Source organism: Schistocerca piceifrons, chromosome 3 (genome assembly GCF_021461385.2).
Source record: "Schistocerca piceifrons isolate TAMUIC-IGC-003096 chromosome 3, iqSchPice1.1, whole genome shotgun sequence".
Classification (NCBI taxonomy): domain Eukaryota; kingdom Metazoa; phylum Arthropoda; class Insecta; order Orthoptera; family Acrididae; genus Schistocerca; species Schistocerca piceifrons.
In genome coordinates, this window is record NC_060140.1 from 596592710 (window position 1) to 596736888 (window position 144179).

The following is a 144179-nucleotide window of genomic DNA, read 5'->3' on the forward strand; positions in this document are numbered from 1 at the left end:
GGACGAATGGAGACGTGTCGTCTTCAGCGATGAGAGTCGCTTCTGCCTTGGTGCCAATGATGGTCGTATGCGTGTTTGGCGCCGTGCAGGTGGGCGCCACAATCAGGACTGCATACGACCGAGGCACACAGGGTCAACACCCGGCATCATGGTGTGGGGAGCGATCTCCTACACTGGCCGTACACCACTGGTGATCGTCGAGGGGACACTGAATAGTGCACGGTACATCCAAACCGTCATCGAACCCATCGTTCTACCATTCCTAGACCGGCAAGGGAACTTGCTGTTCCAACAGGACAATGCACGTCCGCATGTATCCCGTGCCACCCAACGTGCTCTAGAAGGTGTAAGTCAACTACCCTGGCCAGCAAGATCTCCGGATCTGTCCCCCATTGAGCATGTTTGGGACTGGATGAAGCGTCGTCTCACCCGGTCTGCACGTCCAGCACGAACGCTGGTCCAACTGAGGCACCAGGTGGAAATGGCATGGCAAGCCGTTCCACAGGACTACATCCAGCATCTCTACGATCGTCTCCATGGGAGAATAGCAGCCTGCATTGCTGCGAAAGGTGGATATACACTGTACTAGTGCCGACATTGTGCATGCTCTGTTGCCTGTGTCTATGTGCCTGTGGTTCTGTCAGTGTGATCATGTGATGTATCTGACCCCAGAAATGTGTCAATAAGGTTTCCCCTTCCTGGGACAATGAATTCACGGTGTTCTTATTTCAATTTCCAGGAGTGTATGTAGAATGACATTGGTATCATTTCACATTCATTTACCTTTCTTCTCATGAGCAGTTCCAGTTGCTTTTTTATCCCAAGGTCACTTATTTCGATACCCGTCATTTTGTGGTTCGTGTGACGATTTATATACTTAAGAGTCAAAGAAACTGATACACCTAACTAATACAGTGTAGGGCCCCCGCGAGCACGCAGAAGTGCGGCAAAACCACGTGGCGTGGACTCCACTAACGTCTGAAGGAGTGCTGGAGGGAACCATGAATCCTGCAGGGCTGTCCAAAAATCCGTAATAGTACGAGGAGATGGAGACCTCTTCACAGCGGCATGTTGTAAGGCATCCCAGATATGCTCATTAATGTTCATGTCTGGGGAGTTTGGTGGCCAGCGGAAGTGTGTTGCTGCAGCTACTGTGTAGCAATTCTGGACGTGTTGGGTGTGGCATTGTCCTGCTGGAATTAACCAAGTCCGTCGGAATGGACAATGGATATAAATGGATGCAGGTCATCAGACAGGATGTTTACGTACGTGTCACCTGTCAGACGCATCAGGGGTCTCATATCATTCCAACTCCAGACGCCCCACACCATTAAAGAGCCTCCACCAGCTTGAACAGTCTCCTACTGACATTCAGGGTCCATGGATTCATGAGGTTATCTCCATACCCGTACTAGTCCATCAGCTCCATATAACGAGAATCATCTAACGAGGCAACATGTTTCCAGTAATCAATAGTCCAACGTTCCTGTTGACGGGCCCAGGCGACGCATAAAGCTTTGTGTCGTGCAGTCGTCAAGGGTACATTAGTGGGCTCTCTTTTCTGAAAGCCCATATCGATGTTGTTCCGTCGAATGGTACGCACGCTGACACTTGTTGACGACCTAGCATTGAAATCTGCACCAAGTTGCGGAAGGATTGCATTCTGTCACATTGAACGATTTGTAACGTTGCATGGGGGCTTAATTAAATAAATTAATTGAAAATACTTTTAATTTTAGTAACTGTCTGTCCGATTACGTAAGTCTCGTAAACGGTTGGCCCTGACTAGTATTATTACGCTATCTGACTGCAACAAACAATGTAAGAAAATTTTCGTAAACACAGTTAATTAATTAAGTCCCCAGCAACTAAAAAACCTACAAAATCCAAGCACAAATGTAACTGTTCTGTATGTGGGAGTGTGACTCAACGTATGCATCTGGCACGGTTCTTTTCCACCAAGACAAGAATTTTTAAATACCAACTATACAGACGTGACAAAGGAAAATTAGAAAACTATAATTACGCAAGAAAACCAGAATTCCACTCTAATCCAAGAACACAAGCCAGATGCTTTGTTGACTGAACCTGTAGTGACACATTATTTCAGATAGACAATTAATAAAAAAAAACATTATAAATTTTACCTTCATATATATTGACGAAATGCACTCATTACAATAACATCTGCTATCTCTCCCATCAAATAACTGCATAAAACAAGGAGCAACACTCTTTACTACCACATCTCACTCCGACTTCACGACAATCACGAGCTCTTAACACACACTGTGCTCTCTACTAGCACTGACTGCCACGAACTCTTAACACGCACTGACACTATGAACTCTAACACGCACTGTGGAGGCGGCTTAATAGTACTCTTTGGCGCACTCTCTGGCGCAGTGGCACAGTGTAGCCACCTTTCATATGCCCCTCCTCCACAGGCCAGAATTTGATGGTATTTTTGCCAGCATTGGTGGTGAAAATACCACCAAATTCGTCCAGAAAAATACAGACAAAAATAAAAGATAATATTAATACCTAAACATCACATAATTAGTTAAAAATTTTGGCTTTGCACTGACCTTTTACTAACCTAACATATGAAATACAGTAGGCAATACAAATTCTTTTCATACATGTGGCTTTACATAATAGTTTACACAATATACAAAAAAATCAGTTTATACAAATGTTCACATAAAATGCTTTCAATGATTAGTTTATACAAAAAAAGACACTAACAGGTGACATCTTTTTAGTAGAAGCAGTCCATCAATTGCACCCAGTAAAGTTTAGCAGGTACACCCAGCAACAAGTCACATTAGTTCAGTAGAAGCAGTCCATCAGTTGCACCCAGCAATGTTGAGTAAGTGCAAGCAGCAACAAGTGACTTCATTTCAGTAAAAACAGTTCATCAGTTGCACCCAGCAATGTTGAGCAGCTGCAGACACCAACAAGTGACTTCGTTTCAGTAGAAGCAGTTCATCAGTTGCACCCAGCAATGTTGAGTAGGTGCAGACACCAACAAGTGACATCATTTCAGTAAAAACAGTTCATCAGTTGCACCCAGCAATGTTGAGAGCAGGTGCAGACACCAACAAGTGACTTCGTTTCAGTAGAAGCAGTCAATCAGTTGCACCCAGCAATGTTGAGCAGGTGCAGACAGCAACAAGGGACATCTTTTCAGTAAAACAGTTCATCAGTTGCACCCAGCAATGTTGAGAGCAGGTGCAGACACCAACAAGTGACATCATTTCAGTAAAAGCAGTCCATTAGTTGCACCCAGCAATGTTGAGTAGGTGCAGACAGCAACAAGTGACTTCATTTCAGTAAAAACAGTTCCATCTGTGGCACCCAGTAAAGTTCAAGAGGTACACACAGCAACAAGTCACATTAGTTCAGTAGAAGCAGTCTATCAGAGGCACCCAGCAATGTTGAGTAGGTGCAGACAGCAACAAGTGACTTCATTTCAGTAAAAACAGTTCATCAGTTGCGCCCAGCAACGTTGAGTAGGTGCAGACAGCAAAAAGTAACATCATTTCAGTAGAAACAGTTCTAACAGTGGCACTCAGTAATGTTGATCAGGTGCACACAGCAACAGGGGACATCTTTTCAGTAGAAGCAGTCCATCAGTGGTACCCAGCAATGTTGAGCAGGTGCAGACACCAACAAGTGATATCATTTCAGTAGAAGCAGTCCATCAGTTGCACCCAGCAATGTTGAGTAGGTGCAGACACCGGCAAGTGACATCATTTCAGTAGAAGCAGTCCATCAGTTGCACCCAGTAAAGTTTAGCAGGTGCAGACACCAACAAGTGACACCATTTCAGTAAAAACAGTTCATCAGTTGCACCCAGCAATGTTGAGCAGGTGCAAACAGCAACAAGTGACTTCATTTCAGTAGAAACAGTTCATCAGTTGCACCCAGCAATGTTGAGTGCAGGTGCAGACACCAACAAGTGACACCATTTCAGTAGGAGTAGTCCATCAGTTGCACCCAGCAATGTTGAGCAGGTGCAGACAGCAACAAGTGACATTATTTCAGTAGAAACAGTTCATCAGTTGCACCCAGCAATGTTGAGCAGGTGCAGACACCAACAAGTGACATTATTTCAGTAGAAGCAGTCCATCAATGGCACCCAGCAATGTTGAGTTGGTGCCAACAGCAACCAGTGACTTCATTTCAGTAAAAACAGCTCATCAGTTGCACCCAGCAATGTTGAGCAGGTGCAGACAGCAAGAAGTAACATCATTTCAGTAGAAACAGTTCCAAAAAATTCACTAGCACTGATCACACTGTTTATCAGAGTTTATGAGCAGAAATTAAACATGTCCTAGTGTCACACATCATGTTGAAAAGTGCAGGTAACAGTTCAGAATATTTATCTTCACTAATCAGACAGTTCAGGCTTGAACAATAGTTTGAATGCACATACAAATGCTTTTACAGTAAGATACAAATCATAACAAACACACAAATGATATCAGATAATTGTCCTATTAACTATTACAATACTCAAATACCAGTAAACCTATAATATTTATGGGTGTCAGTGCAAGCCACTATAAACAAATAAATAATATTTACGAGATAGGTGCGTAGGATTAGTAAAGGAAAACACACAGAACACACTCACTCATCTTTCATTCACATTAAGTACTACTGTGTAATTGAATAGTGTTAATTGTGTAAATGTAATTCTGCCAAAATCTGATGTTCATCATGTGCTTCAAGTAGTACTGGCAGCAATGTATAACAGTCAATAATAGTTAAGTCAACGTCATAGTCATCATGTCAAGACCAATGTTTGCCAAGCCAGATCAAAATGTACTGTTGCTGAACAACTGTCAGTGAGCCAAGATATGCAATTACTTCCTCTCTTCAAAAAAAAGTATATACTGCTTAGTGATTTAACAAAGTGTGTGCATAGACTATCTTCCTTCTATTTTAGTGTTCTAGTCTGCTCTCTTCATCCTCCTTGTTCCATAAGACCAACAAAAAAAAAATATGCTCCTCACTTACTTTACCTCTTATACACCAAAACTCCAATAATCATACCTCAATAATACCTCTTCAATACGTCTTATCATTAATATCATTTACCTTACCTCTTGTCCACAAAAACTCCAATAATCATACCTCAATAATACGTCGATAAATATAAACCTCAGCACCAATATCATTTCACTTCCATAACAACTCAACTTCATATAATCTCTATACCTCAATAATACGTCGATAAATATAAACCTCAGCACCAATATCATCTCACTTCCATCACAACTCTTTCCTCTAGTCAGTCTCCTCGAACAAGTACAGATAAAATCCTAATGCAACTTCAAGTCAGCATCCCATACAATCCGAAGACACATTGTCAACACACAACCTCTGTGTAATCCATCTGACCCAAATTTTCTACTCATTATAAATTATAAGATACATTTTGGTTCCTTGTCCATCATTAAATAAAAGAAATGCATACCTGACCTCTAACAGACTTAGTTCGAATAACTCTCCGTAATTAAGTACGATAACGGAGTGTGAATAATCATAATGTTTCACAGTGTGTACACCACTTCAAGAATCATAGCAGACAGAAGCAAACATGTGGAGTATTTCTTGTGTCAAGTGTCACTTCCTATTTCAATTGCTCACGAAAAATGCAGTGTAATAACTGTTAATGGTCTAAACCTAGTATTGGTATGTCATGTCGTTAGCTTCCTTCCTATTAGCATAAATTTATACAGCTTCCATAAAACCTCAGCTCATGTGACTTCTATGACTTTCTTGTACTAATGTCGTTCGTCGAATTATAGCAGTTAATTTTCTTATCTTAAAATATAAGGCACTGAGCGTAAGCAAAACAAGCAATAGCGAGTAAATACACCAGTAGAGAACAGAATGTCAACAAGTGGATGCAGCACAATTCTTACAACGAGGCTTTGCCAAGCGAACAATCTATAATTAATACCACAGTGTAACCTAAACTCTATGTTTATACACAGTACATCAGCATTGCTATACACCAAATTAAAGAGCAGTTATGGCAACAAAACAGAAATGTGTAAATATGTAATCCATACAAAAAGCAGCAAACATATATCTTACGTAATAAACAGGTCATTAGCATCATATCAGCATAAGCAATTAAATGTTCATGTGTCATCCTAATAAGTAAACATGAAGGCGCAAGCAGATAAATCACAAAGTATAACTTCCATACATAATCACAGTCAGCACAATTAATCAGGTTACAATTATAATTTAAATAAATAAGCTCAGCAGGCACATAATTAAAAATATGACATCAGTGAAAAAGCATAGCAGCCAAGCGATGCATAATATACACAAGTTACAACCCAGTTCATTAATCAATAATTGTCAAAATCAGTAAATGTATGCAAGCATGTCGCTTCACAAGTAAAATCATAGAACATGAAATTAGCACAAAGTATGAATCACGTAATCGCGAGCAGCAAATTACGTCTAAAGTACGTACCTAAGTGGAAATTTGTTACCTAAAAAATGAACTCAATTAATAGTTACCTTTTTTAGTTTATTAGTTTCTTCTTCGAAATTACATTCTTCCTGAAATTTTCTCGATAGCAGGTCGTCTTAACGTCGGACACGCACAGAATTTACCTGAAGGTCTTAAATATTTTATAGAACCGTATCCTGAAAAATACTGAATGTTAATAACAGAATTCAACAAGTCCTTATAGCTTTATACAGAATTTAGTCCGAGAAATTAGACTGTGTGTTTGTTTACGGCTGTCAGTGCATTCGCACTGAGCGCTCGATCAGCTGTAGGCGCGTGACGTAGGAAGCAATTGTTTGCGGTCAACGACTGCCTTGTGCGGCGCGCAGACTTCACTGTTGCTTTGAGTATGTGCCGCCGCCAAAACACAGCGCGGTATCCTTGTACTCTCTGCGTGTTTACATGTAGCTGTTGGTTCCTCAAAAGTATGTCATTCCACAAAAATTTTTACGTTAGATATGTGATGTATTCCCTTAGAGCGTCGAGATTTAAGAGTTTCTACTTCGATAGTGTTATCATGAATAATTTTGCGAACCCTATATGGACCGTTATAAAGCAGAAAAAATTTGCGACACAAGCCTTTTCCTTTATGAGACAAACGGTGGGACTTAATTAATACCTTTTGACCAACTGAAAAAGTTTTTAAACGACCAGGACGTTTCGCTGATTTCTCTCTTCTCGCAGCTGCAGATGCAATATTTTGTAGAGCCAGGTTAACAACTTCAGAATGCCGCAGTTTCCGTGAAGGCGGAAAAGGAACGATTTCAGAAATGCGATTTGTCGGTGCTTTATTTTTTAATACCAATAGAGGTGGTAAGGAAGTTGAGTCATTAGGAAGTTCATTCAGAATGTTTTGAAAAATATGAAGATACTGATCCCAAGTTCTGTGATTCTGATGACAATAAAGACGGCACAATTTATTGATTTCCTTCATCCATCTCTCTGAAGCGTTAGATTGAGGGTGAAAAAGTGAGATGAAGATTGGTTTAATTTTACGACGGTGTAGAGTACGAAGCCAAATTTTAGAACGAAACTGTGATCCATTATCTGATATAACCTTGTCAACATGACCAACTTCTTTAAGAAAATGTTTGATGAAAGCGTTAGATACTGAACGAGCTGTTGCTTTGCGTAACGGTGTAAAACACACATATTTTGACGTCAACTCCACTGCTACGAAAATGTACGCAAAACCATTAGTAGATCGAACCACTGGACCAAACAAATCGACTGCAGCCATCTCCTTTAATTTCGCTGGAATGACGGGAAACAACGGTGCTCTGTGAGAAATCGTTGGAGGCTTAGCCATTTGACATAATTTGCATTTGGCAAGAACAGATCGAATACGTTTTTCCATATTACTGAAGTAACAATTTTCTCGTAATTTATGAAAGCATTTTCGGGGACCAAAGTGTGCATAACTGAGATGCGTATACCAAATCAATTTATTGACCCACTCATCAGGAATACAAACTAACCAAACGGAGTTGTCGACCGATTTTCGTTTAAAAAGAAGTTTCCAGATAGATCGCAAAAACGAGGTGTGGCCAAATCGTCCAATCTAACAAAGCGTCTAAGAAAAGTACAGACAGCAAGAAAACTACGAACATCACGTTTTGTAGTAGGAACAGCATAATTACGAATAGCGTCTAATTTTTCTGGATCAGGAAGAATACCTTCTGTAGAAATAATGTGACCGAGAAATTTCACCTGAGAACGACCAAATTCAGATTTTTCCAAGTTCACTGTCATGCCAACTCGTGCAAAAATACGTAATAATGAATCCAAAATTTTGTTATGCTCATTCCAAGAACGTTTAACAATAAGAATGTCGTCAACATACGAAGTAATGTTGTCACGAAGACAAACAGGTAAAATTTCATTTAAGCTACGAATAAATGCTGCAATAGGTACAGTAAGTCCAATCGGTAATTTCCAAAGTCACTTTTGGGTAAAACAGTCATATCCGGTTATTGTTCTTACTCACTAGATAGCTTGATAGTCGAAGAGTTGTTTTGACAGATGCAAAGAATAGTAAAAGAGTAGGCAGCGGTACAGAAAACTAAAAGAGAAATAGCACCACTACAGCTCGGGGCCCTACGCTCGCTACGGCACATATTCACTTAGAGTAGTGAATCCCCTGAGGACCTTAATAGCTGCACATAATTTCTAGTTTGTGACTTAGTGGCCAATTTGGTGGAAGTGCGTACATAAATTGATCTAACCATGCACATGGATGTATGTCATTCTTAGAATTGCGGAAGATCTTAAATTTCCGGACAGTCAAAAAGTGTTTATAGTCAAAGTTTTCGCCTCGTGGCGACAAAGACCTACCGCGTCTGTCCCAGTCCGAATGTCGATTATTGTTAAATTCACGCGCCTGGCGCTCTCTTGTTGCTTCTCGTAAATGAAATAAATTACTTTCTTCATACCCTTCTGCTAAACTAACACTTGTCAATTTATCTGAGATCATCTCAACTCTTTCCGATGAGTCACTTAATTGTTCTTTCTGTTTATTTACGTCTTCTGTAAATGTCGCGACTCGGGTTTCGGTGTTGTCACATTTAGTAGTTAACTGTTCACACTGTTGCGTTAAGTTATTTATTCTATCATTTGGCACGAATTCCTCGATTCTTTCAATTATTTCTTCCTTATCGTTTGCACATTGTAAATTTAACTCTGAAAATTTCTGTACTATCACGCGATCTTTTTCTTCCTGTTCTCTGTCCTGTTCCTCTTGTCTGATTTCTGTTGAAATTAAGCTATTATTGTGAGCCTTCAAAATCGGTTGTACTTCTTCTCTAATTTCTTTATTTGATTCGTCTTTCATGTATTTGAAACATGTCCCTGTTCGTGAGCCTAACTGAGTTTCCATTGTTCCCCTATCAGTTTCTAATTCAGATCGTAACTGTGATCCCACTGCTTTCATCTCGGTTTTAGTTGTTCCTATTTCTGTTCCAATTGTTCTTATTTTTGAGCATAACCGTGTTGTCATTGCTTCCATCTCACTTCCAAATGTTTCTATTTGTGATCCCAAATTTAATATTGCACTCATCAACTGCTCCATAGTAACCGGTTCGCAATTCTTTTCGCGCCTAACATTTCCCGCAAAACCAGTTTCCTTCGTCATAGCTGTAAGGCTATCTGTGTTCGATACTACTTCAGAATCTTCTATCGTTGATCTCGTATTCTGTGAATTTTCTGATTGAGAAAAATTTTGAAATGGTTCCGGACTATTTTCCCGACTTATTACATTGTTTTCCACTTCATTATCCATCATACTGTTTTCCTCTGTTGGCGAGTTCGCCATGTTAACAATTTCGTTATTCTCACTATTCATCATTTTTGCCTTTTTCATTGATCGCGTAATCATTTACAAAATGTACGAAAGATTCGTCACTGTACGAAAATCACACACAATGACAACTTATCTCCAACAATACTATTCACACGCAATGTCTCCCTCAAACACGATCAATCGAACAATTGAAATAATTGCACAAAATTGTCAAATGTGTATGCAAGGCAATAAAAATTAAATTTTGAAAAATACCATTAGAAGAATGCCAATTACCAAATCTACACATGCAATATAACCTACAATTACTAAACTACAATTGCTACAACAATACTACAGTCTACAATTTTCACAATCAGAAGAATCCAAGGGACGATCCGAAGCAGCGGTCGCCACGTGCATGGGGGCTTAATTAAATAAATTAATTGAAAATACTTTTAATTTTAGTAACTGTCTGTCCGATTACGTAAGTCTCGTAAACGGTTGGCCCTGACTAGTATTATTACGCTATCTGACTGCAACAAACAATGTAAGAAAATTTTCGTAAACACAGTTAATTAATTAAGTCCCCAGCAACTAAAAAACCTACAAAATCCAAGCACAAATGTAACTGTTCTGTATGTGGGAGTGTGACTCAACGTATGCATCTGGCACGGTTCTTTTCCAACAAGACAAGAATTTTTAAATACCAACTATACAGACGTGACAAAGGAAAATTAGAAAACTATAATTACGCAAGAAAACCAGAATTCCACTCTAATCCAAGAACACAAGCCAGATGCTTTGTTGACTGAACCTGTAGTGACACATTATTTCAGATAGACAATTAATAAAAAAAAAACATTATAAATTTTACCTTCATATATATTGACGAAATGCACTCATTACAATAACATCTGCTATCTCTCCCATCAAATAACTGCATAAAACAAGGAGCAACACTCTTTACTACCACATCTCACTCCGACTTCACGACAATCACGAGCTCTTAACACACACTGTGCTCTCTACTAGCACTGACTGCCACGAACTCTTAACACGCACTGACACTATGAACTCTAACACGCACTGTGGAGGCGGCTTAATAGTACTCTTTGGCGCACTCTCTGGCGCAGTGGCACAGTGTAGCCACCTTTCAACGTGCGCGTGGGGCACACAATACTCATTAAAGCCTGTACTTTGGTAAGTGAGTGGGGTTTTCCTTACGAGACAGGATTTTCGTATAGATATTGACCGCGCGTACCTGAATGGAGGCAAATCAGACTTACACCCACTCTGTAATAACAATGGTTCGTCAGGCAAGTCCGAAATGCCACTACACGTCAGGACGGACAAAAAGCAACACAGCAGATGCTACCAATTTGTTAATAATACGGTCGCCAGCCTAATTAGGCATTAACTGAGTTTCTTCTCTGTACAAGGTGATGTACATTCATGCAAAACAACACGTAGTAACACTGCATAATATAATAAATTTTAGAACTAGAAAATCTATTGAACTGATAGTTTCACTTTCTGTACTGATAGGGAAAAACCATGAATACACAACACCACACTATAATGTATACTACCAAACTTCGTACTGTCTATTGATCTGATTAAAATCGGGCATAGGTTACCCTAGAAATAGTAATTTCGAGCCAAAAATAAAATGTCAATTTTAATAAAGATAATACACTGATAAATTTTGGCTTTTATATTGACTTTAACTTTTGCTGGTCAAATCAATTTAAAACACTTCAGAATTCAAATGAATAAAAAAAAAGGGGGACGACCTTGAAACTGTTATGATCACTGTATTAAAAAAATTAATTACTGACACTATTATGCGCTCAAGATTTCCAATATATGAGTTACTACTCTCTTTATCTTATTTCCTACTCATTTAAATACCTTTATATCTGTTTCGAAATAATTAAACTCCATTACTAAATCAATATTAAAGTTATCTTGCAACTTTGTCAGACCTTCGTTATTCATTTACTGGTTCATTAACAAAACAGTTCTTTAAACACCATTCTAATATAGTTAGGTCTGCAGGTAATTATTATTAACACAAACTTTAATTTTTCATCTCGGGACACTCGGATTGCACAACATTTGGAAAGGACCCTGTCTAGGTTAGTTGTGAGGATAATTAAATGATAGGAGAGTTCTGGTAAAATTTAAGTTGTTATTGAACAGTATGGAACAAAAGTAACACTGGTCCATATGAATACAGTACTAAAAGTTTCAACCTGTTTGTATCGATGCGGCGGTTGGCAGGCGGCGAGATGGCGAGGCACAAAGCACACATACAACCACAGCTATGGCTCTTGATGCGTCGGCACTTTCATTCTTCTTGGCGTCGCAATACTTTTCCATTTAGTGCCTATGGAATTTTGCCATGGTGTATGGGCGTTGGAACGGCATACCCGAGGCTCAATGAAACTACGTCTTCCAGGAGAGCCTCCTCGCTCCAGAAGGTGTTGCTCAGACCAGTGCCAAACTCCAACTACAACTGCTGAGCCCGTTGTGCCGTGCAGCGCCCGTGCGCATTTTCCCGCGCTCGCCTGCCTACCACCTTTTACCGCTCCCTTACAAGCAGGGTATACACCCGGGGTTTTGCATTCTACATATCCTAACACATTGCCTACGTATGGACCAGACACACAGTTACAATTTTAAACATCTTACAATAGTTTCAACGTTTCTTACATTTCAATTCTATCACAATATTACTTGACATTAGACATAAACATTAATCTTCACATTGAAATTTGTTTACATTTTTCTTAACACAATGACATGAAACAAAAAAGAAGTGAAATCAGTACATCGATTACACTAATTTATCGAAAAATCAGAAGAAAAAAATTACTTATATGTACAATAGTACAGCGTCGTTGCTGTTACAGATTCTCTTCAGTTGTCATTGGTCCCGTTCTTACAGGATATCTTTCTGGCCGCAGAGATGTCGGAGATTTGATGTTTTACCGGATTCCTGATATTCACGGCACACTCATGAAATGGTAGTACGGGAAAATCCCCACTTCATCACTACGTCGAAGTTGCTGTGTCCCTTCGCTCGTGCACCGTCTATAACTCCACGTTCAAACGTGCTTAGATCGTGATAAACTGCCATTGTAGGAGCAGTAACCGATCTAACTGCGCCAGACATTTGTTGCCTTATATAGGCGATTCCGAACGTAGCGTCGTATTTTGACTGTTTACATATCTCTGTGTCTGAGTACCATGCATATACTAGTTTCTTTGGCGCTTCAGTCTAGGAGGAAATTCAGTACGGTCTCCGCTTATTTCGCTCGTCGGTATCAGTATAGCGCAAGTGATAAATGAAAGTATTACTTCTGCTACAGAAATTTTAATAGTGGACAGCTTTGTCATAATGGTCTTAAGATAGGTAGACTAGAAGTAAAAGTTTTATCAAATTTAATACTAGTGCTGCAGTGCTATCTCCATCGTACTGATGTGTCTTTTTTAAATGCTTTAAAATAAGAAAATAAAATATTCACGGAGGAAGGTTGCACCACATTGACGATAACAAGGGAATAACGAAAATAAATACAATCATAAACTTTAGAATTAATAAACAGAAAGCCTCAAAAATGCTTCTGCTGTGTGTATCACTTTCAGTTAATTAAATACCTGTTCTCTTTGGAAGCTTAATTACCAGGCTCAGAAGTCATTGCTGGAAAGTGAGAAGCTTGGTAACACAGAATAGTATTCATAGATATCAATGCAAATAAATAATTTACACGATAATGGTAATAACTATTGGACTTTGTTGAAAACGCGGATTACGTGCTTCATTTGTAAATATTGATAAGTGAATACGATTGTGTGCTGATGGCGGGAGCTCTCCGTCACCAAACCGATCACTTACAACCAGTTTAGCAGGCTGCATACCAAAAATATGTCATCGTATAGAGGATCACAGGGACAGTTATAGCACATCCAAATGAAACGTAATCAAGCCATAATTACTTTTTATTCTGTTCGTCTCTGACTTAATCATGTCGAAAACCTGGATGCATGAGACATAAAGATGAATGCGCAAGACTTGTCACATGCTCTTCGATATTCGGAAATGTGTCGATGATATTTTTCCTAACGTCTGACGGTATGTCCCCAGTGTTACAGATTCTACACAACAAATTGTATAATCGTTTCGTTGCCGCAATATTAAAAATTCCAAAGGAATAAGATATATCCCTTCTGCCTCATCTCATCGCAAGTTCTCAAAACCACTGTTAAGCTGTTGTACTGGATTCACTAGGTCATCCATACCGATTTCGGTATTATCTTCGTCATCACACAAATCGTCCCACGTGTAGAGGCCTTGATTGCCTTCTTTCCAACTAACCGCCCTACCCTTCGCCTTTAACAGCGCAAATCCCATTGCACTCGTAACGTCGAAGCCCTTGCCTCTAATAACACTGAAAATCAGCTTGTAATTAACCACCCAGCTTTCTACTATTAGTTTAACATAAAAATGTTAATAATACAAAACTCGGAAGTAATTATATGTTAATCTGTATTTGTTAGGATAATTCAAATAATAAACATGACCTTAGTAAATCATATGAATGGGAAACTGTTCAATGATAAGGGTGTTCTCATCAGATTCGACACTAAACCTACGCCGACAACGACGGTGCAGATATACATGGTGAGTCACCTAACGTTACCGCTGGATATATTTCGCAAACCACATCAAATACTGACGAACCGATTCTGCAGACCGAACGTGATGAGAGGGGCTAGTGTAATTGTTTAATACAACCCATACAAAAAAGGAACGGAAGTATGTTTTTCAACACAAACCTACGTTTTTTTAAATGGAGCCCCATTAGTTTTGTTAGCACATCTGAACATATAAACAAATACGTAATCAGTGCCGTTCGCTGCATTGTAAAATGTTAATTACATCCGGAGATATTGAACCTAAAGTTGACGCTTGAGTACCACTCCTCCGCTGTTCGATCGTGTGTATCGGAGAGCACCGAATTACGTAGAGATCCAAAGGGAACGGTGATGGACCTTAGGTACAGAAGAGACTGGGACAGCACATTACGTCCACATGCTAACACCTTTTTATTGGTCTTTTTCACTGACGCACATGTACATTAGCATGAGGGGTGAGTTACACGTACACACGTGGTTTCCGTTTTCAATTACGGAGTGGAATAGAATGTGTCCCGACATGTCAGGCCAATAGATGTTCAATGTGGTGGCCATCATTTGCTGCACACAATTGCAGTCTCTGGCGTAATGAATGTCGTACACGCCGCAGTACATCTGGTGTAATGTCGCCGCAGGCTGCCACAATACGTTATTTCATTTCCTCTGGGGTTGTAGGCACATCACGGTACACATTCTCCTTTAATGTACCCCACAGAAAGAAGTCCAGAGGTGTAAGATCAGGAGAACGAACAGGCCAATTTATGCGTCCTCGACGTCCTATGAAACGCCCGTCGAACATCCTGTCAAGGGTCAGCCTAGTGTTAATTGCGGTATGTGCAGGTGCACCATCATGCTGATACCACATACGTCGACGCGTTTCCAGTGGGACATTTTCGAGCAACGTTGGCAGATCATTCTGTAGAAACGCAATGTATGTTGCAGTGCTTTCCGATACACATGATCGAAGAGCGGAGGAGTGGTACTCAAGCGTCAACTTTAGGTTACAATATCTCTGGATGTAATTAACATTTTACAATGCAACAAACGGCACTGATTACGTATTTGTTTATATGTTCAGATGTGCTAACAAAACTAACGGGGTTCCATTTATAAAAAACGTAGGTTTGTGTTAAAAACATACTTCCGTGCATTTTTGTATGGTTTGTATTAAACAATTACACTAGCCCCTCTCCTCACGTTCGGTCTGTGGAATCGGTTCGTCAGTATTTGATGTGATTTACGAAATATATCTAGCGGTAACGTTGTTGACATCGAACCAGACGTTGGGCCGATAGAGAAAGTATATTATTATACTGAGCGATAAATTAAGTATGTAAAGGAGGGTGAAATTCTGATAATCATGGCGTACTGGAATGCGGTTGAAAGGGAAAAAATAGCAGAAAGGCTTATTGCAGATTATGGGATTTGCAGTAGAAATGAAAGAGGGAAAAGTTTAATTGCATGAGAGAGGGGAAAGACTAACTGAATTCTGCAATTAATATCAGATGGTATTAACAAATACACTGTTAAAGAATAACAAAAGAAGGAGGTACGCTTTCGAATGGCCCAGAAACACAGGAAGATTCGACTTAGATTACATAATGGTCAGAGATTTCGAAATCAGTTATTGCAATGAAAAAAGAAATAGGAGACGTTATGGAGGAGAAACGGCTCCAGTATTGGAATCAGAATTTACAAGAGCTCTGAAATACTTCAGATCAAACGTGACGGATTGGATACATAACATTCCATCGAAATTTCTAAAACCATGGGAGGGAGTTATATGGCAACAGCTATTATAGATGGTGTCTAGAATCTATATGACTATATACGAACGATCAGACCATCGGAAAAATATCATCAACGAAATTCCGATGACAGCAAGGGCAGATAAGTGCGCACAATGAGCTTAACATCACATGCATCCAACATTATGACAAGAATAATGTGCAGCATAATGGGAAAAAATGAGGATTTGACAAATGAGCGAGTTGGTTGTAGAGAGGTAAAGGCAGCAGAGAGGCAGTTCAGATAATGCGCTTGATAATGACAGCATGTCTGAAGAAAAATCAGGATACATTCATAGGATCTATCAACCTAGAAAAAGCATTCGACAAAGGAAAACGTTGCAAAAAAATTAGGAGTAAACTACAGAAATAAGCAAACAATTTGCGAGAACCAAGAAAGAAAACTGAGATTTGAACACCAAGAACGAGGTGCTCGGATTAAAAAGGGCATAAGACAGATATGCTGTTTGTCGTCGCTAGTGTTCGATCTGAACTTGGCAGCAGCAATGAGGGGAATGAAGGAAAGGTTGAAAAATGGGATTAAAATTTAGGGTGAAAGAATATCAATGATAAGATTCGCTCATGACACTGCTATCCTCAATGAAAGTGAAGAACAATTACACAATCTGCTAACTGGAACGAGCACCCTAATTAGTACAGTATATGGATTAATAGCAACCGGGGAAAGACAAAAGTAATGAGAAGTAGAAATGAGAATAGTGCGAAACCTAACACCAAAAAAACATAGTAGACGTAGTTAAGGATTCTGCTTCCTTGGAATCAAAGTAACGCATGACGGACGAAGCAAAGACAACATAAAAAGCAAACTATCACAGGCGAAGAGAGCATTACTGGCCAAGATAAGTCTACTGGTATCAAACATAGGCCTTAGAATGAAGAAGAAGTTTCTGACAACGTAAGTTTGGAGCGTTGCGTTGTATGGTAATGAGACATGGATAATAGGAAAACCGGAACAGAAGAGAATCTAACCATTTAAGATATGATGCTACAGAACAGTGATGAAAATTAATTAATCTGATATGATAAGCAACCAGGTCAGCCACAGAGTCGACGTAGAAAGAAATATACGACAAACACTGGCAAGAAGACGGGACAGCATGATAGCACATGTCTTCAGACGTCAGGGAAATATCCACTATATTAGAGGGGACTGTAAAGCGTAAAAACTCCGGAGGAAGATAGAGACTGAAGTGTTATTGTTGGGGTGGTCTTCAGTCCAAAAACTGGTTTGGTGCAGCTCTCCATGCTACTCTGCCCTGTGCAAGCCTCTTCACCTACGAGTAACTACTGGAGCCTAAATCCTTCTGAATCTGCTTACTTAATTCCTATCTTGGTCTCCCTCAACGTTTTTTATCGGCCCAATTCTATTCGTTACCTCCTTTCTTGTTATGTGATCTACACATCTAATCTTCGGCATTCTTCTGTAGCACCACATTTCGAAAGCTTCTATTCTCTTCCTGTCTAAACTCATTATCGTCCATGTTTCACTTCTATACATCGCTACACTCCATACAAATACTTCCAGAAAATATTTCTTACACTTAAATCTACATTCGATGTTAACAAATTTCTCTTCTTCAGAAACATTTTCCTTGCCATCGCCATCTATATTTTATATCCTCTCTACTTCGACCGTCATCAGTTATTTTGCTGCCCAAATATCAAAACTCATCTACTACTTTACGTGTCTCATTTCCTAACCTAATTATCTCAGGATTGCCTGACTTAATTCGGCTACATTCCACTACTCTCGATTTGTTTTTGTTGGTGTTCACCTTATATACTCTTTTCAATACACTGTCCATTCCATTCAATTTGCTGCCTCTGACAGAATTACTGTGTCATCGGCAAACCTCAGAGATTTTATTCCTTCTCCTTGGACATTAATTCCTACTCCTAATTTTTCGTTGTTTCCATTACTGATTGCACAATATACAAACAACTTTAATAGCGTCGGGGATAGTCTCACTCCCTTCTCCATCACTGCTTCCCTTCCGTGCCACTCGACTCTATACCAATTGTAAATAACCTTTCACTCGCTGTATTTCACCCCTGTCAATGTTATCAGAAGCTTCCTCAAAATCTACAAATCCTAGAAACTTAGGTTTGTATTTTCTTAATCTATCGTCTATGAGTAGTCGTATGGTCAGTATTGCTTCGCTTGTTCCTACATTTCTCAAGAATCCAAACTGCTCTTCCCCGAGGTCGGCTTCTGCGGGTTTTTCCATTCTTCTGTAAAGAATTCGTGTTAGTATTTTGTAACCGTGACTTATTAAACTGACAGTTCGGTGTTTTCACTCCCGTCAGCCACTAATTTCTTTGGAATTCGAATTATTATATTCTTTTTGACGTATTCGGATATTTCGGCTGTCTCGTGCATCTTGTTCACCAAATGGAAGGGTTTTGTCATGGCTGGCCCTCCCAAGTCTATCAGTAGTTCTAAGGGAACGTTGCCTACACCTGGGGCCTTGTTTCGACTTATGTCTTTCAGCGCTCTTTCAAATTCTTCAAGTGATATCATATCTCCCATCTCATCTTCATCCACGTCTTCTTTCATTTCCATAATATTTCCCTCAAGTATATCTCCCTTGTATAGTCCCTCTAAATACTGTTTCCACCTACCTGATTTCCCTTCTTTGCTGAGGATGGTTTCCCATCTGAACTCTTGATATTCATGTAGGTAGTCCTCCTTTCTCCAAAAGTCTTTTTAATTTTCCTGTAGGCGGCATCTACCTTACCCGTACTGATATACGTTTCTACATCGTTATAGTTGTCGTCTAGCCATTACTACTTGGACGTTTTGATCTCATATTTTAGTCGTTTGTATTACGCTTCACCTGTTCCGTTTATTGCAGTTTTATATTTTTTTCCATTCATCAATGAAATCCAGTATCTCTTGTATTACACAAGGATTTCTACCAGCGCTCGTGTTTTTACCTGCTTGATGCTCTGCTGCTCCTCGGAGGTTCTAATCCCCCATCGAGCATGGGTGTGTGTGTTGTTCTTAGCGTAAGTTAGTTTAAGGTAGTGTGTAAGCCTATGGACAGATGACCTCAGCAGTTTTTTCCCATAGTCCTTACCACAAATTTCTAATTTTCTCTGCTTCTTTCTCTATTTCACCTCTCAAAGCTACCCATTCTTCTTCTACTGTATTCCTTTCTCCTGTTCTTCTCAAACATTCATTAATGCTCCCTCTAAAATTCTCTGTAACCCATCGTTTTTTCAGTTTATCCGGGTCCCATGTCCTTAAATTGCCACCTTTTTACAGTTTCTTCCATTTCGATCTACTGTTAATGGTCGATAAATTGTGGTCAGACTCCAAATCTGACCTTGGAAATTTCTTAAAATTTAAGACCTGGTTCCGAAATCTCTGTCTTACCATCAATCTGAAACCTTCCGGTGTCTCCAGGTCTCTTCCACGTATACAGCCTTCTTTCAAGGTTCTTAAATCAGGTGTTAGCGATACTTAAATTATGCTTTGTGCAAAAATTCTACCAGGCGGCTTCCTCTTTCATCCCTTTCCCCTAAGTCAATATACACCTACTACTTTTCCCTTGCTTCCTTTTCCTGCTATGGAATTCCAGTCCCCAATGACTATTAAGTTTTCGTCTCTCTTAACTATCTGATTAATTTCCTTTATCTCATCATACAGTGCTTCAATTTCTTCATCATCTGTGAAGCTAGTGATTTGTACTGGAATACATGAAAGAAATATGGATGTAGGGAGCAGGTGATACTCTGATATAAAGAAGTTAACACCGGAGGAGAATTCGTAACGAGCCGCATCAAACGAGTCAGTGGTAACAAAAAGAAAAAAAAGAAAGAAGTACGCTAGCATGGAAAAACCATTCTCAGAGTCAAAGGCGTAATGAACAGTTTGATGTTTGCTACACAACCATAACTACTCATTATTAAGGCAAGTCTGACAGCGTACAGCACCAAACAAGAGTAACTAAAAGCACAGTAACTTGACACGTGTCATGAAACAGCTTTCTGAACAATAAACTACTGTCTTGTCTACTCCACATATTCTGTCACGGAACATTAACAATAAACCTTAACAGGCAATGTAACACTGCGCAAAACGAGGCTACGTAATGTCTCATCTATAGGCAGCTCTATCATTAATAATCGACAGTTAACAAAATTCTTTTAAAAGCAAAGTGATAGACATATGGAGTTAGTTGCACTACTGTAACACTGCTGAGAATGTTAAAATCCTCCATATTTAATTGCTATTTCAGTGAGCGTGAAATGATCAAACTTCAGAAAGAGTAACCATACCTGTTCTTTTCAGCTTATTTTTTTTTCAGTCATAATTTTTTGTCCTTCCTTTTATATTTCAGCTACTCGCAGTATTTGGTTTCAAACGTACGCTGAAAAAACTTTATCTTACTATCAAAAACAACAGATAGTTCAATTTCCTTGGTGCATTAAAAAAAGAAAAAATTTCTTCTCTACTAATATTTATTACGACTCCTCAAAGTATGTTCTTGATAAAAGATTTTCGTTTCCTTTCATTGTTAACCCACTGTTGCACATTAGATGCGTCTAACCACTAATCCTTCAACGAAATCATGCACATACAATTCAGAGTTCAGATCTCTCACAGCAAACTGGATCTCCAATCTCTAAAAACATCTTAAAATATCTTGAAACTTCTTCGAGCAAATGCAGTGTTTTCTCCTCGAAAAACCTCAGAGTCCCTAGTTCTTTATACTCTGTTGGACCCGCAACCTTGTTCTACAGGCGACCTTCCTATGAAATTATGGAGAACAAATTGTCTTTGAAGTTCTACCGCTCGTAATACATATTCCTCCAGAAGGAATAAAATTTACAAATGTGCAGACATACATACATAATACATGATTTACAGATTAACCGTACGAAATTAACATCTTTAAAAAGTCGATCCTGAGATATAACATCACTAGATTGAAAACATTTGCAACTACTAGCACCCCATGACTATCACCAATGAATCAAGCATATCTGTTGTGCTACACAAAGAAGAGATGGCGTCCGGCGTCCATGTATACCTCTTGTCAGTAGCCCGCATCCTAGTCGTACATACTTTCACACACATATGCAGACGAGATACATTGATACGTTATGAGTCCTTCCAACGATAACTTATTTTTCGAAATTTTTACAGTTTTCCTGCACCCATTTCGCCTTGGTTTCTCTGTACGTCCCATTTATTTCATTCCTGAGTGATACTTCTTTCTTTCGTCGATCAATTGAAGAAATTCTTCTGTCAACCAAGACTTCTTCCTTGTACTTGTATCTTATTGGACAACTTCTATGATAGCCCTTTTTAGTGGTTCATTCCTCATCAAATAAACTGCCAAGCCGAAGAGAACTTAACACCTTTCTCGCCGTTAGTTAGTACTTCAATATTCCACTTCCTTCCACAATGGTTCTTCCGAACTGTTCTCTTAAACTTCAGTCTACTCTTCATCATTACTAAATTGTTATCTGAATCGATATCTGATCCATGGTACATCTTACGGTTTAATACCTGTTTTGGGAAATCATTGTCTGACCATGATTTAATATAGAAGACACTGGAATCTTTTCCATCTATATCTCCTCCTCTGCTGATTTTAGAACATCGTATTTGCTGTTATTAACTGAAACGTACTGTAAATCTCGATTAGTTTTTCTCCTCTTTATTTCTACTACCAAGCTAAAATTATCCCATAACTCGGTCACTGCCGCTTCTGCGACAACTGCATTCCAATCACCCGTGATTTTTAGACTTTCATGATCGTTTACATACTCAATTACCCATTCAGTACATATGCTCTCTACCTCTTCCTCTTCTGCTTGTGATGTGACCTGTATAACGATGTAAATACTGTCTCTATCTTTTCCTTTCCTGCTTGTGATGTCGATGTGTATACCGTAACTATTGTTGTTAGTTTTCTGTCTATTCCGATGAGAACAACCTTTTCACTATTCACATCGGCTCACCCTCCACCCTACCGTCCTATCCGTAACGCATTTTGCTTCCTGTATACCAATTTCTGCTGCTACTGCTATTAATTTCATCAGAAATCCTTACCTTCTTTCCATTACGCTTCACTGATTCTCACTATAACTCGAGTGAATCTATCCAATCTTTACCTTCTTTCCATTACACTTCACGGATTCTCACTATAACTCGTGTGAACCCTTGCATTACTTATTTCAGATTTTCTAGCTTACCAGCCTTGTACAAATTAATAACATTCCACGCTACGACTTGTAGAGTGTGAAACCTTCCCGTCGCCTCTATACCTCTTTTGTTACGCAACCTTCCCTTCTAAAATAACCTATTAACCTATGAAACCTTCCCTTAGGATTTCTATCTCTTGCTTAACAACAAATGAAATTTTCCCTTTGAAATTCTCTTTCTCAATCTTCGCATACAAATTTAAATGCTGCTTATTAAACGTCATTTTCTGATTATTTCGACGAAACATACAATGTGTCGTCGTCGTGGCACTCAGTCGTTACCTGCAATAACCCAAAACTGTTCCTCACCTTTTTTACTGTTACTTTATCGCCATCTGACTGCTACATCGAACTGCGACATGAATATACTTGCTCTGTTTTACTATACTCTATTAGCTGCTGGTGGACTGTCATAATAAGTGGCTGTATTTATTACCAAAGCTGACGTTATTCTTTAATAGCAAAGCTGACGTTATTCTTTTATTAATTTGACTGAAGTTGGGTAATTCATAGTTAAACTTCTTCTTGGCTACAATAAAATTTTGCAAAATTTCACGTTGATGGTTTTGGGGATGGATTATGATCAGTAATGCAATATTGCTGGCAAAAATTAATTATATTCTGAATGAAACGACTTTACAAACGTTCACATGGAATTCACTTTTTTACAATAATCTTACAACTAGCATTGCGCCAACCTTCAGTAGTCTTGAGTTTCACAAAAAAAAAAAATCAATAAAATTAGTTCCTCTTATGATAATAGTTAGCTGATGTCTCTGTACATCCGTTTATAATCTCGTGTAAATCATAGCTGGTGGCTGGCAAGCACACCGCTCCTCTCAACCACTCGCTTCAGACCTGCTACCGACTCGCCTCACATCTCGCTTACTACTGACTTCCTACGAAGGCTAAAGTGCGGTCTCTCCCGCCAACAATGTTTTCTGGTGCTGACAATCCCTGCTACCATTACAAAATGTATCAATGCGAGGTCTTTCCCGCTCTTTTCTTAAAATGTATCCATACGCGGTCACTCCCACCCTTTTAAAAATTATATCAATGTGTGGTCTCTCCTGCCAACAATACTGCCACAATTATTTCCAACATGACAAATATTAATTATTCCTACTTAATCCTATTAATAAAATATAAACATCTTTCATAAATTGTGGTGTGACAATAGAAATATACACATCTTACAAGTGTTACCTTTTCTTCACACTCACCTCCGCGTTGGCAGTCTCGTCCCGGAGCTCCGAAAGAGTAATTAATCCGAAATCTTTTGTAAATGTAGAGGCGATACTGAGACTTGTTTCAATTACATACCAACGTGTAGATACACATTGTGTGTCTTTAATACAGTGGCTTCCATTGCCTCTGTGACTTGTGGGGTTAACAGCTGCTGATTCTTCTGCCTTTTAGAGACAATCAACAATCCATAGGGCGAAGGTTGCCCAGAAACTTCGTCCGCTCATCCGCCTTCTTTGGCTAGGTTGTTGGCAGCATAAGCGCTACTCCTTGTAGCGTAATCCTTCGGCCCCATTGCTGTCGGTCTTACTTAAAAATTTAAGTAGTGGCAGTGTTCGATCCCGCGAACACGAATGTTTTGATTACTAGTCAGAGGCGCTATCATCAGTGTAAAATGTCTCCACATAAACGTCAATTTATCCTATTTTCCAATCGTAGTCGTTTCATTTAATGTGCGCTTCAATTTTAACCATGAAACCTCTGTCACTGGACGCCGTAACATTCTTTCTAGCCGACAACGTGATAAAACTCTACGCTGGTCTTAGAATTTTTTTGTCACCTCTCTCGATCCAGTCTCTAAAGTTCATCAACTTTAATATTTAAGAATCGGCCAGAAAAGAGTTTTGTAGGCCGCTCTTCCGTTGATTTCCTTAAGATTCTTGTAATGAATCTCAGTCAGGGACCTACTTTCTTACAACTAGCCTTATGTGCTCGTTCCATTTTTGGTCTATCTTGACGGATACTCGAACATAATTTTTGCACCATCAGTTGTGTGGAAGCGGATATCGTTTTCTAGACATTAAGGAAAGAACTTAAAATTTGTGTAAGAACATGATTTACGTAATATGACTTTGTATTTTCACGTTACAGATGAGCTGCATCCTCGTCACCCATCGCCTTCATCGCGATACCGAATTGGAACCGTGGATGAGGTCGAAAAAGGTAAGCACGCATCACTCTTAAGTTCAGTTTTCAAACAATATTAAGATGGTATAGACTTAGTTGCTGAGAGTTCGTAACTAACGGGTCTCCAGCAAATGCCGAAGTGGAGAGGTCAATTAATTGCATGCCTTATTTTACGTATTAATGGGAATGAAAGCAAGAGATGAGGAGGACCTCAGTGTGCCGTCCTCGTGTGAATACTCGAGACGCATCCAAGACGTTGATAGTCTAAGGCAACAGTAAATGATGACCGAGACTGCAACAGTTTGACTGTATAACAACGATCTTGGATCTGACAGGTTTAGATTACGCCATTGGCATTATGGCTGGAGATCGCTCTAAATATCACAAGGGTCTTATAGACAGGTATTATTCAGTTTCTTTCGCCAAACCCGTCACAGATTTGCATAGCTGCAGAGGACACTATACTATCCATTTCACAGTTGTGACAGATCATAATATGGCTGTGGAAAATTAGCTAAAACTAGAAATCGGTGGAAGTGTAACGTGTGAGAGAAAAGCTATCGAAAGAATAATACATCTAGAACAGAAAAAGCCTTGGCTGATGTATATGCTGAGGTGACAAAAGGCCTAGGATAGCGATATGGACAGTTACAGATGGCGTCAGTATCGCGTACACAAGCTATGAAAGCACAACGGATTGGCGGTGCTGTCAATTGCCCTCAGGTGATTCATGTGAAAAGGTTTCCGACGCGATTGTGGCTGCTCGACGGGAAATAACAGGCTTTGAACGCTGAATGGTAGTTGCAGCTAGCACATTGGGCATTCCATTTCGTAAATACTTAGGGAATTCAGTATTACGTGATCCACAGTGTCAAGACTGAGTCGAGAACAGCACGTTTCAGGCATTACCGCTCACCACCGACAACGCAGTGGCCGACAGCCTTCACTGAATGACCGAGGGCAGCGGCTTTTGCGTAGGGTTGTCAGTGCTAAGAGGCAAGCAACACTGTGAGAAATAACTGCAGAAATCAAATTGGGACGTACGACGAACGTAACCGTTAGAATTATGTGGCGAAATTAGGCGTTACTGGGCTATGGTGGCATACAACCTAAGCAAATGCCTTTGCACACAGCGCAACGTCCCCTACAGCGCCTCTCCTGGGACCGTGACCACATCGGTTGGCCCATAGACGACTGGAAAACCGTGGCCTGGTAAGATGAGTCCCAATTTCAGTTGGTAAGGGATGATGGTAGGGTTCGAGTGTGGCGCAGACTCCACGATGCCACGAACACAGGTTGTCAACAAGCCGCTGTGCAAGCAGGTGGTGGCTACGTTTACATGAAATGGACGGGGTCATCTGGCTCTACTGAACTAATCACTGACTGGAAATGGTTATGCAGCTATATGGAGACAATTTCCTACATTCATGGACTTCGTGTCCCAAACGATGATGAAACTTTTATGGATGACAATGCACCATCTCACCGGGTCACTGGTGTGGTCTGAAGACCATTCTGGACAGTTCGAGCGAATGATTTTGCCATCCATCGAACATTTATGGGACGTAACCAGGAGATCAGTTCGTGCACAAAGTCTTGCAATTTATGCAGTTATGGGTGTAGAGGTTGCAAGGCTCAGTGTTTCTGTATGCGACTTCCAAAGACTCTTTGGGTCCATGCCACGTCGAGTTTCTGCACTAAACCGGACAAAAGAAGATCAGACACGATATTATGAGGTATCCCATGGCCTTTGTTATTTGTTGATGTGCTGAGGAGGCGTCTTCGTGATCATTATATAGGTGCTGCAACATGGTGAGACGAGTCCCAGCGTGTTCGGTCGGACTCCACCACTCATGCCATGTGGATGCCTCTCGGCTGGAAGCAATTGCAGTTTAGTGTGGCCAAAAATGGTTCAAATGGCTCTGAGCACTATGGGACTTAACTGCTGAGATCATCAGTCCCCTATAACTTAGAACAACTGAAACCTAACTACCCTAAGGACAGCACACACATCCAAGCCCGAGGCAGGATTCGAACCTCCGACCGTAGCGGTCGTGCGGTTCCAGACTGTAGCTAGTGTGGCCAGTAACGGGTCACAAGTATGACTTAGATGGTAGACACTATCAAAGTTAATGAGGCAAGCTGTGCTCAGCTTCTAAAAATACATCTTTCTGTCCCAGATAAACGTAAATGGCCTGCTCCAAGAAGTGTTGCTGAACGCAGTGTTGTCTGCCTCACTTACAGTAGTTCATACTCACACTGCAAGCTGAAGACACCACACGTCTGCAGTTCCACTAAATCCTTATTTCAGGCAACTATATCCCTAATCTTCTGCGTGGTAGGAGGCTTGCTCTAACATCATATTTCTTAAGGATCATTGCAATGTTAACAATTGGTTGTCCTAATTATGTCAGAAACGGATAACCAAGACACTGTCTCGACACTTCGCTGGAAGATGAAAAGAATGATACTTAATCCAATGTCACACCACTTACACGAAGTAAATGTGCATGAAATCCATATGTTAGTTCAACTTGACAACAAAGACAACGAGGTCTTACTTGGAATGTTTTGTGTTATTAGTGTTTCATGAGTGCTGGGAAAGCTTCTGGAGGTACAAAAGATAAATCCACTGAGGTATTTATTACTTCTGCATTCATCTCAAAGTTGTGTTCGACATCTGGTGCTGAGAAGAGTCCAATGCACATAAATGATTGAAAGCATATATCTTACTTATTTTTCCCATATCAATGTACCGGAGAAAATTCTAGACATCCTTGGCAAATGGCAAATCGTAATTTGTCCTCTAAACTGGAAAAGACCCATTTACGACAGTAGAAAGCATTAATTCCAATATGTATGGAAGTGAAACACGGACGATAAATAGTTTGGACAAGAAGAGAATAGAAGCTTTCTAAATGTGGTGCTACAGAAGAATGCTGAAGATTAGATGGGTAGATCACACAACTAATGAGGAGGTGTTGAATAGAATTGGGGAGAAGAGTAGTTTGTGGGAAACTTGACAAGAAGAAGGGACCGATTGGTAGGACATGTTCTGAGGCATCAAGGGATCACAAATTTAGCATTGGAGGGCAACGTGGAGGGTAAAAATCGTAGAGGAAGACCAAGAGATGAATACACTAAGCAGATTCAGAAGGATGTAGATTGCAGTATGTACTGGGAGATGAAGAAGCGTGCACAGGATAGAGTAGTATGGAGAGCTGCATCAAAGCAGTCTCAGGACTAAAGACCACAACAACAACAACAACAACAAGAGTTGTAAGAGCTAGGAAACGGATGTTAAATTGCGCTGGAGGGTTTTTAACGGTAATGAAGTAATCCAGCTGGTACAGTCTGACGGACATATTAATCATGTTACGGAGGGTTAAGGAAACACGTGGAGTTAAGAAAACATGCTGACATGTCTAGAAGTTTAGTAAATTATATTAGGAAGCGAAGGTGTCATTTTTCTCACTAGTTATAAGCATCTAGTTCATTCCAGGGTGATGCAGCGATAAGGAAAAGAAATTAACAGACAAAAAGGGAGACTTTAGCCTACTGGAATAATTAGTACCTCATAGAAGTCATTTCGGTTGAACCACTCAAATAGCGGCTAACGATAGCGAGCAAGTTTAGGGATTCAAGGTGGTGCGCCGATCGCGGATGGAATCGGCAACGCGGATTAACGACGATGCATGCGAGATTTAGACGGTTTTCCGCACCCGAAGCAGTTAATACTAGGTTTGTACCCCAAGATTCCGTCCTCAAAAATGTGTGCTGGGAGTTAGACTCCAAATTTACTTTCATTTCTTTCCCAAGTCCCGACCCAGTTAAACGATGCATAAACACTTCGAAAAGGCTCACAGAATGTCGCAAGCACAACTGTAGACCCAGACAGATGGGGTACACAATTTCCGTCCCAGAAGGGAATGGGTAGCAACGAAAAGGGTTTTGGGTCGCCCAATACCTCCAACAATGCCAAATCCAGAACAATATGACTACTCCTCGTTATTCTACGGGGTGACAGTTATTGAATTACATGAAAAAACGTAAATCAGTTACAAACATATAAACGTCAAAAATGTTTCAAATGGCTCTGAGCACTATGGGATTTAATATCTGAGGTCATCAGTCCCCTAGAACTTAGAACTACTTAAACCTAACTAACCTAAGGACATCACACACATCCACGACCGGGGCAGTACTCGAACCTGCGACCGTAGCGGTAGCGCGGTTCCGGACTGAAGCGCCTAGAACCGATCGGCCACACCAGCTGGCATGTAAATGTCAATACTGATATTCGTTATTAGGTTATGACATAGTCGATTTGCGTGCCATCATTGGTAATGGTGTGGCACAGACGAATAGCGAAATTCTGCATGAACCGCTGAAGTGTCACAACATCGATGCTGTCGATGACCTCCTGAATGGCTGTTTTCAACTCAGCACTTGGTTTTGGGGTTATTGCTGTACTCATTGTCTTTAATACAGGCCCACAAAAAGAGTCCCATGTGTTCAGGTCAAGAGAATACAGCGGCCAATCGATGCCTGTGCCAGTGGCATCTGGGCCCTCCAGAGCCAGTATACGGTCCCTAAAATGCTCCTCCAGGACATCAAACACTCTCCTGCTTCGAACGGGTCTAGCTACGTATTGCTTAAACCACATCTTGTCGAAATCAGGGTCACTTTGGATTATGGGGATGAAGTAATCTTCCGAAACCTTCAAGTAGCATTCGGTAGTCACCGTGCCATCAACGAATATGGTACCGATTATTCCGAGACAGGACATTGCACTACACACAGTCACCCGTTGAGGTTAAAGAGACATCTCGATCGCGACATCCAGATTCTCAATCACCCAAATGCGCCAGTCTTGCTTATTGACGAACCCATCCGAATGAAAGTGAGCCATGTCGCTAAACCAAACCATGCATAAGCATACTAATTCTCATCATGCCTCGCGGTCAACCGTGTAGTCTGAACAAGCTAACTCAAACCTTTCAGAAGTTAAGACGATTTTGTTTCATATACTTCAATAATTGTCATCCTGTAGGATAAATCTCAAAGACAAAGAAGTTATTTGTGTTGGTAATTTCGATGTTGACTCGGGAACGCACTGAAGCGATATACCTTTGATTACGTATATCATGTGGATTAGTGGTAATATTGGAAGGAAAAAGGAAGGAACATTGGGCTTTAACGTCCTGTCGACATCGCGATCATTACAGATGCAAGCGATGATGGTGCCAAGGATGGGGAAAGAAATCGAAAGTGCCCTTTCAAAGGAAACATCCCGGCATTTCCCTAAAGCTATGTAGGGAAATCACGCTAAATTTAAGTCTGGATAGCCGCATGCGGGTTAACAGCCGTTGTCTCGAATGCGAGTCCAGTGTGCTAACCACTGCGCCACCCTCGCTCGCTTGCAAAACTGGCGTTCTCGTAGTCTTTCCGCTAGTAAAGACATTTTCTACAAGAATTTTTTAATCGATAATAGTTGTACTGATATTCAGTTACGTCTCGCCAAATATGCACCCACTGCAAGTATCTCAACCCGGCACTTTTAATACAGAATTGAAAAGCTCAGCACTTGATGAAATGTAAAAAAGCAGCAACCCTCCCTCGCAATAGGAGATAGATAAATTATTCTGTTCTAGAGCCAAACTTCTCTAAACCGTCCCTATTTCCGAGAAGAAATATATCTGCATTTTCGTGTCTTTAATATTTTTAGCACCTATTTAATTTTTTAAATTTTTGTAAGTTTCAAAATCTAAATTTTATAAATCAATTTATTCCTAAACACAAAGACATGTATTTCAGATTGTTATATACCTGATGTCACCTGTTATGAAATAAGCCTTGGTAGCTGCGCAGTTTCCTTGGACCACCACCTGAAAGTTCTGTTGTAGAATTTGTTCTTAAAATGAATTTTAAGTGTATAAATCTTTAATTACGTCCTCAAGAACCTAACTATTAGTGTTTGAACACAGTTTGTTAGTACGCACATTTGTGTAAGTTCGTAGTTAGCTCTGCAGAAGTAAAAGTACATACAGAATAGAGGAAGTGACCATAATTAGTTTGAACCGCAATTAAGAAGAAAACAAAGTCACAGGACTGTTACTGCACAGGTAGTCACAACTATTATTCCACTATGAGATTTTCGCTCTGCAGCGGAGTGTGAGCTGATATGAAACTTACTGGCAGATTAAAACTGTGTGCCCGACCCAGACTCGAACTCGGGAACTTTGCCTTTCGCGGGCAAGTGCACTACCATCTGAGCTACCGAAGCACGACTCACGCCCGGTACTCACCGCTTTACTTCTGCCAGTATCTCGTCTCCTACCTTCCAAGCTTTATAGAAGCTCTCCTGCGAACCATGCAGAATTAGCACTCCTGAAAGAAAGGATACTGCGGACACATGGCTTAGCCATAGCCTCGGGGATGTTTCCAGAATGAGATTTTCACTCTGCAGCGGAGTGTGCGCTGATATGAAACTTCCTGGCAGATTAAAACTGTGTGCCCGACTGAGACTCGAACTCGGGAACTTTGCCTTTCGCGGGCAAGTGCTCTACCATCTGTGCTACCGAAGCACGACTCACGCCCGGTACTCACCGCTTTACTTCTGCCAGTATCTCGTCTCCTACATTCCAAACTTTACAGAAGCTCTCCAGCGAACCATGCAGAATTAGCACTGCTGAAAGAAAGGATACTGCGGACCCATGGCTTAGCCACAGCCTCGGGGATGTTTCCAGAATGAGATTTTCACTCTGCAGCGGAGTGTGCGCTGATATGAAACTGACTAACAAACTCTTATGGAGGGAATTTCTTCCTAACATTTCGAACAGTTGCATACTATGTGCTTGATGCAGGAAATTTAAAATCAGAATTTTGAAAAGAAAGTTAGCATAAATTTCATATATACCGTAATACATGAAGCAGGGGTGCATACAAAGTAAGACAGTGGGAACCAATCGGTTCTGTCACATGGTCCTGCAGATCCCTCCTTAGATGCACCGATTTCAGTTAGTGCCAATATGATCACAACGTCTTCCCTCCTATTTACGCATAGCTTCGTAAATAACAAAATCATGCATTTATAAAATAACTGATATTCCTACTTCCATATCACTCCTGTATTTTTATCCCTGGTCCTAGTTACGTCTTTAGTAGCCAACTAGCTGAGTTATTTTTTTTTTTTTGCTCTAAGCTTCATTTACATTCAGTTAGAAGCGCTATAAAATACCGGAAAATTAGTGACTACACCTCTGAAATTAGTTCATCACAAAATATTGCACTTCCGTTACAAAGAATGTACATATTAATGTAGCATTCACCCACTGTTGGAAAATTGTAATCTGCGGAGTTGTTAGTACAAAAATCAAATATAAACAAGAATGCTAATCTGAGATGTGTAATTTGACCAGTTTAAATGAGCATTTTCCGCGAATTTCAAGTCCCATACTGCTCAGAGCCATTTGAACCATTTGAAGACATGCAAATGAAATTCCTCTAATTCTCTACACTTATGACCGAATCATATTGTTATATAATATTCCATTTGAGACACAAGAAGTTTTGTCAAAAAATAAAACGCCTACAGCCATCCCTATGATTTTACATATTATGTTGCAACCAGTTACGGCACTTCGGTGTGACTTCTTCAGGCTTTAGTTGATGCTGGATGGGTTGATACGATCCCTGTATACATCGCATCAGTGGTCGGCATAACTGGATACGCAAATAATCTAAAAATTTTGGTGTCAGCACACTAACCACCTACTGCAGTGGGCAGTTGATGGTTGCAACAAAATAAATGAAATCATAAAGATGGCTGTAGGCGTTTTATTTTCTGACAAAAGCAAACGGCCGTCGTCCCTAGGAACTCCTGCCAAAAGTATGGACATACAGAAAGAAGAAGTTTCATTTGGTTTAATGTTCAGGCCGTTGAAAAAATTGTTTAGTGTTCAATCACAATGATCCCTGTTCGGCGCCAAAAAACCGCAGTATTCGTATTACAGAAGCCAAAATATAGAAATTTATAGACCATACTACATGAATAGAAAAGATTGTGTCCTGATTTGAGCCATATGGGCAAGCGTCTGTCACATAAAGAAGTAGTGAAATCCACTAGCTGAAACAATATGTCGAGCGCCACTGAGTCAAAGCAGTTTTGTTACATTATTCACTATTGCAACAGCAGCCGAGTTGCATTGTAATGTATGGGTTCACCCTGTTTCCACCGTAAATTAAACCATTCATTTACATCTTTCATCTACATCATACTCCGCAAGCCATTTAATGGTGTGTGGTGGAAGGTACTTTCCGTACCACTATCTGATCCCTCCAACCCCGTTCCACTCGCGAATAGTGCGTGGGAAGAATGATTGTCGGTAATCCTCTGTATTGGCTCTAATTTATCGAATTTTCTCCTCGTGGTCAACACACGAGATATATGTGGGAGGAAGTAATATGTTGTCCGACTCCTCCTGAAAAGTGCTTTCCCAAAATTTCAGTAGTAAATCTCTACGAGATGCGCAACGTCTCTCTTGTAACATCTGCCAGTGGAGGTTATTTAGCATCTCCGTAAGATTCTCTCGCTAGCTAAACTATCCGGTGACAAAAAGCGCCGCTCTTCGTTGGATCTACTCTACTTCCTCTATCAGTTCTACCTGATATTCATCCCAGATAGATGAACAATACTCAGGAATCGGGCGAACAAGCGCCTTCTAAGCCACTTCTATCGTGGATGAGTTACATTTCCTTAAGATTCTTCCGTTGAATCTGAGTCTTCTGTCTCCTTTTCCCACTATCTGTTTTATATGGTCATTCACTCTGGATAGTTATACATAGTTATTTTACGGCAGACGGTGTCTCCAGACTTTTGCCATCAATAGTGTAGCTGTACAGTAGTGTATTTCTATTCCTATGCATGCGCAATATGTCACACTTATTTACGTTCAGGGTCAACTGACAGAGTCTGCACCATTCATCAAATCTCTGCAGGTCGTTCTGCAAATTCTTACTATCTTCTGGCGTTGATACTTTGGTATAAACAACTGCATCATCTTCGAATAGCCTTAAAAAGCATCCGACGCTTTCCACTATATCATTTATATATATTGTGAATTTCAACGGTCCTATCACACTTCCCTGGGACTCCGGATATTACCTTTACATCTGTCGATTTAGTTCCGTTAAGAGCGACATGTTGAGTTCTGCCTGCAAAAAAGTCTTGAATCCAATCGCAGGTCTGCTCCGATACTCTGTAAGCTGGTATTCTCTTCATTAAACGGCAATGTGGAACGGTGTGAAATGCCTTACTGAAATCAAGGAACACGGCATCAGCCTGAGCCGCGTTGTCCACTGCGCTGTGGATCTCATGGAGGAACAGAGCGAGCTGAGTTTCGCAGGATCTCTGTTTGCGGAATCCATGTTGATTTTTATAGAGGAGCTGTTCATCTTCCAAAAACGTCATAATTCTAGAGCATAAAACATGCTCCATAATTGTACAACAGATTGACGTCAACGATAAAGGTCTATAATTTTGTGGATCTTTCTAACGGCCTTTCCTGAAAACGGGAACGACTTGTGCTTTTTTCTAGCCGTTAAGTACATTTCGTTGCTCAAGCGATGTACGACAAATTACTGTTAGAAGGGGAGCAAGTTCTTTCGTATAACCTTTACAGAATCTTATAGGTATCTCATCTGGTCCTTAAGTCTTTCAATTACTAAGCGATTGTAGCTGCTTCTCATTTCCGCGATCGGTTATCACAATATCTGCCATTTCGACATTCGCACGACGATTGAAAGGAGAGACAATGTTACGATCTTCCGCGGTGAAACAACTTCGGAAGACAGAATTCAGTATTTCGGCTATCTCTCTGTTGTCTTCCGTTTCGGTGCCGGTGTGGTCGCTGGGAGAATGAATACATGATTTTTGACCCACTAACTGATTTTACATCCGACCAAAATCGGTTAGGGTTTTTACTCAGGTCGGTTGGCAATGTTTTACTTTCGAAATCATTGAATGCTTCTCTCATTGCTCTCCTTGCGCTCTTTTTCGCTTCCTTCAACTTTTGCTTGACAGCTAGGTTTTTACTTCTCTTGAATCTGAGATGAAGTGTTGTTTACGTAGCGCTTTTCTAACACTGCTATTAAACGATGGTGGATCTTTCCAATCCCTTAAAACATTACTCGGAAACATATTTGTCTAGGGCACATTGAAAGATGCCTTCGAATTTTTTCATTTCTTCTCCACATCTTTGTCATCACCGAATATTTGATGCTGACTGCTGAGATATTCTGAACTTTGTATCTTGTCACCACTGCTGAGCAAATATATCATCCTACCTTTCTTAATATTCCTCGTAGGTCGAGCCGGCTGGTGTGGTCGAGCGGTTTTAGGCGCTACAGTCTGGAGCCGCGAGACCGCTACGGTTCAGGTTCGAATCCTGCCTCCGGCATGGATGCGTGTGATGTCCTTAGGTTAGTTAGGTTTACATGGTTCTAAGTTCTAGGGGACTGATGACCTCAGAAGTTAAGTCCTATAGGGCTCAGAGCCATTTCAATCATTTTTTTGTAGCGGGTAGAACCGCTCGGGCTCCCCGGCCGGCTTCACTAACCTACTCTTACGATAAACATTCCAGTCTGAACTTAGGATTTCTGTTCTCAATACTATCTGTGCATTATAATCTTCAATAAGCGATACTAATTCTGGGACCTGTCCTTGGATACTCCTGCAGTTTACTAAAATCATATAAATCTTTTATATCTCTGATCTGCCACGACAAAGATACTCTGAGGTAGCTGTGGCTGATTTAACAGGCAAATTGTGTTTGCTCCCAAACGAGGGGTCCTGTAACCTAACAAACTCCATGTGCACGCCACACGTCCTCCTCAACCCTAGTAGTCGCTTCCTGTGTGCAGTGCACGCCTGAGCTATTAAGGGGAAACCTACAATTCTGCACCCTATAGCGGATGTAAAGAAATTCGCACCCGATACCGTCGCAGTGCCGTCTGAGTCTCTGGTTTAGACCTTCGACTCTGCTCCAAACCAGAGGACCGCCAGAAACCCTGGGTACGATGCTGCAATTAGACAGCCGGCCGGTGTGGCCGAGCGGTTCTAGGCGCTTCTGTATGGAACCGCGGGACCGCTACGAACGCAGGTTCGTATCCTGCCTCGGGCATTGATGTGTGTGATGTCCTTAGGTTAGTTAGGTTTAAGTAGTTCTAGGTTCTAGGGGACTGATGACCTCAGATGTAAGTCCCATAGTGCTCAGAGCCATTTTTTTACAAATAGACAGCTTAGCCTGCACACCGTGTACCTGAGAACCCAAGCGGCAGGCGCCATTCGAGCCGACATGTGCGAGTACATGCAGCCGATTGCACACAGTGTGCTCGATAGCCGCCAGCATGGCCTTTTCGACATCACGGATGACACCTCCCGGCAAACATACCGAATGCACGCTGCAATTCTTTCACGCCTTGCCTGCTGTCTCGCTGAGGAGCTCCATCACCGACCTAACATCGGAGCTCCAAACGATTAGCATACACACCCTCTGCACTTGTCCGTTCTGAGCAGGAAACTCGACTGCTGGCCCAACAGGAGAGGCATCCCGTGCTGGCTCAGAGTTATCATGAACGCTGGGAAGCACCTCGCACCTCTTCCTAAGGCGTAGGGAGCCAGCCGCACGGCCTGCTCCGTCTTTCGCCTTCCGCCCAGTGACACACGAACCCACCAACTGTCTGCCACCCACTCTGGAGTGAGGACGGACCGGTCAGATGTTGCGTATCGGAAGCCGCAGTGACGTCCAGGCCACAAGGGGGTTCCAGCGACACCAAAGGCGTCGCAGGTCTCGTCACTGGCGCCCAGACGTTATCGCAACTATGAGCATTAGCTAGAAGCTTGTCGACGGCAGCCAATACAGCTTCCATGTGTTTACGGACAGCAGCCAACGCTCCTTGTGTCTGCTCACAACAAGCACAGCCCCTTCTCATATCGTACTTTGTATAAAGTAGATATAAGGTCTGAAATAGCGATACGGAGTTCGAAAATATATCAAAGGAGGATAAAGTAAGTTGGTGTGCAGATTTGTCACTGAACTCTGAGACCGCAAGCTGTTAAACAGAAATAATGTTCTCTACAAGGAAAACTTACGACAGGAAGCCGCGCTACACAAGGATGTCCATAAGACTCACGCCAAAACAAAAACTATGAATAATTTTCTAACCACTAGTCTGCACAGTAAAATACACACGTACAGTTCACTTCTTTGCAGAAGCACGTGAACGAAAACGAAAACTAAGTTGATTTACGGTTTATCACACAAGTGCTGCTACTGCTCTGCTGCGCGTCCTCTCGGCTCGGCGGCTGCCTCTACACTTAAGTAATGAGACTTCTGTACATTTCGGTATTACTGTCTTCCAGATGCGGCCCATTGGCACAACCAAGCGCAGGCGACGCTTTTAGACACACTGCGCCAGCAGCGGCTTATGGGGCACGCCAAGAACGTCATCATGTTCCTGGGCGACGGCATGTCCATCCCCACTATGACTGCGGCGAGGATCCTGCTGGGACAGCGCTCCAACACCACAGGGGAGCAGGCACAGCTCAGCTTCGAGAAGTTCCCCTACACCGGACTATCAAAGGTGAGCAGCGCCAAGTAACGGAGCGCTGTCAGTTACCACTCGATTCATCTCGGTAGTAGATTGCGTGATGAAGATCACTTGCTGTTGTGCCAAATCACATGTGAATTTTCTGATAACGGACTCTGGCAACGGTTAAGAAACAGATGGTTTTTTTTACACGGTTTTTAATAAATTGCCCTCTTTTGTTTAATCGCGTCCACAGTCTATAGAAAATGACTGCAATTCCTGATAGAATTATACAAATATTACCTTCAGCGTTCATGGGCGCATAGTGTTTCCACCTCACGTCATATGAAGATCGTCCAGTATTGTCGAACACGATCGTTGTGCTCGTCGAGGAGTTATGGTGTGGTCAAATATTATGCTGGATGGGCACAGCGGAGGCATTGCTCCACGTTATAGTGACACCATATTCCTTTGCCTTGTGCCGCTTTCCAGGAGTGAATTCGGTCCTGATTTCATTTTCATGGAAGACAGTGCGCGACCGCATCAAACAGCGCAGGTGGAGTACGTCTTGGAACGAGAGGATACAGAGCAAACTGACTGGTCTGCAATCTCCGGACCGAAATCCCATCGAGCACCTGTGGAATGCATTGGGGAAGGTACCGCGGTACGTCTACTTGCATCAGTGACCATACATCAGCTGTGAACCGGGTTAGTGAAGAAATGGTCAGCCCTGCCACAACAACGGCTTACCAACCTTGCGGCCAGCATGGGAGCACGTTCCAGAGAACTGCTGCGTAGACTGGGACGAATGTTGTTGTTGTTGTGGTCTTCAGTCCTGAGACTGGTTTGATGCAGCTCTCCATGCTACCCTACCCTGTGCAAGCTTCTTCATCTCCCAGTATTTACTGCAACCCACATCCTTCTGAATTTGCTTGGTGTATTCATCTCTTGGTCACCCTCTACGATTTTAACCCTCTATCCTGCGCTCCAATGCTAAATTTGTGATCCCTTGATGCCTCAGAATATGTCCTACTAACCGGTCCCTTCTTTTTGTCAAATTGTGCCACATACTCCTCTTCTCCCCAATTCTATTCAATACTTTATCATTAGTTATGTGATCTACCAATCTAATCTTCAGCATTCTTCTGTAGCACCACATTTCGAAAGCTTCTATTCTCTTCTTGTCCAAACTACTTATCGTCCATGTTTCACATCCATACAAGGCTACACTCCATACAAATACTTTCAGAAACGACTTCCTGACACTTAAATCTATACTCGATGTTAACAAATTTCTCTTCTTCAGAAACGCTTTCCTTGCCATTGCCAGTCTACATTTTATATCCTCTCTACTTCGACCATCATCAGTTATTTTGCTCCCCAAATAGCAAAACTCCTTTACTACTTTAAGTGTCTCATCTTATATCCTCCTTTCAAGACACTGTCCATTCCAATCAACTGCTCTTCCAAGTCCTTTGCTGTCTCTGATTGAATTACAATGTCATCGGCGAACCTCAAAGTTTTTATTTCTTCTCCATGGATTTTAACACCTACTTCGAATTTTTCTTTTGTTCCTTTACTGCTTGCTCAGTATACAGATTGAATAACATCGGGGAGAGGCTACAACCCTGTCTCACTCCCTTCCCTACCACAGCTTCCCTTTCATGCCCCTCAACTCATAACTGCCATCTGGTTTCTGTACAAATTGCAAATAGCCTTTCGCTCCCTGTATTTTACCCCTGCCACCTTTAGAATTTGAAAGAGAGTGTTCCAGTCAACATTGTCAAAATCTTTCTCTAAGTCTGCAAATGCTAGAAACGTAGGTTTACCTTTCCTTAATCTTTCTTCTAAGATAAGTCGTAGGGTCAGTATTGCCTCACGTGTTCCAATATTTCTACGGAATCCTACCTGATCTTCCCCGAGGTCGGCTTCTACCAGTTTTTCCATTCGTTTGTACAGAATTCGTGTTAGTATTTTGCAGCTGTGACTTACTAAACCTATTGTTCGGTAATTTTCACATTTGTCAACACCTGCTTTCTTTGGGATTGGAATTATTATATTCTTCTTGAAGCCTGAGGGTATTTCCCATGTCTCATACATCTTGCTCACCAGATGGTAGAGTTTTGTCAGGACTGGCTCTCCCAAGGCCATCAGTAGTTCTAATGGAATGTTGTCTACTCCCGGGGCCTTGTTTCGACTCAGGTCTTTCAGTGCTCTGTCAAACTCTTCACGCAGTATCATATCTCCCATTTCATCTTCATCTACATCCTCTTCCATTTCCATAATATTGTCCTCAAGTACATTGCCCCTGTATAGACCTTCTATATACTCCATCTTTTTGCGTTCCCTTCTTCGCTTGGAACTAGGTTTCCATCCGAGCTCTTGATATTCATAGAAGTGGTTCTCTTTTCCCCAAAGGTCTCTTTAATTTTCCAGTAGGCAGTATCTGTCTTACCCCTAGTGAGATAAGCCTCTACATCCTTACATTTGTCCTCTAGACATCCCTGCTTAGCCATTTTGCACTTTCTGTCGATCTCATTTTTTAGACGTCTGTATTCCCTTTCGCCTGCTTCATATACTGCATTTTTATATTTTCTCCTTTCGTCAATTAAGTTCAATATTTTTTCTGTTACCCAAGGAGTTGTACTAGCCTTCGTCTTTTTACCTACTTGATCCTCTGCTGCCTTCACTACTTCATCCCTCAGAGCTACCCATTCTTCTTCTACTGTACTTCTTTCCACCATTCCTGTCAATTGTTCCCTTATGCTCTCCGTAAAACTCTGTACAACCTCTGGTTTAGTCAGTTTATCCAGGTCCCATTTTCTTACATTCCCACCTTTTTGCAGTTTCTTCAGTTTTAATATAATCTGGGACTAAATTAAATGTAAATAATCCAAGGATTAAATCAAATCACTGAGGATTGTGATAACGAAGGGGACAGCCATAGTTCTAGTGAGACTCTCACAAGATGCGACTCTAAATGATTGCTGAGAAAAATAAATATACGTGTGCAAGGGATTAACCAGGATTAACAGTGCTACAAATTGCTCACAAGTGTTCTGTATACCTTGCCAAAACGAAATGCGACTGAAGCTAACCCAAAAATGACGAGACAGGTTTGTTAAGAGACTGAGAAAATGATGACCATCGGATAAACGATACGGTATAGAAGAAGATAGACAGTAACTTTGGATAAATAAGAGTGTATACATTATCATATGGGGCACATAAATGGCAAGACGATTTGAAAAATCTGTACAGTGAGAAACAGCAGTTCAGAATTTTGATATAGCACAGGAGGACACTGTAGCGAAATAAATAGGTGCTGCACTATTTCACAATAGAAAAATGAAACTAATAATAATCGTTAAGTCTCGCGTTGGACGTAATACAGAGGTTGGACATAAATATAGAAACACGGCGACAAGATAACAGAACGCAGCATGTCATTCTCAATGGAGAGAAGTCTTCCGAAGTAAGGGTGATTTCAGGTGTGCCGCTGGGGAGTGTCGCAGGACCGTTGCTCTATATATATATATATATATATATATATATATATATATATATATATATATATATATATATATATATATATATGACCTTGTGGATAACATCGGATGTTCACTGAGGTTATTTGCGGATGATGCTGTAGTATATCGAGAGGTTGTAACAATGGAAAATTGTACTGAAATGCACGAGGATCTGCAACGAATTGACGCATGGTGCAGGGAGTGGCAATTGAATCTCAGTGTAAACAAGTGTAATGTGCTGCGAATACATAGAAAGACAGATATTTTATCATTTAGCTACAATATAGCAGGTCAGCAACTGGAAGCAGTTAATTCCATAAATTATCTGGCAGTAGGCATTAGGAATGATTTAAAATGGAATGACCATATAAAATTAATCGTCAGTAAAGCAGATGCCAGACTGAGATTCATTGGAAGAATCCTAAGGAAATGCAGTCCGGAAACAAAGGAAGTAGGTTACAGTACACTTGTTCGCACAGTGCTTGAATACTGCTCAGCAGTGTGGGATCCGTACTAGATAGGGTTGATCGAAGAGATGGACAAGATCCAACGTAGAGCAGCGCGCTTCGTTAAAGGATCATTTACTAATCGCGAAAGCGTTACGGAGATGATAGATAAACTCCAGTGGAAGACTCTGCAAGAGAGACGCTCAGTAGCTCGGTACGGGCTTTTGTTGAAGTTTCGAGAACATACCTTCACCTAGGACTCAAGCAGGATATTGCTCCCTCCTACGTATACCTCGCAAAGAGACCATGAGGATAAAATCAGAGAGATTAGAGCCGACACAGAGGCATACCGACAATCTTTCTTTCCACGATCAATACGAGACTGGAATAAAAGGGAAAACCTATAGAGGTACTCAAGGTACCCTCCGCCACACACCGTCAGGTGGCTTGCGGAGTGTGGATGTAGATGTAGATGTAGACAAGAGCATGCATGAACATAAATTCAGATGCTAGCCAGTGCTGCCATTCGCACTGTTGCATTTCACCATGAACGGCACCTGTACATCATCCTCAACATGTTGCAAGTGTTACTCGTGGTCATAACTGTGTTCTGTGTAGTTGTGAGTGCATTATGTCGAAGCGAAGTGAATTCGAACGTGAGAAAATTGCTGGTGCTCGTGTGATGGGTACTTCCTTAACCAAAGTATCCGAGGTTCTAAGTGGTTCAAGAGGCATAGACAAGAAAAACGGGGAATCATCACGCTCTAAGTCACAATGCCGATGGAAGTGTGTGTTATGTGACTGTGAGGCACTGTCACTAAAGAGGATTGAGACTAGAAATGAGAGTTCGACACGTGAAAACATTAGTGCTGAACTTACCTCTGTCAGCACCGAGCGAGGTGACGCAGTGGTTAGCACACTGGACTCGCATTCGGGAGGACGACGGTTCAATCCCGTCTCCAGCCATCCTGATTTAGGTTTTCCGTGATTTCCCTAAATCGTTTCAGGCAAATGCCGGGATGGTTCCTTTGAAAGGGCACGGCCGATTTCCTTCCCAATCCTTCCCTAACCCGAGCTTGCGCTCCGTCTCTAATGACCTCGTTGTCGACGGGACGTTAAACACTAACCACCACCACCTCTGTCAGCACAAAGTACAATACGAATCGAGCTGCATAAAGAAGATATTGCAGAGCGAGTTTGAATTCCGGAATCACTCATCAGTGATGCACGTAACATGAGAACTTGGTGCCGGAGCCCTAAAATCTGGACTGTGGAGCAATGGAAGAAAGTGATTTGATCAGATGTGTCTTGTTTCACATTGTTTAAAACTTCTGATGGAGTTTGCGACCCAAGAGTGAAATATGGCGAGACTTCGGTGACGATCTGGGCAGCGATATCGTGATAATCCTTAGGCGCCAAAGTTACTCTGCAAGGTCGTATTACTGCCAAAGATTATTTGGTCATATAGGCTAATCCGGTCCATTCAGTGGTGGAATGTTTGTCCCCGAATGGTGATGCTGTGTTTGAAGACGACAGAACACCTGTTCGCACAGCTTTAGCCGTCCGCAGTTGGTTTTGTAAGCATGAGGATGAATAGGTCGCATCTTCCCTGACCACCATGGTCACCTGATCGCAACATTATTCAGCCTTTGTTGTCTTCTTTGGACAGCAGGCTGCGTGATGGCTGATCACCTCTTCATCGTTACGGGTACTTGTGACTATTTTACAGATATCCTAGAAAACCATGGAGGACCTGCATTTATCCATTCAGCGACGACTGGAAGCTATTTTGAATCCCAACAGTTTTCCTACACCATATTAGGCGAAGTAATGTGTTGTGCTTTTGGTATTTCCATATTTTTACCACCATCTTACTTCGACCTGGAACTAACCAAGTCTTCGAACTAGGGAGCACATTTGTCAAAGCGTTTTAATCGTTAACGTAGATGCGATGAGATAAGGAAGAATGGCGAAGCGGTATTTGCATTCAAAGACTTCTCCTTTATATGAAGTAAATGCAGAGAATGGTACGGGAAAAAATGGAGAAAATATTTGCTGATGGTATGTTAATACCATGTTTGGCTGAAAAATGGAAAATAAAATGCATGTCTCTCACGAATAAGGTGGTAAGTCATCATTAACTAGTAAACACAGCTTGGGAAGAGTTTCTCATTTGTTAACATGTATAGTCAATTCTCTTCCTCCTGAATTTAGGTTACCACTTCTAATCTGAAAACGGACATTGAAGATATCTGAAAATCCTGCCTGAAAAGAGTAACGTTATCAGTAATTGTTATTTCGAAGTTTCATGGGTGATTAAAATTTTGTGCCGACCTGGTACTCGAATCAGGATCCTTTACCTGAGGCGGCAACGTGCTCTACCGACTGAGCCATTACCGCGCGATTCACGATTCGCCCACACACCTTTGCTTGCACCAGTACCTTACCTACGACCTTCCAAACCTCGGATAAGTTTTCCTGCATAGCTTGTAAGATGAGCACTCTTGGAAGAAAGATGAGGTTATACTGTAGCATGGCGAACAGTTTATCTACATTTACATGGATACTCTCCGTATCAAACGTAAGTGACTGGCAGAGGCTTCATCGAACCACCATCATAATAAATCTCTATTATTCGACTCTCGAAGAGCGCACGGAAAAACGAATACCTCTATGTCTATGTCCGAGGTCTGCTTTCCCTGATTTTATTACGATGTATGTTTGCGGCGCCAACAAAACATTTTCGCATTCGGAAGAGAGAGTTGCTGACTGAAGTTTTGATTGAAATTTCCTGAGGACATACCGCCGCGCCGCAACAGGAAACACCTTTGTTTTAATATTGTCCATCCCAAATGCTGTCTCATGTCCGTAATATTCTTTATCCTGTTTCTCGATAGTACAAAACGTGCTGCACTTCTCTCAATTTTCTCGATCTGCTCCGTTATCCCTATCTGGAAAGGATCCCAGACTGCGCAGCCGTGCATAGTGTAGGAAGTCTCTTTAGTAGATCTGCTGCATCTTCTAAGTGTTCTGCCCCAGTAAAACGCAGACTTCGGTTCGCCTTCCCGACAACATTTTAAGTCGTTCGTAATTGTAAATCTCATATATTTAGTTGACTAAGGCCTTTAGATTAGATTTATTTGTCGCATAACTGAAGTTTAATGGATTCGTTTTAGCACTCTTGTGGATGACCTCACACTTTTCGTTATTTAGGGCCAACTGACAGTTTTCATACCATACCGATATATATTCTAAATCCTTTTGGAATTTGTTTTGATCTTCTAATAACTTTTCAAGGCGATAAACGACAACACCGCCTGCAAAAAACCTAAGACTACAGCTCAGATTTTCTCCTAAACCGTTTATATAGACACTAAGCAGCAGAGGATCTATAGCACTACCTTGGGAAACTATAGAAATAACTTACGTTTCAGTCGATGACTTTCCATCAATTGCTACGAACTGTGACCTATCTGACGGGAAATCTCGAATCCAGTCACATAACTGAGACGATATTCATTAAGCAACAATCCGAGTACAAGCCACTTGTAAGGTACGGTGTCAAAAGAACTCTAGAAATGGAGACATACGGAATCAGTTCGAAATCCATTGTCGACAGCACCCAACACTTAGTGCGAGTAATGGCCGAGCGGTTCTAGGCGCTTCAGTCCGGAACCGCGCTGCTGGTACGGGCGCAGGTTCGAATCCTGCCTCGGGCATGGATGTGTGTGATGTCCTTAGGTTAATTAGGTTTACGTAGTTCTAAGTCTAGGGGACTGATAACCTCAGTGCTCAGAGCCATTTGAATCATTTTTAGTGTGAGTAAAGGGCTAGTTTTGTTTCACAAGCATGATGTTTTCTAAATCCGTTTCGACTGTGGGTCAATAGACCGTTCTCTACGAGGTAATTGACAATGTTCAAACACAATGTATTTTCCATAATCCTGCTGCATCTCGACGTTAACGATATGTGTAATTTAGTGGATTACTCCTATTGGCTTTCTTGAATATTGGTGTGGCATGTGCAACTTTCCAGTCTTTGGGTCAGCGACTTACGTAGAGCGAGCGGTTGTGTATGATTGTTAAGTATGGAGCTGCTGCATCCGCATACTCTGAATGGAACGCAACTGGTATACAGTCTGTACCGGAAGACTTGCTTTTATTAAGTGATATAAGTTGCTTCACTTCTCCGAAAACATTTATTTCTACGTTACTCAGGTCGACAGCTGTTATTCATATGAATTGTAGAATATTTCATTCGTCTTCTTTTGTGAAGGAATTTGGGAAGGCTTTGTTTTGTAACTCTGCTCTAGCACCATTTCCACAAAAAGTATTTTCATTTATATCGTGTAGAGAAGGTATTTATTGTGTCTTGCAGCTGGCACACTTTTCTGCCAGGTTTCGAGACAAAGTTTCGTTGTGGAAATTATTATAAGCATCTCGCATTGAAGTCCGCGCTAAATTTCCAGTTTCTGTAAAAGATCACCAATCTAGGAAATTTTGTGTGCGTTTAAATTTGGCACGTTTTTTTCGTTGTTTGTGCAACAGTGTTCCGACCCCTTTTGTGTACCGAAGAGGAGCAGCTCCGCCGTTTGTTAATTGTTTCGTATAAATCTCTCAGTTGATGCCGAAACAATTTCTTTGAATTCAAGCCACATCTGGTCTACACTTACATTGTTCATTGGGAGGGAGTGGAGAGTGTCTCCCAGGACGGCAACAAGCGAATTTTCATCTGTTTTTTTTTTTAATAGATATGTTTTTCGTTTATTTTTAGAGGGTTTGGGAGCTACAATATTTAGTCTCGCAACAACAGGCCTGTGTTTACTAACCCCTGTGTCCGTTTTGATGCTAGTTATTAGCTCAGGATTATTTGTTGCAAAGAGGACACGTGTGTTTTCACAACGGTTTACTATGAATGCGTTTAGCAAAATCTCGTAAGAAGTTTTATGCGTACCTCCAGATTTGAATATGTATTTTCGGCAACATATCGAGGGTAAAATTAAATCAACCCAATTATAATTGTATGAATCAGGTACTTGTTTGTAATTAGACCAACTGTTTTAAATTAGACTAATTGTATCATCTGAGTTTGGGAGGTCAATAGAAGGACCCTAATATTATTTTATTCCGGTTGCCAAAAATGACCTCACCCATACTAACTCACAGGAACAATCTTCTTCAATTTTGCTACAAGGTAAACTACTTCTAACAGCAACAAACAGGCCACCGCCAACTGTATGTAGCCTATCCTCTCTGTACACCGTTAGGTTCGTCGAAACATTTCAGCTCAACCTATCTGCGGCTTTAGCCAGCTTTCAGTGCATATAACGATTTGAGAAGCAGTGCTTTTTGTTGGTGCTTGGAGCTCTGGTGCTTTCCCAACACAGTTACGACACTTTACAGTTGTTGTACTGGGGGTTCCTAGATATATGTTCTTCCTGAGTTCGACCTGCACTCTGTGAGAATGAAGCCCTATCTGTGTTTCCCAAACGCACTTTAACCTACAAAACGGTTCGGTCCACGCAACTCAGCCCCCGCTGACCGTGGGTTGCCTCAGTACAAGAGGTTCGCAATCGGTTCCGTCGATTATGCTTCAAACGGCGAGCTGTGCTTTCATCTCACAAAGAAGACTGGCAGCTGTTATAACTTCTGATAGCAGCTCGAAAGCAGAGAGAATCTCTTCCGACCCCAAGCGACACACATCATTCGTACCGACGTGAGCCACCCCCTGCATCCTGTGTTCTTCGTCGCACCCGGAAGGAACCATTATGGTGTGACTCCACCCGGTGTGCACACGGAGTGCGTTCCTCCTTTCCATGGCAGTCGTGTCCTTAAGGGGAAACGTAACACATGAACTACCAATAATTCTACCCCTTGTGACTGTCCGGATCTTTCCCTGTTCTGCTTGCAAACCCTGCAAGAGGTAAATGATAGTCTGTATGCATCTGTACAAACTCTAATTTTCCTTACTTGTCCATTACCGTCCTTAAATGAGACAAACGTTGGAGAACTGGAATCGTTCTTCAGTCTGTCGTTAATGCAAGGTCACTAAATGTCCCCGTTAGTGTTTCTGTGAAAGATTGTCTTCTTTCCTCCATGAACTGGAGTTTAAACATACGGTGCACCTCAGTAATAATACTGTGATGATCGAAAGGATGGGTAAAAAAAACCGAGCAGCATTCCTGTGAATTTCTATTATGTGTTGCTTCATTCTGACTTTACGTGGGGCTACAGGTGTTCTAAAGCGTCCCACAGTTTTCCCTGTGGCTGATCGCACCCACTCCGTCCATTTCACGTCGTTTTGCAGGATCTGAAAGTACGTTCCTGGATGTCTAATTCCTAAAACATGTAATCTCGAAACCGTGACGACCGTGACAGCAACAAAGTTGTTGGTTATCGTAAAGATCTTGCAACTGCGAAGTCGTAGGCTATTTTAATTAAATTCTTTATTCATTATGAAATGCAAATGTTAATGAAGCTGTATTGAATAATTTCCTTTAGAAAAATGGATCTATGTATTTTAATTAATAATCGCATACAGTTAAGTTAAAATAGCGTGTAGATATGCGAGATGACTTACTGATAAACAGAAAAATTTTGTACATTGATAATACTGTTCAATGTCTAGAACAGTGTTTCTAGACCATTACCCTGAGTGCAAACAGACATTAGCTAGTACCCTCCTCCCCCCACTCCCCACTCGCCAATCGTTGCTCTCCTCCACCACCTTATCACCAAGTTCAGCACCTAACTAAGATGCAGAATGAAAGACTTTTCTTGAAGCACTTTTCTTTTTAAAATGATGAAAGATGAATGATATTTAGTTTATTTGCGTGTGTGTGTGTGTGTGTGTGTGTGTGTGTGTGTGTGTGTGTGTGAATCGGTTAGAATGAATGATGAAGGAATTTGTGGTGCATCACAAGTGCTACCCACACCTCGTCAGAAAAGAAAGCTAACTAACCACAGTGAGGGTACACAGTTGTTTCAAAACATGCTTCCCCTGCATAACTCCTCTCCATTGTGGCACTTACTTGACCTGCACTCTGCAGCCCCATTTACAATCAAACAAGTTCAGATGTGTGCACTGCACTTACTGTTCATAAATCACTGCAATTCTGTACTCCTTACTTCTGAACTGGCAGAAATAGCATAACTTCAGGCTTTTAATGCTTTGTGGCTCACAGCTCTAACAGTAATAATAACAATAACAAAACTGTGTACAACGCTGTAATAGCCCTTATGTACTTACTGCTGTGTTTTGCTGTCAATTAATTCATTTATCTGTTTCGAAGCGAGTAATAAAGATATTTCCGGATTGCTTCAAGGTATCATCTACAGCTTGGACAAGTAATTTTCTTGATATATTTAACATTTGTTACGTACATGTCTCACTTTTATCATCAGCGATGTACGGGACAAAGGACAACAGACTTGCGTAGCGGGTGGACTACGTAAGGAACTCCTACGTCCATCGCATTGATCCTACTAACTGAGAAAAAGTAATTATAGATAACGTATATAACCAATATTAGAGTCTTACAAAACTATGATGACTAATTATCTTTTGTAGATTATTTAGTTTCTGGACTGATACAATCGAATCGTTTAGTTTTTACTCCCCAGAAGAAGTCATTTTACCTCTGAGGGCGAAATTACCTCCTGGTTTGAAACCACTGCTCTGCAAATGTAAAAGTTTTCATATTCTATTACATTTTTAGAATTTCTTACAAAGTATTGTTGTATTCTGAATACTCATATTTTCATGCAATTAGTAATTAGATAAAAGGAAGTTATTGTTTTGACAAAATTAGGATTCAGTATTTCTTAAATACCATTTCCATTTGAAAATAAATAAATAATTTGAATAAAAAGTTACAACCACCGATAATCGGACCAGTGACCTTACGGTTACTTATACTTGCATGCTACACACTTCATTAAATGTAGCTTTAGGTAACAAGCTATATGTATTTTTCAAGACTTAAATCTCGATTTTAAAATTATTCACCTTCGTTCCATTGATCGTTTAAATGATAGTGTAAGAAAAACACTTTTAGCACTTGTGAACAGTGTCACAGTGAGGATTACAAATTTAGGAACTTACAGATTTCAGTAACTACACAACATATTGAATGAATATCGGCGGCATATACAAAAGCTAAACATATAAAACACGGCCACATTGCATTAAAACAGGTATATTCAGTCTGATAGTGGTAGCAAAGTTGTTATTATCTTTCTGATTACTAATCAAAATCCATCACACTAATGTGATAGAAGCTGATAAGGCTCAGTTGCCTATTTTTACTTAGCACCAACTAAATCCTTCATCCAATCAACAAAGATTTCTTTATTCTTCTTGAGAACTAAAAAGTTACTCACCACAGTAAATGCCTTAATGAAATCCGAGTTTCTCAAATATGCCACATAAGACTCCACCGATTCCTGCTAGGCCAACAACCACCTTGTTGCCCGTACGTTCATGAACGAGATTTATATACTTCTGTGAAGTACTCGAAATGATAACCTGTCTTTTTGACGCACTTCACAAAACACACATCTATTAGGAATATTGTTGTCGAAGATACTCGGATATCAGCTACCAGAGAAATTGCCAATACACACTAAATGCTTGTACTTAACAGAGCAGGAAAATTTTGAAATTTTTTTCGTTTTGGTATTGCGTCGTATTGTTAGGACAATAATGTCGGGGCACCGCCCTTGTAACCCAATAGGTATGGAGAAAATCTTAGGGGGCAGAGCAGTCTTTAATTAATATCCGTGACTCAGATCCCAATACTGTATACGAATGTTTCTTCTGCTTGTCCGCATTAACTTACATTTTTTATCCACAATTACAGCAAGATGTTGTCCATCATACCGAACTGACAGTCTGCCGCAAGAATGACACGAAATTCAATTGACATATAGATCCTTATCACGTATCTGTATGTCTTTTATTCTCCAAGAGAATCTTTCCGTTTCCCAACGGATGCTTCTTTATCACTTTAGACCATTGTTCCCAAAATTTTTTCCTCTGCCCCCCCCCCCCTTTTCACGAAAAAAATAGTGTCAGCCCTCCAGCCCATATTATTAATGAAATAACCTGATTTTATATTTTAATTGCCTGATGCTCTGGTTTACGAACGTGAATTTAGATGGACTTCTACTCAATAGAAATCAAGATTAAATCAGTTATTATAGGGATAATACGGAAAGTTCATTATCTTTATCTTATATTCATTTATTCATAAGGTCTGAGACGAACGACACGTACAGTTCGGAAAACGAGGATTACAAGGGCATTAAAATTTTATATTACGAAGTTCACTGTGATGAATGAGCCTGCTTTTGAGAAGAAAGTTTCTATGGACGTGGTGTAACAGTAGAAATAGCCACTAGAAATTCTTTCCTTACATTTAGGTTTGAACGATAATTTGGCTTTGCAACTTTCACATCTATGAAATCTGTCTCTGAAAGCTATGTTGTTGCAAAAGGATTCAGGATCTTGACTGCATTTTGGCTCAGTGATAGAAATTGTTGATAGTAAGTCGCCAAAAATAAAAAATAAATAAAAAATTTCGTTACATTTATTCTTCAGTGAAGTGTCACAAGTAAGATTAACTAACTTTTATTGCTGTTTTATATTTCGACATAACAGTCTAGCCGCAAAGTTGAATTAATTTTTAATCAAATTCAGTTCATAAAATCCGAAGCTTAAATATATTTCGAAGTGAACTTTCCGTCTTAAAGGATTAAGAAGAAGGCAGGCTTATATGTCCATTGGAAGTATCGGAATAGCTTTTACCTCTGACTTTGACACTAGAATAGGGAATAAATGTAGCATGTCACTTTCCATTCCGTTTCGCAACAGCTCTGATTGCTATAAGGACGCCTTCACTTTTTTATTTTAAGATAGTTCAGTTGCCTGGTTATCTTGAAGTGTTAAGACTACTTCATTTGTCAAAACTGACGATGAGATGAGCCATTTTCAATAGAAAATTTCCGTTGCTGAAACAGTCTGCCAGAGAGTGATTTTTCTCCTTTAAGAAACAGAATACCTTATTCCTCAGATCGAACTATCGTTTCAGTACTTCAGCCTTTTAAAGCCATCGAAAATTACTAAGAAAAGAGCAGTTGAGTGTGATAAGAACCCATCTCCTCACATAGCACTTGAAAAAGCCTTGAATTTACGAATTTTTAGCTTAATAATATTAACTGTTTCTTTAACTTTTGCAATACTTCATGAGGAAATGGGCTAAGTTATTTTAGCGGCCAGAGCCTCTCGGTGTACCATACAGTAAGCCCATACTGTATCAGTTTTTCATCTTTAACAAGAGACTCTAAAACCCTAAGCGCCGAAAGTACAGACAAAAAGTTTTCAGAAAAACAGTTGAAACTTCCTGGCAGATTAAAACCGTGTGCCGGACTGAGACTCGAACTCGGAACCTTTGCCTTTAGCGGGCAAATTGTCTAGAGCAAAGGTCCCGAGTTCGAGTCTCTGTCGGGCAAACAAATTTAATGTGCCAGGAAGTTTCATATCAGCGCAAACTCCCCTGCAGAGTGAAAATTTCGTTCTAGAAAAACAGTCTCATAGGTCTGACTTGTTTCTTTTTAGCCAAGTCTGAGCATCCTCTTTATTTCTTATAAAAATTATGAAATTTTAATTAACATTTTGGATTATTTTTATAACGCTAATCCAAAAATTCTCATATATAGTCTAGTTGCAACAGGGTATTTTTGACTGTTGTGTAGGTTATAAATAATGCGAAACAATAATCAGAACTTAAAGAACACGTACTAAATGCAACATACCCATAATTATGACCTATTCCAACACTTCATGTTCCACATTATCATCGTCTATATTAAGCACATTATCAGGCTTGAGATTCAGATAAAACTGTTTGTTCACTTCGGGCATGATATTTAAGAGTTTTGTTAAGTCTGCGTGTTTCAAGCTTGTTTTTCTAAACCAAAGCTCAAGTTTTTCTAAGCCTCCATGTTTCAAGGTTGATTTTTGCCAGCTCTTATGAAGAAACCGGTTGCAGTGCAACCAGTGAGCGTTCCTTTAGCAATGAAAATTTATACTTTGGGCCCATTTGTAAGTTGATGCAGAGAAATGGGTTTTTCGCAAATTTTCGTATATACTGTACATTGTAAGGGCACAGCACTGATAAAGCTGATTCACCGTAAGATCGACAGATGTCAGGAGCATGCATACACGCTACAATCCCAGAATCGACGACGATGCGCCTTTGGCCCTTATGGTTCTTATTGCCTCATATGTTTTCGCTTCTATTTGGTGTGAATCTGTTCACAGCGTTAAATGTCGATTGAATGAGTACACTCCTTAGCACATTTTTTATAGACTGATGACGTAATTTATGTTTCGATATGAGTTAATTTTATGTCTTTAACATATACTGCAGGGCACTAAATGTGTTGTCAAGCTCGAAGCTGGCCATTTTCCTTAATTCACGGCCAACTCTGAGCTTGACAACATGTTAAGTGTCATGATATATATGTGTTAAAGATATAAAATCAAATATTTCAAAATGACATATAAAGCCAAAACCGGGGTTGCATTTAAGTTAACAATGAAACAGTCATATGGCGGGGTGTTCCTTTAAAAAGGTTTTATATTTCGGCTGTGAATATTTTTATGAACCTGATGATGGTTCGACGTCTGGAAGTGGTTGTGTGAACAGACTATTCTACCAGTCGGTGATATCACATTCTTTAGCATTAATTCTTGCTTGTAATGCATCGTGAATTCCAGACGCTGACCGAGCTCCATCTGTGCATACTACACTGCACTTTTCCATGATATCCCATTATGATTAAAAAATATATTAATCATGTCAAAAACGGTTTGAGCTTTAGGTCTTTTCCGTGTCGGCTCACAGAAAAGCGATTTCTCAGGAATATTATAGACATTAGCGAAACGAACGAATGCAGTCAAATCTTTACGAATACCAGTCACTACGTCCACTTGAAGCGTAAAACAGTTGCTACGCAATTTATAGATCACCGGCTCGAATAAATTGTCAGATATGCCTAAAGTTGTTCTACCCCATGTATCACCAGAGATAAGAATGCTTTTAAATTGTGGAGCAAATGAGTCACCAGACATTGTTGATTCTGTATCGATCACTGATGCTAAAACCTGAGTTTCTGCAAGCGTGTGTAGTTTCTTTCATTTAGCAATCCTATGCGAACTCTGGTAAGAGGCTAAAACGGCCATCGAAGTCACATTGGTCGATTCACAAAACTCTTCTAGGTACAGTACACAATAAATTATTTAGTTTCCCGATAGAAAAATTCCTTCTGTTTTCTCATTACTTCAAATCATTTGGTTTGTAGTTGTATCGTTAACATTTTAGGCTTCATTCAGCAACTATAACAGTTAAATAGGTTACACACTGCAGACATTCTTCACCATTGATTTAGTTTTCAAGAAGCTTAGCTATAAGTAGTTCTCGTAGTATCTTCTCGTTTTCGCCTTTGACATATCTTCGTGCCCTCCGCCAGTCGATGTACCTCAGGTGTCTTAATGTCTGTCACCTACCAGGAACCGTTCCGTACTGCAGTCAAGTCTTAATAGCGAAGTCTGACAGACTGTACGGATGCGTCGAGATACAGGAGGCAAAGCTTGCTCTGAGCGCGATACTGTTAGAGATACGGTCACAGCGCAGTTGATAACGGGGGATTCCATCGACGACCGACATCACTCACATCGTTTCAAACAATGCTAAAAATATGACCGTGGTTTCTTTCATTGTTTTTAACATACCTAGCCCACCTTGCACGCTACTCACCTTCCAACCCCCCCTCCCTCTCCCTCCTGTGGTCGCACCCACAACTGAAGAACCACTGTTTTACAGCAGAAACTGATATGCTTAATGTATGATGTTAGGAAGAACTCAGCTCAAAGCTGGTAAAACTGTTCTTCGTTAAGACACGACCGGTTTCAAAGCTTTAAGATACATCATCAAGGGAACAATGTCAAAAGATCATAGGTATATCCATCGCTCCTAGTCAAAAGTTACTATTCAGAGAATATCGTCAATATTATGGCAAGCGAAAGGTAAAGAAAAAGTGCCCCATTCTTTAAAATTTTCCTGCATTATGACAACAGGGAAGCTCAGTGCATGGCAAGGCAAAAGCGGGCCGCACGAACAACAGATAGAGAACAATTTTACGAGCTGTGAACAGAGTTCTTCCTCATTATGCCTGTCAACAGAAACCGTTGCCCGGAGTATAAAATAGTTTGTGATATGCTAGCGTTCCAGTCCGAACAGGTGCAAACACTGCACACATAACTCGAAGGGCTTATAGGTCTAGTTTCATGCGAAGAGTTTCGGCGTTTCACTACGCCATCTCCAGGGCCCCAGCCAATGTATAGGAGGAATCGAACCTCATGTATAGTCGAAATATCTGCCAGAATTAAGTAACAGGTATCCGTATACTCCTAGATTCGAGAAAACGCAATCCCTTCGTTCATCAAATGAAGACTGCTTGCATAAACTGTCGCTTAAATAAATAACACTCAAATTACACTCCTGGAAATGGAAAAAAGAACACATTGACACCGGTGTGTCAGACCCACCATACTTGCTCCGGACACTGCGAGAGGGCTGTACAAGCAATGATCACACGCACGGCACAGCGGACACACCAGGAACCGCGGTGTTGGCCGTCGAATGGCGCTAGCTGCGCAGCATTTGTGCACCGCCGCCGTCAGTGTCAGCCAGTTTGCCGTGGCATACGGAGCTCCATCGCAGTCTTTAACACTGGTAGCATGCCGCGACAGCGTGGACGTGAACCGTATGTGCAATTGACGGACTTTGAGCGAGGGCGTATAGTGGGCATGCGGGAGGCCGGGTGGACGTACCGCCGAATTGCTCAACACGTGGGGCGTGAGGTCTCCACAGTACATCGATGCTGTCGCCAGTGGTCGGCGGAAGGTGCACGTGCCCGTCGACCTGGGACCGGACCGCAGCGACGCACGGATGCGCGCCAAGACCGTAGGATCCTACGCAGTGCCGTAGGGGACCGCACCGCCACTTCCCAGCAAATTAGGGACACTGTTGCTCCTGGGGTATCGGCGAGGACCATTCGCAACCGTCTCCATGAAGCTGGGCTACGGTCCCGCACACCGTTAGGCCGTCTTCCGCTCACGCCCCAACATCGTGCAGCCCGCCTCCAGTGGTGTCGCGACAGGCGTGAATGGAGGGACGAATGGAGACGTGTCGTCTTCAGCGATGAGAGTCGCTTCTGCCTTGGTGCCAATGATGGTCGTATGCGTGTTTGGCACCGTGCAGGTGAGCGCCACAATCAGGACTGCATACGACCGAGGCACACAGGGCCAACACCCGGCATCATGGTGTGGGGAGCGATCTCCTACACTGGCCGTACACCACTGGTGATCGTCGAGGGGACACTGAATAGTGCACGGTACATCCAAACCGTCATCGAACCCATCGTTCTACCATTCCTAAACCGGCAAGGGAACGTGCTGTTCCAACAGGACAATGCACGTCCGCATGTATCCCGTGCCACCCAACGTGCTCTAGAAGGTGTAAGTCAACTACCCTGGCCAGCAAGATCTCCGGATCTGTCCCCCATTGAGCATGTTTGGGGCTGGATGAAGCGTCGTCTCACGCGGTCTGCACGTCCAGCACGAACGCTGGTCCAACTGAGGCGCCAGGTGGAAATGGCATGGCAAGCCGTTCCACAGGACTACATCCAGCATCTCTACGATCGTCTCCATGGGAGAATAGCAGCCTGCATTGCTGCGAAAGGTGGATATACACTGTACTAGTGCCGACATTGTGCATGCTCTGTTGCCTGTGTCTATGTGCCCGTGGTTCTGTCAGTGTGATCATGTGATGTATCTGACCCCAGGAATGTGTCAATAAAGTTTCCCCTTCCTGGGACAATGAATTCACGGTGTTCTTATTTCAATTTCCAGGAGTGTACATGCGGCTGAGGTGTTCCTAATTTTACAGTTTATACAGGTCTAGATCCACACTTACCCCCGCATCTGAGATCGATTCCGTCACCATTCGATTAAGAGCTACACGATTTGGCGAATGTGGCTACCAGTGCCACCTATATATATATATATATATATATATATATATATATATATATATATATATATATATATAACATAATCATTCCGGCTAGTTGATATAGTAAGGCAACCAATGACGTATGGTAAGTGAACTCAGAATCCCAGTGTAACGACAGTTTTGTTGTCTGTGCGCAGACGTACTGCGTCGATGCTCAGACGGCTGACTCGGCGTGCACAGCGACCGCCTACCTGGGCGGAGTGAAGACCAACATGGGTGCCATCGGCGTGTCGGCGGCCGTCCCAGTCGGAGACTGCTTAGCGCAGAACAACACCGAGTACCACACCACCTCCATCGCCCGCTGGGCCCAGGTGAGCTTAGTGACGAGCACACCGTGTAACACCGTCTTTTCTTCTTCTTATTATTTTTAATAGCATTTAGTATTAAATGACACAATGCGCATTATCAGTGGCACAATAAAATCTACGCTCAATGTATGGCTGCCAGCCCTGAGCCACATACCACCCTTGGAAATGCGGTGAAAAATCGCTCTCCTCAGTGAGTTCAACAAGATAACTACGCTCATGCTAAAAAATTAAAGACAACTGCAGAATGTGGTGCCACGCATCATGGCACTACACAAAACTGGCGCAACTAGCATAGGCACATAGGGAACAGACACGATGCAGATCATTAAGTCCACGGTATTGGTGATAAGTTGAGAAAATCGTCGAGAAACACATGTGCTACAAAACGCCACTGTTTCCTGCGCATGTACCCCGACATCAATACGGGATATGATCACCATGCACACGCACGCAGGCCGCACATCGTGGCACTACACAGAACTGGTGCAACTAGCATAGGCACACAGGGAACACACACGATGCAGATCATTAAGTCCACGGTATTGGTGATAAGTTGAGAAAATCGTCGAGAAACACATGTGCTACAAAACGCCACTGTTTCCTGCGCATGTACCCCAACATCAATACGGGATATGATCACCATGCACACGCACGCAGGCCACACATCGTGGCACTACACAGAACTGGTGCAACTAGCATAGGCACACAGGGAACACACACGATGCAGATCATTAAGTCCACGGTATTGGTGATAAGTTGAGAAAATCGTCGAGAAACACATGTGCTACAAAACGTCACTGTTTCCTGCGCATGTACCCCGACATCAATACGGGATATGATCACCATGCACACGCACGCAGGCCGCACATCGTGGCACTACACAGAACTGGTGCAACTAGCATAGGCACACAGGGAACACACACGATGCAGATCATTAAGTCCACGGTATTGGTGATAAGTTGAGAAAATCGTCGAGAAACACATGTGCTACAAAACGCCACTGTTTCCTGCGCATGTACCCCGACATCAATACGGGATATGATCACCATGCACACGCACGCAGGCCGCACATCGTGGCACTACACAGAACTGGTGCAACTAGCATAGGCACACAGGGAACACACACGATGCAGATCATTAAGTCCACGGTATTGGTGATAAGTTGAGAAAATCGTCGAGAAACACATGTGCTACAAAACGCCACTGTTTCCTGCGCATGTACCCCGACATCAATACGGGATATGATCACCATGCACACGCACGCAGGCCGCACATCGTGGCACTACACAGAACTGGTGCAACTAGCATAGGCACACAGGGAACACACACGATGCAGATCATTAAGTCCACGGTATTGGTGATAAGTTGAGAAAATCGTCGAGAAACACATGTGCTACAAAACGCCACTGTTTCCTGCGCATGTACCCCGACATCAATACGGGATATGATCACCATGCACACGCACGCAGGCCGCACATCATGGCACTACACAGAACTGGTGCAACTAGCATAGGCACACAGGGAACACACACGATGCAGATCATTAAGTCCACGGTATTGGTGATAAGTTGAGAAAATCGTCGAGAAACACATGTGCTACAAAACGCCACTGTTTCCTGCGCATGTACCCCGACATCAATACGGGATATGATCACCATGCACACGCACGCAGGCCGCACATCGTGGCACTACACAGAACTGGTGCAACTAGCATAGGCACACAGGGAACACACACGATGCAGATCATTAAGTCCACGGTATTGGTGATAAGTTGAGAAAATCGTCGAGAAACACATGTGCTACAAAACGCCACTGTTTCCTGCGCATGTACCCCGACATCAATACGGGATATGATCACCATGCACACGCACGCAGGCCGCACATCATGGCACTACACAGAACTGGTGCAACTAGCATAGGCACTCAGGGAACACACACGATGCAGATCATTAAGTCCACGGTATTGGTGATAAGTTGAGAAAATCGTCGAGAAACACATGTGCTACAAAACGCCACTGTTTACTGCGCATGTACCCCGACATCTATATGGGATATGATCACCATGCACATGCACGCAGGCCGCACAACGAGTTGGCATACTCTGGATCAGGTGGTCGAGCATCTGCTGGGGTATAGCCTCCCATTTTTGCACCAGTGTCTGTCGGAACTCCTGAAGTGTAGTAGGGGTTTGAAGAAGGGCACTGATATGTCGACCGAGAGCATCCCAGACGTGCCTTTGGTGTTTAGGTCTGGAGAACAGGCAGGCCACTCCATTCGCCTGATATCTTCTGTTTCAATGTACTCCTCCACGATGGCAGCTCGGTGGAGTCGTGTGTTAACATCCATCAGGAGGAAGGTGGGACACACTGCACCCCTGAAAAGGCGGACATACTGGTGCAAAATGACGTCCCGATACACCAGACCTGTTACAGTTCCTCGGTCAAAGACATGCAGGGATGTACGTGCATCAATCATAATCCCACCCCACACCATCAAACCACGACCTCCATACAGGTTCCTTTCAATGACATTAAGGGGTCGGTATCTTGTTCCTGGTTCACGGCAGATGAAAACCCGGCGAGAATCACAGTTCAGACTATACCTGGACTCGTCCGAGTACATAACCTGGGACGACTGTTCCAACGACCATATACTGTGTCCTTGACACCAGGCTTTACGGGCTCTCCTGTAACTAGGGGTCAGTGCAATGCACCTGGCAGGTCTCCGGGTGAATAAACCATATCAGTTCAGTCGTCTGTAGACTGTGTGTCTGGGGACAACTGTTCCAGTGGCTGCATTAAGATTCCGAGCAAGACTACCTCCAGTACTCCGTGGCCATCTGAGGGCGCTGATGTTTAGATATCGGTCTTCTTGTGGTGTTGTATACTGTCGACGTGCCGTTCTGTAGCGTCTGGACACGTTTCCTGTCTGCTGGAATTGTTGTCATACTCTTGAGATCACACTTTGTGGCACACAGAGGGCCCGTGCTATGACCTGCTGTGTTTGACCTGCCTCCAGTCCCTCTCATATTCTACCCCTCATAACGTCATCAGTATGTGTTCTTTGAGCCATTTTCAACACACAGTCACCATTAGCACGTCTGAAAACGTCTGCACACCTACTCGCTACACCGTACTCTTACATGCACTAACGCACTTCTGCGGATGTGGACTGCTGCCAGCGCCACCATGCCACGACCGCAGGTCAAATGCACCGCATGGTCATACCCCGAGGTAATTTAAACCCACAAACCGCCCTCCAGAGCTTTGTTTCACCTTGTATCAGCATTATCCTTAATTTATGAGCGTAAGTGTAATAACCCACAGCTGCCCATACTTGGAGCGCAGGAGACTTAAATCGAGAATACCAGCATTACTCTCTGCTAAAGAGATGACGATCTCCAACTTTGATGTCGACTATCTGTGGAAACAACAAAAAAATGGTTCAAATGGCTCTGAGCACTAGGGGACTTAACTACTGAGGTCGTCAGTCCCCTAGAACTTAGAACTACTTAAACCTAACTAACCTAAGGACATCACACACATCCATGCCCGAGGCAGGATTCGAACCTGCAACCGTAGCGGTCACGCGGTTCCAAACTGACGCGCTTAGAACCGCACGGCCACACCGGCCGGCTAGAAACAACACTGTCATGAACAATGTCCACCAAAATGCCAAATTGACATGTCATCTGAGGAACCGCCTGGTTCCAACCTGTCACGCAATGTGTGGAGAACTCTAAACAGCATGCATACTGGCCACGGAAGATGTGCTGACGCCCTTTACAAATGGGGGACGATACCAACACCAAATTGTGACTGCGGCGCTGAAAAACAAACAGTCCGACACATAGTGGTTCGAGCCTACAGGGGAACCTTCAACTATTTCCTCGCTGCAACATAGGAGGTAATCGATTGTACTAAATGCCTTGATGTCGATCTGTAATCATTCTATATATAAAATGTGTAAGGACTGTGATTATGCCATACGACAAATAAAATAAATAAATTTTAATCGCAATCGCAGTGAAAGAAAGTGATCCACGCACGTTATATTTCGCTATGTTTTAGACATCTTTAAATGTAATTACAATCGTTAATAGTATCAAGTGTATGACTGCAAAATTCAGTCGTTTGGGGCATTCGCCACTTAGTTTTCGTGTCTCTCTCATGGTACTTGTAACTGAATGAGGACTTCCACATCTGTTGGTTCATAGGGCTGGCTTTCATTAATCAAGCTTAAGTTATCAGCAACTACTATATCACTTATTACTTTCCAATTATATACTAGTAGAACAAAGCAGGGAACGTAAGTCGTGCTTGAGACAAGTATACTGCATCAGTGTTTAGGAAGTAAGAAACGATTTCTAAGAGTATGCTAAAGAATTGTCAGCTTCAGTGAGTATGGAAAATGGTCTCTTAGGAACACTGCCCAATACAAGGCGTTTTTAATTAGTAATTATCTGTCACTTTTCATTTCATAGTGAACATAATTACATCACCCTCCACGCTCTAGGAACTTAAGGAAATTTCACTCATAGAAGATACGTATTGGTTGGTTATAGTTAAATTACAACTACTCACAGAGATCTAGTGCAGGCTGTGATTGTGGCATGGCAGAACGTGGTGGATGTTCTAATGCGTTAACACAGAACTGATTTACGCTGGAAAAAAATTATTTCCGATTTTGACCACCAGGTTCATATGCGACTTTGTGAATGCAAGAGAGACGTTTGTAAATGTTTCCATATGTAGTGGATTAGGAAAAGGACATTGGAGAAAAAGTAAAAAAGGGAGAAAGGCATTATGTCTGCTATATTATTAACGGCCGCTTACACAGTTCGTTCAATATGGGCACCGAAGACGTCGAAGAGTCAATGTACAGTGCCAGATTTGTTCCTGGTGGACGAAATAGGAAACAACTTTCTTCCAGGGCAGATAGGTTATTCATTAACGCGTTAGCGTATCTACCACCTTTCCCTGTCGTTAGGTAATTACTATCCACACTGGACTTCCGTGAATAGCTACGCTTTAATTATTAGCACCCAGTAAGAGGGCGGCTCAATGAGTAATGAAACACTTTTTTTTCTGAAAGCATGTTGATTTTATTCAGGACTCCCCACTTTTGACTACAAAGCCTGTCTTTCAACATAATATCCATTCAGTTCGCTCTCCTTACGTCGTCTTACTGGGAGAGCCTGTCTGCGCGCATGGTACCACTTTACTGGTCGAAGCTGGAACAAACGTCTTAGTGCATCAGTTCAAATGGCTCTCAGCACTATGGGACTTAATTTCTGAGGTCATCAGCCCCTCAGAACTTAGAACTACTTAAACCTAACTAATCTAAGGACATCACACACATCCATGCCCGAGGCAGGATTCGAACCTGCGACCGTAGCGGTCGCGCAGTTTCAGACTGTAACGTCTAGAACCGCTCGGCCACTCCGGCCGGCGATGCATCAATAACTTCATAATCATCCACTTACTGGTTCCCGCAAGGTGCATCCTTCATTTGGCGAAACAGATGGAAGTCGGATGGTGCGAGATCCAATCTGCTGAGTGATTAGGATGAGTAGTCCAATGAAGATTTGTGAGCTCCTCCAGGGAGCGCGGACTTGAGTGAAGCCTTGCGTTGTCATGCTGAAGTTAGTTCGCATTTTTGTTGCTACCAACATACGGAAGTCGTTTCTTAAATTTCCTGAGGGTAGCACAATATCCTCCAGAGTTCATCATTGCGCCAAGAGGGAAAACACCAAACAGACTAATCACTCAGTCCTTACCGACTGAGAATATGGCTTTGAACTTTTTCTTCGGAGGAGATTTGTTGTGGTTCCACTACATGGATTGCTGTTTTGTTTCCGGTTCGAAGTGATGAACCAATATTTCACCACCAACAGTGACTTCCAATTGAGAAGTCAGATGTTTGACTGATATCTGCAGGTTCCAGCATTGAAAGAGTGACAGCAGTGTGTAGCCAGCTGGCACGAGGGAGATCGGACAGGTTTGCGCGACCTTGTTGCGATGATGACAGACGTCTCTCCCAAAGACTCATCGTGCTTTTGTTCACTACCCCGTCCGTAGACATTCTGCAAGCGTCTACAAATATCCTCGATGGTCTCGTTTTCCGCTCTGCTTGCAACGTACCCCAGTTCCAGCCTCCATTTTGAAGTCTGCGTATAGCGCCGCTACCTATAGGGACGTCATAAAACTACAGGGGCTAAAGAAGGGATATACAGTGACGTCCCTCAAGAAATTTCACATTTTCTTTTTCAACGAGAAGTGGCCGAGGAAAAAAGCGTCGTATTAATTATTGAACGCCCCTCTTACCTTCCTTGTCAAAAAAGTGGAAAATCAGAAAGGACAGGAGGAAACGAATCTAAATTTCATGGTCTGGTAGGGTATATGGTGTCGTTTCAGTGATTAACGTACCGAGTCAAATTTACAAAGTATTTGGCAGTATGGCCCCAGTTTAAGCACAAAGTAGCACTCGCTGTGGCCTAGATTCAGGAACTAATTCAGTTGGGATGTGTCACATAAAGCTGTCGCATCCTCTCGTGAGGCAAAATCCGACGAGAAGACAATTTATACCATCCGAAATAATAATATATAGATTATTATGATATACTGGAGGCGTTCAATTTCACTTTTGATATCCAGAAGTCTTGTCTCACAACTGTTGCAACTAGCCCTTGATATTGTGGGTACTTTCACTGGGACGAGGTAGACATCAGAGTTGATCGCACACATAATAATATATAGATTATTATGATGTACTGGAGGCGTTCAATTTCACTTTTGATATACAGAAGTGTTGTCTCACAACTGTTGCAACTAGTCCTTGATATTGTAGGTACTTTCACTGGGACGAGGTAGACATCAGAGTTGATCGCACACATGTTCTGTCGGGAACAGATCTGGGGACTTGCGTGCCACAGTAGTACCACAGCTTCAGGCACGGAACTAATAAATACATGTGCCACTTGGGATAAGCATTATCCCATTGAAAAAAGGCACCGCAACGCTGTCACTTGAGAGGTAACATGATGCAGAACGTTCGGAAGCACAGTTATGCCGCCAGAGAACTCTCAACCATCACCAGTTGTGACATGAAGTCATATTCGATTATACCACTCACCATGCCGCTGTGCTTCTCCAGAACAATGGAACAACGGGACCTCTCTCCAAGCTACCCTCGTGCTAGCCGAGTATGGCTCTCCGAGGTAACGCACAACCACGATTCGTCGCTGAACACAGTACGACGCCATTCATCAGCCATCCATACATCAAAGTCATGACATCACTTACAAAAGCAGCCATATGCGGGTTTTAGTGCTAACAACAACCTACACGCGGGGTGGTAAGTCTATAGTCCAGCTGCTACTGGTCTCAGACCGATGGTGCGGGATGGCACAGAATGTTTCAGGCATTCCACTACTTGTTCTCGGATGGAAGGCGCGGATGTGAAGAGGCTACGATGCGCTACAACGATCCTACCTAGCGGTGGTCAGACGTGAGAGACCGGAAACTTAACGAGAAATGCCAGTCCTCACGTTCTTATGCAGTAAAACATCCTACCACTGTCACATCCAATCGCACAAAAAATCTGGATATTGCACAATTCGTCCAACATGCCTAAATGCAGATCCACAATGAGGCCACTTTCACACTGCCTGGTGCTCAAAATGCTGTCTCACACACGAGTAAACAGGATCTCCGTGTTCTTCACACACCACTTAATATCCTACCATGCCTGATAACATTAAACACGAACAATAGTAGTGCAATCAGGTGGCCGTTCTATCTGTCCTGAGAACCGTAACTGTAATAATTTGTAGACCTACCAATGATACGTACATCTACAAAGTTTCATTGACATCCGACCATTTCGTTTGGGTGTCTCTTTTTCGTTAGTAAATGTGTATGTCACAGACAGATGTTCTGTATAAATCGTTTCATAAAATACAATTTTATCGTAATATGGGAAGTGATACGTTAACCCAGTAAATATCGAATTTAGCTACACGGCTTTAGATTCAAGTATAATTATTAGAATTTACTTTTATACTTAAGTGTGAAACCTTTTGAAACGTAAAACCTTAGATCCATGTTGATTTCAGTGTAGTTCATACATCACCATATATGTGACGTTATCAATTAGCACTGTTACTTTTAGATTAAATGAGACTTGGACCCTAAACTTTTCGGTTCATCTCCAGTTCTAATTGTTTTTTACCCTTCTAAAACCGGGCGTAATAAAAAGAATTGTTAGGTATAGGTGGTGTTTGTTCTTTCGGACATGTGCGAAAGAACAGACACAGCCTATATATAATACGGCGAGAACGGCCAGTGATCTCTTCAATGCGAATGCGCACCAGGCCCGATCGGACTCTGATTGGAATCGGCGAAATGGAGCGAGTAATGACAATAATGGGCAAGGAGCACTAAATTCGTAGTGTGTGACAGAATGAGCATTTGTGTCTGACAGGAGGTGTGCCAGGGTAGTCCGTGCAGCTACGATGCCTACTGCTTCCGGATGGCGCAGTGGTCAGCGCATCCTCCTAATGAGCAGGAGAACTGGGTTCGAATCTGGTCCGGCACAAGTCTTCAACCTTCCCCGTTGATTTAAATCAATACCCACTTACAGCGAATGTCTGTAATTCCTTTGTGTCACAACTGCTAGAGATAGAAATAAATATTCAAAAATTTTGTTAGGATACGAATTACAGGCACTAAACGTGGGTGAGAACCCCACAGCAGCGACGGATTTTAACCAGATATGTTTTTCCGGCCGCTGTGTCCAGTTGTTTCTGAATCAACAAGATGAAAATGCACCAGAAGACGCATTTCGGAGCATTACTCAGTGGCTTCAAAGATGACAGGTTATTCGATCGCCTGCTGTAAAGCTGCCTCAGATTTTGTTCATGACTGAACTTACATTTCTGTGTACAATTTTTCGTGAGTTTCCTATGTAATGAAATAACCAGAGCTAGGTACGGTGTTTGGACCGTCAATTCATTTTACAAATATCATTGTGCGTACTCCCTATTTTGAAGTTGGTTTTGACTCACTTTCCTGTACTGCTCCCACTGTGTCACATATGGATATACTACCAACTTGCTAAGACATCGATAAAAATCTATACATTTTCTTATACATCCAGTGAACTAAACACAATTCGCATACAAATTCTTAGTAATAAAATTAATTACAACTTAATCATTAGCTTAAGTCTTAATATAAATGAATCACAGAATTCTCAGAAACATTAATTGTTAATATTAATAGCAATACATAACGCGATGTTTAATTCTTGGCATGCACTATCACTAGCCACACGGATTCTGATGTAACTTTCGATTAGATCCTATGCACCACTGAAGCAGCCCAGCTACCGTAAGTAAATTTTAAATGCGATTTGTAAAGTACTCTATTCATTACACCTTTATCTACAGCTCCTTTAACAACTATTGAATTACGGTCGTTACTTCTGCTGCACTGTCTAGGAAATTTAATATAGGACCTTCACTGTCTAGACACTTGGACAATTATAGAGTGATCAAAGGTTTAAATCGCTGCTTCAGACGCTTTGAAGGAGCTACACGGGAGATTTTTTCATCAGTCTTCTGACCGGTTTGAAGTGGCCCGCCACAGATTCCTCTCCTGCTCCAACTTCTTCATCTCAGAGTAGCACTTGCAAACTACGTCCTCCATTATTTGCTGGATATATTCCAATCTGTGTCTTCCTCTACAGTTTTTGTATCTCTCTATAGTACAATGGGAGCTATTCCCTGATGTCTTAGCAGACGTCCTACCATCGTGCCTCTTTCTCTGTTCATTATTTTCCATATATTGCTTTCGTCGCCGATTCTGCGCAGAACCTCGTCATTTCTTACCTGAACAGTTCACCTAACTTTCAACATGCATCTACAGCACCACAACTCAATTTTTGTGATTCTCTTCTGTTCAGGTTTACCCACAGTCCATGTTTCACTACCATAAAATGCGGATTGGAATAAAGTTTATTTCCTTTACCAGTAAGCTACATTACGCTCCCAAGATAGTTTTCACAAAAATTTGTGTTTTGAGGGGCGTGAACTGAAACGCAGAGAAATTTTCTGTGTCTTCTATTACACTACACATAACTGCAGTTCTGAATCAGATACTGAAACGTACTGTAATGAATAATAACTTCTTCTTGAAGTGAAATTTAAACTCACGTGCTCACTGCTGATTATCGACTCATCTATCGGTTTCCATAAAACGTAACACGTCCTTTCATGACCGCAGCGCAGCTTGACTGCATTAAATGCCTTTCGTACGTATCTACATCTGCTCCCATGTCTCGACTCACCTTCAGTTAGGCCTGTGGCACTAATGCCAGCAAATATCGCCTGAAATTAGTGTGATGTGAGCTTCCAATGTGATGCGTAAGGAAACATTAAATTCCATACTTCACTAACCCATGCCTCAAAATCTCGAAACGAATTTCAAACTTCGATATTTAATAACTGAAGTAAAAAGGAAAGGCATGCAGTCAGTTCCAATATTTCTAAAAGGATAATCTCCATACCGGTACTTGAATAATGTGCATGACTATTAAGGATAACTAACGTAGCCGAACTCTATATTCTGGATAAAATTGATATATTCAACGCGTGTTTCATACAGTTTAGACACACAAATTTTTCAAGAAGCTTTTCATATAGAACATGAATCATATATACATATGTTAGCTACGCGAACCTGTTGCCACCTGGACACAGAGGGGGGGGGGGGGTGATGCATATTCAGTTACTGAGATATAGCGCCCGTGTTACAGTAACATTAATTTCCAGCGTCTCCCACATGTGCAACACGACTGTACGAAGAGTGAGGGAAACACTATCTACTGATCATGGAACTCAAAACCTCGGCTATTAGGAACTCCCTTCACCCCAAATACAATTCGGAGCAGATACTGACAGCATTCATATACTACGGAGGTGGAAGACCATGCCCGTGGATTCTTGGCATAGGCCACACGAACCCACACAAAGAAACTCATAAAGAAACTCCAACTTCATATATCATCGTATATCGTAAAATCATTTGACCACTGACTATAAAATTGGTAGCACATATAAAATCTCGAGAGAGCTCGAAACATAATTAGCCCGTGGGGCTAAGAGGTAAAATCACATTTATAGTTGCCTTATGCTTTTACTATTATAAGCTATATTTAAAACAATGTACATGAGCTTTCCTTACCGAAAATCGTATAAAACTGAACTTGAAACTCATCTTCGGTTCAAGTAAAGCAACTTTGGCACAATCACACCACATCATGATGATCTGCGTTCCCTGGGTCCCAGCTGAACCAGGCGGTGTCACGTGAACAAATTAAGAACTGGAGTTTTAAACGTGCTAAGGACCGAAAGTAATATTTAGAGATATAACAAAAAACAATACTGTATGACATACGAAACAAGCACGTATGTTTTTAAACTATTAAACATTTACTGTCATCCAGGAATTATATATTATACAGAAAGTTCCGAGAAAATTGAGCACAGTTGTCCAGAAAAAGGAAATTAAAATCGAGAGAGCAGAACGTGTCTTGCACGTTAACTTATCTGGGCTAATTGGGCGAAGTCCAAAACGCAACCAAATATAAATGTCTTAAAACATGTGCACAATACGCAACAATAATCGTCAGTGGGCAGTATCATTACACATCAGGAAAAACTGATGATTATTATGTTGTATAAAGGGTACTATAGAAAGCAAGTCCCTTTTTAGCGTACTATCGTGGAATACTTCCTACTACTGCAATCTGTATGTGAACTAATTCATCTACAGTTTCGCCTTTCTTTAGGATGTTTACACCTTCCCATCGGTCCGTGTCACTTAGTGTCCCTTTGATGCCCACTGTATCAGGTGTCGTAATTTTAATTTGTGCAGCAGAACTGATGTATAGCTTTGTTGTGGTGATGACATTATCAGCAGCAGCCCGGAAGTCAATAAATTCCTTTTCCTTCATTCTGTTGAATGGTAAAGGAGGACGTGTTCGAGTAATTTCTTCTTCTAAATCATCATCTACCCAGCGCTTGATTACCTTATTGCACTTTTCTATTAAGACAAAATGTCAATCAGAAGATAAAAAACTGTGACCTGAAATCAGATACTTACGCACTGTACAATTAAGCAGGCCACAAGACATTACGACCGTGTACATATATAAAAGTACATGGTTTTTGTTTTGTGCACAAAAGCTGTCAAACCCAACCATAAGTTTACTTTTGTTGCCAGCTACATTAAAAGTACTTTATGTGCAATTCAGGACATGGAATAGGCATGAAGCAATATTACTAGCTCCATGAAATCCTCCACCCTCACGAAACAGATTACTGCGTCAGTGCTGTCATAAGAGTGAACACAAAAATCGTAAATGAAAGCTGGCGTATGTACACCACGCCAAATGTGTAAGTGATGAAAGAAACAATGCATATAGCATTGCAAGCTTAAGCGTCTGAGGCCACTGTCACAGTCATAAAAAATTTTTTCGGTCTGCTAATGTACAAGTGTTGTTTCCAGGCATAGCTGAAGAAGTCGTATGATTCTTTATGTTTGTCATTGCACTTTCTTGTTTCCTATGATGCAGTTACAGTGTTTTTCTGACCTTTTCTGTTGTCTGGTGCGTGCCCTTTCACCTCAAGGTGCAAAGACTCACATTTCTTACAAGTATCTGACTTTGATCTTTCAAATGATAGATTTAAGAAGAATTTAAAAAACTATCATTCTATACTGAACTTCTTTAACTATGGTCTGTGGAAATTTTACGTAAATTGTTTTGAATAAGTGACAAATATTAAGTACACAGCTGAGGTATTCTGTAGAAGACTTACTTCTACTGTAATGACTCTCTTTCCTTGGTGCAGGCATTATAAGTTGCGATGCCGGTAGAATATAGTCGTCAGCATTTCTTCAGTTGTTTGAACCACCTCTATTATCATGGCACGGCACTCAACACACCTTCGGGTTATTGGTTAATGTTACAATTTCCTTTCCTTGAAACACAAAATACGTTTATCAATGTCTCTGGAATGACCACCACTTCCATTAGGAATCATATATCACACCTGATTGACGAAGGCTGTCCTCAGGTTCGTCATATTTATTACTGCGCCGCCTTGACACTAGCAGTATTTTCATTAAACCCATTAGAAATGTGCCTTGAATAGTTTTATTTTGCATAGAGAAGTCTAAAATAAATTTGTTCTTAATTCATTTGACAAGGACCTGCAGTTCAGTTGAAATGGGAAAGGTTATTACTTTAGTTTCGATATGTTTAGAAATGGTTTCTTGTTACGCTAGGTACATCTCCATTGCAAGTGCTTTAATGCTTTAATACGTACATTCTACGTTGTTTCCCGGTCGTGTCAGAATCAAACCTATTCCCGACAAAATTGTAACCTGACAGTATATAAATAACATTCCTACCTGTATCTTTTCAGATTTTTCTGGAACTATTTTCCCACAGCTCGTAGTACATACTGCCCCTTTAACTCGAGCATTATGAGATATAACTTACACAGATAAGCAACGTTGAGACATAACTAGTATCATTTTGTTTTTTCCGTAGGGGAAGCATGCCCACAACAGAACGATATGGAAAATGTTAAGTTCGCACTTAAACTGGTGCAATTTCAACGCTGATTGTCAAGCACTTCTGGAATGAAAGAGCATAGGAGCTACCACCAACGCCGTCTGTTGATCACTGTTACATGATAAGGCGCTTATAGTGTAATATTCTGGCATTGATGTAGGGCCATTAGAGCGACTAAAATTAATTTGGAAGGAAATGGTACGTATAGAATGTTGGGTGTTCAAATGTGCTCTGCGACTGTATACCACATGGCCAAAAAGCATGTTCCCGGACACCCTTTTAGTTCAAATCCCAACGAGCCAAAAAAACTGGTGCAAATCTCATACAACACTCCACGCTAATAACACGCCACTCTACCACGAGCTCTCACTGTAGGTTGTTCTTTGTGGCCACAGCCGGTTACGCCAGAAAAGCGTCGGACGCGGTGTGAATTCAAACTGAATCTGGTGAGAATGTAAACTAGGTTACAGGAATGTCATCCATTATTTACCCAATTGCATGCTGATCCTTTATTCTTTTCTGGTCAAGGAGATATACAAACATGATTAAATGTAGCTAGTGGATCACTTACGTGTGGGACCATTTCCATGTAACTTTCGCATCGAGTATTCAGCCTATAGTTTTCGTTAATAATACAAAGTGGGTGAAATGTGTCAGTATCATGACTGGAAACGTTTTATTGTTCACAAAGACATACAAAGGTACTGACAGAATAGGATTGAAAACATTTGATCGCCCTCTATGACGCTGAAAGGTACATGTTAGAACAGGACTATTACAATGTTTCACTGCGTTGACTCTGCGTGATATAAGCACAAAAAGTCAGCGGGACGTGTTGGGCACTATAGAAATGTAAGTCGGAGAAACTACGTACAAAACAACAGTAAGAGAGGAGTGTGATTATACAACATAATGACTAATGATGATTCGGTTAACGCTATTGTACTTCTTCGCCTCCATGACACCATACCGTTCACAGAAACAAATGATGGGAACAAATACAAAACCTAGTGTAATAACCCTCTTACAGTACACTACTGTTCGAAACAGCTGTTATTACTATTATTGTTATTAAGCTGTGAAATCCATGAACGCTTTCCTCCGAGGAGGCTACAGTGCTGAACAAATTTAGTAAATACTCATAAATTCCCGTCTCTATGGTGTTTCAATAGTCCTAGTTCACATTGGAACATTATTATGATATCTTTTAGGTGGATATCCAGATCATCTTTCAATGGTCAGACCTACCAGTCTATTAATGGTCCTGATTACCAGATCTATCAATTACAGTGTTTTGACCATTATATAGGCATTAGTATAGCTGTACCGTATGGATCGAAACAATTTCCTTAAAATATCGTGCTTAGATAAGCATTATGTACTGTCCTCGTTTTTGTGAAACCCACAATTCAGATCTGTTGTAGACAACAGGAACAAATAATGTTTTGGATATATGCTATGTGGGTGACATAGACAATAATTTGATTTTGAATCCTGACGTGGATATTAGCAGGTTCAAAAAATTTAATTTTATAAACTGCGTTCGCGAAATTTTCAGTATGATTTGGAAGGAGGAGCAGATCCCAAATGATTGGAAAGATTTTCCTTTACATCCTGTATACGAAGGGTTGCCCTGAAAAACTGTCCAAAATGTGAAGGACTTGTTTATGAAGTAAAACTAACAAATTGTTGGCAAAGATACTTTTAGTAAGGCTAAGTCTTCTTAGTGAAGATTCCCAGATGGCAACCAGTGTGAATTTATATCAGACATATACACTACTAATAACAGACAGTGTTTGCAGGATAGCGGTATAGAAAACAGTACCTATTACGGATTATTTGCTCAACATTTTACACAGGAGCTCAAACGTTTTTATGCATGTTGGTACAATTCAGTGTGGTGGTACTATTTGTATCTCAACAGATATCAGAACGGTATTCTGTTTCTCGACACATATTCGGGTCTTACAGCCTCTAATGCGGCTTAGATCCGCTGTCTCAAAACTCTCCAACCATCAATTGTCAGTTGATGGTTGGAGAGACATCACAGTTACAGGTAGCCTGCGGGAACCAGTCGTTGGCCTGAAGAAGGTGCGCTGGAGCGCCGAAATTAGTAGCTACGCAATAACAACGTAAGGATGGCTGTAGGTGTTTCATTTTCTTACAAATTATTCAGATATGTCAGTATTCAAACATTTTCTAGAACCTCCTACTATCTGATGTAAGTGTTCTAACAGAGAACGAAAAGGGAAATCAATTACTCTTCCTACAAATCATGAAAAATCAGCCCTCTGGTATCTGACTGCCAATTTTAAAATATTCTCTAACGTCTCCTAACAATTATACTGCAGTGCTCCTTTACGCGACAGACAACTTACCTCGTCCTGTCGCTGCAACTGAACGTCCAGCAACATGCTAAAATTATTCAAAACATATACTGCGAGCCATGCAGAGTGCAGTGCATGGTTACAACTGCTGATGCAACTACTCCCATGTTTATTTTTATATAGAAATTGAATGATCAGGAGTGGTCTGCTCAACAATTCTTCAGTGGTGTAAAATTGAAAGGAATCTATAAAAATCCTTTAGTTTATTATATTCTGAAAATGAACATTCATTCATTGACAAACTTTACTTAGACCCTTCTTTTCCGTGGACAGTTTGAAAAATTTAAATATTTCACAATGTCTATAATCACTAATCACGTATCTGGCCACTGCAAAAGTACGAATATTAGTCTCAGTGTTATTAGTCTCAGGGTATGCATACACACATTTGACAAAACCCCTCTAGTACGCAAGCAAGCAACAACTACGTGCAGCGAAAAGGCAAATTACCAAAAATCTTTGATTAATACCAAGAATCTCTACTGGTGTCACTAGCAGGGTCAGGGCAGGCTGCGACCTTCCCTAACGCGCGGCTTCTCTTCACACCAGGCTGCGTCATACTACTCTCAACAATTGTTCGCTCCCTACATAATATCTCAGACTCCAGAGTTCGACTATGCATGCCACATTATAATCAGTGGCCACCATCCAAGGAAATATTAACGTCCAGCTTTCAGCCTAACTCAAACTTTAAGCTTACCCGTTAGTTTAAGATGTTACCATGTGTAGCAGCTGATACCACAAGTTCAGAAATCAGCGCCAGGGAGCAACAGTCCCATGGACAAGTTGGAGCGAATGACCATATGCGTACCTTTGACCGAAAACGTTTGTCTTTTCTTTGTCCGGTTTTAATACTGAACGTGTAGGTTTATTTAACGTATTTAATGAATTTATAGCTCGCTACTTCACAAAGATTGATTCAGAATTAATAAAACTTGTTCGGCTTCGTGTTACAGAAGGTACAAGGGAAAACGTCTTCCACGACATTGTCTTCTAAAACGTTAGAGAGCAAAGAAGCAAAGAGAAAACGGATCTTTCATTATAAATGCAGCAAAAAGGCTGGACTATAATAAACCTAGATTACATGAAAGACTTAAAGCAGACCAGTACTCAAGCAAGCAACAGCTACGTTCAGCAAAAAGGCAAATTACCAAAAATCTTCGATTAATACCCAAAATCTCTACTGGCGTCACTAGCACGGTCAGGGAGCCCTTCAAGAGTGCACTTCCTGAGAGACAAGAGACTGAGTTGGCGGAACACTGTATCAGTCTGGATTGTTCTGTGGCATTACGTTTAAAAACTTCCGCATTTTTATATAGCAGTGTGCCGAAAGATGCCGCAAGCCACCCATATACAAAATAAACCCCTAGTATCTGGTGAATACGTCGCTCAGTCATCGTTCGTCGTGACTTAAGTTTGATGCAACCGATAAAATCAGTATCGAGAGGATAATGGGGTTCAGTAAAGCACAAATGGTACTTTCTTCATTATCTCCGAAACTTTGCAGTCTAAATAGAGGTTTTCGTTCCATCGAGCCTGTAATAAAGATGAAACAGGAATACAGACCGTACCGGGAAAAACTGCGGAAAAGTGTGGCAAGAGAAGGCCAAATAATAATAATAATAATAATAATAATAATACCATGTGTTTATTTGACTTACAACGTTTTGTACTTAAATTAGTGATCTGTTTGCGTCATGTTTTGGTCATTAATACGCTCACGAAGATGGAGGCATTGCTGTTGAAGATGATTGCGATGATTTATGTAGTAAAAGATTGTACAAGTTAATAATGGGAGCACCTATAATTCTCCTGAGTCTGTTATAATTGCAACAATTTTTTTGGTGGAATTTTGCCTTAGAACAACAGGATGTTTATCCTAGGCCTTGGACGAAGATCCATTTTCTTCATTTGTAACATTTTTTTTTTAAATATAAGTTTAATATTTCATACGAGCACTCTTGAAATAATGTAGTATGTAAAGTATGATCCTAGTTGTATTGTGTACAATTTGCGTTGTCATGTAACAAGAAAAACAGAAGGGAAACATAAAAACTCCTTAAGTGCGCACCTTTGCCCCCTCCTACCCTAGGCCGGCCGAAGTGGCCGTGCGGTTAAAGGCGCTGCAGTCTGGAACCGCAAGACCGCTACGGTCGCAGGTTCGAATCCTGCCTCGGGCATGGATGTTTTTGATGTCCTTAGGTTAGTTAGGTTTAACTAGTTCTAAGTTCTAGGGGACTAATGACCTCAGCAGTTGAGTCCCATAGTGCTCAGAGCCATTTGAACCCTCCTACCCCACAGGAAAGTCCAACGCCAAGCGGATTATTCTGTGCAGCTTTTGCAATGTTTATGGATTCTGCTTCACACAGGCACCGTGGCATCATATAACCACATGTCTGTACTGTGTTTTTATACGTAACTGACGTCGTCATATGTGGCCCTCAGGACGCGGGTAAGGCCACGGGCGTGGTGACCACCGCGCGCATCACACACGCGTCACCGGCTGGAGCGTACGCCCACATCGCGGACAGGGACTGGGAGTGCGACGCCGACATCCTGGACTCCGGAGCGACTGACGACACCAAGGTGTGCCCAGACATCGCCCTCCAGCTGGTCACCTGGGAGACGGGACGCAATTTCAAGGTATGCTACGGAAACATCTCCCCAGTTCCTGTCCCACTATGAATGTCGAGGTCGAAGAGAAGATTTCAGAATTTGACAACAAAACACTGAATTTTAAAGTCAAGAACGCCTTTATTATTCGATGATTACCCGTTCTTAGGTAAATTCGTGTTGCCCCATATGTTACGAATCACCTGTTTCCGCTCCTGCAGTAGACTTCAGAAATATAACAAACAGCCCTCTTAACTTTGTTTTAGGTCACAAATTTCTTTAATTTTGAGAAATTGGAGCATTGAGAGGATACCCCCTGGTGAATACGAAATTTCTTAGTTAATATCACTTATATCACCTACGTGGTTTGTGTAATATTATGTTAAAAGGTGATATTTTGAGGGTTTCATGCATCAGTTCGTACAAACAGAAGCTTTAGAGAAACGGTCGTCCGACTGTTGTCTTTGTGTCTGTCCGACTGTTAAAAACCCTTTTCCTCAGGAACGGGTAGACGTATCAAGCCGAAATTTGTGACACTTCCTAAGCTCTACGGTCCCTGGGTGGTGTAAAGTATGGAAGCTTCTAAGTGAATGCAATGAAAAGTTACGACCATTTATGTTACATATTTCGATACTCCCAAATCACTCATCGAAATCTATAGGGGACTTCTCATTGACCTAGAATCATAAAGTTTGGCAATAAGCTAGTTTGCACATTACAAGTAAAAGACAAAATTAGAAAATTGTTGATCTGTTATAATATCAAACGAAATCGAAATTTCTTAGTCATTTGTTACCCGTCTGCCTGTCTGTCTGTCCGTCCTTCTGTTAAGATCCCCTTTCCTCAAGAACGGATAGACTAATCAAGTTGAAATTTATCTCCAATATTATGGTCTATGGTCCCTTGGCGGTGTAAAATAGTTAAGCAGTCAAAGATATGACCATGTACGTCACATATTTTGATGCTTGATGCTCATCGAAATTTTAGGGTACTTCTCTCTGACATAGAATCATGAAATTTGGCAAGAAGCTAGGTGTCGCAGTAAAAGAAAAGAAAAAAATCCGTAAATTGACAATCTGTATTAATATCGTATCAAACTCCTTGTGTTTTATGAACCGATATCTTGCAACCATCGATATCGAAATTCTTGATATAGGTAATTAAATAGAGCACCAGTCCTACTTGCACTTGGCCAATTTTTTAAAATATTCTGGGTCAGTTCAAGTCAGAGTTTTCTCGGTGCTGGTCCAAAAGAGTTGCGCATTAAATATCAATTATTATTTTAATGCCTATATCAGAAGCACAGAAAGAAATCAATAGGATAATCAAATACTACGTTTTCGATACTGCTCGGACAATGCCGAGAATTAAATTTCGTATTTGCTTTTGAAATTTGTCTCATAGATCTGTCATAGTTCAGTTTCTGAATAAAGAAGACTGCACTTTTTCTCTGATATTCAAGGTTAACTTCATTCTGATATACGTTTGATATTTATCACATATAGGAAGCACAATTTCTAAACGTTCTCTCCTGAGATAGCGATCTGGAAGTTTCATCACGTGCATCATCTAATGAAAAGCACGTTATATTCTGAAATCAACCTCTGATTTATTGGCTGTTAAAAAGCATGGACAAGATTGCTAGCAAAACTGCACAAGTCTTGAATGAACATCATTTAAGGTCACAAAAGGTGTCAGATATGAAATTTAATGACGCGATAGTTTCATCTGTACCATTTTAATCGAAATACACACAAGATAATTAGTTTGAAATAACATATGAAAACCTGTTGCAGAGACTAAAATGACTACCGGCTTGCTTCATTATGAAAATCTGCCACGAGAAAGGTGCTGGTACTCACTTTGATTATTTTATTATCTCTTTCCTATATTCTGTCGTATCTTGGGGTTAAAATTTGTAACCTGACCTAATGTACTCCATACAGCCAAGAAATATTAACTGCCTGAAATTCATTATATATTTAAACTAACGTATTGTTCAACAGAGTGAGCACTTGTTTCATGATTTTGAAGTATCAGCTCGCAATATAATCATGAAACCGAATTGGAAGAGGCCAGTATCGTGTTGGAAGTGCGGAGTTTATAGGACAGCGTAATTAAGGAGTCTATCGAAAAAAATGATAACAGAAAAACTAATAAACAAGGGTGGTAGGTGTGGTGAAGTCGCATTTACGATGTCCGCACCCCTTCGGGTGCGTGCTGCTAACGGTTTGCGTGATGAGTGATGGGAAGTGAACACGACCGATCATGAGTCGGATATATGTAGCAAATCCCACTGTTCGTCCATAATGAAGTGAGCTGCAATTTAAGTCTAGCTATTAGATCCCACTTCTGAAATCCCTATGTATTACGGTAAAATGGCGCGTATTATAAAAACGACTGAAACTTCTTACGAGGTAAAAACTCGAATACGGGGCTTTTGCCTTTCTCGGGCCTGTGCTCTGCCAACTGAGCTACCCAAGCACGAAGCAGGGCCCCACCTCACATGTGCACTTCCGTCAGTACATCATCTCCTACCTATGTAACTTCACAGTTCTCCTGCAAAACTTGTGGGACCACCACTCCTGGAAGAAACGATATAACCGAGGCATTATGGATAAAATGACTGTAAACGTCTTTGGTGCTCGTTTCACACTCAGCTATTTAAGCTGTGCTCTGAGGTCCCATCCAAACCACCACCTTTAGCTCGCGAAACATTCTGAAAAGCAAATATTTGTGACAACGATTAAGCACGAATGAGTCTCATTGGCTGTATCCCGATTGTCTACGGTCTACAGTAACGAACTGCCGATAGCACACGCAATGGATGAGCAGCGAAAGTGCACTTTTGCAGAGGTTTCGATTTAAACAAAGCTCAGAATTCGGCTCTTTGTTTATTAAGATCTCTCCGGTCACTACGTCAGCCACAGCAGGGAAACGCAGGGGGAATGTGTGTTTCACGGATTATCAAGTCGTGGCTTTGAAAACAGAAGAGCATCAAAGGCCGTAGTGGACATCGGGAGCCAAACTCGGCTATGAACTGCGACGCGAGACCAGCAATACTCCGCCGTCTCGTCCAGGGGGGGGGGGGGGGGGGGGTTGGACTCTAAGCACTATGGGACTTAACATCTGAGGTCATCAGTCCCCTAGACTTAGAACTACTTAAAACTAACTAACCTAAGGACATCACACACCATGCCCGAGGCAGGATTCGAACCCGCGACCGCAGCAGCAGCAGCGCCTAGAACCGCTCGGCCACAGCGGCCGGGCTTCTGATTGAAGATCAGGCAGCGAGTACACGTAGCAGATCATCTCACAGCAGCAGAAGAAGAAGCGTGGGTCGCCCGTCGAAATATTCTACATAAAATGGAAACAACAGTTCGGCAGAATACCCGCAAGCACTGCATTAACCACCACATAGCGCTTGATACTATATTTTAATGTAGTTCCTTCCAAATGCGGGTACAAACTAGCGTTTTCTTTGAGTAACAGGTTTTTTTTTTTAGTTAACTGACCTCAACTGAAAAACTATTTATGACTTCCCGGGTAATCGTAAATCCGAAGAATCTAATACACAATTACATGGCCGATTCTGAACTACATTAACACTGTTTGTGTTCTCAATTTACCTATTTCATGTTCCACATGGATACTTTCATACTTTACAGTGCAGTTCGTACGACTGAGAATGGGACTAGTGTACTCCATCTTGAGAATTTCCACCTGTAATCCTGTTATGTTTAAAACCCGTCAGCAATCCGTATAGCACAATATTTGTTTCCTGCCTTAACCAACTGATAAACAGTATTTTATGTGGTGAAATCTGGTCTAAAATGAATCAAACGGCAGTACCCAATCTTTACATCAGTACCAAACATATTTCACATTCTAACAAACTGTCTCAATATGTCCAACATTGCTACACAAACCTTTACTGAAGTAAAACCCGGTTGCAGATTTGACTAACGCATTCAGTAGAATAGTAATACTTCTTGTGACAATGGAAATTAATTTCCAAACTGAAATTGCATAAGTTAAGCCCTTTCAGTCACAGGATCATGGAGGACATGACACTGCAAATATACCTCCCAAATAGCTTCTTCTTAAACGCACCACTCAATATTATCAGACATGAAATAAGGAAGGATTATGTAAGCTATCTATATTACAATAACTGAGCGGGACAGACGCAAAGCAGTATAAGTACACTTCTTGTAGTTTCCAGAAAACTGGTTTCAGAATTATCTTGACATTAAGAAACGGAATTTCAAACTTTTGTTTGTGTTAGACATAAAAATACTAAGTAACATTTTCTGTTCGGATGTCGGATAACAGGTTAACATAAATGACCAGTTTTATAAAACAATTAATTAAAGTCTGCATGCACTTTCATGCCTTTGCTGCCAGAACATTGTGAACTAAGGACAATATGATTTTTGTTTTCCTTGCAATGCTTTATTATTGGTTGCTGTTAGTTCAGTTATCATAAAATTGCTGTTTGCAGCTAAAATAAACATTTATATAATGCTACCTTGAAAACCATGATTTTTGAGGCTTAGAATTCTGAAACAAAATACGAACGAACACAGTTTAAATCATTATTCCATAACTGAAAGTAGTGTCAGTCCCCTCTTCCCATGTGTCATAAAAACTTTTATTCAGACACTAGTTACGTACAACGTAAAAAATTGTATATCGCTACATGACCGTAACTATTTCGTGACAACTTGTAACGAGCTTTCTCTTCGTTCTCCATGGAGCAGCACAGAGTGGAATTTCACATGTGTCCCTTCGTCACAACAATTTTACATACCTTACCATGCTGTAGATTCAGTTATCTCATTTGTAAATGATAATTAATTGAAACCCTCAGCTGCTGACAGGTGTTGTTGATATACCTCGATGTGGGAAAGCTGAAAATTTGTGCCCCGACCGGAATTCGAACACGGGATCTGCTTACATGGCAGACGCTCTGTCCATCTGAGCCATCGACAGAGATGAATAGCGCGACTGCAGGGACTTATCCCTTGCACGCTTCCCGTGAGACCCACATTCTCAACTGCCCATAACCCACATACGTAATGTACCTAATAGATATTTGCCCATCCACTCATTACTTGCGCACACTAAGGTGACGATTCCCGTAAGAGTTCGGGCAATCTGTGCGCGTTCGAACAGTTGAAGGTCAATGGCCGGGTTGCCTTTAACTATATATGAAGATAGTAACTGCTCTCGAAAGAACAGATACCATTGATGACTGTACAGCTGCTCTAAAATAAATGATCTATTAGGTATAATATCAGACTAGCTCATACAGTGAGGAGTAACGGAAAGGGTAGAACAGCATCTCACACTTTTTTTCCGTCATGGATTTGTCGCCACCTCCAAAATTTGAAAAGAACACACAACTACTTCTTGATAGCCTTAGTCAAATGAGTGCTGTTTCTATCAAGAAAACAGTGGAAGAGACTATGGTGTGCAAGAAGGTGACACTGACATAGCTGCAGCCTTAGATGAACCATGGCAGAAAAGTGGTCACTTGTCGTTGAGTTGAATACTATGTTGCAGTTCCTGTGTTGTTTCGATTTTCGATGCAAAGTTCCTTTGGACTCGTACGCGTATACACAATCGATATACGAGTACAGCTTGTAGACACATGGTTGACGACATATCAAAGTTTTGGTCTTGCCTTGAGTCGTGCACGCATAGCCAATTGGTAAGGTGGCTACTCGCGGTAAGTACGAAATTCGGGTTCGAGTCCCGGTTCGGAACGTAGTTTCATTCTCGTCATTCCATTATACAGCTGACTGTTGTCCATATTCGCAACTGCGAATACATTTAATGTGTCTAATAAAAGAAAGTTGATGGACGTATAATGTTTGATAAACTACTGACATGGCTGAAAAGGAAGAACCAGAGTCATGCTTCCTTTCAGAATTTTTTTTTAGTACAAAGGTGGTATGGAATGAGAGCGATTGTCAGAATCTTCCGAAGGTCAAAAGAGAATTATGGTGTCCATTATGTGATGTACCTTGCAGATAGAGAGTCGAAAGGGGTTGCAAATGTGTTGGAAAATATGACATAAGAAATTGCCGTAAAAATTGAAAACTAGACTGTTTTCGATAGTACAAATGAGGCTGGGCACACGTATACATGAACTATTAGAAGGTATGAAAGGGAAAAGCCCAGTGATGGCAAACCTCTGCGTAGTCGTGGTCATCTCACTAAGGAGAAGAAGGATAAACAGCAGTTCTATTATGGTTTAGCCATAAGAAGGAATCAGGGTGACACAGAGGCCACGAGAAAAGCAGTTTGGGGTTACCGTCTTGCAGAAAGCTTCTACCGATTACAGTCCACAGCAAGGGCTTGGTCAAAGTAAAGTAGATGCGTAGTGTGGATAAAGGTAAGCGTTGCAAGTGGTGAAGTTTATGTTTAGCATCACTCCCTGCCATTTATAGTGTTAGAAGCCTATACACAGAGACCTAAGTGACGGTAAACAATTGTCAATGTGCTCACATGGGAAGACACATACTATAAATGGATGTTTCAGCCACCTGATATGAAAACTCTTATTGTAAACATTGTTTCTTGGATTCTAAACCATGAGGTTACGTGTATTAGATGCTGTCATTTGTTTCGCTGATGACGCAGTTAGCAGATGTTTAGTTCTACAGCTGGTAGGAATGTATTCTCGGCTCAGTGTGACAGACACTAGTGACAATTGACTCCCTGAGAGCAACTATAACGGTAAGAATAACGAGGAGAAACGAGAAATGGCGGAGAGAAATGAGGAGCATGTAAACCTAGAAGATTATGCAGCTGTGAAGTATTAGGAACCACACAGGTGAGACATAGATCAAATACAATTTTGAATTGAAATGCAGCTGTGAAGTATTAGGAACCACACAGGTGAGACATAGATCAAATACAATTTTGAATTGAATTTCCCGAGAGATACAGTTGCCGGTCGGAAATTTCAAAAGAACCACCCCAGTATTTGTGTGAAGTGATTTAGGGAAAATACAGAATACTTCAATTTGGATTCTCAAAGGGAGATTTGAGCCACCGTCCGCCACAGTAAAATTCTGGTACCTTACCCCGCGCCACGTCACTCGCTAACAATGATAAACCGGTAGTGTGACCTTCTGTAAGACATCCAGCAGCTATATTTGATTACGTGCTGCAAAGAGCAGAAACTGTGGATGATGGATTTATCGAGGACGCTGAGTAGCTGAGATGTTTAAAGAGTGGGCTGAAAATTAGAACACAGAGTACGCTCTCAAGACGTTCTAATTACAAACGTATGTGTAAATCAAGGTAGTTGATTTACTGACGTTTATTTAAAACAAGAACATGCAACACTTGAGCCAACTTTTTAACGAAAATTCTAGTTTACTTCTTACAAAATACAGTGCGTAAATAATTAAAGTTCCAGATTCATAACACTGTAGGAAAACAACCACCGCTCAGAATGACTTCACATTTGAGCAGCATATTATTGATTCAGGGGGGAAACGTAATGGACCAAAAAAATTTGAACGAGTATTTCACCAATAAAGGCGGTTTAAGCATCTTTTGTTGCTTGACGGTTGCCCCCTGAATGAATAACATGCTGCTCAAATCTGAAATCATTCTGAGCAATGGTTGTTTTTCTACAGCGTTTTGAAACTGGATCTTTAATTATGGACGCATTGTATTTCGTAGGAAGTAAACTAGGATTTTCTTAACATACATGAAGTCGCTTAGAAATGGTAGATGAATCGCAAAACGACGCAACGGTTTGAGTACCACGTTACACCATGCGTACTGTTCAATATGCATGACTACCCTAGTTAGGCAATGAACGGTTGGAATACTGTTAGCAAGGTAAGTCCATCTGCCACGAAAAGATCGTATCAAATCCGATGGAAAAACTGGTTTTTAATTGTTCTGTGGCCTAAAATTGCATAAAAAGCAAAATGAAATCCGTTTTTAATTGTCCTGGGACCAAAAACCGCGATAAAAATGACATCGGTTTCCAACTCTCGTGATACTGGCGCAAGACATTTCCATTATGCTGGCCAAGTTTTCTGCCACAAGATGAAATCCAGGAACAGAATGTTCGACAACAGATCGAAGTCTCTCGGGGGCCATGTCCATAATGCATTGTCCGATGCTTTCCTTCAGTTCAGCAACATTCGTAATTGAAGCACTGAACACAGCATCTTTCAGATAACTACACAGCCAGAAGTCAGAGGGGTTAAGATCAGGTGATCTGAACGGTCAGGCTGCAGGGAAATGACAGCTGATACTTCTAACACTTCCAAAATTCCTCTGCAGCAGACACGTGTCACTACATAAAAATGATCCTAGCGATACATCAGCGCTATTGAACGAGTGATATACGCTGTTGCGCAAAAAACTCTCACAGCGTTTACCAGTGACGGTACAAGAGACAGAACTAGCAGGACTCCTTACAAAATACGACCCTACGATAAATGATGACGTCAATCCGCGCCACAGTCGCCTTTGCAAAATAAAGAGGTACCGCTTCATGCGCATGCGGATTTCTGTCGCCCATATTCTGCAATTCTGCATATTCACGTGTCTTTGTAAATGAGTTTCCTCTATCCAAAGAATGTTCCATGGCTATTCATTACCCTCTTCCACAAGAGCAAGGTATTCCAGAGCAAACGTTTGTCTTGCTAGCAAGAAGGAGCTCCCGAACACGGACGATTTTGTACGGATGGCAATGTAGGATATTATACAACGTGCTCTCAGGCGTGTCCAACGTTCGGGCAATTCCCCGTGCTCTGCATGTCTGCACACACCGCTTAACTCCTGCAGCAGTGGTGTGGCCATGTCTTCGACAGACGTCGAATGAGCTGCCCTCTCCCTCTGCCACATTTTACTTCAATTGAAACTCTCCTCTCGAGCTCTCCAGTCATTTTCTCCAGACCATTGGCAGCCATCAGACCAGTACCTTTCTTTATACCCTTGAGTGTCCGGAACTTCTGCAGGGCTACTGGAGACAGTCACCGTTTTCATAGCAGAGTTTACCGGCAACGCGCGATCCTTCACGGAGGCAGTCAAGTTGGGCCTTTCGGACACATACCGACAAACAACCGTGCCCCGCGCCTCTGTTGATGCGCATATTCTGACGCTTACAGCACCATCTATTGACCAAATTTTCGTTAAATTTGTTTTTGTTCCGTAACGTTTCCCCCAGATTCAGTAATATGCTGTTCGACGTAATTCTGAGATGTGGTGCTGTTTTTCTACAGGGATCTCAAAATGGCTCTTTAATTATGGACACCTGTACCTACGGACGTACCTTAATTCAAAGCACGTAACTTTCGCCCTTTATACGAGTATAATGTTCAAATGGTACACTTCATTCCTTCCAGTGCTTTACTTAGCGTCTTTGCTGTACGTTCATGATTATTACAGGTGCTGTTGGGCGGAGGTCGCAGCAAATTCATTGGCAATGAAACGTCCGACGTCGCCGGCACTGGGGGCAGCAGACAAGACGGCAGGGACCTGATATCAGAGTGGCTGGACGACCACCAGCAGCGGGGCAACGCCAGCTACGTCTCGAACCTGGAGCAGCTCAGCAGAGTAGACATCGAAAAGACCGACTACTTGCTGGGTGAGACGCCCCTCTGATGTGGTATCTGAGATCCCTATGCCTATATTACATCGGTGATAAAGTGTCGTATAGTCAGAAGGAATCACACTTGCCATGATATCAAATCGCATTGTCGCTATGTCATTTTATGCTTGTTTCATTAAATCACTCTGTGAGTTCAAACTAGCGCTTTCTCTCTGCTTGCAGACAATTTCGAAAGAACAGACTCCACGTGGAATCTACAGAACTATGTAAATTGAAAAAGAAGGGGGGGGGGGGAATGAAAGGAAGGGAAAGGTATTGATTATGTCAGCTGCATAGGGACTTTACGCGAAATCAGCGGCGACAAGTGAAAATGTATGCCGGATTGGGATTCGAATTTGGGGTCTCCTGCTTATTAGCCAGTTACGTTAACCACTGCATCATCCGGACATGTCCGAAAGAGCAGACATCATGCAGTCAGATAACAGATTCAGCTCGATGGGCAATGAACCGCCCACCTTCAGTGCGGATCCACATTTAAGTCCGATTTCCTGCGGGAACGAGGATGGACAGCAAGGACAAGGACTGTGGATATGTGGCGCTAGGTGGGAATGTGGGACGGCAGAGAGGCGTGCCGACACACTCCGCGTAATTTCGATAAGCACTGTGTCCCGGTGACGCAGTGGATAACGCAACTGCCTAGTAAGCAGAATATCACAGGTTCGAATCCCAGTCAGAAAAGCATATTCACTTTTCATCCCTCATTCAGCATAAAGTCCCGATGCAGCTGGAATTAGTAATCCCTTTCCTTTTCTATCTCACCCTTCCACCTTCAATTTGCGCAACAGATTTCCTTATCAAAGGTGAAATAATGTCAAAATGAAATAACCATTTGGGTTTACGACTGAACTTCGCTAGTCAGTGTTCGATGTATGACGAAAGATACGTTACTTGCTGGATATCTCAGTATTTTCACAGTTGGTAGAAACGCAGGCTCCTTATGATCAAGATTTTTGCTTTTGTTTGTACGTTTTACAAAGCGACATACAATGACCAGTCGCATTAATGTGACCACCTATCAAAAGCCTGAATAACCAGCTGTTGCTGCGCGGGTCGCTGCGAGACGTACAAGAAAGAGTCAAACAGGTTCTAAATGGCTCTGAGCACTATGAGACTTAATATCTGAGGTTATCAGTCCCCTAGAACTTATAACTGCTTAAACCTAACTAACCTAAGGACATTACACACATCCATGCCCGAGGCAGGATTCGAACCTGCGATCGTAGCATTCGCGCGGCTCCGGACTGAAGCGCCTAGAACCGCATGGCCACCGCGGCCGCCTCAAACAGGTTCTGAAAGGTACTCACACTGATGTGGATGTGGAGCCATTTCGTCTTAATAAATTAGCAGTATACAGGTCTGCACAACATACCAAGCGTTCAGCACGTGCCGTCCTCGCATATAACACTGATGGTGAAATGACAAACATGTTGTGTAAGTAATAAGGATACCTAACGCAAAAGCTAAGTGTCGGGTGGTAATAATTATAGTCGAGCTGCTCAAGATGTTCAGTACGGGCTGTATTTATCATGAGGCAGCAAAACTTGGTAGACGTGCTAATGCAATAATGTGGAACAGATTAAAGCTGGACAAATAATTTAGTTCCAATTTTCGTCGCCAGGTGCAAATCTGGTGCTGTACAGCGTCTCGTCGATGTTTCTTGTTCTGATATCGAACAAATTGTGTAAGCGGCGATTAACAATAAAATCAACTTTGTGCCTTTTCACTTCTTTGACCTTTCCTGCCCAGGTCCTTTTCCCAATCCACTGTTTGTGGGATCACTTCTATACGCATTTATTGCACTCACTGAGCTAGATTTGCATCTGGCGGCGAAATTTGGATCCAACTTTTTTCCAGCGTAAATCGGCTCCACGTTAATGCATTGGAATATCTACTACAGCCCACAATGGACCTCTGTGTGTAGTTGACTGTAACCATAACCATCCGGTAGCTCAGACGCTCCGCAGCACCGAAACGACACACCTCCAGACAGTTGTGTCCCCTCTTTAAAAATGGCCGTCTTGCACTACGTAGTGAACGTTCTCGGAGATTTTTCTATGATCACTTTGAGTCATTAGGAATTACCGACTGCTCCTCATGTCAAGTGTGCACATCAACTATGGCTTCAAATTACTAATTTGCCTAAATTTTATTGTACCACTCGTCTTACCAATCAACTGATTGTAAACGCTGGTTTCTTCTAATGTTGCAGGCCTCTTTGCAGACAGCCATATGGAGTACAACCTGGAGGCCCCGGACACACAGCCGAGACTCGTGGACATGACGAGGGCGGCCATAGAAATTTTGCAGAAGGAACCCAATGGATATTTCTTATTCGTTGAAGGTTGTATCTCTGTCTATTTTTCCACGTCTGTAGTTAAAAATTCCGCATTACAGACGTTCCTCGTAATCTCACCCGGCGAAACATTCAATTGCATATATGTCATATACTGAAACATAATGTGAAAATGGGTTTGCCGCATGTTCCACACACTTACGATAAACGCTAAGATTTGAAAGCACCTTTAGTTCAGAAACTATGTACTGTTAGTTTGAAGTGGTTTATGGCTATGTGCTTGCAAATTTAAGTGAATGTAACTGGTTATTTACTTCTGTTTTGTACACAAATTAGCGCTAGAATTAAAGACACCTACCTACTGTGAGTGGCAAACCGTTACAGCAGGTAGTAGGACGTACTGTACTATACAAACGAAGCATTGAAAGACCATCCAACTCCATGTTCGCTTAGTCGCCATTCGTAAAAAAACGGAATGGGAAAGAACTGTGTAAATTTCACGTACAGTTTGCTGAATGACGTCCGAGCTACGTTCAGCAGTGTGGAGCTCTCGTAAGGTTGGTGAGGGGGTCGAAGGGGTGTGTTGTATTGGTTGCCTGAAAAGTGACGTAAGTGAACAAATGGAAAGTGCAATTGACGATTAGTGTTTAACGTCCCGTCGACGATGACATCATTACAGATGGATTGGGGAAATAAGTCGGCTCTTTCGAAGGAACGATCCCGGCAGTTGCCTTGAAGTTCTTGTTCAGATTCAGCAGCTTTTGTTCCACACTCTAACGGGGTTTCCCTTCCCCCTTTTGTCTCAGTCTCCTCTTGGTGAGATCTTGTGTTTGTTCAGTGTGGAGATCCCTCAATCTGAGGTCTGTATGGATGCTTTCTGGCCAACGTTTCCTCGATCTCACAGCAACTTTGACTTTCAACAAACACTCGCTAATTATCATCGTTTCGTAATCTACCTGAAATAGATATCCATAGCGTTGTACATGGCTTTCCGTATCTTCTCAAAGAGAGGGGACAATTCGAACCGCCTGTGAATCTCTCATGAGGTGTTACGCCGGATATCCACTGAAGCATTTTGTTTTTCATTACACCATATCTTTGCTGTGCTGCTTTCGTCGCTAGCTACAACAATACCAACTATCCGCCATTTTAGACATGTGTTGATAATGCAGTTTGTGATTTCGGAAGCGAATGAGCCGTTGACAGTGATTTATGTGTCAGTGGACGTGAAGAAATTTGTCTTCTGGTACATCTATACCGTCGGTCTTCATAGTGGCCGAATTATTTACATATGTTCGTAGGTATTCAGTCTTCTTTATATAGAGGCATTGTCCGGACAGTTCAAGGAGGTTCTTCTACGCTTCGACTTCATGCTAGAGATCGATCTTTTCTTCAGCAGCCATTAGAACATCATCATCATACAGATGTGACCGCAGTGCTAATTGCTGAAGATCTCTAGGGATTCCGTGTATTTTTATGATTAAGAGAATGGTAGAGAGAGTAAATCCCTGATGGACTCCCTGCAGGAATAGGAAAGGCACCTGGTATCCCAGCAGAAGACAGTACTCGACTTTAAAAACTATTGTGGGGAGGCCACACGCATTAAGTTAGTTCTTCAGGTGCACTTTCGGAGAGCAAACCACATGAGACCACACGGTATTTGGTCAATGACGTTAAAGATTTCAAGTAAAGCAAAGTGGAAATGCTTATACGTGGTCCAGTGTTTCTCAACAAGACAAGCGATCTAGGGAAATATGTATTCGCTACGTCTGGACGACTGGGTGGGAATTTTAACCGCCACCGTCCACAGAAAGAGCTATAGCGACTCCAAAACTGTGTAACGAACCATGAGAATTGCTGACAGCACGTGGTGAAGGTTATTGCCTTTCTTAACTATGGTGTCATTCACAATCGGAGATGCCACATCTCATTTCTTGGGATCGTAATTGCCATTACAGCGAAACAGTCACTCACATCCCAGTATCTAGCCGGCCGTTAAAACGGAAAAGCCAGTCACACTGTATCCACAGAAATGCCATATTGGTCATGTTCAAAAGTATCCAAGAAATGCATATTATCTGTCACGTTCAAAATTATCTATATAAACATTAAGTGTAGGCCTGCTTAAATTCCTGGACCACTCCTCGTGTAAGGCACAATTAAATATCTTTACACAAAAAATATGTGTAAGTGTCATTAGCAAAGTACCAAAGTAAAAAATGTTATTCCTATGTCAAAATAGTCTCTACTGTTTGTCGACAAATCTTATTCCAGCTAAAACTGATAACAAGGTCAGAGGAACATTATGGTCATCCTTAGGTTGGTTTGTGGGATTAAAGGGACCAGACTGCAACGGTCATCCGTCCCGTCATCCATAGGCTAGGGTATTATATTAACCTCTCAGTACAACAGTTGGTCAGCATCAGCTATCACAGTGAAAACTGCATGACTTTTCGGTAAAGTAGCATACTCAACAACAATAATACACATTCTTATAGTTAAGAAAGAATGGTTTCAACGCTTTCGGCTACCCACTTTCAAAGTTCCCCAGCAATTAACGTGACTCAATGCTGGGCTATTATTAACAGTCTCATAGTACGAAACGTTTGTTATCTCTTGCTGATAATGCTACTTTGTGCTACTAAACAGTAGAGACAACAAGGAACTCACCTTCCATACATCGTCATTTCACACTAAAATTGCAGCAGATTGCTCCATTCAATTAAAAGTTACAACAACACTGTAACGTATAGTTCTATATGTTCCCATGTTACAGCAGTATTGTACAAAATTACGTAATACATCGACCTGTTACAGCAAAACTGTAACAAATTTTTGCCACGTGTTACAGCAAAATTGTAACAAATTGACCTATACATCGACATGATGCAGCAACATTTTAACTGGTGACTGTATACATTGTCATGTAACAGCAATATTCTAATGTGTGCCCCATATTTCGAAATACTATAACCAAGTCATAACTAATTGTCCTGTATATCCATATGTTACAATGAAACTATAACAAATATCCCTATGTGTGTCAGTGTAAACTGAAACTAGTTGGCCCCTACAACGTCATATTTCAGTAAAATCGTAACAAATTGCCCATACATAGCCAATTTCTGGCATAGTTGTAATAAATTGCCCCATGCTTCAGCATGGTTACACAAAATTATGTGTTGTGACACCATGGACAGGGTACTGAAATAAGCCACAAAATAAGTGTTTTGCTTGATGGAATAATTTGCAGTTGATTGGAACAAGTGACATATTGTGTAGTAAGTGACGAGTGGGATAACCTGTTACAATTCTGATGTGGAATTTTGTTGCAATTTTTCCTGTAACGTGATTATGTTTGGAGCAATTTATTACAGATTTGCTGTACATGTTGAGGAATGGGTCTATCTGTTACAATTTCGTTTGACGATTATCTGTTAACGAATTAAAAGTAGGGATATCCACTAGCTGACAACGACTACCAAGTTATAGTCTGCCAGTTTATTGTGACAAATAATATTTATGATTCAGTAACTGATATCCGTTCGCTCTAGGTTATGTTACATTTATAGTCACTATACATTCAGGGTAATGGTAGTTACTGTATTCGCTGACCATTATTGCCTAATACATTAGTATCTGGAGCAATGTCAGTCACTATATCAACTAAACATTATTGCTCCAACAGCATACAGGGTAAATAAAGACAGCGACCATACGTAAACTAACCGTTATTGATCCAACCAGTTCTATCCAGAGTAATGGTAGCTACCATATAAACTGATCAACCTTGTCTGCAGCAGTATTTACCACGCATTAGTGATGTTTGGAGCAATTCGTTGCAGTGTAATATAAAAATTGTGATGTATGAGGCAGTTCGTTACCATTTTACTCTAACATACATAAGGCAATTCGTAACAATTTTGCTGAAACGTAACAATGTATATGTTAATTTGGTACAATTTACACTGTAAAGTTGGCTAATCAGTCACAATATCACTGTAGCATTAAGCACTTTGAAACAACTTTGTAGTAGCATGATGATGTATTGGGCAATTTTTACCAATTTTACTGTAACATGATGATGTTTGAGTAAGTTTGTTACAATTTTTGCTGTAAGATGGGGCAATTTGTTACAGTTTTATTGCCTCATTTTAATGGCAAGCAATAGTGGAACGTGATGTAGAAATTCATTTTAATGGCGGACCCAGTTCCAAGGAATGAAATGTGCTTCGTTTCAGTGTGGGAGACGTAGTATTATTGGAATGTGGCTTGTCGGGTCATGATAGTGACATCATAGACAAGAGGGTGTGGCTAGTGATGTCATCAGTAGTGAACGGACGTACGTAGTGTGACGTCACAAGCTTTCAAGGTCAGTCAAAGTGTTCTGGGGTCGCTGTAGCCCTATTGCTAGATTTCAGTGCCTCACCACTACACCACCTCACTCAGTAAGAAACAGACGTATATGATAAGCAGTAGGTTCCTGTGACATTCAGAGGTGATGGATAGTAGCACTGGTAAATTACTTCATTTCAGCCCACGTAAATTCTTCATACTAGAATACATCGATGTAATGTTTGAATAGCAGCTCTGGTCGATTTTGTCATGCTATACCCAGTCACCAACTTGTACTAACGTATTACGTAACACATTATGTCAGGTTACCTCACCCTTCCTTCGTGTATCCACTCTCGGTTTTCCTTCACATACGTGACAAGCAGTGAGCACAGCTACATCTGCTTGGCGGTGACGTTCGTACCATATCGTGATAATATACTTCCTGCAGATGTGTTGTCCAACTTTGCAATGCTGACAGATATTCTGTAGCATGCCACGTCTATCCCCTGTTACAGTGTGCAGTAGTTGACAGTAAACCTTGTAATCTTCTTGTTGTTGTTCAACTGTGAATGATGTTTCTGGGTACAGTTTACCCCAAAATGATATTTACTCGCAGCACACGTTTGATATACTGCACGCAAACTGCCCAGTGCCTGATGGACTAGAAAATGGAGTGTTGCACGCTTCACTCACCTAGGACCTGGCTTCTGTCACATTTTTTGATATGGGGAGTCATCCCCATCCTGTAACTGACTGTCACTTCAACTGCCAGTACAATATCCGGCATCGTTTCAGTCACGTAATACGGCGAACTTTTCCATTTGCCGTAGCGAAAGGAACGCCCTGTGTTCAACACGACAGCAGTTTCTATTACAGGAATTAGGTGATTGGAATAATAAAGAATCATGAGTTTCAGTCTGCTACCGACATTTTTCAGTGCTCAAATGTACTTTGCTACCTACGATCTCTCGGAACTATACTCTTTGTTGACATAAATCTTTGAAGAAATATACCAAAAAACTTTTGCGTCTAATATTATATTTGTCGACGTCAACGCTACTTTTAAAAATTTACGAACTTCCTTTGAGGGTGAAGGAAATATTCTGGAGGCCTATGATTCTAATCCCCAACTGGCTTCACAGATTTGAATTGGTTTCCCGAAATCTTCTAAGGAAAAATCCCACTATGGTTTCCTTGAACAGAACACGGCCGATTTCCTGTTTCATTCTTCCCAGTATCATTTGGTGGCTTCATCTCTAATGTTCTCCTCCTCGAAAGGGATATAAAACTCTTCCAAGCCTTCCTTCCAGCAGGGAATTGTTGATAATCGTAATGTTTAACACATTGTATAAAGTACGTTCAAGAGTGAAAACTTAATGTGTAAGGATAGAGCTACCTCCATCGCATTACACTGAACGCCTTATACTAAAAAGACACTATCATCCTCTTAACTTGTCTCAGATGTAGTGTTCTCCTTACTTTCGTATTCAAGATAGTCTGTGAAACAGTGTGACCTAGCTAAGATTTTGGCTGTCTCCCGAAGCGCCTAATTTCAGTCTTGTGAACCAAAGAACGTTATTAACATTTTCAACATTACATTATTTTATCGTATAACCCTTTGTTTAAATTTGATCGTTTGTTTACGTGACTGAATTTTAATTTGGTCGTCCCTTTTTTTTCTGAAGAGTTTAATAGATAAAGTTTTGGGTATTGTGCATGGCAACGAATCATTAATTACGCTCCACTGCTTACACTAAGTTATTATTTTTGTAATTTATGTTCTTCTCTAAACATACTGACAGCATTTACTGCTGGAAAATGAAATATGCATAAACTCTTTTTGAAAACTTCTCACTGAAATTTAACCAGACTATTTACTATTTCGGTCGCCATGTACCGATGGAACGAGGTTTCAGAATATAAATCCGTTCAATCAACTTCAAAGACGCATTTAAATTGTATTTTAAGGAAATTGAAGCTTGCTTATTAGAACCAGAATTGACAGAAACAGTGTAAGATCAAAAACATGAAGCCACACGAAGGAATTACCCGAATGGGACGGGAGCTGGTAGACGTGATGTACATGTACAGACAAACAAGAGGTTAGAATTTCAAAAAAATTGCATGACTTATTCGAGGGAAATAACTTCACAAATTTAGCAAGTAAGTACAGTTTTGCTCCACCTCCAGCCCTTATGCAGGCAGTAATTCGACTTGACATTGATCGAAAGAGTTATTGGATGTCGAGAGACACCGTGCCAAATTCTGTCCAACTGGTGCATCAGATCGTCAAAATCACGAGCTGGGCGGAGAGCCTTGTCTATAATGCTCCAAACGTTTCAAACTGGAAAGATGTCTGACGACCTTGCTGGCCAAGATAGGGTTTCGCAAACACTAAGACAAGCAGGAGAGATTTTCGCCTTGAGCGGATAGGCATTATCTTGCTGAAATGTAAGTCCAGGATGGGTTGCCATGAAGGACAACAAAAAAAAGGGGCCTGCCTGTGAAAAGAAATGGCACGCTGGATCTTCACTCCTGGTTGTTGGGCCGTATAGCGGGCTACAGTCAGATTGTTTGGGGCATCTCCGGACATATCTTCGGTCTGCAACCACCTTGACTGGAATAGTCTTCAGTGATGAGTCTCGCTTCGAATTAAGGCCCGATCAACATTGAAGGTGTGTTTGAGGCGCCCCAGATAGTGGTGGGATACCAACGTGACAGTCGCCCGCTATAAGGCCCAAAAACCTCGAGTGATAGTCTGAAATGACATTGTTTTCGTACTAGGACCCCTTTGGTAGTCATCCGCGACACTTACAGCATAGCGGTACGTCGACGAAATTCGACACTCCCTTTTATTGCCCAGCCTGGGCTTATATCTCACGAAGACACTGCACGGCCACACACGGCGGCTATTCTATTGCTCTTCTTCGTGTTTGTGAAACCCCACCTTGGCCACCAAGGACGCAGGATCTCTCCCAAATTGAGAACGTTTGGAGTGTTTTGGGCAGTACCGTCCAACCACATAGAGTTTTGACGATGTGACGCATCAATTGGACTGAAGTTACCACAGAATTTCTCAGGAGGGCATCCAGCGACTCTGTCAATCCATCGAAAGTCGAATAACTGTTTCCCTAAGGACCAGTGGCACATCAACCCATTACTGACTTCTTCATTTTGTGAAGCTATTTCTCTTGAATCATCCTATTTTTCTGAAATTTTAATCATATGTTTGTCTGTATCTGTACATCACCTTTACCGATTTCTGTCCCATTCGGATAATTCCATGTGGTGTGTCGTTTTATTTTACTTTATTTTTCCTTCCTCTCATTACTTTATAGCTTTTCAAGAGACCTTTAAAGTTAACAGTCGTCACTTCAATGGAGAGAATTGACTTTTGAAACTTTAAGCGCACGATTTGAAGAAAATGTATTTAATGCAAACAAATTTTACTCAAATACTGCAACAGAGCGACCCATCAAAAAGTATAATACTTTGCCTCATTAAACTGATTCATAGCAACGCAATTAATGTTGTTTTTGTTACATGTACCAATGACCACTTTTAAGATTGGGATTAAGTAAAATGAACAGGTACTTGAAATTAAACAGTAACGAACTTTTGATATACATGTCTCTGTACTGACCGAAAAACACACTTGCTCACAGTACACATTGAAATAAGTCTAGCTCTCCTTTTACGAGAATAACAAAGAAATAGTCTGTAGTTTGCCTTATCAGTCGCACACGCAGTTGTAAACGTGATGCCACAAAGGCTTCTGCAAATTCTTCATGTCACTGATTAAAATGACGGACCAAAGGTGTCGTAATGTCTTCCGTTCGTATATCAGCTTGAAGCAAACTGGTTCAATCTTCGTAACATCATAGTTTAGCCTTGTAAGTCTTGCAAACATGGTACATCCTTACATGCCAAAAGTTCTCAGTGCAGAATTGTTAATAAACGTATTTCATCCAGTAATACCAAAATTAAAAATCTTGCTGATTTCACCTAAACGCAACATCCCACTATTCCTACTGGTTGGTCACTGTCCACCACTTAATCTGTCTGCGATTAAACATTTTTCCAAATGGAACGCGACAAGGCCAGGTGTTCCCTTGCCTCTACCACTACGCTCCGCGCAGGGTCCACCTACGAAGCCTTTTCCCTTGTGGAAAAGGCAATCAAACGGAACGACAAGGACGTAAGCTTTGCGTTTCTCAGGCCTAATGGTTTCTTTCGTTCTTCGAATTCATTTATGCACTGCGTAATAAAAAATAATATTAAGTTAAGAGTTAACTCAAAGCATGCGTAAATGATTTGATGTATTAATTACAGAACAATAAGATAATAGTGCCTTTCCCGCTGCAAAAGAAATTACAGAATCTTAGTGACTGTGTTAAAATTGTGTTACAGCGGGTAAAGCACAACTATTTTATTGTAAGATTTCGACAACAATGTACTTGCATGGAAATTAGTACTATTCCGTTATACCACGTACAGCTGCGTACAGGGTGAACATTAAAAGAACGGACAAACCGCATGGACGGTTTCCTGAGTGGGGGTACCCTACGAACATACGTCCGGAAAAGGGTGGTGTGCTGCATGTAACGGCAACAAATCTTCCCAGAGCGATGGCCTCCATGGTGATAGGGATAGTAGCGGTTGTCATGCAGGATACACACGATCGTACTTTGGCTTACACTATGTTGGCGGGCCATATATTTGCAGCTTGTACTAGGGTTTCTCACAATACCTTGTAGAACCTGGTACTCCAAATCTGGTGTACACACAGTCCGCTGCCCCCCTTTATGTTCGTCTGTCTGAAAGGATCCATGGTGTCGGAAACGCCCAAAAAAGGGCTTGGTGTGTTGGGCTTGATATGTTGTGTGATGTGGTCGGTGTCTGTGAGGTTACTTGTTTTGGTATAGTGGTGCCACCTCTCAGCCGTTTCCTTCTGCTTCGCTGATCACAAACACCATCTTGTCTTATTCCCCACACAAATACCGGGCCATTCTGCTGCTTACAGTACTTGCGCCAATCACACAGCCCGCAACACAAAGGAAACACACGACACGTAGTCAGATCTCTTCCGTCAGTGTGATCTTCCTAGGCAACGATGGAGTTCCACACAGGTGTTCATAGGACATTTTTCCTCCATTTCCAGTCAGTTGTCTGTCTCTGCAGTTTGTCGGTTTCATTAACGTTTACCATGTTTAATTCTTATCAAACTCTACATCTACGTGACTACTCTGAAATTCACGCTTATGTGCCTGGGAGAGGGTTCAAAGAATCATTAGCATACTGTTTATGTACCGCTCCCCTTTCGGACAACGTACAGGAAAAATGAACACTTACATCTTTTCGTGCGTGATGTGATTGCTGCGATCGTGTCTCCCTTTGTGGGTAGGCGTCAACAGAATATTCTCGCATTCGCAAGAGAATGTTGCTGATGCAGTATCATAAAAATATCTCAGCACAATGCTAAACTCCTTTATTCTAATGACTGCCACCCCAACATCCGTATCACATCCGTGACACCATTTCTTCTGTTTCGCAGTAGTACAGAATGAGCTGTCCTTCTTTGAACTTTTTGGACGTCCTCTGTCAATGCCATCTGATAAGTACCCCATATCATACAGCAATATTCTTGCAGAGAACAGAAAAACATATTGTTGCCAGTCTCTTTGATGGATTTGTTGCATCTTCTAACTCTTCCGCCAATAAAACGCATAACATTATCTGTGTCGTCATTGCAATTTAAGCTGTTCGTAAGAGTAATCCCTAGATATTACGTTGCAGTGACAATCTTTAGGTTTCTGCAATTTATCGCGTAACCGTTGTTTAACGGATTCCCTTCATTACTGATGTGGATAACCTCACAGTTTTCATAATTTGTGTCAGCTGCCACGTTTAGAATCGTACCCATACTTGCCTAATTCAATTTGGAACTAAATTTCATCATCCGATAGATTTCCTAGACTGAAAATGACAGAATCATCTACAAACAATCTAAGGCCGCTTACTTGTGCCTAATTAATGATCATTATTCTCTTGACAGCAGAACCTCTTCGCCCTCGATTTGAGGAGTTCTACAAACAGAATGTCTTACAGTTTGAATTTTCGGAAGTCGATATGTTTAGAAACTTCAAAATATCTTCCTTGTGAACAAACTCCCGTTATCATATATCTTGGTGGTACTACATTGCATTTGAGTGCCCAGCGGAATAATGTGCCTATGACTGAAATCCAGAGCGTTTCCTGATCCTGAAGACATTTAAAATCCCCGTCTTAAACCTTTTTAATGTTTGGATTGTTGTTACTTCTTAATGCATGACAACTAATTGTAGTACTAGAAAAATAGTTAGCTTCCATCACCTGCTTCTAGTGGGAAAAGTCGTATTTCTTCCACTGAAATGAAGTCTCGTTCACTCAAATGACAGACAGCCACATGACATACTAAACGATGATAACAACAATAATAATAATAATAATAATAATTTTAATATTAGTAATGATAATAGTAATAATAATAATAATAATAATAATAATAATAATAATAAAACACTTGGAGGCCCGGGAAAAGAATAGGGCTCCCGTATGTTATGCCAGTCGTAAAAGGCGACGAAAAGATCAAACCACTAATAGGGCTAACGCCCCTTTCAGTATGATTAGTTGGTTCGGTACAGAACTAATGAACCCTCGGACAAGCACTGTCATGGTCAGGGACGACACTTGAACCCAAAGCCCGTCCACAATGGTCACGACACTGCTAGCCAAACGGAAAATGATTTAAATCCAAATATAAGTGTTTTGCAGGATATGCTTCCTGCAACCACGCTAAAAGGAAAACAAAGACAGAGGATGAAATGGTCAGATGAAGTTAACCGACACCTCATGTTCTGTTATTACCAAGCAACAAACTAAGGAACCAACACAACTGGATACAGATCACAATTATACGCAACATTTTTTACGACATACCCAGAATTAAAATTTTTAACAGAACAACGACTAGCTGATCAGATCCGTGTAGTAATCAAAAATAACAGGATACCCCAGTCAGAATTAGAAAACATCAAACAACAACTACAACAAATACTGGAACAAAATAATGTGCAATCAGAAGAAGAAGAAAATACAGTAATGGAGTCAAACATCCCAGAGCAAACAAACAAAGAACAACACGCATCGATTAAACATTCAGAGGAATACGAAATCTTGAGACAGCCCCCAGAACAAGCACAAATCGAACACGAAGTGACACACATGTTAGATAGAGAAGAAAAATTTCAGCTAACATATATACACTCCTGGAAATTGAAATAAGAACACCGTGAATTCATTGTCCCAGGAAGGGGAAACTTTATTGACACATTCCTGGGGTCAGATACATCACATGATCACACTGACAGAACCACAGGCACATAGACACAGGCAACAGAGCATGCACAATGTCGGCACTAGTACAGTGTATATCCACCTTTCGCAGCAATGCAGGCTGCTATTCTCCCATGGAGACGATCGTAGAGATGCTGGATGTAGTCCTGTGGAACGGCTTGCCATGCACGATGTTGGGGCGTGAGCGGAAGACGGCCTAACGGTGTGCGGGACCGTAGCCCAGCTTCATGGAGACGGTTGCGAATGGTCCTCGCCGATACCCCAGGAGCAACAGTGTCCCTAATTTGCTGGGAAGTGGCGGTGCGGTCCCCTACAGCACTGCGTAGGATCCTACGGTCTTGGCGTGCATCCGTGCGTCGCTGCGGTCCGGTCCCAGGTCGACGGGCACGTGCACCTTCCGCCGACCACTGGCGACAACATCGATGTACTGTGGAGACCTCATACCCCACGTGCTGAGCAATTCGGCGGTACGTCTACCCGGCCTCCCGCATGCCCACTATACGCCCTCGCTCAAAGTCCGTCAACTGCACATACGGTTCACGTCCACGCTGTCGCGGCATCCTACCAGTGTTAAAGACTGTGATGGAGCTCCGTGTGCCACGGCAAACTGGCTGACACTGACGGCGGCGGTGCACAAATGCTGCGCAGCTAGCGCCATTCGACGGCCAACACCTCGGTTCCTGGTGTGTCCGCTGTGCCATGCGTGTGATCATTGCTTGTACAGCCCTCTCGCAGTGTCCGGAGCAAGTATGGTGGGTCTGACACACCGGTGTCAATGTGTTCTTTTTTCCATTTCCAGGAGTGTAGAATACAAAGACACAAATACAGACATTAGACCATTCTTGCATAGACCACCAAATAACCCACAAATCGAAACAACAATAACAATTATCAACACAATCATACACAACAAAATAAATGAAAATACAACTACGAAAGAGTCACAACAACTGGTTTATATAGGAGCACTCACTACACTAAATATACACACTAGGCAGAGATCAGAACCAACCAACACACAGAAGAAACCCACAAAACCAGCGTGGCAACACAGGCTACAGATCAGAATACAAAAACTGAGAAAAGACATTGGACAGCTAACACAATTTATAAGAAATGAAATATCAAGCAAAAAAAGAAAAACGTTTAGCTAAAATCTCACAACAAGAAGGGATAGAGCAATTAGATGAAAAGAAGCAGAAATTACAACCATTGCCCAACGACTAAGAAGATACAAAAAAAGTGAAAAAAGATGGAAACAAAATCAAACATTCAACACAAACCAAAAGAAATTTTACCAGACAATAGGTAACACACACATTAAAATAGACAATCCACCAAACATAACAGACATGGAACGCTTCTGAAGCAACATATGGTCAAACCCGGTACAACATAACAGGAATGCACGGTGGATACAAGTAGAAACAGACACATACATGATGATACCACAAATGTCTGAAGTGATAATTTCGCAACATGAAGTCACCCCAGCAATTAATTCTATGCACAATTGAAAAGCCCCTGGAAAAGATAAAATAGCAAATTTCTGGCTAAAGAAGTTCACCTCAACACATTCACATCTAACTAAATTATTTTACAGTTACATTGCAGACCCATACCCAGTCCCTGATACACTTACACAAGGAATAACTCATCTTAACCTAAAGATCAAGCAGACACAGCAAACCCAGCAAAATATCGCCACATAACATGACTACCACCAATATACAAGATATTAACTTCAGTCATTACACAGAAATTAATGACACATACAACACAGAACAAAATTATAAATGAAGAACAAACAGGCTGCTGCAAAGGAGCACGAGAACGTAAAGAGCAACTGATAATAGGTGCAGAGGTGACATATCAAGCTAAAACTAAACAAAGGTCACTACACTACGCATACATTGGTTACCAAAAAGCTTTTGATAGTGTACCCCACTCATGGTTACTACAAATATGGTAAGTATACAAAGTAGATCCTAAATTGATACAGTTCATAAACATAGTAATGAAAAAATGGAAAACCACACTTAATATCCAAACAAATTCAAATAATATCACTTCACAGCCAATACAGATTGAGTGTGGAATATACCAAGAGGAATCATTAAGTCCTTTCTGGTTCTGCCTTGCTCCAAACCCAGTATCCAACATGCTAAATAATACAAATTATGGATATAATATTACTAGAACATACCAAAACAAAATCACACATTTGCTATACATGGATGATCAAAAACTACTGACAGCAACAACTCAACCAATTACTAAAGATAACAAAAGGATTCAGCAATGATATAAATATGGCTTTTGGAACAGACAAATGTAAAAAAAAAACATAGTCAAGGGAAAACACATTAAACAAGAAGATTACATATTGGATAACCACAGCGACTGCATAGAAGTGATGGAAAAAACAGATGCCTATAAATATCTAGGATACAGACAAAAAATAGGAATAGATAATACAAATATTAAAGATGAACTAAAAGAAAAATATAGACAAAGACTAACAAAAAAACTGAAAACAGAATTGACAGCAAGAAACAAGACAAAAGCTATAAATACTTGTGCTATACCAATATTGACCTACTCATTTGGAGTAGTGAAATGGAGTAACACAGACCTAGAAGCACTCAATACACTTATACGATCACAATGCCACAAATATAGAACACATCACATACATTCAGCAACAGAAAGATTCACATTAAGCAGAAAGGAAGGAGGAAGCGGATTTATCGAAATAAAAAACCTACATTATGGACTGGTAGACAATTTAAGAAAATTCTTTATAGAACGAGCAGAAACTAGCAAAATACACAAAGAAAGCTCTCATATAAATACATCGTCTACACCAATGCAATTTCATAACCACCTCTACAACCCTTCAGATAACATAACATCAACAGATACGAAGAAAGTAAATTGGAAAAAGAAAACACTACATGGCAAGCACCCATATTAATCTAACACAGCCACACATCGATCAAGACGCATCTAACACATGGCTAAGAAAAGGCAATATATAGAGTGAGACAGAAGGATTAATGTTTGCAATACAGGAGCAAACAATAAACACCAGATATTGCAGCAAGCATATTATAAAAGATCCCAATACCACAACAGATAAATGCAGACTTTTCAGACAAGAGATAGAAACAGTAGATCACATCACAAGCGGATGTGAAATATTGGGAAATACAGAATACACCAGAAGACATGACAATGTATAAAAAATAATACATCTACAGTTTGCCATACAACATAAACTAATAAAACAACACGTCCCCACATACAAGTATGCACCACAAAATGTACTGGAGAATGATGAATACAAATTATACTGGAACACAACCATTATAACAGACAAAACAACACCACATAAAAAATCTGACATCACCAATAAAAAGAAGAAATTAACTCAACTAATAGAAATGTCCATACCCAATACAACAAATATTCAGAAGATAACAGGAGGAAAAATTTAAAAATACATCCAACTGGCTGAGGAAGTCAAGGACATGTGGCATCAGGGTAAAGTTGACACTATACCGTTTATACTATCAACTATAGGAGGCATACCACACAATATCCACCAGTACATCAACACAATACAGCTACATCCAAATGTATATATACAGCTACAGAAATCTGTAATTATTGATACATGTTCAGTTACCCGAAAGTTCCTAAATGCAATTTAACATATACCGTATAGTTGAAAGGAAGTCACGCTTGATCAAGGTCCGCGTCACTTTCCATTTTTAACCAGAAGGAAAGAAATAATAATACTAATAATATTTCCTCATCCTTTAATCGTTTTGTGCAATGATATGGACACATCACTTCTAAAGAGTTATACAGTGGACAGAATGTCGATAAACACACACGCACACACACACGCACACATACAAACACACACACACACACACACACACGCACACGCACGCAGCTAACATCAAATAGTTGTTCATTCAAGTCAAAGAACTGTTATAGCTCTTCGAGAAACTCACGTATTGGGGACCAGATTGCCTGAAGCGATCAAAACGAAGAATCAGTATCAGTGTCTTTTCCTATTTGAAAGACTTGATAAAACCCACCGTGTATATTCTTCAACACATCCTATGTTGGTAATTCATGGAATAAAGTCTAAGAGATGTTAGCTCTTCGTTAACTTTTCGGAAGTATGCTCATATTCTTTATCCTCGGGCAATGTGATGACAATTATTTTAGGTTTACAGAGGACACTTTTCAGACATTTCCTCTTGTTGCATCCTGCTATCTACAGTACTTCTCTGCTGAAATTGTGATGGAGAGACACGCGACGCTATGCTAGCTGTGATTGCCTGCAGGTGCGCGTATCGACATGGGGCACCACCATAACTGGGTGCACAAGGCGCTGGACGAGACCATCGAGATGTCCGAGGCGGTCCAGCTGGCGGTCGACATGACCAACGAGGCCGACACGCTCATCGTGGTGACGGCCGACCACGCCCACACGATGAGTGTCAGCGGATACCCAGCGCGTGGCAACAACATCCTCGGTAAAGCTTCCATCACTGCCCGTGAATATAAGCACTCACATACCTTTCTGTTTGTGTTTCTATCGGTTTATCTCATATGTTTCCAACTTTCTTACATCGATGACTGAAGTAGCAGTTTCAATTTCATTTTAAAATTTAGTACCTACAGAGTTTTGTTTGTGTTGTCGTTTTGGTCTCCAATCCGAAAACTAGCCTAACTAATCTACCGTGTGCAAGCGTCTTCCTCTTAGCATGGCTACTGCAATCTACATCCTTCTGAACCTGCTTACTCTATTCAAGTTTCCCTCTACAATTAGTATCCCCATCTCCCTCCTAAACACTTTACTCAGTTATCCAGTGTGATTCATTAATGTCTCACCATGTGTCCAATCAAATTGTGCCATAAAATTCTTTCTTCTCAAATTTGATTCAGTACCTTCATTTCCATTATCTGAACTGATTATTCATTACCCACAAGGGAACCTCCCCATCGCACCCCCCCCCCCCCCCCTCAGATTTAGTTATAAGTTGGTACAGTGGATAGGCCTTGAAAAACTGAACACAGATCAATCGAGAAAAAAGGAAGAAGTTGTGTGGGACTATGAAAAAAATATGCAAAATATACACACTGAGTAGTCCATGCGCAAGATAGGCAACATCAAGGGTAATGTGAGCGCAGGAGCGCTGTGGTCCCGTGGTTAGTGTGAGCAGCCGTGGAACGAGAGGTCCTTGGTTCAAGTCTTCCCTCGAGTAAAAAGTTTAATTTTTTATTTTCAAACAATTATTATCTGTCCGTCCGTCGGTCCGATGCGAGGCAACTGCGCCGTATTATGTGGACGCTACACCTAAACGGAAAAATTTAAAAACGTTAAAAACATATCTTTTGTCAGAGCACAGGAAAAACTGTGCGACTGTTAATCTGTTGCATTCATTTGTTGCAGTTTATGTAGCAAACTCTTATGTTTTCATCACTTTTTTGGGAGTGATTATCACATCCACAAGAAAACCTAAATCGGGCAAGGTAGAAGAATGTTTTTCCTCATTCGCCAAGTGTACAAGTTAGGTGGGTCGACAACATATTCCTGTCATGTGACGCACATGCCGTCACCAATGTCGTATAGAATATATCAGACGCATTTTCCTGTGGAGGAATCGGTTGACCTATGACCTTGCGTTCAAATGTTCCCATTTGAGAGGCACGTCCTTTCGTCTACTAATTGCACGGTTTTGCGGAGCGGTCGCTAAACACACACACTAAACCTATTACAGTGAACAGAGACGTCAATGGACGAACGGACAGGTCATAACTTCGCGAAAATGAAGAAATTAAACTTTTCACTCGAGGTAAGACTTGAACCTAGGACTTTCCGTTCAGCAGCTGCTCACGCTAATCACGAGACCACGGCGCTCGTGAGCTCATCTTATCCTTGATGTGACCTATCTTGCAAATGGACTACTTAGTTTGTAAATTTTGCTTATTTTTTCATAGTTCCACACAACTTCTTCCTGTTTTCTCGATTTATATGTGTTCAGTTTTTCAAGGCCTATCCGCTGTGCCAACTTACAACTTAATCTGAGGGGGGTGCGATGGGGAGATTCCCTTGTCAGCTTCCTCCGATAGCACCTCATATGAAATGTACTGTTCTCCTCTTCTCTGAACTGTTTATCATCCATGTTTCACTTCCCTATGAGGCTACATATTACACTTTAATAGTAGAAAATACTTCCTAACAACTGAGTTATTATATATTAAAGGACTCTCACTATAAAATGTCATTGTTGCAAGGTACTGACATCAATGGTTTACAGAAGAATGGAGAAGCAGGGAGAAGTCTACCTTAATCAATCACTTTAGTCTTTGAAGAAATGTGGGAATGCATCAGACAACATTAATCCTACGACCAGAATAGGCTTTTCCAGCTCTATGGGGAGAAAATTATTTATACCGACAGATAGCGGGAGGTTACACGAGGCAGCAACAAAAATTTTCTCCGATGTCAAAATTATTTCTTAACCGCTCTCAGCAATCGTGCAAGTACGCATAACCTGGAACGAATTAGCATGTGCTCGATCTGGAAACAGATGGTTATCCACTAGGAGCACAGTATTTGCAGTGGTACCTGAATCAGTGTCAAATGCATCAACGATTCCGTCCTCTGCGATGCTTCTACATGAAGCTACGTTCAGGTATGATGGGATCAAGATCCACAATTCGTTTCTTTTGTATGACGTTGACGCACATGCTATGTTTCCTCGGTCATTAGTTGCGGTTCTACTTGAATGTGTGGGCTAATGTTAATACCTTCAACTGATGCATATTTGCTACCTATACCATTAAATGACAGGCATAAATGGAATTTTCTCGTCAGAGCACTGCTACAGTTACTGGATGAAGTACCATTCGCTACAAGACAATGCACGCGGTTCCTGCATGTCAAGGCACTGGCACATTTCAATCGTTGATTGGCAGCGCTGGTCCTGCACCATGACCTATTCGTTTCACTGATTTGACCCCTCTGGACGAGAAACGTGGAACCTTGTTTACAAAACCCCTGTTGAATCAGAAGAGGATCTAATTGCCTAGATAGTGCCAGCAGCAGTAGGAATTAATGAAACTTCTCCAGTCTTTGACCGTGTTAGACGGAACATGACCCAACAGCGTGACCTCTTTTTACAAGCCAGTGGAGGCATTATTCAACTTCTACTTTAACTGAAGGAACTTATTTTTCATGTTGAACGTTCAGCTCTCCTTTATTTTGCACAATTCGCTTCGCTAGTAGTTTCGTTCAAATGGCCATTATGAAGCTTAAGCTGGCATGAACGGCTGGAAAGTTATAGCATAATGAAATTTGCTCTTTGAAGCCCACCATAGTAGTAAAAATTTTTTTTCGCTAGTGTGTGACTATCTGTCGTTGTGAACTTTCCTTCTTCGAAAACTGTTGTGCACAGCTATTATTGCACATTTTTTGGTTTGTCTTTTTCAATAATTTTAACCCTGCATAGAAGGAGTCACAAACGGTGACCGTCGAGTTTACGCTTCTTCTGCGCGCTTACGTCATGCATTCTCTGACAACCAGTGAGCATCCAGTGGTGCTTTCAGCACTCCGCTGCAGTAGAGTAGCCAAGGCGCGCTTTATGAGTGACCGTAGCGTCCTGTTCAGCGAATTTTTTTTCCATTTGTTCAAAAATGTGTGTTAAATATTGTGGGACTTAACTGCTAAGGTCATCAGTCCCTATTTCCATTTGTTACGATCAGTCATCGATGACGGTGGTGATAAGCGACAAATTCTACACAAGCGTGCGAGAAACACAATTTGAAGAATACACAGGTTCTTCAAGCACAAACACGTGTCGCTGGGAACCAGCAACACTGCAGTCTCAGCCTGTGCCTCGACCTGTGAGAATCGCCATCGTTCTTGAATTGAACTATAGTACCTGCCCATCGGCAGTCAGGCAGCTGAGAAGTGTATAAACATGATACCGCCATGGCTCTGCACCTGTGGGCGGGGATACCCAAGTGATAACGGGCATGTGGAGCCCACGTGTAATTGTCAATCTCAAGAGTAGCCTGTACTACCTTTCCCTACCCATGAGCGAATAAGGATAGGTTGACGAATGACAAACCTACGATTATGATATTTGTAGGTGAAGTGAATGATATTGACAGTGTATTCTGCGCTACTCTCTTTGATATTCTGAAGGAAGTATCTATAAAATCCAGAGAGCGAAAAGGTTTTCATAATTTACACAAAATCAACCCCGTCATTCAAGGAGTCGGGGGACACGAAAGGAAAGCAGAAGTTAATAGGGGCATGCGACAGCGTTGTAGCCTATCCCCGATGTTATTAATCTGTACAATGAGCATGTTCTAATGACATTCACGAAGATATTTGGAAAGAGAATTGAAGTTCAGAGTATAGAAATTAAACCTTTCCTGATGAAATTATAATTCTGTCAGAATCGACAAGGGACTTGGAAGAGCAATCGAATGGAATGAACAGTGCGTTGAAAAGAGTCTTTTGACACGGAAATTTTGGTTCCATGACAAAACTGCAGTTAGGATTACCTCAGACGATTAAATGATTTTATTTGTTACAACATACACTCCTGGAAATTGAAATAAGAACACCGTGAATTCATTGTCCCAGGAAAGGGAAACTTTATTGGCACATTCCTGGGGTCAGATACATCACATGATCACACTGACAGAACCACAGGCACATAGACACAGGCAACAGAGCATGCACAATGTCGGCACTAGTACAATGTATATCCACCTTTCGCAGCAATGCAGGCTGCTATTCTCCCATGGAGACGATCGTAGAGATGCTGGATGTAGTCCTGTGGAATGGCTTGCCATGCCATTTCCACCTGGCGCCTCAGTTGGACCAGCGTTCGTGCTGGACGTGCAGACCGCGTGAGACGACGCTTCATCCAGTCCCAAACATGCTCAATGGGGAACAGATCCGGAGATCTTGCTGGCCAGGGTAGTTGACTTACACCTTCTAGAGCACGTTGGGTGGCACGGGATACATGCGGACGTGCATTGTCCTGTTGGAACAGCAAGTTCCCTTGCCGGTCTAGGAATGGTAGAACGATGGGTTCGATGACGGTTTGGATGTACCGTGCACTATTCAGTGTCCCCTCGACGATCACCAGTGGTGTACGGCCAGTGTAGGAGATCGCTCCCCACACCATGATGCCGGGTGTTGGCCCTGTGTGCCTCGGTCGTATGCAGTCCTGATTGTGGCGCTCACCTGCACGGCGCCAAACACGCATACGACCATCATTGGCACCAAGGCAGAAGCGACTCTCATCGCTGAAGACGACACGTCTCCATTCGTCCCTCCATTCACGCCTGTCGCGACACCACTGGAGGCGGGCTGCACGATGTTGGGGCGTGAGCGGAAGACGGCCTAACGGTGTGCGGGACCGTAGCCCAGCTGCATGGAGACGGTTGCGAATGGTCCTCGCCGATACCCCAGGAGCAACAGTGTCCCTAATTTGCTGGGAAGTGGCAGTGCGGTCCCCTACGGCACTGCGTAGGATCCTACGGTCTTGGCGTGCATCCGTGCGTCGCTGCCGTCCGGTCCCAGGTCGACGGGCACGTGCACCTTCCGCCGACCACTGGCGACAACATCGATGTACTGTGGAGACCTCACGCCCCACGTGTTGAGCAATTCGGCGGTACGTCCACCCGGCCTCCCACATGTCCACTATACGCCCTCGCACAAAGTCCGTCAACTGCACATACGGTTCACGTCCACGCTGTCGCGGCATGCTGCCAGTGTTAAAGACTGCGATGGAGCTCCGTATGCCACGGCAAACTGGCTGACACTGACGGCGGCGGTGCACAAATGCTGCGCAGCTAGCGCCATTCGACGGCCAACACCGCGGTTCCTGGTGTGTCCGCTGTGCCGTGCGTGTGATCATTGCTTGTACAGCCCTCTCGCAGTGTCCGGGGCAAGTATGGTGGGTCTGACACACCGGTGCCAATGTGTTCTTTTTTCCATTTCCAGGAGTGTATTATGGAACTGCAATTGTTCAAAAAACTGTTGTGTACCCAATAAAATACTGTGGATCAAACAACCGTCTTACGGTTCTCATCATTTTTCAAAATTAACCTGCATATCTGAAGATATAGAAAAGATTTTGAGGGAAGCTTTCATGTTGACTGGTAACATGAAGAGTTTTAGGGGAACAACAGATAGCACAAACCATAAAAATTCTCTTGATGTTACGTAACAAAAGATTAATTATGTTATAGACTATAGTTATACCCATAAATATTTGTTTGCATTTTGATCCGCATTTTCGTGTTGCAGGCATTGCGGATCTGGACGATAACAAGATCACCCGCATGACTGTCAACTACGCAAACGGCCCAAGCTACGAAGAGGGCCGGAATATTACTGAGAAAGACAACACCAGTAAGTATCTACAGAAGGGTAGGAAGAAATATGTCCCATTAGAACTACAGCGTCACAAATAAGGGAACATACAGAATATCTTGAGTGCACAATGCCACATGCATTATGAGGACGTAAGCTGAAGTACACTCTTCTGTTATACGTCTAGTAACCCACATACCTAACCATCTATTTAGCGCACAGAGGACCTGATTTACGTAAGTTACACTTGACAAGCCTTCAAATATTTTAGGAAACTGATACTTTTAAATATCATTTATTACATAGTTAAGGACTCCCTTTCACTACTATTATTGTTGTTGTTGTTGTTGTTGTTGTTGTGGTCTTCAGTCCTGAGACTGGTTTGATGGAGCTCTCCATGCTACTCTATCCTGTGCAAGCTTCTTCATCTCCAAGAACATACTGCAGCCTACATCTTTCTGAATCTGTTTAGTGTATTCAACTCCTGGTCTACCTCTACGATTTGTACCCTCCACGCTGCCCTCCAATACTAAATTGGTGATTCCTTGATGCCTCAGAACATGTCCTACCAACCGATCCCTTCTTCTAGTCAAGTTGTGCCACAAACTCCTCTTCTCCCCAATCCTATTCAGTACCTCCTCGTTAGTTATGTGATCTACCCATCTAATCTCCAGCATTCTTCTGTAGTACCACATTTCGAAAGCTTCTATTCTCTTCTTGTCCAAACTATTTATCGTCCATATTTCACTTCCATACATGGCTACACTCCATACAAATACTTTCAGAAACGACTTCCTGACACTTAAATCTATACTCGATGTTAACAAATTTCTCTTCTTCAGAAACGCTTTCTTGCCATTGCCATCCTCTCTACTTCGACCATCATCAGTTATTTTGCTCCCCAAATAGCTAAACTCCTTCACTACTTTAAGTGTCTCATTTCCCAATCTAATTCCCTCAGCATCACCCGACTTAATTCGACTACATTCCATTATCCTCGTTTTGCTTTTGTTGATGTTCATCTTATATCCTCCTTTCAAGACACTGTCCATTCCGTTCAACTGCTTTTCCAAGTCCTTTGCTGTCTCTGACAGAATTACAATGTCATCGGCGAACCTCAAAGTTTTTATTTTATCTCCATGGATTTTAATACCTACTCCGAACTTTTCTTCTGTTTCCTTTACTGCTTGCTCAATATACAGATTGAATAGCATCGGGGAGAGGTTACAACCCTGTCTCACTCCCTTCCCAACCACTTCTTCCCTTTCATGCCCCTCGACTCTTATAACTGCCATTTGGTTTCTGTACAAATTGTAAATTGCCTTTCGCTCCCTGTATTTTACCCCCGTCACCTTCTGAATTTGAAACAGAATATTCCAGTCAACATAGTCAAAAGCTTTCTCTGAGTCTACAAATGCTAGAAACTTAGGTTTGCCTTTTCTTAATCTAGCTTCTAAAATAAGTGGTAGGGTCAGTACTGCCTCACGTGTTCCCATATTTCTACGGAATCCAAACTGATCTTCCCCGAGATCGGCTTCTACCAGTTTTTCCATTCGACTGTAAGGAATTCACGTTAGTATTTTGCAGCTGTTACTTATTAAACTGATAGTTCGGTAATTTTCACATCTGTCAACGCCTGCTGTCTTTGGGATTGGAATTATTATATTCTTCTTGAAGTCTGAGGGTATTTCGCCTCTCTCATACATCTTGCTCACCAGATGGTAGAGTTTTGTCAGGACTTGCTCTCCCACGGCTGTCAGTAGTTCTAATGGAATGTTGTCTATTCACGGGGCCTTGTTTCGACTTTGGTCTTTCAGTGCTCTATCAAACTCTTCACGCAGTATCGTATCTCCCATTTTATATTCATCTACATCCTCTTCCATTTCTTCCACTTCTTTCACGATTATTAAAATGAAAATAAGTCGTTTTCAGAGGTTCTTGCTATTTTGATTTAAACTTCAGTCTACATCAGCAAAATGCATCGCTCTACCCAACCAGAGGACAACCACAGTCGTTTTAATTAAAAATTTTCACCCACGCCGAATTTCATCTCAGAGTATGGACTACTGCTCTCGGTACTCTTACGTCACTGTCCCTGTTCAGGTTAACTTCTCTACGCAACCTAAATATTTCCAGACCTCTCCTCATTTTGGATAACTAACGTAGTTACTCCTTTATGTCCACCTATTAATGTTAGCTTCTTGTTCTGCATTTGGGGCAATGGAACACTACATCTGTCGTATTCCACGGATCAGGTGCAATGTGGTATCTGCAATACCGAAAGAAAATTTATTTAAGTACCATAAAATTAATTTACGTAATACTATGAAATGTTGCATTACTTAGCTACTCTTACTTACGAAATAAACAAAATCATTAATTTTAAAGATTCCTGTGATGACATTCTTTAGCGGAGTCAGGGAACTGTCCAACAGAGTTTTTCTAGTACCTTCTTTCCTCCCCTTCAGCTCTGCCTTACTCAAGCCAATATTCTTCCTCCTCAGCCTGGCTTCAATGTAGTTAACTTTCTTCTCTGGAATCGTAAACTTAAATTTTGAACCGCAGGATTTTGTGAACAAAGCACTCACAACCGAAGTGCATGGTGGTACTGAAAATATGACTTTGCTTTATTATAAACCAGTTTCAAACCTTCACTCGTGTAATTTAATAAAAATTTTCTTTTCTTCACAAGGCATCTCAAATCTATGAGGCAATATAAATGAAACACATCTTTATTTTACAACTTCCATCGAAATTAGAGTTCTCCTGAGACCTCAGGCAACCATTCGCCAAGGCAGGTGGAGGGGTTTCGTATTTGTACTAACAAGTACTTAACATTCCCTATTTTATAGTTCTAAGTGTCTGTTAAACGACACTGAGACCGCAGAACGAAATACAGAAACTATCTTCAGTGAAGGAGACATATCTATCCGAGAGCTTGTGTGTGTGTGTGTGTGTGTGTGTCAGTGTTTTTCGACGATTTATGGGCGATTAACTACAGGGTAATCAATGCAACCCAAGAATATAGCTAATACTAAGATTTAAGAAATTTGTTAACATCGAGTATAGATTTAAGTGTCAGGAAGTCGTTTCTGAAAGTATTTGTATGGAGTGTAGCCATGTATGGAAGTGAAATATGGACGATAAATAGTTTGGACAAGAAGAGAATAGAAGCTTTCGAAATGTGGTACTACAGAAGAATGCTGGAGATTAGATGGGTAGATCACAGTGAGTGACGTTTTAAATACTGATGTTCTAAAAAGTCCAGTTGAAAGACGTACGATAATCTCGTACTTCTTTGTTGAATCTGTCAATTTGTAATTTGCCAAAGGACTATATTGTTTGTCCTTTCTCATTCGTGAACGATCTGGTCGTAGCAATGCCGAGAAAATATGTTCTCTTGGACATGTGCTTTAATTTCCATTCCCTATATCGCTGTGTGTGATCACCAGCCTTTAGTCTGTGCATATAACAAACCGTGCACTAAATGTATGCTGTGACTCACCAGTGTGCTAGAGCAGGCTTCTTCTCTATCTTTCTGCTGGAAGATAGGGGGAGTTTCTATAGGGTTTCTCTGGACAATAGCAAGAAGGACCTTCTAAATAAACGAGTAGGCCATTCACCTGCACATTCCTGAGTGTCCTACGTGCCAAGTTCGGGGAATTCGTGGTGAAACGTCAGCGGCGGAAGTGAGGGTTTCTTCCTATTTTAAACGCCAGACATGTCACTGGCTGACGTATTTTGTTGTAGAGGACAGAATGTTTGAGAATTTTTTTGGTGGTTCTGGAAGATGATCGGGAAGGAGACCTATGCTTTCTCTCAGACCCTAATTGTGTCAAAGCATCATGGTTTCCGACGGCGGCTGCGGATTGGTCACTGAAATCTCTCCAAAATAATGACTCTAAGGGTTGCGTTTGCTGAATTCTGTCAACGAGCATTTGGTAGGCTGTTGTGAAGGGAACTACGGAGGAAGTGGTCGTGAAGCAAAATTAATTCTCCGAGCTGGTGAATGTACATAAAGAACTAGTTTCAAGTCGGGTCATGCAGGGTTTTGGACGCGGTATATCTTCATGGCATCAGCGCTTTCAGGGGTAAGGAGTGGTTGTTGATACTCAAATTGGCTTTGCGTCTGAATATAGCCTTTTCGATTCAAACTTAGTACGATGATTGCAGTGCGCAAAAGCATCCAATGTCCAATGGTGTAGGAAATCTTGGTTCACAGACTTTTATGCTTTTCTTGCGAATTGAGATTTTATCTAACGAAACTCTAGCCTTTCCACGCCAGTCGGGTTCTGTGTTCATTCTACAGAACTTTCTAAACCTACAAGCCTCAAATGACCGTCTTTTCTTTCCGCTGTTTAATAGACAATGGATGCCACTTGCATGGATAGGAATCCGTCTGTTAATGAATTACGATCCGTTTAGTACACAGAGGCGACCCCAACGCTAGCCTTAATGCGAACTGTGTTTATTTTGCACATTGAATACGTATGGGACGTTCCCAGGTAGAAACCGCAAACATAATATTCTTTAATTTTTGTTTAACATTCGTCCTATGTTAATAAATCTCAGCTTTCCATTCGCTTTATTCTTTGCTAGATTGGTTCATCTTGTTCGCTCCTACTGCAGCATTAGTGAGTGGTATCCGAGATCTGATAGGCTTGACACTGAGTATGAAACAAACATAGTCGTCACCATAAGGTTATACCAAGTTTGTCCGTTTTCCTTGAGCGGGATAAGTTTGGGCGTATATCACTTTAACATGAGGGCTTAGATGGTTCATGAGTGACATAGAAGTCGGCATATGCATTGAACTTGTGGTGAACGAACGATCAAGCTTAAAAAGAAAGAACGTTTGGCGGTAGTAACATATAAGAAGAGCGAAAGCGTGAAGTCATCCACTGGAGCAGCAAAATAAGTCCTCTACATTTCGGTTACACGATAAATCACACAAATCTAAAGACTGCAAAACTCAACTAAACACTTCGTGATTAAAACTATGAATAACTTAATTTGGAACGATCTCACAGAAAGTGTTGTGGGGAAAGCAAAGCAAAGACTGCGATTAATTGGAAAAATACTAAGAAAGTGCCACATGTCTGCAATAGATACTGTTTACACCACGTTTGCCCGCTCTTTTCTGGAGTACTGCTGTGCGATGTGTGGTCCGCATCAGACGGCACTGTCGGAGGACACTGAGAAAGTTGAAAGAAGGGCAGCTCGTCTGTATTATCGACGCATAGAGGAGAGAGTGCCACGGACATCATATATGGGCTGGGGTTCCAATCATTGAACCAAAGGCGATTTTCGTTGCGGCTCGATCTTTTCATGAAATTTCAATCACCAACTGTCTTCTTTGATTGGAAAAATATTTCGTTCGCGTCCATCAACATAGGGAGAAAGATCATCATAATAACATAAGAGATCCGAGCTCGCATTGTCAGATTTAAGTGCTTGTTATTCCGCCATTATAGAGTGGAACGGTACAGAAATGGCTTGACTGTGGTTCCATGAACCCTCTGCCACGCTTGAATTGTGTATTTGCAGAGGAACGGTGTGGATGTAGATGTAGATATCAATAGTGGAGAAATCAATATCATATCAATTTATACTACTGGGTACGAGCTTTCTGTTCACCAGAGTTCCTATTTTATGTGAAGTAGTGATTTGTTGCGGGAGATGCGTATTGTGGTCTCTGCTCGTCCGTTACGGATTCTCTTACGAAGACATGAAATATCGGGACTATGTATAGCTCATGGTAGAAGTTACATGTGTGTAAACTAGAGCTAACAAATTCCCACCGTAATTATTCAAATCTTATATTGTGATTTCCGGATTATAATTGAAGATATAAGACGTGATCAGGAGTTTACGTTTGGGGATGTTGCTGCAGCGTATATACAACCCATCGTGACTCCGATGAGGGTACATAAGCATCGACATTTAGACAATGGTCAATAAAATTCTTCTTGGCTGTTGACGGCATTGTCAGCGTATAAAATTGTTCGACGTTTCGGCCAGTAATGCAAGTCACCTTCCTCAGGGCTGTGCTGAGCTCAGACAAGGGGTTAGTATGGCTCTCGAAAGGAAACATTTTGATTCGTCCTAATACTAATAAAAGACTACACTGGCTTATGTGAACCTAAACCTGTATTACAGTGCCCGTGTGAATATTTTGAGATTGGAAGATGAAGTGTTTGTCGGTAAGGATAAAAGTTTGTGGCACTGTTCACACTGGCAGGTAATTGTGTGGCTATATCGAGAGCCTGCAGTTGGAGACGAGTTTAATCGCATTTTTCCTGCTAACTATACCGAAATTCCATGATTGCCAACCGTTAACTGCACAATCGAGTGAGCATTACACCATGCAACACGCTCCAATACTTACCTCCCACTAAAAGGAACTTAATTTGGGTTAAAGAACAGGTAGGTGCTCCTTATACCGACCCATTTTCATATAATTAGCAACTAATATTAAAGACATTTAATAGGTCCTCCCTCATCTCTAAACCGAGTTATTACGTTTCACAGTGTCCTTCTCATTCGCCTTAGCGGAAATACAGCACACACCAAGCCATGAAGCCCATAGTAAAGAACACTGAAAAGCCAGGCAATTTTTTTCGTGCACAGGATTAGTAACTTAAACTGTAAGATAAAAATTTTAATTGGCAGTTGTTATTGTAAAATACACTAGTGGCGATTAAAATTGCTACACCACGAAGATGACGTGCTACAGACGCGAAATTTAACAGACAGGAAGAAGATGTTGTGATATGCAAATGATTAGCTTTTCAGAGCATTCACACAAGCTTGGCACCGGTGGCGACACCTACAACATGCTGACATGGGGGAAGTTTGCAACCGATTTCTCATACACAAAGAGCAGTTGACCGGCGTTGCCTGGTGAAACGTTGTTGTGATGCCTCGTGTGAGGAGGAGAAATGCGTACCTTCACGTTTCCGACTTTGATAAAGGTCGGATTGTAGCCTATCGCGATTGCGGTTTATCGTATCGTGACATTGCTGCTCTCGTTGGTCGAGATCCAATGACTGTTAGCAGCATATGGAATCGGTGGGTTCAGGAGGGCAATACGGGACGCCGTGCTGGATCACAACGGCCTCGTATCACTAGCAGTTGAGATGACAGGCATCTTATCCACATGGCTGTAGCGGATCGTGCAGCCCTCTCGATCACTGAGTCAACAGATGGGACCGTTTGCAAGACAACAACCATCTGCACGAATAGTTCGACGACGTTTGCAACAGCATGGACTATCAGGTCGGAGACCATGGCTGCGGTTACCCTTGACGCTGCATCACAGACAGGAGCGCCTGCGATGGTGTACTCAACGACGAACCTGGGTGCACGAATGGCCAAACGTAATTTTTTCGGATGAATCCAGGTTCCGTTTACAGCATCATGATGGTCGCATCCGTGTTTGGCGACATCGCGGTGAACTCACGTTGGAAGCGTGTATTCGTCATCGCCTGGGTGCACGAATGGCAAAACGTCATTTTTTCCGATGAATCCAGGTTTTGTTTAGAGCATCATGGTGGTCGCATCCGTGTATAACCCGGCGTGATGGTATGGGGTGCCATTGGTTACACGTCTCGGTCACCTCTTGTTCGTCGCTTCTTGTTCGCACTGACGGCACTTTGAACAGGGGACGTTATATTTCAGATGTGGTACGACACGTGGCTCTACCCTTCATTCGATCCCTGCGAAACCCTACATTTCAGCAGGATAATGCACGACCGCATATTGCAGGTCCTGTACGGGCCTTTCTGGATACAGAAAATGTTCGACTGCTGCCCTGGCCAGCACATTCTCCAGACCTCTCACCAACTGAAAACGTCTGGTCAATGGTGGCCGAGCAACTGGCTCGTCACAATATGCCAGTTACTACTCTTGATGAACTGTGGTATGGTGTTGAAGCTGCATGGGCAGCTGTACCTGTACACGCCTTCCAAGCTCTGTTTGGCTCAATGCCCAGGCGTATCACGGCTGTTATTACGGCCAGAAGTGGTTGTTCTGGGTACTGATTTCTCAGGTGCACCCAAATTGCGTGAAAATGTAATCACATGTCAGTCCTAGTATATTATATTTGTCTAATGAATACCCGTTTATCATCTGCATTTCTTCTTGGTGTAGCAATTAAATGACCAGTAGTGTTCTTAGCAACAATCCTGTACAGTAAGGCGACATTCATCTAAGACTATTTTCGCTGAAACACGGGCAGCACCAGTGGAACAATCAGTAGTGAGGGTGTTTACGCTCTGCCCCGCCTCTGCCTGCAGGTGCCCCCAACTTCCAGCACCCTTCGGCGCAGCCGGTGAGTTCAGAGACGCACGGAGGGGACGACGTGGCGGTGTTGGCGCGCGGGCCCTGGGGACACCTGTTCGTGGGCGTCCACGAGCAGAACTACATCCCGCACGCGATGGCGTTCGCCCTCTGCGTCGGCGACGGACCCAAGGCCTGCGACAGCAGCGACTCTGCAGTCCATCGTGCCACCGTCTTCTCTGTTGTTGTCTCGGCTGTCGTCGCCTACCTGATCGGGAGACGCTAGGGAGAGGTATGCATTCTTACATCTAGGCGTATACCTTAAGTCTACAACAGAATTAAGAAATAAACTTCGTGTGTCCTACGGTATGGTGCCGCAGGACAGCACAAGATGGTTGATTTGAACTACAGGGTGGGCCTAAAGTGTTCTTAAAGTTAGCATTATTCAGTTTGCAAAAAAGACACAGAACTTACAAATTTGTCGTTTGTCACAAGTAAAAAATAGATGACCAATTTTTGTTACGTTGTCAATAAACCTCAACATTTGCGCCGTTTATTGCTCGAACAAGATCTAATCGATATTCGATTTCACGCCTCACATTTGACAATATTCCTTGAGCACTAGCAGCATCAGAATCTGTTATTATTCTTCTTCATGTGTCCATATCGTGTACTCGTGTATAGTAAACATTATCCTTCACGCTGCCCCAGCCAAAGAAATCTAAAGCTCCTACGTCGTGTAATCTTGCAGTCCAAGCAGTGAGACCATAACGCCCAATCCACCTGTCAGAAAATCTTTCGTTATGAAACTTTCTAACATTCAATACCGAATGCGGTAACGCACCGTCTTGTTGTAAAATCACATCAGGCTACAAGTCTCTCAGTTGCAGTTCCGCAAACTGCTGCTGCATATCCAAATAGCTGTTAGTGGTTACTGAAATTTTCAGCAAGAAATAAAAGACGTATCTGTGACTCCGTTGTGCATTAAGCCACACCACACATTCATTTTAGGAGATCCCTAACGTGATCTAAGGCACAGTGCGGACTTTCTGAAACCCATATCCTCACATTATGCTTGTTAACTTTACCTGCTACGTGGAAACCAGCCTCAGCTGAAAAACAATTTCGTTGAAGGTACTCGCTGCTAATTCCTATCCGCGCCAATATCTCACTCGCAAAAGCTGATCGACAAGTTCCATAATATGGCTCTAACGCGTGTTTAATCTGGACCTTACATGCATGTTCAAATGTTCAAATCTGTTTGAATTCCTAAGGGACCAAATCGCAGAGGTCATCGGTCCCTAGGCTTACACACAACTTAAACTAACTTATGCTAAGAACAACACACACACCCATGCCCGAGGGAGGACTCGAACCTCCGGCAGGAGGGGCCACGCAGTACGTGCATGTAGGTGCACTCTGTTGTGAAGAATATTTCGAGCTGTAGTCTAATGAATACGAAGTCACCAGATGCGCATCACGTGCATTTGGAAGGGCTTGGTAATAAAGAACACCTTTTGCACAGCTCCGACGTTTTGTTCACTTGCCGAAGGCCGTCCTGTCCGTAACAGATCCAAACACACGGCCGATCTATTTAAATTTTATGTACCACATAGCAATACTCCTTCTATCAGGTATTTCCCTTCCGTATTGTCTTCAAAAGTTTCGTTGCACAGTAATTGCAAAATTTTTATCGGGATACCACAAAACACACTACGCCTTCTCCTCGCGTGGCGCCATTTTACTAAGAGTACAGCTTTCTCAGCTTCTCTCGGCTTCTACCTGCGACAGTGGTATGCAAACAGACTTGATGATTTCCTCCTTCAGTTTTCACAAACCGCAAATCTGTAAGCTCTATAAGTTTTGTAGGATAATATTGATAACTGAAGAAAGCTTTAGGCCCATCCCGTACTTACCACCAGATGAAACATACGCAACACGTACAGCTATTGAACCAGTTATGAAAAGCCACCTAATTTTGTGCAAGGTTAAATTTATGAAACAAAATCTTCTTAGTTTGAAGTTTTTCATCCTGATAAAAAAGAAAGCCAATCATGCAACATTCGCCAAAGTAAAAAAGAGAGCAGTAGGATCAACCACACCACCATCACCGTCACCCAACTGACATAAGAACTTCCTCTACACGTTTTCATCCATTACAGTCGTCACCTATTTACATGTATGTCTCTCCTGCACGTATTGTAACTTCATCCATCAGTTCCCATTAGATGGTAGTCCCGTCCTTGTGTGAGATCATCGATTAGTTGTTTATTCATCAATACATCATATACAGAATAATGTCAGACGTGTCATCTTAACTGAATGGAATTTTTGAAACATTAAATATTTCATACTCTGTGGTGTGTGGGGTTGATCTGAGATTCTGTTATTCTGCGCAATGGATTAATCTGAGATGTACCCTTTACCCTGCGGCTCCTGCAAGATGCAATTTCCACCCCCACACTACTACAGAAGTCAGACAGACGCTCCTAACGTTCTGAAGAGAAATACCTGAAAAACTTTCACTAATAAATATCTTCTGAAGTCGCCCGCTGTAAGGAAATGACATAAAAATTCACAAAATTTCTTACATAACTAGCAGGATACTTGGGTACTGGTGTAGTGCTAGTTTGTCTAAGAAAAACATGAAACTAACGAAAGTTATTATTTATTTTGCAAGAATTCCGAGAAATCACAATAGCACTTTTAGTTACGAATTGAACAACTTATATCCTGGTTCTTTTCGGAGTGTGAAGTTACTTCTCAAGGATGGGATTCGCTAATGAAATTTCTATACGCAGTTTAAGATGGTTGTTGACTTGGCAGAACGGCTGAGAGGCACGCCTACTCAACTTGAATAATTACCCTTTAGAATGTTGCTAGGTACAGTCAAGGCTGTATCATGTGAAATGCAGTGAAGTGTACTGTTGTGGAGGAAATATGGGGCTCGCAATAGCTGTAGCACACAATACCATAAGCTGCGATGACTGCTATCTGCGCCGCTCGCTGCTGACAAATAAGATAAGTCTCGTTCTATCTGGATTGACCTTCGCCTTGATGAAGTCAAGGATTCTTATTCGCCCCTAGTCTAACTACTGGCGTGGTACTCCGGTCGGATAACCAGTCCACCGCGATGCCACTCAAAAATTCGCTCGCAGGCGTTTAACTATAACTCTGTCCGTTCACACCGCACAGTAAGTGTGTCAGCCAACACAGTGAACAACGCTTAATCGCAAGGACTCAATATAGAGTCGCACTTCGATTCACTCTCGACAGAGGTGCTGTCCCAGTGAAGTACTGAGGAGAGACTTGTTCCTCACTCCAAGAGCGACAACGGAACGGCGCCTCCCCACGCCAGATGTGAAGGGGTATATCTTTCGGTCTCTTCCATTACTCCTTCAGCTCAAGGTTTCAGAAATATCGTCTGCCAATGAGCATTGCTCTTCTAAAACGGGAGAATGACGTTTTGTTTAAGGCTACCAATCCAGAAATCTGTAGTATCGGCGTTTGGCCTTTGCTGTCTCCCTGTGAAAATCTCTGAAACTGCGTGCTATGTGTAAAGAATGCGTAGGCTGGCCGCTCCCACACAATGTAGTGGAATTTGCTTTTAAGCCGAACACGGGGTCGTTCCTTCTTTCCCTCGGGTGAACACTGTCCGCTCCACAGGCGGCCACCGGCCGACGAAGATGGTTTGGGACTGGCCTCCTGGCGTGCGGTTGCCTCTCTCGAACTAAAAGCTCCTGTGACCGTCGTGTCTGGAATGTATGTTTGTACGCCAGCCTCGAGTATTTCAACCACAGTGTGTACTTGCAATTTATTAGTTATTTGCATATCGTTTACATGAATTCATACAACATTGACTTTATCTTATCGAGTTTGGGTTCGAATGAAGCGTCTTGATGTGCAGAATATGATTGTGAGGGCGGAATATGTAAGCAATGAAGGTCAGGAGACCACAGCGTCTTGCAATAGGTGCAGTATAATTATACTTTATCCTGTTTATCCGTATCACATCATAAGCCACCGCCCAAACTAAACACCCACCCACCCACACACACACACACACACACACACACACACACATGCGCACACACACGCATACACACACACACACACACACACACACACACACACACACACACACACACAGTCAGCTGGCATCAGCATCTAAACGATATTTCCGTCCTATTATTTAGTTCTTCGAATTGTCCCATGGTCTATCTGGAAATGCTGAGACAGTACCTCACTAAAATGAATGACATGTTGAGGTGAAGAAAATGGAAATAAGTCAGAACTATTCATCACAGATCCTGGGCAAAGAGTAAGACTGATTAAAAGATGTCAGTGTACTGCAGAATTACAAATGTTTATTATTAAGTAATGTTGACTTTACCCTCCCTACTCTGTTTCATCTAAATAATCCTTTAATTTGTAGTATGACGTATTTAAGAAATATGCTTTAACTGAATTTTTTAATGTTTAAATTTCGTATTCTCCTTAATCAACTCGGCCAATTTGCTATACAATTTTATTCCTTTTGGAAAACTCTGTATCGTGTTTTCCTTTGTTTACTCTTGGTAAGTGTAAGGTTAGTCTGGCTCATGTTCCTCAATCATAAAAACTGCTGTTTGTGTAATAAGTCCTGGTTTTGTACTTGCATTCAGGAAAGTGATTCCTTTGACCTCTCATTCACGTGGCTACATCTCTCGCCCATTCCCACTGGTCCATTTATTAGTTTCCCTGTCTTATCTACCTACTCTCAACATTAATCACTTCATTGGTTACTAAGAAAGTCTTGTGTCTCTGTGTCTTAAGTGAAAACCGGTTATAGGAACTCATTCAAATCTTTCCTTTTCAGAAGCTTCGGAAATTTGTTTGGCAAACGCAGACAATGAATTATTATTTATGTACATTATGTATAAAACTTGAAAAAACCAATTTTATGACGCCATACTCGATTTGCTATTGAATTTTGGAAGACATCGTCAGTTGCACGTAGACGGACGTAACCTGAAATTTAACAATGAAATATTACACGCATGTGAACAAGGAAGAACAACAAAAGCTAATAATGAAAAGCAATACAACTATTCCCCTATATTTATTTGCTTTCTTGTTCTACCGCCTACAATAAATACAAGAATAAACGACTGGTTCCATTATTTCTTTGTAATTTAGTGCTACTTTCTATTCACTGTGTGCATTGTACGTTTTTTTATCCACACTCAAATTGATTTTAGGCCTACTTTCAGACTTACTTTACTATTTTGTAGTACTCATAGTTGAATTTTGTCCACACTTGAGGGAGAAACTTCAATAATATCGTAAAGCGAATGGAGTTCAGACTTAATTTATTTCTTTTTTTTTTGTCTGAGGTTCTAAAACTAACTCTAGGATTGCTAAAAATGCTTTAGGTTATACGGAATCTCTTTGTGTGATTCCTGTTTCACACTGCGCTCCTGACAACTAATCCCGCATGTATTCTTCAGTTAACCAACGTAGGAGGTGCCAGTGACTTGCTCCCAATGGCTCTTAGGTGAAATGTAGTTGCAGCTGAATCAAACGTTTTTCTCAAAAGCTATTGCTACCAGGCATGCGATGCTCATGTTCATTGCTCTGTTCTATAAATTTTGTCTAAAATATTCATGGGGGTCTCTGCTGTATCTGTTTCTATAATTGGCTTGTTCCTTTGCTTATACATTCCAATCATTTTTCGTCTGATTCGTCATATATTTTGTGAATATGTTGTACATTACGAAGACACTGCCGATGGCCCTATAGGATATTAGGATTTTGACAAGTTTTTTTGCATTACTTTCCTTTCAGTTTTAATCGTTTAACTGATCATCCCAGAAAAAATTTTGTTTCTTCACAATTTGAGTAAGAGTAAAGGGGACTCAGTGGCATCCAGATGTGTTCATTAAGATCCGCATAAAATCCCCTTATTCAAGATGTCCTCATTACTAAACGATAGAATTTTTTATCGTGCAATAATCTGAAGAGGGTACTGTATACCGAAATCGGTAGCCAGTTGGTAAAATAAACTGAGACTGTAGACTAAAACGTTAACTTTTTCAGCTCAATAAAGCCCAAAAGATAATATTACTAACTAGTTTAACTGCCATTTAGGTACGATTCGACACACAGACAAACATAAGTAACCCAATGTATCTTTCACACCAGCTTTTATTTACAATCAACCGAGCAGTTTTCTCATCAGCGAATTTAAACTCGCATCCCGTAACCATAACTCTGCGTTTAATAGGCAAGCCATGTGCCATACCTAAATCCCATAACGTTCTGTAACCCTTCACTGGTCCAAACGGATAATACAGTGTTCTTATGAAACACTGTATCAGTAAGGCGAATGACAGCTGGTCAGGAGTTCTTCAGGCAAACGTACCTTCTGGAATCGGAAAACAAGTTATTAAACTGATAGTTAGCATTGCTGGCAGTACAGTTCATGAGAAGTAGCTATCATCGGTGTAATGAGTGGGCTGAAGGCATAAAATCGTCTCACTATTTCTATGCAAGTCATTAGTACAAGGCCTCGACGTTACTTAATGTTACCATTGTGAAAGATTGCAGTTCTTGTAAATACAAGGTGTACGACTTTGCTTCTGCCGTTTGCCGAGAGTGGCGACAACGGTAAGTAGAGGTCGAAAGAAATAGATCGCAGACGTCACGCAGTTAGCTTGGACCTCGGTCAACATAACCTCATTCAAACATTACTCGATTTGTGTCTGCATCATAAAGTTGTTCTCGATTGAAAATGTCAGTTTTCGAGCTTAATTCTCGCCATTTACGGGAAGTAAATATGTAGAAAACAGCAGCTAAGTGTCATAGAATGCTCACAGGTACGTGTGGTAACGACGCTATTAGTGAAAGAAAGTGTCTTGAGTGGTTTCAACGCTTCAAGAATGGTGATTTTCTCGTCATAGAACGGCATAGTGTTGGAAGAGAGAATGTTTTCGAAGATGCAGAATTGGAGACGTTGCTGAGTGAAAACTTGCGTCAAACTGAAGAAGAATTGGCACGATTAGTGGAAGTGACACAGCAAGCCATTTAAAAATGTCTCAAGGATTTTTTTTTTTTTTTCATCAGTCTACCCGCCACGAATTCCTTTCCTGTGCTAACCTCTTCATCTCAGAGTAGCACTTGCAACCTACGTCCTCAATTATTTGATTGACGTATTCCAATCTCTGTCTTCCTCTACAGTTTTTGCCCTCTACAGCTCCCTCTAGTACCTTGGAAGTCATTCCCTCATGTCTTAGCAGATATCTTATCATCCTGTCCCTTCTCCTTATCAGTGTTTTCCACATATTCCTTTCCTCTCCGATTCTGCGTAGAACCTCCTCATTCCTTACCTTATCAGTCCACCTAATTTTCAACATTCGTCTATAGCACCACATCTCAAATGCTTCGATTCCCTTCTGTTCCAGTTTTCCCACAGTCCATGTTTCACTACCATACAATGCTGTACTCCAGACGTACATCCTCAGAAATTTCTTCCTTAAATTAAGACCGGTATTTGATATTAGTAGACTTCTCTTGGCCAGAAATGCCTTTCGTGCCATAGCGAGTCTGCTTTTGATGTCCTCCTTGTTCCGTCCGTCATTGGTTATTTTACTTCCGAGGTAGCAGAATTCCTTAACTTCATTGACTTCGTGACCATCAATCCTGATGTTAAGTTTCTCACTGTTCTCATTTCTACTACTTCCCATTACCTTCGTCTTTCTCCAATTTACTCTCAAACCATACTGTGTACTCATTAGACTGTTCATTCCGTTCAGCAGATCATTTAATTCTTCTTCACTTTCACTCAGGATAGCAATGTCATTAGCGAATCGTATCTTTGATATCCTTTCACCTTGTATTTTAATTCCACTCCAGAACCTTTCTTTGATTTCCATCATTGCTTCCTCGATGTACAGATTGAAGAGTAGGGGCGAAAGGCTACAGCCTTGTCTTACACCCATCTTAATACGAGCACTTCGTTCTTGATCGTCCACTCTTATTATTCCCTCTTGGTTGTTGTACATATTGTATATGACCCGTCTCTCCCTATAGCTTACCCCTACTTTTTTCAGAATCTCGAACAGCTTGCACCATTTAATATTGTCAAACCCTTTTTCGAGGTCGACAAATCCTATGAAAGTGTCTTAATTTTTCTTTAGCCTTGCTTCCATTATTAGCCGTAACGTCAGAATTGCCTCTCTCGTCCCTTTACTTTTCCTAAAGCCAAACTGATCGTCACCTAGCGCATTCTCAATTTTCATTTCCATTCTTCTGTATATTATTCTTGTAAGCAGCTTCGATGCATGAGCTGTTAAGCTGATTGTGCGATAATTCTCGCACTTGTCAGCTCTTGCCGTCTTCGGAATTGTGTGGATGATGCTTTTCCGAAAGTCAGATGGTATGTCGCCAGACTCATATAATCTACACACCAACGTGAATAGTCGTTTTGTTGCCACTTCCCAAATGATTTTAGAAATTCTGATGGAATGTTATCCATCCCTTCTGCCTTATTTGACCGCAAGTCCTCCAAAGCTCTTTTAAATTCCGATTCTAATACTGGATCCCCTATCTCTTCTAAATCGACTCCTGTTTCTTCTTCTATCACATCAAACAAATCTTCACCCTCATAGAGGCTTTCAATGTATTCTTTCCACCTATCTGCTCTCTCCTCCGCATTTAACAGTGGAATTCCCGTTGCACTCTTAATGTTACCACCGTTGCTTTTAATGTCACCAAAGGTTGCTTTGACTTTCCTGTATGCTGAGTCTGTCCTTCCGACAGTCATATCTTTTTCGATGTCTTCATATTTTTCCTGCAGCCATTTCGTCTTAGCTTCCCTGCGCTTCCTATTTATTTAATTCCTCAGCGACTTGTATTTCTGTATTCCTGATTTTCCCGGAACATGTTTGTACTTCCTCCTTTCATCAATCAACTGAATTATTTCTTCTGTTACCCATGGTTTCTTTGCAGCTACCTTCTTTGTACCCATGTTTTCCTTCTCAACTTCTGTGATGGCCCTTTTTAGAGATGTCCATTCCTCTTCAACTGTACTGCCTACTGCGCTATTCCTTATTGCTGTATCTATAGCATTAGAGAACTTCAAACGTATCTCGCCATTCCTTAGTACTTCCGTATCCCACTTCTTTGCGTATTGATTCTTCCTAACTAATGTCTTAAACTTCAGCCTACTCTTCATCACTACTATATTGTAATCTGCTCCTGGGTACGCCTTACAATCCAGTATCTGATTTCGGAATCTCTGTCTGACCATGATGTAATCTAATTGAAATCTTCCCTTATCTCCCGGCCTTTTCCAAGTATACCTCCTCCTCTTGTGATTCTTGAACAGGGTATTCGCTATTACTAGCTGAAACTTGTTACAGAACTCAATTAGTCTTTCTCCTCTTTCATTCCTGGTCCCAAGCCCATATTCTCCTGTAACCTTTTCTTCTACTCCTTTCCCTACAACTGCATTCCAGTCGCCCATGACTATTAGATTTTCGTCCCCCTTTACATACTGCATTACCCTTTCAATATCCTCATACACTTTCTCTATCTGTTCATCTTCAGGTTGCGACGTCGGCATGTATACCTGAACTATCGTTGTCGGTGTTGATCTGCTGTCGATTCTGATTAGAACAACCCAGTCACTGTACTGTTCCCAGTAACACACCCTCTGCCCTACCTTCTTATTCATAACGAATCCTATACCTGTTATACCATTTTCTGCTGCTGTTGATATTACCCGATACTCATCTGACCAGAAATGCTTGTCTTCCTTCCACTTCACTTCACTGACCCCTACTATATCTAGATTGAGCCTTTGCATTTCCCTTTTCAGATTTTCTAGTTTCCCTACCACGTTCAAGCTTCTGACATTCCACGCCGCGACTCGTAGAACGTTATCCTTTCGTTGATTATTCAGTCATTTTCTCATGGTAACCTCCCCCTGGCAGTCCCCTCCCAGAGATCCGAATGGCGGACTATTCCGGAATCTTTTGCAAATGGAGAGATCATCATGACACTTCTGCAAATACAGGCCACATGTCCTGTGGACACACGTTACGTATCTTTAATGCAGTGGTTTCCATTGCCTTCTGCATCCTCATGTCGTTGATCATTGCTGATTCTTCCGCCTTTAGGGGCTATTTCCCACCCCTAGAACAAGAGAGTGCCCTGAATCTCTATCCACTCCTCCGCCCTCTTTGACAAGGCCGTTGGCAGAATGAGGCTGACTTCTTATGCCGGAAGTCTTCGGCCGCCAATGCTGATTGTTTATCAAAATTTAGGCAGTGGCGGGGATCGAACCCGGGACCTAAGACGATTTGATTATGAATCAAAGACGCTACCCCTAGACCACGGGTCAGCGTCTCAAGGCTATGGGCATGATTCAGAAAGAAGAAACTTGGTTCCCGTGTGAGCTGAAACAAAGAGACGTTGATCGGCGTTTGTGTGTTTGGAAACAGTTGCTTCAGAGGCAAAAACAGAAGTGATTTCTGCATCGCATTGTGACCGGGGACGAATAATGGGTCCATTACGATAACCCTAACCGCAGAAAATCGTGAGACTATCCCGGCCATGCTTTCACGTCGACGGCCAAACCGAGTACTCACGGCTCCATGATCCTGCTCTACATTTGGTGGGAATAGTTCTGCGTCGTGTACTATGAGGTGTTAAAACCAAGTGAAACAATCTCAGGTGCTTGTTATCGAACGCAATAATGCGTTTGAGCAGAGCATTAAAAGACAAACGGCCACATTACAGCGAGAGACACGATAATATGAATTTGCAGTACGACAGCGCTCGACCCACGTTGTAAAAAGTGCTCAAAACGTACTTGGAAACGTTCTAATGCGAAGTCCTACCCGACCCGCCGTATGCTCCAGACATTGCTCCCTCTATCACCTGCTTAGATCAATGGCGCATGGTCTGGCTGACCAACACTTCCGATCTCATGAAGAAGTCACAGATTGTATCGATTCGTGGATGGCTTCAAAAGGTGAACAATTTTTTCAATGCAGAATTCGCACACTGCCTGAAAGATGGGAGAAAGTAGTGGCCAGCGATGGAAAATACTTTGAATGATAAATGTGTAACAGTTTTTTTTTCATTAAAGCCTCAAATGTTGGGGAAAAAAAGGTGGAAGCAAACTTGTACACTTTCTAAATTAATAAAAGGAACGAGATACAAATAAAAATATCAACTTTTGTATCAACTTGTGATTATTAGTTTCCCACGAAAACAAGTATTTTTACACAGCACAGTAAGAATCACATCACAAGAACCACGTGGTATACACCACTATAACAAAAAGATCTGATTATGAATAGTAGTTAATTAAACATGTACAGATATATTTTGAGGAATGAAATATTGACTCCAGAACTCAACCTCAAACCAATACAGCATGTAAACCTTACGGAAGCTGCCTCACGTTAGTGGTAATAACGAATACCACTCCACTATTCAATCTGCTGTAGTAACCATAGGGAACTACCTTTCCAGTGAGGCGCCCTAAGTCGTAAAATAAGGAAACAAATTATACTACTGGCCATTAAACTGCTACACCACGAAGATGAAGTGCTACAGAGGCGAAATTTAACCGACAGGAAGAAGATGTTGTGATATGCAAATGATTAGCTTCTCAGAGCATTCACACAAGGTTGGCGCCGGTGGCAACACCTACAACATGCTGACATGAGGAAAGTTTCCAACCGATTTCTCATACACAAACAACAGTCGACCGGCGCTGCCTGGAAATACGTTGTTGTGAGGCCTCGTGTAAGGAGGAGAAATGCGTACCATCACGTTTCAGACTCTGATAAAAGTCGGATTGTAGCCTACGCCGATTGCGGTTTATCGTATCGCGACATTGTTGCTCGCGTTGGTCGAGATCCAATGACTGTAAGCAGAATATGGAATCGGTGGGTTCAGGCGGGTAATACGGAACGCCGTGCTGGATCCCAACGGCCTCGTATAACTAGCAGTTGAGATGACAGGCATCTTATCCACATGGCTGTAACGGATCGTGCAGCCACGTCTCGATCACTGAGTCAACAGATGGAGACATTTGCAAGACAACAACCATCTGCACGAACAGGTCGACGACGTTTGCAGCAACATGGACTATCATCTCGGAGCCCATGGCTGCGGTTACCTTGACGCTGCATCACAGACAGGAGCGCCTGCGGTGGTGTACTCAACGACGAACCTAGGTGCACGAATGGCAAAACGTCATTTTTTCGGATGAATCCAGGTTCTGTGTACAGCAACATGACGGTCGCATCCGTGTTTGGCGACACCGCGGTGAACGCACATTGGAAGCGTGTATTCGTCTTCGCCATACTGGCGTATCACCTGGCGTGATGGTATGGAGTGCCGTTGATTACACGTCTCGGTCACTTCTTGTTCGCATTGACGGCACTTTGAACAGTGGACGTTACATTTCAGATGTGTTACGACCCGTGGCTCTACCCTTCATTCGATCCCTGCAAAACCCTAAATTTCAGCAGGACAATGCACGACCGCATGTTGCAGTCCTGTACGGGCCTTTCTGGATACAGAAAACGTTCGACTGCTGCCCTGGCCAGCACATTCTCCAGACCTCTCACCAACTGAAAACGTCTGGTCAATGGTGGCCGAGCAACTGGCTCGTCACAATACGCCAGCCACTTCCCTTGATGAATTGTGGTAACGTGTTGAAGCTGCATGGGCGGCTGTACCTGTACACGCGATCTAAGCTCTGTTTGACTGAATGCCCAGGCATATCAAGACCGTTATTACGGCCAGAAGTGGTTACTCTGGGTACTGATTTCTCAAGATCTATGCACTCAAATTGCGTGGAAATGTAATGACATGTCAGGTCTAGTATAATATATTTGTCCAATGAACATCCGTTTATCATCTACATTTCTTCTTGGTGTAGCTGTTTTAATGGCCAGTACTGTAACTTGTATTCTGCTGTCGACGTATAGAAAAATATTACGTCCTCTTCTCAAAATCGCGTCATGAGTACTGAAACCTCCCTTAGAAAAATTTTTCAGTTACTGTAGTCGTTAATCTCTTATGCTATTTGCTTTTCAAACAGTTGAGCAGAACTGAACGTACTCAGACATTTCTCTCTTTAATTATTCTGATCAACACTAAACTGACACACAATATTTTTAGCGCAACGCAATCTGACTTTCAATAATCCCTACGAAAAAATGGCCCTGACTGTCAATAACCTATACCTTTCATGAATCACTTACAAAAATCTTCGTTACTCGAACCACTGCAATACAGCGAGCGCCAATACTGCCAGCTGAGTAAAAGATTCTAACTACTAAAGGCACTAACTATTGATAGGCATGGTTAGCAAATGAAAGATTTTGATAGAGAACAAAAAATGTATTTACCTTAATAATGTTCAAAAGTAATCATATATATGTATATCAGTTCATGATATCCAATATTACAAATTTACTTTTTCTGATGGACACACGATCAGATCGTCCGCTCTCAAAATTGTGCCATCTCTTTCCCCGCATCCACCACTGCTGGCGGCTCACCTCCAACTGCGCAACGCTACGCGCTGTTCACATCCAACTGCCCTGCACTACAATAGCAAATATTGCAACAATGCAACAGCCACAGACCTCATACAGCACAGTCAGTGATTTTCATATAGAGCGCTACGTGGCGTTACCAACATAAAAACTAAACAGCCTACTTACAGTACAAAGCACAAGCTGCTTTTAAATACCGCTCTCCATCCGTCTCAGTGTGATTCAATACAGCGTCGCGCAATATCACACCATCTCACTCACAACCAAAAACCCACCTTCATTCTAGAACAGCACAAACGGAACGTATATGAAGAAACAGGTTTTGTCTACCTTCAAAAACTATGCAAGCCCGATGGTGTCTCAATGCCTTCAATGCTCATTGGCCGAGGCTTCTGTCTGACCTTATACAAGGTAGCCCAGCGTATAGATGAAGCATAGAGTACTCGAAACACCGACCATGGGGCGCAGATGAGTAACAACCTTTGCTCGAGAGCAGTAGAAACATAAAATGTCGAATATGGAATTTTTCAGCTCACAACAGAGATTTTTCATCTTGCAGTATCAGCTAGAACCACCTAGTGCAAACACAGCTGACACTGAAAGTGAGATGTCCTCCTTATTATTTACACCCTCTTTTGTCAACGTCGCTAACGCGAGGCAGGGCATTCAAGCTAGCCAGTTCCAAGCCAGAGGCAAAAGAATGTTTCGGCAACAATATTGGCATAGTGTACGTGGACACCAGTGATGTTGGATAAATCCCTGCTTCTTTACAGTGTTTCGCAGTAGGAAAATGTGACGCAGTTGAGCATGATGTATACGTCGGATCACATTAAGCTCAGCAGCGCCCACCCTGTCATATATCAAAGGAGTAAGGTACGTGTCGACATCAGATTCCACTATCTGTCGTTATTAACAACGTAAACACGGCCGTTACTTCACGGCGGGGAAGATGGGACGGGGTGGTTGATAAAGTGGGAAAGGTTGCCGGAACAATTCTAATATTCTGATTAGGTATTCAACAAAGGCTGCCACTATGATACATCCAGAATGAGAATACCCTCTGAAAATCACGTTGTATTTTTTACTCTGTTGCTCATTAGTTAGATATTACAATAAGTCACAATGACGAATTGTCATGCATGGTGTCAAGCATATTCTAGTCCTGAATGTTGTAAACCATGAAGAACTACCAGAAGAGGTCTGCCATCAGACTTGTAAAAACCAGCCTCTTCTTGGGAAGAAATCAGAATCAAAATTTTTTCTGTTACTTCCAAGCTTGAGACGCACAAGGTGTTTATTCTGATTTCGACTGGCCAGCTAGTTCTTATAACTCAATTGGTCAAATTATATATTAGAAATGTACGTTAATCGTAGGTATCGTTCTGTATTCTGGTACTACACAGACTCACTCGCGAAAATTGGTTGCCTCAAAAAGTATTAAAAAATAAAGATTAATTTAACTTGTATCTCTCGTAATGCCAGTTTGGTCGCAGAGATACAAGTCCCATAGCGTTACAAAGTGGTTCAGCTGCTGGGAGGGGTTCTGGTTGATCCACTGTACCCTCTCAGTCAGTTACTGATAAGCTACACGTAACAGGTACCTCTCACAACTGCAACGGAGCCCTTTAGTTGCTCCTGTGGCGCACTGTCTGGTGCCACGCGATTACTCTTCTAGCCTTCACGCTCTTCCATTTTAGAGAGTGGTCAGAGACAGTCTGAAAAACTTGTAACGGTATTCATGGCAGGTTGTTCCAAGAAAAATTCTTTACGTGGCGCTGTATTTAGCCAATCAGGTCGTCTTGCGCGCACATTCAAGCAGCCTGCCGGAGCTAGTGTTGCCAAATAAGTTCTTCGTTTTGTTTCCTCAGACTGAACAAACTTAACTTTTTCTCACCTTGTGTAAATTTGCCACTTCCGGAGAAGACACCTTTTCACTGGTAAAGAGCATTTCGGCAAGTGACAACTCCCGCACCCAAGCTGTCTGTAAACTACCACATTTTAGCGGTTGCAGCTGCTTGAATTTGCGCGTGCAACGACCTGATTGACTGACTAACTTCACTGATAAAAAAGTCGCAAGTGACGCTACGTGAGGGCCACCGATGTAAGTTACGAGTGTTATTTATACCGCCAAGAGTGAAAGGGGGTTTAACAGTAAATAGTATTAATCGGATTTCAGTCGTCCTTCTCGAAGGAGCTGAATCTGCTGTAAATGGAAGTGATAGAGGCCGTACATACGTAATGTCCGCCATATTCTTATATGTGGAGCGCCAAAGATGAAGAAATTCTGTGTCTGTTTGTTGAAGGACTACGCTCTACCAGCTGTATATTGGTTCCCATGTCACCTACATTGTTCATTTGAACGTTCAGATGAGATACGGCAGCTAGTCACTGCACCAGTATCGTGCGGTTTACTGAAAACAACATTAAACAGTCTTGAGTCGGGTACTATGTGGTCAAAAAACGATGACACATATTCTTTATGAGCTGCAGTAGCCTTTCGTGTGCAAAACACGAACACAAATATCATAGCAGTATACTTAGTTTTTGTAAATACGTATCGAAATACTCAGCTTTCGTAACAACCTGTAGAAGTACACATCTTTTGTAAATACGTGAGGCTTTCTTAAGCTGTAGAACTATAGAGTAAACTCATCACGATGACAATCACTGTCAAAACATTCATTCCCCTTGACTCAAGGAGAAATTCACAACTCTACTTCCAAACAAAAATAAGAATCGATAAATAAACTTAGCGCAACTGGAGAACCAACTCACGAACAGAAAACTGATGTCCGTGATCAACTGCATTCCTGTATCCAGTAAAAGCTGCATACATGTTATATGGAGTGTTTTATTCTAATTAGTCTAGATTACCAGCTCCTACTATCTGACAAATTCGGAATTTCATGGGTATTCATTTTGTCATTTTTCTGCTAGAAACGAAAATGAAATTGAAATATGTTTGTATGTTATGTCGAAAAAAATATCATTTTCAACTACTCGGGAAAACATCTTCGAAATTATGAAGCAGTTTCTGTACTCTGGATCCAGCTGATCCGCATGTCTACGGCGCGATTTTTTAAACGTCTCTATGGCAATGCCCCTTCATAGCTCTATAGCCATTGTTTCCGTCTAGAACCGTCTGAGATTCGCATTTGAAAGGTGTCAAAAGGGTGCCAGGTGTCAGGTGTTTCCTTTTAAGTTCACTTCACACTTCATGCGTCAAGTGGCATTGTTTCACGCATCTCAATGTTTTTGATATCATATCTCTTGAACTATGTGTCGTACAATGGTTTACTTGTGTAGGTACATTCAGCGGCATACATCGGTACTCTCAGTGAATATATGTTACAAATAGACTTAAGTGCAAAGAGACAGTTCATTCGAACATCGTGGATGATTCAAATGGTTTTTCACACTTCTAAGTGTTTGTGACATATCTCCTGATATGTGTGTCATACAGTGATATCATTATATAGGTACATTCAGCGCCTTATGTGGATGCTGTATGCAAAATGCGTTGCAAATAGAGTTAGTAGCAAAAAAGTAATAAATTTAAACATCATGCACTATGTGCTAGTTTTCACGCAACTGAGTGTTTGTGACATCCTATCTGTAGAACTCTGTGTGGTACCATGACATAATTTTTAGGGGCATTTAATGTGTATGTGGATACCGTCTGCGATATGTAATGCGCATATAGGGACACAGAAGTAATGAATTTAAATGTAATACATGATGCGGCAGTTTTTCATACACCTCATCGATAGTGACGACGTATCTCCTGAACTATGATTCGTATATATAGTTCTAATTCTCACAGCAATTGTTGCCTGACAGCAAGGGACGAGTGCACCAAATTTTTTTTGAAATGGGTCCAGTGGTTTAGAGAGGAGACATGGAACACACGTACATACAAACGTACACACTTACATCTATGTTTTATAATATGTACGAATTCCTCTTGAAACAACCTGTGTTTTAAACGCTAAAAGCGAAATAAAAGTTCCTCGACACCACTCAAGTACATAAGATTACATAATTTTTTTTAGTCAGTTAGGCAGTTCTGCAAGAGCTCCATCATATTAATATCAATGCAGCTGAAAAAACACAACTTTTAGCTTGGCATGTCTTTAACATGTATTGACAATAAACAAACGTCTCAGTTAACAGATAAAGTCTTACATTCTCCATTTGCAAAAAAGGCGAAATCTGATCCGTTTGAAAGCCTTTGAGATCAAATAAAATCACAAACAGAGCTCACACATAATTTTAATCGTACTCAACTTACTATTTCTTCTCTCGTGATCATCACATAATCCTCAAGACGCCCTACCACTCCCAGTGTGTTACTCATCCATGTCATCCATGTTATTTTCTATTTATTTTATTCCTATTTTCAGTGTATTCTAAACTCTTTTATGGTCTATTGTGTTACTTTAACATCGTATCTTCTGTAGTAATGAAAACTTGTGGTAAGGTCTTATGGAACCAAACTACTGAGGTCATCGGTCCGTAAGCTTACACACTATTTAATCTATCTTAAACTAACTTACGCTAAGGCCGACACAAATATCCATGCCCGAGAGAGGGCTCGAACCCGCGCGGCTCTTCTATAGTAGTTATACGGGATGTCCCAGGAGGAACTGTAAATATTCAGGGATGTGAAGGAATTGTAAATATTCAGGGATTTGACAGGAACGATCATTCATAGCAAAATAGATTTACTAAGCATGGGTTCTAAACTGTAGATTGAGCGAGGTGGAGCAGTGTTTAGCACACTGGAACGCATTCTACATATACATCTATATCTACATTTATATTCCGCAAGCACCCAACGGTGTGTGGCGGAGGGCACTTTACGTGCCATTGTCACTACCTCCCTTTCCTGTTCCAGTCGCGTATGGTTCGCGGGAAGAACGACTGCCGGAAAGCCTCCGTGTGCGCTCGAATCTCTCTAATTTTACATTCGTGATCTCCTCGGGAGATATAGTAGGGGGAATCAATATATTCGATACCTCATCCATAAACGCACCATCTCGAAACCTGGACAGCAAGCTACACCGCGATGCAGAACGCCTCTCTTGCAGAGTCTGCCACATGAGTTTGCTAAACACCTCCGTAACGCTATCACGCTTACCACATAACCCTGTGACGAAACGCGCCACTCTTCTTTGGATCTTCTCTATCTCCTCTGTCAACCCGACCTGGTACGGATCCCACACTGATGAGCAATACTCAAGCACAGGTCGAACGAGTGTTTTGTAAGCCACCACCTTTGTTGATGGACTACATTTCCTAAGGTCTCTCCCAGTGAATCTCAACCTGGCACCCACCTTACCAACAATTAATTTTATACGATCATTCCACTTCAAATCGTTCCGTACACATACTCCCAGATATTTTACAGAAGTAACTGCTACCAGTATTTGTTCCGCTATCATATAATCATACAATAGCCCGCATCTCGTGGTCGTGCGGTAGCTTTCTCGCTTCCCACGCCCGGGTTCCCGGGTTCGATTCCCGGCGGGGTCAGGGATTTTCTCTGCCTCGTGATGGCTGAGTGTTGTGTGCTGTCCTTAGGTTAGTTAGGTTTCAGTAGTTCTAAGTTCTAGGGGACTTATGACCACAGCAGTTGAGTCCCATAGTGCTCAGAGCCATTTGAGCCAATCATACAATAAAGGATCCTTCTTCCTATGTATTCGCAATACAATACATTTGTCTATGTTAAGGGTCAGTTGCCACTCCCCGCACCAAGTGCCTATCCGCTGCCGAACTTCCTGCATTTCGCTGCAATTTTCCAATGCTGCAACTTCTCTGTATACTACAGCATCATCCGCGATATGCCACATGGAACTTTCGACACTATCTACCAGGTCATTTATATATATTGTGACAAGCAATGGTCCCATAACACTGCCCTGTGGCACGCCACAGGTTACTTTACCGTCTGTAGACGTCCCTCCATTGAGAACAACATGCTGTGTTCTGTTTGCTAAAAACTCTTCAATCCAGCCATACAGCTGGTCTGATATTCCGTAGGCTCTTACTTTGTTTATCAGGCGACAGTTCGGAAATGTATCGAACGTCTTCCAGAAGTCAAGGAAAATGGCATCTACGTGCGAGCCTGTATCTAATAGTTCCTGGGTCTCATGAACAAATAAAGCGAGTTGCGTCTCACACGATCGCTGTTTCCGGAATCCATGTTGATTCCTAAAGAGTAGATTCTGGGTTTCCAGAAATGACATGATACGCGAGCAAAAAACATGTTCTAAAGTTCTACAATAGATCGATGTCAGAGAAATAGGCCTATAGTTTTGCACATCAGCTCGACGACCCTTCTTGAAAACTGGAACTACCTGTGCTCTTTTCCAATCATTTGGAACCTTCCGTTCCTCTACAGACTTGCGGTACATGGTTGTTAGAAGGAGGGCAATTTCTTTCGTGTACTCTACGTGGAATCGAAATGGTATCTCGTCAGGTCCAGTGGACTTTCCTCTGTTGACTGATTTCAGTTGCTTTTCTATTCCTTGGACACTTATTTCGACGCCAGCCATTTTTTCGATCGTGCGAGGATTTAGAGAAGGAACTGCAGTGCGGTCTTCCTCTGTGAAACAGATTTGGAAAAAGGTGTTTCGTATTTCAGCTTTAAGCGTGTCATCGTCTGTTTCAATGCCATTACCATATCAGAGTGTCTGGATATGCTGTTTCGATCCGCTTACTGATTTAACGTAAGACCAGAACTTCCTAGGATAGCCTGCCAAGTCGGTACATAGAATTTTACTTTCGAATTCACTGAACGCTTCACGCATAGCCCTCCTTACGCAAACTTTGACATCGTTTAGCTTCTGTTTGTCTGAGAGGTTTTGGCTGCGTTTAAATTTGCAGTAAAGCTCTGTTTGCTTTCGCAGTAGTTTCCTAACTTTGTTGTTGAACTACGGTGGGTTTTTCCCGTCCCTCACAGTTTTATTCGGTACATACCTGTCTAAAACGTATTTTACGATTCCCTTGAACTTTTTCCATAAACACTCAACATTGTCAATGTCGGATCATAAATTTTCGTTTTGATCTGTTAAGTAGTCTGAAATCTGCCTCCTATTACTCTTGCTAAACAGATAGAACTTCCTCCCTTTTTTATATTCCTATTTATTTCCATATTCAGGGATGCTGCAGTTTCCTTATGATCACTGATTCCCTGTTCTGCGCTTACAGAGTCGAGAATTTCGCGTCTGTTTGTTATCAGTAGGTCCAAGATGTTATCTCCACGAGTCGGTTCTGTGTTTAATTGCTCGAGGTAATTTTCGGATAGTGCACTCAGTATAACGTCACTCGATACTCTGTCCCTATCACCCGTCCTAAACATCTGTGTGTCCCAGTCTACATCTGCTAAATTGAAGTCTCCACCTAAGACTATAAAATGCTAAGGAAACTTATGTGAAATTTATTCCAGATTTTCTCTCAGTTGTTCTGCCACTAATGCTGCTGAATCGGGAGGTCGGTAAAAGGAGCCAGTTATTAACGTAGCTCGGTTGTTGAGTATAATCTCTACCCATAAAAATTCACAGGAATTATCCACTTCTGTTTCACTACAGGATAAACTACTACTAACAGCGACAAACACATCACCCTAAGTTGCATGCAATCTATCGTTTCTAAACACCGTCTGTGCCTATAACGATTTCAGCTTCGGTACTGTCTACCAGCGCTTGAAGTTCCGGTACTTTACCAACGCAGCTTCGACAGTTTACAATACCGATTGCTGCTTGATCCCCGCATGTCCTGACTTTGCCCGCACCCTTTGAGGCTGTTACCCTTTCTGTACTTGCCGAAGGCCATCTAACCCAAAAAAACCGCCCAGTCTACGCCACACTGCCCCTGCTACCCGTGTAGCTTCCTGCTGTGTGTTGTGGACTCCTGACCTATCCAGCGGAACCCGAAACCGCACCACCCTATGGCATTCGGGAGGACGCGTCCGGCCATCATGATTTAGGTTTTCCAGGATTTCCCTAAATCACTCCAGGCAAATGCTGCGGTGGTTCCTTCGAAAGGGCACGGCTGACTTCCTTCCTCGTCCTTCACTAATCTGATGAGAACGATAACCTCACTGTTTCGTCTCCTTCCCCAAACAACCCAATCCAACCCCTCTAAACTGTATACCTTAACAGACCTCTGCACTTGTTCATTTTCGCTAATGTGAAACACCTCTCTTCTACTCAACCCTACAATTTATGAATTACTTCTCACATCTAGGCAATAGCTTGGTTAGAAGATTAAGTTTGCCTGTTAATTAACTGATACTTCATTCCACTTCGTCTCACCTTTAGTTTTAACGTTTCCTGTTACGGCACTACTGCCTGCCACAGATATTTCCTGAGATTTGCCACGCATCGTTAATACTTTATGTCACTCCAAAGTAGTTCAGCGGCTTCCTAACTTATAGCAGGAAGCTAGGCCAAATCGAGTTCGCAAAATAGGTGACCGTTGTATAAAATGCACAGTTTGTGCCTGCGCGTAACATTTAACGTAAAATTTTAGTACTGTATAAATTACTTGTAACTCTTAATTTAAAATTTTATTTTTATTTGAAAAAATTTTGACGAATGATGAGCGGAATTATTATACTGGGTTCCATTAGGAAACACTGCGTATAATGCTCTGGGAAACTAAGTAATCGGAACAATGATGCTAGGTATAACGTCGAACTGACCTCAGAGCCACCTCGCGCCTTAGGAAGAAAACTGCCAAAGAGTGGTGTCTGTTCAAAGTCTGCCCTAGTGTTGTGCCTCGTTTGTTAAATTGATCCGTCTTAACAAGGATGTTTTGCTCAGTTTGGATGAGCTTTTATCGCAGTGGGATGGTAACATACATTAAAAAAACAGAATAGTAACTACAGGTAACATAACTAAGCAACCAGTGTTGTGAAACCTTTTTACTTCCAAGAAAGCTTTCTTCGTATAAATGCAGGTAGAAGTTGTCACATCGTCAACTGAAATCCACAAACGAGTCGGTGATCATATTTCTCACTGGCTCATCACTTGATGGAAAATCATTGGAACTGATTTATTGTGCTGTCGCTAACCTAAATTATTCATAGAGTCTTGTGCCGTGATCTGCAGCACCCACGTTATCCTGGACTTTCAATTTATTCAGATGTCAAATGTGTGTGAAACGTTAAAGGACTTAACTGCTAAGGTGATCAGTCCCTAAGCTTACACACTACTTAACCTAAATTATCCTAAGGTCAAACACACACACTCATGGGGAGGACTCGAACCTCCGCCGGGACCAGCCGCGCAGTCCGTGACTGCAGCGCCTTAGACCGCTCGGCTAATCCCGCGCGGCTTAATTTATTCCCAAGGTGGTGCACAATAATCTTAGTTCCCGTAGGCACCTTTCCGTTCTTATTGTGATGTCAAGTTTCCACGAAATTCTGCACAAGTTTCGTACCTACATTACTTCGAGAACTGACTTTAAGTTGCGACAAGTGAAGTAATTAATTATACTACGCAGTTAGTGAACAGTTTATGGCGAACATCCAAAGTAAATAGCACAAAAAGTTCCTGAAACTGTTTCAGTTCTGTGGTGGTCTGTCGTCTTCTCATTTCGTTGCACTGAATAAGGCTTCACTTTCATTGCTACACCAACCCTTGGGAGATTAATCATAGAGAGAGTACGGTGTTCATGGAGTTGCTGTTGATATACGCAATACACTACGGCCGTGAGCGTCAGACCAGATGACAGTTTGACGAAATTAAAAATGCTACTTTAAGAGATACCGTACCGCACGAAGGAAAAGTGGAAAACAGTTTCCTACACGAAACAGAAATCGGAATTATCATCACAATACACATGCCAAATACACTGAATAATTATTTATCATTGAGTTTTCTAACATGAAATGTTCAATAGAAAATACACTAAGGTGATGTGTAAAGAAGTGATTAACATTTATCCTTCAACTTTTCATAATCACAAATAGCTATAAGTAAAAACATATAAACAAGTACGGAATATTTTCTGTTTCAGGAGGTCAATACTCTTCCCACAGGAGTTTACGGGGATGAACACAGGAAATTTGCAGAAGAGAATTATCAGGTGTAACAAAATAAAAAGAATTGTAAATCATAGTAAAGCAATAAATTATATTATTTGACTGGCAGAAACAGTTTTTCTTTAAAACATTTGTCTCTACATAGATGATTTCTTGACAGTTAACATTTTGTAACATGTATGTGCAACTGGCGTGTCTCATGGTCTCTTTCACGCAAAAACTTTAGGACGACCGAATAGTTATGGTTAAATTTTGTGCTGAAAATTCGTCTACACCGTAGGACTATTGCAACAAAGAAGTGAATAACCAGATAATTCATGATTAGCAACCGACCGTTTATACAGTTTCTCCTAATTGTAAAAATTCTATAGATGCCGACAAGTGATCTCGTGGATAAAACAAGCGGCGATCCAAATATTTAACAAGAGCAAATCCGATGTAATGACTGTTTCTGAGTTGTGTGGAGGCCATTGATTACTGGTAGCAGTTTGTCAGGCTTAGACTCACGTAGAAATGGAATACGCTACACTTAAAATGGGTTTGGATTTGATGGTGTGAAAAACCTTGCCTGAAATACCGTCGCAGAGTAAAGCGCAACCGCAGTGCTGAATATACAGGTGAGTCACTAACTATTTCCATCAAGAATAACTCTTATAGAATGATAGGAGCTGAAAAGTTTGTCGGACAAAAGTTGCATGGGGCAACAGGGGCCATAATATGACGTTGGTTTTTTGTTGCCAGGTGGGGTCGTTTCAGAGATATAAAGGTCAACTTTATTTTTTTTAAATGGGATGCTATAGTTTGGTATTTACGTATTTTCTGATAGAGGCTATCGAAACGAATCCAGTAAAATGTAACAGTAAGGTCTCTGAAGGTCAACGAAGATCACAAAGGTGACATGGCTGTCCATTTACAGAAGGTGTTCGAAGTGATGACCATCGGCATCAATGCAGTGCTCAACCTTCTTATCATGGATTGAGTGGTATTCCTTGTCACTTCGGCACTTATCGAAGCACATGCTCTGACAATTCTCTCTCGCATATCTTCAGGTGCAGTTGGAACGTCCTCATAAACAACGTCTTTTACGAATCCCCACAAGAAAAAATCCAGAGGCATCAAGTCTGGCGAACGATCTGGGCACCACAAATCTCCTCCTCGTCCAATCCAACGATTTGGAAATTGTCTCTGCAACTTTTTTTAGCCATCAGCGAAAAATGTGCCGGACATCCATCGTGTTGGTACCACTATCTATTCCTTGTTCCTAAAGGTATTTTTCCAATAACAGACTTAATGTTACTCGCAGGAATGTGGTGTACTTCCTACCAATAAGATTTCCTTCGATGAAATAGGGGCCTATAATTCTGTGCTCCAAAATCCCACATCATACATTCACCAACTGTGATTTTTGGTGTGCAACTTCCCGCGGCCAACACGGGTTTTCAGTTGCCCAGTAATGCATATTATGCAAATTAACATTTCCATGGTTCGTGAATGTAGCCTCGTCAGTAAATAAAGTCAAATTAATAAATGTGTCCTCCCTCTCAATCTGAAGTTGAACCCTTCGACAGAATTCCGTGCGACGCATACAATCCGTACCAGTTAATTCTTGGTGGAGACCGGTATGGTAAGGATTTTATTTATGGCCGGCCGTTGTGGCCGAGTGGTTCTAGGCGCTTGAGTCCAAACCCGCGCTGCTGCTACGGTCGCAGGCTCGAATCCTGTCTCGGGCATGGATGTGTGTGATGTCCTTAGGTTAGTTAGGTTTAAGTAGTTCTACGTCTAAGGGCTGATGACCTCAGATGTTAAGTCCCATAGTGCTCAGAACCATTTTAACCGTTTATGGCGATGCAGAACACGAACAACACTACTCTGTCTCATACCAGTTTCCCTTTCGATTTGAAGCGAAGTGACACAAGGATCTGGAACCACAGAGGCAAGAGTAAATATTTCCATTTCCTCCTTAGTAACTTTCCTTTGCCGGATATGTTTCCGAAGCTTTAAAGATCCAGTTGTTCTCAATTTATCATACACATATTTAAATGTACGACGTGCAAGGTGAGTACGTTGAGGATATCTATCAGCGTACAAGTCTCTAGCTCTCACTGAATTTCATTGCCATTCTTTGTAAACGAGAAGCCTATCGACTTCTTCTTCGAAACAATACATCATTCACTTTGGCTTCATTCGACGATACTAGTCTTACCGTTCCTATTAGTGTTGTATTACGAAACTGTCGAATAGTGTTTACTTGTCAATCTCATGTCAGATGGATACACCGTATTAGGCTTATATTTACTATTTGCACGATATACGAGAGCATGTTCGTCGATAAGTGCCGAAGTGATAAGAATACCACTCAATTCACGAGGAAAATATTGCAGCACTGCATTGATACCAATGGTCATCCCTTAGAACACCTTCTGTAAATGGACGTTCATTCGCCTTTTTGACATTTGCTGACCTACAAAGACCTTACTATAACACATAATTGGTTTCGTCTCATTAGCCGCTATCAAAAAATAAGTACCAAACTATAGCATCCCATTTAAGGGGAAAAAAAAGTTGACCTTCACATCTCTGACGCGACCCCACCTAGTAACAAAATATCAACGTCATATTATAGTCCCCGTTGTCACAAGCAACTTTTGTCCCACAAACTTTTCAGCTCCTATCATACTTTCGGAGTTATTCTAGGTTGCGATAGCTAGTGACTCACCCTGTATAGGATTTCTAAAGTGTTAAGCTAGTGTCAGGCACTCAATTCTGGAATGGAAGAGCTCATCAGCAAAGGAGTGTTCCCACAAGCAAACAACTGGGG

At 41.6% G+C, this 144179-nt stretch overlaps 1 protein-coding gene across 1 annotated transcript; it reads left to right on the forward strand.

Annotated features, from left to right (window-relative positions):
• Positions 1-37177: 37177 nt before the first annotated feature.
• LOC124788867 (membrane-bound alkaline phosphatase-like) lies at positions 37178-118031 on the forward strand. The gene is made up of 8 exons (XM_047256150.1): positions 37178-37348; positions 56547-56720; positions 75194-75391; positions 84791-84989; positions 87223-87354; positions 103404-103595; positions 109400-109504; positions 117763-118031. The coding sequence occupies exons 1-8, from the start codon at positions 37193-37195 to the stop codon at positions 118029-118031; spliced, it is 1425 nt and encodes a 474-aa protein (XP_047112106.1). The 5' UTR covers positions 37178-37192.
• Positions 118032-144179: the final 26148 nt, after the last annotated feature.

Excerpts from the sequence above, each read along its gene's own strand:
- LOC124788867 (XM_047256150.1), top strand. The coding sequence starts at position 37,193 with ATGGGGCACGCCAAGAACGTCATCATGTTCCTGGGCGACGGCATGTCC. Across the intron at positions 56,721-75,193 it reads CCATCGCCCGCTGGGCCCAG|GACGCGGGTAAGGCCACGGG; the intron begins GTGAGCTTAGTG and ends TGTGGCCCTCAG. Across the intron at positions 75,392-84,790 it reads AGACGGGACGCAATTTCAAG|GTGCTGTTGGGCGGAGGTCG; the intron begins GTATGCTACGGA and ends TGATTATTACAG.